This window comes from Silurus meridionalis, chromosome 28 (assembly GCF_014805685.1).
Source record: "Silurus meridionalis isolate SWU-2019-XX chromosome 28, ASM1480568v1, whole genome shotgun sequence".
NCBI lineage: Eukaryota > Metazoa > Chordata > Actinopteri > Siluriformes > Siluridae > Silurus > Silurus meridionalis.
The window spans coordinates 14,725,689-14,862,450 of record NC_060911.1 but is presented as its reverse complement, the minus strand read 5'-3'; the positions used below and the strand labels follow the sequence as shown (position 1 = coordinate 14,862,450).

At 39.8% G+C, this 136,762-nt stretch overlaps 15 protein-coding genes, 1 long non-coding RNA gene and 1 other non-coding gene across 17 annotated transcripts in view; 3 read left to right on the top strand and 14 right to left on the bottom strand.

Moving 5' to 3' along the window:
- Positions 1-4,960: 4,960 nt before the first annotated feature.
- On the bottom strand, positions 4,961-8,025 carry LOC124381213 (uncharacterized threonine-rich GPI-anchored glycoprotein PJ4664.02-like; the record flags this gene model as incomplete). Its single annotated transcript, XM_046842632.1, has 4 exons — positions 7,024-8,025; positions 6,773-6,834; positions 6,149-6,442; positions 4,961-5,999 (listed from the first exon to the last, which is right to left on the bottom strand). Coding segments are annotated over exons 1-4 (2,397 nt in total), but the record flags the coding sequence as incomplete, so codon positions are not given.
- Positions 8,026-15,222: 7,197 nt separating this feature from the next.
- Positions 15,223-19,174, bottom strand: zgc:111983 (uncharacterized protein LOC550501 homolog). Its single transcript, XM_046842630.1, has 6 exons — positions 19,154-19,174; positions 18,892-19,041; positions 17,450-18,280; positions 17,236-17,297; positions 16,965-17,116; positions 15,223-16,828 (listed from the first exon to the last, which is right to left on the bottom strand). Exons 1-6 carry the CDS (start codon positions 19,172-19,174, stop codon positions 16,737-16,739), a joined length of 1,308 nt encoding a protein of 435 aa, XP_046698586.1. The 3' UTR covers positions 15,223-16,736.
- Positions 19,175-21,390: 2,216 nt separating this feature from the next.
- On the bottom strand, positions 21,391-25,781 carry LOC124381211 (uncharacterized protein PB18E9.04c-like). The gene is made up of 3 exons (XM_046842629.1): positions 25,648-25,781; positions 25,354-25,401; positions 21,391-23,921 (listed from the first exon to the last, which is right to left on the bottom strand). The coding sequence occupies exons 2-3, from the start codon at positions 25,391-25,393 to the stop codon at positions 21,391-21,393; spliced, it is 2,571 nt and encodes an 856-aa protein (XP_046698585.1). The 5' UTR covers positions 25,394-25,401; positions 25,648-25,781.
- Positions 25,782-27,931: 2,150 nt separating this feature from the next.
- On the bottom strand, positions 27,932-55,610 carry LOC124381210. The gene is made up of 26 exons (XM_046842628.1): positions 55,591-55,610; positions 53,298-55,200; positions 52,365-52,426; positions 49,844-49,995; positions 47,478-47,845; positions 47,185-47,246; positions 46,943-47,091; positions 46,458-46,825; positions 46,153-46,214; positions 45,911-46,059; positions 45,598-45,824; positions 44,318-44,379; positions 44,067-44,212; positions 41,946-41,985; positions 35,234-35,496; positions 32,198-32,204; positions 31,692-32,111; positions 31,159-31,217; positions 31,063-31,069; positions 30,414-30,978; positions 30,190-30,251; positions 29,931-30,085; positions 29,363-29,844; positions 29,049-29,110; positions 28,788-28,939; positions 27,932-28,641 (listed from the first exon to the last, which is right to left on the bottom strand). The coding sequence occupies exons 1-26, from the start codon at positions 55,608-55,610 to the stop codon at positions 28,550-28,552; spliced, it is 6,096 nt and encodes a 2,031-aa protein (XP_046698584.1). The 3' UTR covers positions 27,932-28,549.
- Positions 32,694-35,548, top strand: LOC124381098. Its single transcript, XM_046842474.1, has 2 exons — positions 32,694-33,813; positions 35,430-35,548. The coding sequence occupies exons 1-2, from the start codon at positions 32,767-32,769 to the stop codon at positions 35,520-35,522; spliced, it is 1,140 nt and encodes a 379-aa protein (XP_046698430.1). The 5' UTR covers positions 32,694-32,766; the 3' UTR covers positions 35,523-35,548.
- On the bottom strand, positions 47,889-48,634 carry LOC124381108. The gene is made up of 3 exons (XR_006924793.1): positions 48,500-48,634; positions 48,207-48,268; positions 47,889-48,113 (listed from the first exon to the last, which is right to left on the bottom strand). It is a non-coding gene; the product is annotated as an uncharacterized LOC124381108 (long non-coding RNA).
- A 7,465-nt stretch (positions 55,611-63,075) lies between the features above and the next one.
- Positions 63,076-65,699, bottom strand: LOC124381100 (cell wall protein DAN4-like). The gene is made up of 7 exons (XM_046842475.1): positions 65,174-65,699; positions 64,860-64,921; positions 64,615-64,766; positions 64,167-64,525; positions 63,901-63,962; positions 63,658-63,803; positions 63,076-63,556 (listed from the first exon to the last, which is right to left on the bottom strand). Exons 1-7 carry the CDS (start codon positions 65,318-65,320, stop codon positions 63,468-63,470), a joined length of 1,017 nt encoding a protein of 338 aa, XP_046698431.1. The 5' UTR covers positions 65,321-65,699; the 3' UTR covers positions 63,076-63,467.
- LOC124381209 (mucin-5AC-like) lies at positions 65,635-67,590 on the bottom strand. Its single transcript, XM_046842627.1, has 3 exons — positions 67,529-67,590; positions 65,707-67,307; positions 65,635-65,657 (listed from the first exon to the last, which is right to left on the bottom strand). The coding sequence occupies exons 1-3, from the start codon at positions 67,588-67,590 to the stop codon at positions 65,635-65,637; spliced, it is 1,686 nt and encodes a 561-aa protein (XP_046698583.1).
- Positions 67,591-69,053: 1,463 nt separating this feature from the next.
- LOC124381208 lies at positions 69,054-73,353 on the top strand. The gene is made up of 4 exons (XM_046842626.1): positions 69,054-69,075; positions 70,578-70,607; positions 71,805-72,464; positions 72,858-73,353. The coding sequence occupies exons 1-4, from the start codon at positions 69,054-69,056 to the stop codon at positions 73,289-73,291; spliced, it is 1,146 nt and encodes a 381-aa protein (XP_046698582.1). The 3' UTR covers positions 73,292-73,353.
- Positions 73,354-75,395: 2,042 nt separating this feature from the next.
- LOC124381207 (mucin-2-like) lies at positions 75,396-96,957 on the bottom strand. The gene is made up of 31 exons (XM_046842625.1): positions 96,898-96,957; positions 96,577-96,644; positions 93,888-94,761; positions 93,073-93,334; positions 92,881-92,942; positions 92,626-92,777; positions 92,212-92,538; positions 91,650-92,116; positions 91,458-91,519; positions 91,202-91,353; positions 90,531-91,114; positions 90,339-90,400; positions 90,083-90,234; positions 89,883-89,995; positions 89,634-89,737; positions 89,119-89,575; positions 88,927-88,988; positions 88,672-88,823; positions 87,347-88,584; positions 86,941-87,002; positions 86,690-86,835; positions 82,024-82,151; positions 81,395-81,456; positions 80,373-81,072; positions 79,647-80,195; positions 78,659-79,279; positions 78,024-78,292; positions 76,437-77,532; positions 75,870-75,931; positions 75,628-75,772; positions 75,396-75,533 (listed from the first exon to the last, which is right to left on the bottom strand). Exons 2-31 carry the CDS (start codon positions 96,614-96,616, stop codon positions 75,396-75,398), a joined length of 9,300 nt encoding a protein of 3,099 aa, XP_046698581.1. The 5' UTR covers positions 96,617-96,644; positions 96,898-96,957.
- Positions 96,958-98,809: 1,852 nt separating this feature from the next.
- trnag-ccc lies at positions 98,810-98,883 on the top strand. Its single transcript has one exon. It is a non-coding gene; the product is annotated as a tRNA-Gly (tRNA).
- A 176-nt stretch (positions 98,884-99,059) lies between these two features.
- LOC124381106 (cell wall protein DAN4-like) lies at positions 99,060-101,309 on the bottom strand. Its single transcript, XM_046842482.1, has 4 exons — positions 100,846-101,309; positions 100,623-100,684; positions 100,380-100,525; positions 99,060-100,265 (listed from the first exon to the last, which is right to left on the bottom strand). The coding sequence occupies exons 1-4, from the start codon at positions 101,125-101,127 to the stop codon at positions 100,168-100,170; spliced, it is 588 nt and encodes a 195-aa protein (XP_046698438.1). The 5' UTR covers positions 101,128-101,309; the 3' UTR covers positions 99,060-100,167.
- A 17,507-nt stretch (positions 101,310-118,816) lies between these two features.
- Positions 118,817-120,422, bottom strand: LOC124381104 (integumentary mucin C.1-like). Its single transcript, XM_046842480.1, has 4 exons — positions 120,038-120,422; positions 119,420-119,481; positions 119,181-119,332; positions 118,817-119,093 (listed from the first exon to the last, which is right to left on the bottom strand). The coding sequence occupies exons 1-4, from the start codon at positions 120,116-120,118 to the stop codon at positions 118,822-118,824; spliced, it is 567 nt and encodes a 188-aa protein (XP_046698436.1). The 5' UTR covers positions 120,119-120,422; the 3' UTR covers positions 118,817-118,821.
- Positions 120,423-120,544: 122 nt separating this feature from the next.
- Positions 120,545-122,197, bottom strand: LOC124381206 (cell wall protein DAN4-like). Its single transcript, XM_046842624.1, has 5 exons — positions 121,706-122,197; positions 121,088-121,149; positions 120,849-121,000; positions 120,597-120,761; positions 120,545-120,561 (listed from the first exon to the last, which is right to left on the bottom strand). Exons 1-5 carry the CDS (start codon positions 121,784-121,786, stop codon positions 120,545-120,547), a joined length of 477 nt encoding a protein of 158 aa, XP_046698580.1. The 5' UTR covers positions 121,787-122,197.
- A 1,850-nt stretch (positions 122,198-124,047) lies between these two features.
- Positions 124,048-126,194, bottom strand: LOC124381103 (integumentary mucin C.1-like; the record flags this gene model as incomplete). Its single annotated transcript, XM_046842479.1, has 6 exons — positions 126,062-126,194; positions 125,717-125,760; positions 124,855-124,982; positions 124,592-124,653; positions 124,353-124,504; positions 124,048-124,265 (listed from the first exon to the last, which is right to left on the bottom strand). Coding segments are annotated over exons 2-6 (600 nt in total), but the record flags the coding sequence as incomplete, so codon positions are not given.
- A 5,622-nt stretch (positions 126,195-131,816) lies between these two features.
- LOC124381205 (cell wall protein DAN4-like) lies at positions 131,817-132,611 on the bottom strand (the record flags this gene model as incomplete). The annotated part of the gene is made up of 1 exon (XM_046842623.1): positions 131,817-132,611. A coding segment is annotated over one exon (795 nt), but the record flags the coding sequence as incomplete, so codon positions are not given.
- Positions 132,612-134,989: 2,378 nt separating this feature from the next.
- LOC124381204 (mucin-5AC-like) overlaps positions 134,990-136,762 on the bottom strand; it is a 9,619-nt gene continuing 7,846 nt past the window's right edge. The window contains exons 7-8 of the mRNA XM_046842622.1: positions 136,501-136,762; positions 134,990-135,015 (exon numbers count right to left, since the gene is read on the bottom strand). The exon at positions 136,501-136,762 is cut by the window's right edge and continues 359 nt beyond it. Of these exons, the coding sequence (XP_046698578.1) occupies positions 134,990-135,015; positions 136,501-136,762 (288 nt within the window). The remainder of the gene's footprint in view (positions 135,016-136,500) is intronic.

The following is a 136,762-nucleotide window of genomic DNA, read 5'->3' as shown; positions in this document are numbered from 1 at the left end:
GGTATATATATTTGTTTATAAATGTTATATAGTTTACACATATAATATAAATCACCCTGATAAAAATATTACTAAGAATAAATTAGTAAATGCACCTGCAGTGGAAAACATTTATGGTAAGAGTCATCAACTATTTAAATTTCATGATTATTCTCTCATATTTTGTGAAAGGTCTGTGGATGTCTGGTGTAGAGAACACACCAAAGTCGGAGCTGAGGACCGTTTGTTTTTTCCTTAATTATCTAATCTTTTGGAAGCTATTTAGGAGTCATCGATTTGCTGGCTTTGTGTATGACTTTCATGGAAGTGCAGGCTACAATGTTTTTGAGTTTTTAAGTATCGGTGTTTCTTCAATCAATAAAACGCAATTTCATATAAGGAAAAATGAGTAAACACAAAATTCAGGATTTATATGATCATTTATTGAAGTAAAAATATCCAACACCAAATCACTCTTAAAGAAGTACTTGCCCCTTTAGCCCACTTATCAACCAACACACACAAATTATATATATATATATATATATATATATATATATACACATACAGTTACCCTGTTCACTAAGGTACCATAGGGATGTAGGGGATTTTTAGAACTCACTTAGAATGTAACCCCCGCGAGTTCTGTGGGACCACTGTATATATAATAATATGCTATGGGGTCTCAGCAGGAGACAGCTCACTATAGTGCAACCAAAATAGGTTCCAGAAGACATGAGATAAATCCCTCAGGATTCCAAAGACATTTCTAAAAATCTGAAACTCCAGAAAGTCATTATCTCTCTAGTCTTTATTTAAGGGTGTTGCAAGTTGGTGAATTAATAACTCTATTAGTAACTCGTTATTGCGAGTTAGTTGCTATGGCATGTCTAGGTAGTTCATATGCTCACCCAGTCAGTTCAAAAGAGGTTGCTAGGTGGTTATAATACTAAATCACTTAGTTGTGATGGTATTACTAGGTGGGTGCTATGGTGTTGCCTTATGATATTTTACTGAATGGTGTCCAGGTGTTCGTGTGGCTCGATGCCCCATGTATTTCATAGCAATTCAGTTTCTCGACCCCTATTGTTTGGCCGGCAACACCTTAATTCTAATCTTTCTTAAATTTCCCAACCAACTTAGTCCCAAACCAACTCAATTTCCTGTTTTATGACAGAAATTGTGACCCAATGAAAAACAATATAATTTTTTTTGCATATAACAGTATTAACAGGAATAATAATAATAATAATAATAATAAGAGAAAGATAAATAAAAAAAGAAATACAGCAGTCTATGTGTATTTACTTTAGAAGAGTAGGTTGGACTGTTAAATAGAAATAAGTGTTATTAAATTATTGTGTATTTCGTACATCAGGTATGCTAATGGTGTGATGCCATTGATAGTAGAAGTGATAAAAGAGAAATACATATTATGGAAAGTGAGCTTGCAATCACTGGTGCCATGGAATTAGCTGCAAAATAGAAATATATACATACAAATAAATGTACACATTTATCATTTATATTTTAACAACTGTTTATTATTGTTATTATTATTATTATTATTATAAATAAAAAAGGAACAAAGTCATTGTAAATGAATACTGACCAAGAGTCTGAGTGACATTGACGGAGTTCGGATCGACTCTGAAGGTGAAGGTGTTAAGTCCACTTAGAAAGACGGTTTTCACCTGGCTCGCAGTAGCATTTGGGCCGTTAGAATTCATATAAAGGTTGCTTGTTGTAATAGTAGATCCATTGCTGAGGGAACACACGAGGAGAAATGCAGGTTAAATTTTAATCATTAATCAACAAATTTACCAAATAATTAAAAAACCTTCCTTCATACCTAAATTTTAGAATTTGCATGTCGATGAAGTTTGTAAAATTTCTTCTGAAGAATGGGTTAACCTACAGAAAAGAGAAATGAATTAGGTATCAACAGCCATGTCAAACACACTGATAAACCGATTGGTTATGTGGAAATATTATTGTGCCAAATTGCATGTCCAATAAATCTGACTTTGCAATATTTATATAAAAATGAACGGAAATTCTACTATATGACTTCCCAAAGTGAACATTTAAACCTTTATGAATTCTTCAGGTTCTTCTGTGGGAATAGGATTGTAAATCCACGTACCTGATTACGGATATTTGTAGAGTTTGCCATAAATTCTGGAGAGCTGGTGTTGGCCAGTGCTGCATTAAATGTTTCAGTGATGCTAAAGATCAAGCTGAAAATTGCAGTTGCACTGGAAATTGATGAACTGGTGGTTGCTGAAGAGGTGGTTGTAGATGTACTTGGGGTTGAAGTGTTTGTCGAAGAAGTGTTTGTAGACGTGTTCGGGGTTGAAATATTAGTTGAAGAAGTGTTTGTAGACGTGTTCGGGGTTGAAGTATTAGTTGAAGAAGTGTTTGTAGACGTGTTCGGGGTTGAAGTGTTCGATGAAGAGGTGTTTGTAGACGTGTTCGGGGTCGAAGTATTAGTTGAAGAGGTGTTTGTAGACGTGTTTGGGGTTGAAGTGTTCGATGAAGAGGTGTTTGTAGACGTGTTTGGGGTTGAAGTGTTTGTCGAAGAAGTGTTTGTAGACGTGTTCGGGGTTGAAATATTAGTTGAAGAAGTGTTTGTAGACGTGTTCGGGGTTGAAGTATTAGTTGAAGAAGTGTTTGTAGACGTGTTCGGGGTTGAAGTGTTCGATGAAGAGGTGTTTGTAGACGTGTTCGGGTCAAGTATTAGTTGAAGAGGTGTTTGTAGACGTGTTTGGGGTTGAAGTGTTCGATGAAGAGGTGTTTGTAGACGTGTTTGGGGTTGAAGTGTTTGTCGAAGAAGTGTTTGTAGACGTGTTCGGGGTTGAAATATTAGTTGAAGAAGTGTTTGTAGACGTGTTCGGGGTTGAAGTATTAGTTGAAGAAGTGTTTGTAGACGTGTTCGGGGTTGAAGTATTAGATGAAGAAGTGTTTGTAGACGTGTTCAGGGTTGAAGTGTTCGATGAAGAGGTGTTTGTAGACGTGTTCGGGGTCGAAGTATTAGTTGAAGAGGTGTTTGTAGACGTGTTTGGGGTTGAAGTGTTCGATGAAGAGGTGTTTGTAGACGTGTTCGGGGTTGAAGTGTTCGTTGAAGAAGTGTTTGTAGATGTGTTCGGGGTTGAAGTGTTCGTTGTTGGAGAGGTGTTTGCCACTGTTGATTGAGAGGATAAATTTGATTTAGAATATACACATGTACAAATCAGATAATAAAATGCATACTGAAATCTGCAGACTGACCGGAAACCCTGGTGACAGTTACAGAATTCGTAATAATGTTCAAGCTTGAGTTATCTGTAGCAGCTTGAACAAGGGTGCTTTGGACTGAGGTGTTACTTGGGATAGTGCCATTAGCACTAAAGTCTAGAGAGGAATTTGTCACAGTAGAACCATTCCTAAAACACAACCATAGTTAATAACTCATTTCATTCAAAAGTTAAGCTGATGAATGATTGAGACACTGTGTTTATACACTGTTACTTACCAGAAACCATTAATGTTCATCCTGCGGAAGTTTGAAAATGCATTTTTGTAAATGGGTTCAACCTGAAAAAGATCATTTAATTAAATTGTTTTTTTTTTCAACTTTATTTATTCCTTTATACATGTTAAGATTCAGATATATGTGTTCTACATAGCGCACCAGTTATAATTAAGCTCATATTATTTATTTAGCATACTGAAATAAAAAAAAATCTTAGAGGGGGAAAAGTCAGAATAAAATGTACCTGGCTACGGACCAATATAACCATTTGCTCAAACTCAGGGGAGCTGGTGTTGGACAATTTTGGATTAAAGACTTTATTGAGGCTAAAGACCATGTCGAATGTCACAACGGAAGTGTTTGTTAAAGAGCTGTTTGTAGATGTGTTTGGTGGTAAAGGATTTGTTGAGTTGTTTGTAGATGTGTTTGTCGAGGAGTTTGGTGCTGAGGGATTTGATGATGTGGTGTTTGCTGAAGAAGTGTTTGTAGACGTGTTTGTAGACATATTTGGTGGTAAAGCATTTGTTGATGAGGTGTTTGTAGATGTGATTGGTGGTAAAGGATTTGTTGAGGTGTTAGTTGAGGCATTTGCTGAGGTATTTGGTGGTAAAAGATTAGTTGAAGAGGTATTTGTTGAGGTGTTTGTAGATGTGTTTGGTGGTAAAGGATTTGTTGAGGTGTTTGTTGTGTTTGGATTTGCTGATGTGTTTGTTGGGGTGTTTGGTGGTATAGGATTAGTTGATGAGGTGTTTGTTGAGGTGTTTGTAGATGTGTTTGGTGGTAAAGGATTTGTTAAAGAGGTGTTTGTTGAGGTGTTTGGATTTGCTGATGTGTTTGTCGAGGTGTTTGAATTTGTTGATGTGTTTGGTGGTAAAGGATTAGTTGAGGAGTTTGTAGATGTATTTGGTGGTAACGCATTTGTTGATGAGGTGTTTGTAGATGTGATTGGTGGTAAAGGATTTGTTGAGGTGTTGGTTGAGGCGTTTGTAGGTGGGTTTGGTGGTAGAGGATTTGTTGAGGTGTTTGTTGATGTGTTTGGATTTGCTGATGTGTTTGTTGAGGTGTTTGGTGGTATAGGATTAGTTGATGAGGTGTTTGTTGAGGTGTTTGTTGAGATGTTTGGTGGTAAAGGATTTGTTGAGGTGTTGGTTGAGGCATTTGTAAATGTGTTTGGTGGTAAAGGATTGGTTGAGGTGTTTGTTGATGTGTTTGCCGAGGAGTTTGATGGTGAAGGATTTGATGATGAGGAGTTTGTTGAGGTGTTTGTAGATGTATTTGGTGGTAAAGCATTTGATGAAGAGGTGTTTGTAGACGTGTTCAGGGTTGAAGTGTTCGTTGAAGAGGTGTTTGTAGACGTGTTCGGCGTTGAAGTATTAGTTGAAGAAGTGTTTGTAGATGTGTTCGGGGTTGAAGTGTTTGTTGAAGAGGTGTTTGTAGGCGTGTTGGGGTTGAAGTATTAGTTGAAGAGGTGTTTGTAGACGTGTTTGGGGTTGAAGTATTAGTTGAAGAAGTGTTTGTAGGCGTGTTCGGGGTTGAAGTATTAGTTGAAGAAGTGTTTGTAGACGTGTTCGGGGTTGAAGTATTAGTTGAAGAAGTGTTTGTAGACGTGATCGGGGTTGAAGTATTAGTTGAAGAAGTGTTTGTAGACGTGTTCGGGGTTGAAGTGTTTGTTGAAGAGGTGTTTGTAGACGTGTTCGGGGTTGAAGTATTAGTTGAAGAAGTGTTTGTAGACGTGATCGGGGTTAAAGTATTAGTTGAAGAAGTGTTTGTAGACGTGTTCGGGGTTGAAGTGTTTGTTGAAGAAGTGTTTGTAGGCGTGTTCGGGGTTGAAGTATTAGTTGAAGAGGTGTTTGTAGACGTGTTCGGGGTTGAAGTGTTTGTTGAAGAGGTGTTTGTAGACGTGTTCGGGGTTGAAGTATTAGTTAAAGAAGTGTTTGTAGACGTGTTCGGGGTTGAAGTATTAGTTGAAGAAGTGTTTGTAGGCGTGTTCGGGGTTGAAGTGTTTGTTAAAGAGGTGTTTGTAGACGTGTTTGGGGTTGAAGTATTAGTTGAAGAGGTGTTTGTAGACGTGTTCGGGGTTGAAGTGTTTGTTGAAGAGGTGTTTGTAGACGTGTTCGGGGTTGAAGTGTTTGTTGAAGAGGTGTTTGTAGACGTGGTCGGGGTTGAAGTATTAGTTGAAGAGGTGTTTGTAGGCGTGTTCGGGGTTGAAGTATTAGTTGAAGAGTTGTTTGTAGACGTGTTTGGGGTTGAAGTATTAGTTGAAGAAGTGTTTGTAGACGTGATCGGGGTTGAAGTATTAGTTGAAGAAGTGTTTGTAGACGTGTTCGGGGTTGAAGTGTTTGTTGAAGAAGTGTTTGTAGACGTGTTCGGGGTTGAAGTATTAGTTGAAGAAGTGTTTGTAGACGTGTTCGGGGTTGAAGTATTAGTTGAAGAAGTGTTTGTAGACGTGTTTGGGGATGAAGTGTTTGTTGAAGAGGTGTTTGTAGACGTGTTCGGGATGAAGTATTAGTTGAAGAGGTGTTTGTAGACGTGTTCGGGGTTGAAGTGTTTGTTAAAGAGGTGTTTGTAGACGTGTTCGTGGTTGAAGTATTAGTTAAAGAAGTGTTTGTAGACGTGTTTGGGGTTGAAGTGTTTGTTAAAGAGGTGTTTGCAGACGTGTTTGGGGTTGAAGTGTTTGTTAAAGAGGTGTTTGTAGACATGTTCGGGGTTGAAGTATTAGTTGAAGAAGTGTTTGTAGATGTGTTCGGGGTTGAAGTATTAATTGAAGAAGTGTTTGTAGATGTGTTCGGGGTTAAAGTATTAGTTGAAGAAGTGTTTGTAGACGTGTTCGGGGTTGAAGTGTTAGTTGAAGAAGTGTTTGTAGACGTGTTCGGGGTTGAAGTGTTTGTTGAAGCGGTGTTTGCAGATGTACTCGGGGTTGAAGTGTTCGTTGTTGGAGAGGTGTTTGCCCTGTTGATTGAAAGGATAAATTTGATTTAGAATATAAACGTGTGCTAATCAGATAATAAAATGCATACTGAAAGCTGCAGACTGACCGGAAACCTGGGTGACAGTTATAGAATTTGTAATAATGTTCAAGCTTGAGTTCTTGGTAGCAGCTTCAACAAGGGTGCTTTGGACTGAGGTGTTACTTGGGATAGTGCCATTAGCACTAAAGTCTAGAGAGGAATTTGTCACAGTAGAACCATTCCTAAAACACAACCATAGTTAATAACTCATTTCACTGAAAAGTAAAGCTGACGAATAATTGAGACACTGTGTTTATACACTGTTACTTACCAGAAACCATTAATGTTCATCCTGCGGAAGTTTGAAAATTGTTTTCTGTAAAAGGGTTCAACCTGAAAAAGATCATTTAATTAAATAATTTTTTTTCAATTTTCATTTATTCCTTTATACATGTTCAGATTCAGATATGTGTTCTACATAGCGCACCAGTTATAATTAAGCTCATATTTTTATTTAACATACTGAAATAAAAAAAAATCTTAGAGAGGGGAAAAGTCAGACATGTCCAGAATAAAACGTACCTCATTTTGGAGTGATAAAACCATTTGCTTATACTCAGGAGAGCTGGTGTTGGACAATTTTGGATCAAAGGGTTTATTGAGGCTAAAGACCAAGGCGAATGTCACGACATCAGTGTTTGTTGAAGAGGTGTTTGTAGATGTGATGGGATGCAAAGGATTTGGGGATGAGGTGTTTGTTGAGGTGTTTGGATTTGTTGATGTGTTTGTTGAGGTGTTTGGTGGTATAGGATTAGTTGATGAGGTGTTTGTAGATGTGTTTGGTGGTAAAGGATTAGTTGATGTGTTTGTTGAGGTGTTTGGTGGCAAAGGATTTGATGATGAAGTGTTTGTTGAAGAGGTGTTTGTAGATGTATTTGGTGGTAAAGCGTTTGTTGATGAGGTGTTTGTAGATGTGATTGGTGGTAAAGGATTATTTGAGGTGTTGGTTGACGCATTTGTTGAGGTGTTTGGTGGTAAAGGATTATTTGATGAGGTGTTTGTAGATGTGTTTGTAGATGTGCTTGGTGCCAAAGGATTAGTTGAGGTGTTGGTTGAGGCGTTTGCCGAGGAGTTAGATGGTGAAGGGTTTGATGAGGAGTTTGTTGATGTGTTTGTAGATGTGTTTGGTGGTAAAGGATTAGTTGAGGTGTTTGTAGATGTATTTGATGGTAAATCATTTGATGAAGAGGTGTTTGTAGATGTGATTGGTGGTAGAGGATTTGTTGAGGTGTTTGTTGATGTGTTTGGATTTGCTGATGTGTTTGTTGAGGTGTTTGGTCGTATAGGATTAGTTGATGAGGTGTTTGTTGAGGTGTTTGTAGATGTGTTTGGTGGTAAAGGATTTGTTGAGGTGTTGGCTGAGATGTTTGTAGATGTGTTTGGTGGTAAAGAATTGGTTGAGGTGTTTGGTGATATGTTTGCCGAGGAGTTTGATGATGAAGGATTTGATGATGAAGAGATTGTTGAAGTGTTTGTAGGTGTATTTGGTGGTAAAGCATTTGATGAAGAGGTGTTTGTAGACATGTTCAGGGTTGAAGTGTTCGTTGAAGAGGTGTTTGTAGACGTGTTCAGGGTTGAAGTGTTCGTTGAAGATGTGTTTGTAGATGTGTTCGGGGTTGAAGCATTTGTTGTTGAAGAGGTGTTTGTAGACGTGTTCGGGGTTGAAGTATTAGTTGAAGAAGTGTTTGTAGACGTGTTTGAGGTTGAAGTATTAGTTGAAGAAGTGTTTGTAGACGTGTTCGGGGTTGAAGTATTAGTTGAAGAAGTGTTTGTAGACGTGTTCGGGGTTGAAGTATTAGTTGAAGAAGTGTTTGTAGACGTGTTCGGGGTTAAAGTATTAGTTGAAGAAGTGTTTGTAGACGTGTTCGGGTTGAAGTGTTTGTTGAAGAGGTGTTTGTAGACGTGTTCGGGGTTGAAGTATTAGTTGAAGAAGTGTTTGTAGACGTGTTCAGGGTTGAAGTATTAGTTGAAGTGTTTGTAGACATACTTGGTGGTAGAGGATTTGTTGATGAGGTGTTTGTAGGTGTGATTGGTTGTAAAGGATTTGTTGAGGTGTTGGTTGAGGCATTTGTAGATGTGTTTGTTGGTAAAGGATTTGTTGAAGTGTTAGTTGGTATGTTTGGATTTGCTGATGTGTTCGTTGAGGTGTTTGGTGGTATAGGATTAGTTGATGAGGTGTTTGTTGAGGTGTTTGAAGATGTGTTTGGTGGTAAAGGATTTGTTGAGGCGTTTGTAGTTGCATTTGGTGGTAGAGGATTTGTTGAGGTGTTTGTAAATGTGTTTGGTGGTAAAGGGTTTGTTGAGGTGTTTGTTGACGTGTTTGGTGGTATAGGATTAATTAATGAGGTGTTTGTTGAGGAGTTTGTAGATAGGTTTGGTGGTAAAGGATTTGTTGAGCTGTTGGTTGAGGCATTTGTAGATGTGACTAGTGGTAGAGGATTTGTTGATGATGCGTTTGTAGATGTGATTGGTGGAAAAGGATTTGTTGAGGTGTTGGTTGAGGTGTTTGTAGATGTGTTTGGTGGTAGAGAATCAGTTGATGAGGTGTTTGTTGAGGCGTTTGTAGATGTATTTGGTGGTAGAGGATTTGTTGATGTGTTTGTTGAGGTGTTTGGTGGCAAAGGATTTGTTGAGGTGTTTGTAGGTAAAGGATTTGCTGAGATGTTTGTGTTTGGTGGCAAAGAATTTGAGGTGTTTATAGGTAAAGGATTTGTTGAGTTGTTTGTAGGTAAGGAATTATTTGAAGTGTTCATTGAGGTGTTTGGTGGCAAAGGATTTGATGATGAGGTGTTTGTAGATGTGTTAGATTGTAATGGGTTTGTTGATGACGTGTTTGTGGATGTGCTGGTATCTGAAGATGTGTTTATCAATGTCATGTTTGTATTTGTGATCATGGTGGAAGTTGTGTTTGTTAAAGTAGTATTCAATGCAGTCTGATTAGTTGATGTGTCTGCCATTGCACTTGCAGCTGTAACAGAAGAAAGTTTATGCTAATGAGAGAAACTTATGAATGTTTTCAGCAAAGTCGGTTGAGAGACACCAGACAAATAAAGTTGAGGAATGTGTCAATGGTATTAAACAGCAGATGCTTATTAAATTATTTATATTAAATTCTTGTTAAATATATTCTTATATTAAATATATCAAAACAAAACAACTTGTGCTATGACCATATGCAGTCAGAAGTAGGCTCTGAAGTAGTAACTTTGGGTGGTTCTCCTGTTTAATCACCTTGGTGTGATTATTGACTTTGGTCCCAAGTTGCAGTTTGCTATATTGGGGCTTGAATCACCGATCTTTCAATCAGTAACCCAGAGTCTTAACTACTGAACCACCACTGAATAGATCCTAGATAGGTTGTAGATGACTGCTACAATGGCTGAGGACTACAGTTGACATTAACAATTTTGCACTCGAAGGGCATTCACTGTTCCTCATAAGGTTTGGTCCTCATAAGGTTTCTTCCTCATACCAATGTTAGGTTGAGCTTTTTCTTGTCCACACTGCCACTGGCTCATTTTCATTAAAATGAGTCATGTCTAGTTTATTTCTATTGCTCAACACAGCTTTAAAGAATTTAACAGTTAAGGTGAGCGATGTGTATTTATCCCTGATGAGCAACCATGGTGACTGTGGCAAGCAAAAACTCCCTTGTGCTATACAATTAAAGTGCTATATAATTAAAATTGATCTAATTCAATGTATTTTTTATGTAAAGGAGCACTTCTAGAAGGCATAAAGTGCACTGGGATGTTTGGGTGCTGGGGCTCCCAATATTAGTTAATCTCAGGGAATTTGTCCTCAACTCTGTACATCTGGTATGCTCAAAGATATATTTAGAGAAACGATTTCTTCCTGTAAACCTGTTTTGTTAAATGTACAGCAGATGCTTATTAAATGATTTATATTAAATTCTTGGATCACGTTCATAAAAGATCACTCAAACTTTCCACGAGTTTCGAGATGCTACCAGATTGTATTTTCAGATTTCTATTTGTTGAATTCCCTCCGTCATTCACTCAAACACAATGTTAACTTTTCCAGAAGTTAATAGAAGACAAAAACAATTACCAAAAACAAAATGTAGAATCCAATAAACCAAAACATTTCTAAAATGGAGAAATATTGATTTTTTTGGCATTTTAAACAAACAAGCTGAAATTCTGACACCAAGGCAAAAGGCAAAGAGAAGTTCAAATAGTCCTCAACTCCAAAAGCTCACATTTAAAAGGCTACAAGTAAAAAAAAAAACACTAACAAACCCTTAGTCATGACAAATGAGAAGAAGAATCAAATTTCACGATTTTAGTTCATAGCAAAGCACTACAGGTTCTACAGAGTTAATTGTCATACACATCCATATTCAGCGATCCCTTTCTGGCTATTTGTATATTTATATGTTTTATATATATATATATATATATATTTTTTTTTTTTCCCCCCCAATTATTATTTATTTATTTAATTTTTTTTCTAGTGTGTGTATAAATATATTATATTATTCTTAACTTTGTTTTCAGACTTTTTAGTTATACTATACTTTTAATATACTTATACTTAAAGCTTATTTTATTTATTTACTTTTTTTTTTTTTATCTTTATATTAAATTTTTCATATTTCCATGTTGGACAGTCGTAAAAAAAAAAAAAGCATTCCACTAAATGTTGTACGCCGTATGAATGTGTATGTGACAAATAACATTTGAATTTCAATTGTTGGTCCTAAATTGAGCTAAAAAAATTACTTTTCTTTAATTTTTAATAAACTAATTTTTATGAATGTCAGGTTATTCATTTCATATCTGTCTGAATGGCATTTATTGTTAATTGATTTTAATTAAAATGAATAAAAAAATGTAATTAAAGCCTGAAAATTGAGCACTTAGCCCTAACAATGGCGTACATTTAGCCATAATTGAGATTATTATTATCTTAATTGTACATTTTCTCAGACCTGAATACGGCTGAATGGAATACCACAGACAGCTGCTTGAAGCAAATGTTTAACGAGTTTGACCGGACTGTGTTCTGCTTTACATCTGCTGCCTTGATATGTCTTGATATGTCGCAGATACACCAGTTCCGCTTGTTGGGTAAATAATGCCATGTTTTCTGGTCCACAGTATGTTTGACAATTGTCTATTTTTTACTATTTTTTTTTTTTTTTAATAAATGATGTAAAACAGATTGCAGCTTAGTGTCAATATGCTACACTGAACACTAGAGCTGTAAGTAGCAATGGCTTTATATGTTGCACTTCTGAATCTTCAAATACATCGGTTTGTTAAAGAGAGAACGGAGTTCAGATTCTGAGGAGAATAAAAGAAACGTGAAAACTTACCAATCAGACACAAGACAGCCAGGAGCAGCTGGCAACCCATTGTGTTTTGTAATCTAAAATAAAAATATAAGTATTTATAAAAGTGTGCATGCAATTTTTTGTCTTTTGTGTAGAAGGTAAAAGAATTTCAAACAAAAAAATCTGTTCAATCTTCCCAATCTCAGGAGTATCTCAAATGAAATGATAGATAGATAGATAGATAGATAGATAGATAGATAGATAGATAGATAGATAGATAGATGATAGATAGAAAAAATTATAAAAATGTGCATATTACTGTTTAAATGGAAATAACGAGAAAATGAAGAAAAGACTCGCCTGTGTTTTCAGGAGCGAATGTCGAGTGCTCTCTATCCAAACACAGTGTAATACAGCGCAGATAAATAAGATATTAACCTACAGTATGTATTGTATTTACCTACATAATGCACATCCTATGATGTCAGAACAGCCTGGGAGCCAATCACAACTAGGGTGCTTATGTGTGCATATTAATAACCTGAAGAACAACATAATTTCTTAATAATCTTGTGGGTCTAGTCAATCAATTTAAAGCCGTTTAAGAAAAAAACCCCTTGCAATGTTTTTGTTGTTCACATGACATACTGAAACCCCACCCTAGCCTCACCTTTCTTTAAATAATGTCTGAAAGCCTAAAATAGACGAGTCTGTTAGCCATACCTTTGGGCAAAGGGATTAAAAAAGATGCTACTTATGTACATGTTTTGAATCCCGACAATGGTGGAGTTATCTGACTGAACGAGGAAAGGAATTCATAAATGAGGAAATGAATACATAAGCAGCTGGGTAATGTTGTGAATCGAATCAGAAGTAAAAACTAAACAAAATGTGTAGAAAAAGGAGCAATAATGGCAGTTGGATGTATGCATGTTATTATAACTTTTAAATGGTAGGAAGCAAGAAAGAGAATTTGATTCATTGGTACTAGAGCTCAATTCCTGGTTGGCTTGCTTCACTAGTTTGCCAAGCTGTCGTCAAAGCTTAAATGAAGCTACTTTGGATAATCAAAAATATGATATATAATTCCATATATAGGTTCTTTCATTCGTTGAATATCTTCAGTATAAATGAAAAATAGTGAATATCTGCTACAGTAGTTTGGGACTACAGTTGCCATACAATTTTGCACTCAAATGTCAAATGTCTCAGGTTCTTCCTCTTCAGGTGTCTTGCTAATACCAACGTTAGATTAATTTATTTTACTGCCTCTGGCTCATTCATTACAGATAAACTTACAGACAATTGTTTAAAGTGCTATATAATTAAAATGAAAAGATATTCAAATATATATTTAGAGACATGCCCTGTGGATAAGCTGGTGTAGTGGAAGGGTGTGAGAACCCTTCCCTAGGGGGGGTCTCTAAGGTTAACAAAACACATTTTGGCCACAGAAGAAGCGAGCATCCTGACCCCCATACAGGCATTCAAATGTGATGAGCCAAGCATTCAAATAGAATTTGAATCAAATATATAAAAAATGCATTGGCAGCAAAATGCCAGCACAAATCAGAATCAGAATCAGAATCAGGTTTATTGGCCAAGTGTGTTGACACACACAAGGAATTTGGTTCCAGCTGTTTGTTACTCTCAAAAGTACATACATAAATAAAAACCTATACATGACAAGACAGACACAACAAGACAAAAACAGACTATACAAGACAGTACAGACAATATGAGACAGTATAGACAGTGTGGGTAATAAATAGGGATACAGACCAGTAATGTACATAAAGTGTGGGAGTGCATGGTAGTGCAAATGACAGTATTGTGTGCCAGTATGACGAGAGAGGTTACTATAAAACTTTGTACAGTATATAGAAGCAATAGTGTGTGTAACATATACAGATAATGTGATGAGTGACAGTTTTGTGTGGTACTCATAGATATGAGCATGGAATTTAATTATGGTCAGTTGTTAGTGAGGGTGATTGCTTGGGGAAAGAAACTGTTCCTGTGTCTGGCAGTCTTAGTGAACAAAGTTCTGTAGCGCCTGCCAGAAGGGAGGAGCTGAAAGATGTTGTGTCCAGGGTGTGAAGGGTCATTAATGATTTTTCCTGCCCGGTTTCTGGTTCTTGTATGGTACAAGTCCTGGAGGGTGGGCAGGGGGGCACCAATGATTTTTTCAGCTGTTTTAACAGTTTTCTGCAGTCTGTTTCTGTCCTGTTTTGTTGCTGCTCCAAACCAGATGGTGATTGATGAGCACAGGACAGATTCAATGACTGCAGTGTAGAACTGTATCAACAGCTCCTGTGGCAGACTGTACTTCCTTAATTGCCTTAGAAAGTACATCCTCTGCTGGGCCTTTTTCAGAATTGAGTTTATGTTTGATTCCCATTTCAGGTCTTGGGAAATGGTAGTGCCCAGAAACTTGAAGTTCTCCACAGGTGACACAGGAATGTTGGATATTGTGAGGGGGAGTAGTGTTGAAGGATGTTTCCTAAAGTCCACTATCATCTCCACAGTTTTGAGTGTGTTTAGCTCAAGGTTGTTCTGACTGCACCATAGCACCAGCTGCTTCACCTCCTGCTTATATGCAGACTCGTCACCATCTTGGATTAGTCCAATGAGCGTGGTGTCATCTGCAAATTTCAGGAGTTTGACAGTTGGGTCACTTGATATGCAGTCATTCGTATAAAGGGAGAATAGCAGTGGGGAAAGGACACACCCCTGAGGAGCACCAGTGCTGACTGTCTGAATACTGGAGGTAACACCTCCCAGTCTCACCTGTTGTTTCCTGCCTGTCAGGAAGCTGGTGATCCATTGACAGATGGCAGGGGGTATAGTAAGGTTTAGGAGTTTGGAGTGGAGGATTCCCGGAATTATTGTATTGAAAGCCGAACTAAAGTCAACAAACAAAATCCGGGCATATGTTCCTGGGCAGTCAAGGTGTTGCAGAATGTAGTTTAGCCCCATGTTGACTGCGTCATCCACCGATCTGTTTGCTCGGTATGCAAACTGTAGGGGATCCAGCAGCTGTTCTGTCACCTTCTTTAGATGGGCCAATACCAGCTTTTCAAAGGTCTTCATGACGACAGATGTCAGAGCGACAGGCCTGTAGTCATTCAGTCCAGTAATCGAGGGTTTCTTGGGGACTGGGATGACTGTGGAGAGTTTAAAGCAGGAGGGGACCTCACACAACTCCAGTGATCTGTTGAAGATAGAGGTGAAAATAGGAGCCAGTTGGTCAGCACATGCTTTGAGACAGGAGGGGGAGACACCGTCTGGGCCGGGAGCCTTTCTTGTCTTCTGTCTCTGAAAGAGCCGATACACATAACAATGTTGAAGAAAAAAAAAAAAAGAAAAAACACAGATGGAGAAGGTGTTCAAACTTTTATTTAGTACTGTAGGTGGAAAAAACAATTAATGAACACAGAATGACTGTGTTTCTTTGGCAGTTGATGTGGGGTACCTTCAATTATATGGTACTGTAGCTGTGAAGGTCTGCGTCTCAGCTCTAAGTTGGGCTCAAAGGGTTGAAGAGTTTGCCGGGTGAGACTGATTATTTGATTTGATTGAATCGGATCATTATGGAGTAGTTATATGTTTGGTCCAGTTCATACTTGATTGGCCCAATTATGTATGATGCTGGAGGAGTTGGGTCTATATGTTGTAGATCTGATGAGCGTGTTTGGGTGCATCAACTGTAGCCTTCTTTGACCCAGGGTAGTAGGAAAGGGTAAACTTACAGTTTTGGTAATCTGTTAATATTATGAGAGGGCATTCAATCTTCTAGCTGCCACCCTTGGGGCCCCTGAGCATGTCACCTATGTAGGCAATGATGTACCTGACTGGCATGTACTTAACTAAGTACTTGAAGTGCCTGAATGGTGTACTAAATTATGTTTTCCATATCTTGGCCAGACAGAGCTGTAAAAGCTCTGCAAAAAAAAAAATAAATAGTAATATTCTTAATGATGCACTGTTCCAGACTTCTGTAAAATGGCCATTCCTTTTCTCCTGAATGAAAAATCCAGCAGAAGCAGGAGAAGCGAAAAGCAAAAATCCCTCGAGGTGCGTTCTTCAATATATACCCCATAATTATCTGCTCTGTGATGTGACATATAAACAACTGTGTGGGGGTGTGGTACTTGGGAGATCAGTTTCACAGTTAAAGAGGCAGTAGACCACTGGCTTTTCTCTTGCTTTTTGGAGGTCAGCAATTTTGGGGGTATGCAAGCAAACATGGGTATTTAGGATCTCAATGGGGTGGTAGCAAGAGACAGCTCAGGATCATGGAAGCAATATTGCTTGAATAGTTTGTGTACATAGATTATATTATCTTTTTTTGGAGTTATTTTGGACTGCTCCTATTTTAATGAGGTTAATTAGCAACAAGAAGAAAGAGGGGAGGGACCATTCATCTTTTTATTAGCATGAAGTTCAGAAGCCTGCATCTCTGATGGTACAGGGATTCATTATTGGCTATGGAATGGGCAGTTTGCACATCTGGAAAAGCTTTATAAATGCTTTTCCATATGTGAGCAAGACAATACTAATACACATACTGCATCTATTACAACAGCATGGCATTGTAGTGGAAGAGTCTGGGTGCTAAACTGGCCTGCCTGAAGTCCAGACCTTTCACCATTCAAAAACATTTCACTCCTCAGTTCCCAAATGTATATAGACTAGGTGACCTTATTTATTTTCCTTAAAAAGGTAGATTTCATATATTTTCTATGTTCTATTGTAAAAAACATAGATTTATGTGATTTGCAAATTAATTAGATTTTTAGAACTTGGGTTATAAATGCATTTCCCTTCTTCCCATATCATAATATTACTCAATCAAAGTAAAACATAAATTAATGATTTTGCTTAAAAGAAAAGTGTGTTTTTACTTCGGTAGAATAGCGTTATTAATCTTGAGCTAGACATACAAAGCTGCTGAAAGTAAAAGTGATAGAAGAGACATCCATATAATGGAAAGTGAGCTTGCAAGGAGTGGTGACATGGATTTACCTGCAAAATATAAACATATACATTAAATAAATGAAGAAAATAAAATGTTTAAAACTAACATTTCATTAGTTTAAGATTTTGGTTACTCAAATAAATTAGAAACAGTAAAGTCTCTGTACAGTAAGCGCATACTGACCAAGAATCTGAGTGACCTTGACAGAGTTTGGATCAACGCTAAAGGTCAAGCGGTTAAGCCCACTGAGAAAGACAGTTTTTACTTTGTCCACATTTACATATTGCCCATCAGAATTTATGTAAAGGTTGCTTTCTGTAACAGTCGACCCATTACTATGGGGACACACATGAAGAGATACAGGATAAATAAACAAATAAACATGCGAACGAATAAATAATAAATTTTTTAAGACAACAATATAACAATATAATAACAATATTGTCCATTTTACCTGAATTTTAAAATTTTCATGATGTTAAATGTTGGAAAGGCTTCTCTGAACGTTGGTTCAAACTAAACAAATCAGAAACAAAAATGAAATGTGTTCATATTACTTCAGAAATGCAGTAATGAGTTATTCATGCTGCAATGAAAAGAGGAAGGTTAAATGATTCTTTAGGAGAATTTAATAAAATTGTAAATAGAAGCTGTATCCATAAAAATACCTGATTACAGATATTTGTAGAGTTTGCTTCAAACTCTGGAGATGTTGCATTGGCCAGTGCTGCATCAAAGGTTTCTTTGATGCTGAAGGTCAGGTTAAAAATTAAACGTGCATTATCAGGCATTGCAGAGGTATTTGTAAACGTGCTCAAGGTTGAGGAGTCGTTTGTTGTAAAGGTGTTTGTAGATGTGTTTGGGGAGGAAGAAATGCTTGTTGTTAACAATGAGATTGTAGGAGTTGAAGCCATATTTGGTAGTGTTTGGGTTAAAATGTTGTTGGTTGAAGAGGTGTTCATAGAGGTGCTTGCAAGTAAAGTGTTTGCTGGTGAATTGTTTAAAGACATGTTTGTTGAGGTGTTTGAAGGTCTGCCTGCGATTAAATAGGTATTTGATAATGTGGTGTTTGTTAAAAAGATGTTTGCTAAATAGGTGTTTGGAGGCCTACTTTGGGTTGGAGAGGTGTTTGTTAAAGGGGTGTTTGTTAAAGAGGTGTTTGTAGGTCTGCTTGGGGTTAAAGAGCTGTTTGTTAAAATGTTGTTGGTAGGCCTGCGTGGGGTTGAAGAGGTGTTTGTTGTAAAGTTGTTTGTAGGCCTGTCTGGGGTTGAAGAGGTATTTGTTAAAGAGGTGTTTGCAAATCTGCTTGGGGGTGAAGAGGTGTTTGTTGTAAAGTTGTTTGTAGGCCTGCTTGGGGTTGAAGAGCTGTTGGTTAAAGAGATGTTTGTTAAAGAGGTGTTTATTAAAGAGGTGTTTGTTGTAAAGTTGTTTGTAGGCCTGCCTGGGGTTGAAGGGTGTTGGTTAAAGAGATGTTTGTTAAAGAGGTGTTTGTAGTTTTGCTTGGGGTTAAAGAGATGTTTGTTAAAAGGTTGTTTGTAGGCCTGCTTGTGGTTGAAGAGGTGTTGGTTAAAAGATGTTTGTTAAAGAGGTGTTTATAGGCTTGCTTGTGTATGAAGAATTGATTGTTATAGACATGTTTGTTGAGGTGTCTTTAGGTCTGCCTGGGGTTAAAGAGGTATTTGATAAAAAGGTGTTTGTTGAAGAGGTGTTTGCTAAATAGGTGTTGGTAGGCATACTTTGGGTTAGAGAGGTGTTTGTTAAAGAGGTGATTATTAAAGGCGTGTTTGTTGTAAAGTTGTTTGTAGGCCTGCCTGGGGTTGCAGAGGTATTTGGTAAAGAGGTGTTTGTTAAAGAGGTGTTTGCAGGTCTGCTTGGGGTTAAAGAGCTGTTTGTTGTAAAGTTGTTTGTAGGCCTGCTTGTGGTTGAAGAGCTGTTGGTTAAAGAGATGTTTGTTAAAGAGGTGTTTGTTATAAGGTTCTTTGTAGGCCTGCCTGGGGTTAAAGAGGTATTTGATAAAAAGGTGTTTGTTGAAGAGGTGTTTGCTAAATAGGTGTTGGTAGGCATACTTTGGGTTAGAGAGGTGTTTGTTAAAGAGGTGATTATTAAAGACGTGTTTGTTGTAAAGTTGTTTGTAGGCCTGCCTGGGGTTGAAGAGGTATTTGGTAAAGAGGTGTTTGTTAAAGAGGTGTTTGCAGGTCTGCTTGGGGTTAAAGAGCTGTTTGTTGTAAAGTTGTTTGTAGGCCTGCTTGTGGTTGAAGAGCTGTTGGTTAAAGAGATGTTTGTTAAAGAGGTGTTTGTTATAAGGTTCTTTGTAGGCCTGCCTGGGGTTAAAGAGGTATTTGATAAAAAGGTTTTGTTGAAGAGGTGTTTGCTAAATAGGTGTTGGTAGGCATACTTTGGGTTAGAGAGGTGTTTGTTAAAGAGGTGATTATTAAAGACGTGTTTGTTGTAAAGTTGTTTGTAGGCCTGCCTGGGGTTAAAGAGGTATTTGATAAAGAGATGTGTTAAAGAGGTGTTTGTAGGTCTGCTTGGGGTTAAAGAGCTGTTTGTTAAAAGGTTGTTTGTAGGCCTGCCTGGGGTTGAAGAGGTGTTGGTTAAAGAGATGTTTGTTAAAGAGGTGTTTGTAGGCCTGCTTGGGGTTGAAGAGCTGTTGGTTAAAGAGATGTTTGTTAAAGAGGTGTTTGTAGGCCTGCCTGGGGTTGAAGGGTGTTGGTTAAAGAGATGTTTGTTAAAGAGGTGTTTGTAGGTTTGCTTGGGGTTAAAGAGCTGTTTGTTAAAAGGTTGTTTGTAGGCCTGCTTGTGGTTGAAGAGGTGTTGGTTAAAGAGATGTTTGTTAAAGAGGTGTTTATAGGCCTGCTTGTGTATGAAGAATTGTTTGTTATAGACATGTTTGTTGAGGTGTCTTTAGGTCTGCCTGGGGTTAAAGAGGTATTTGATAAAAAGGTGTTTGTTGAAGAGGTGTTTGCTAAATAGGTGTTGGTAGGCATACTTTGGGTTAGAGAGGTGTTTGTTAAAGAGGTGATTATTAAAGACGTGTTTGTTGTAAAGTTGTTTGTAGGCCTGCCTGGGGTTGAAGAGGTATTTGGTAAAGAGGTGTTTGTTAAAGAGGTGTTTGCAGGTCTGCTTGGGGTTAAAGAGCTGTTTGTTGTAAAGTTGTTTGTAGGCCTGCTTGTGGTTGAAGAGCTGTTGGTTAAAGAGATGTTTGTTAAAGAGGTGTTTGTTATAAGGTTCTTTGTAGGCCTGCCTGGGGTTGAAGAGGTATTTGATAAAAAGGTGTTTGTTGAAGAGGTGTTTGCTAAATAGGTGTTGGTAGGCATACTTTGGGTTAGAGATGTTTGTTAAAGAGGTGTTTATTAAAGAGGTGTTTGTTGTAAAGTTGTTTGTAGGCCTGCCTGGGGTTGAAGGGGTGTTGGTTAAAGAGATGTTTGTTAAAGAGGTGTTTGTAGTTTTGCTTGGGGTTAAAGAGATGTTTGTTAAAAGGTTGTTTGTAGGCCTGCTTGTGGTTGAAGAGGTGTTGGTTAAAGAGATGTTTGTTAAAGAGGTGTTTATAGGCTTGCTTGTGTATGAAGAATTGATTGTTATAGACATGTTTGTTGAGGTGTCTTTAGGTCTGCCTGGGGTTAAAGAGGTATTTGATAAAAAGGTGTTTGTTGAAGAGGTGTTTGCTAAATAGGTGTTGGTAGGCATACTTTGGGTTAGAGAGGTGTTTGTTAAAGAGGTGATTATTAAAGGCGTGTTTGTTGTAAAGTTGTTTGTAGGCCTGCCTGGGGTTGCAGAGGTATTTGGTAAAGAGGTGTTTGTTAAAGAGGTGTTTGCAGGTCTGCTTGGGGTTAAAGAGCTGTTTGTTGTAAAGTTGTTTGTAGGCCTGCTTGTGGTTGAAGAGCTGTTGGTTAAAGAGATGTTTGTTAAAGAGGTGTTTGTTATAAGGTTCTTTGTAGGCCTGCCTGGGGTTAAAGAGGTATTTGATAAAAAGGTGTTTGTTGAAGAGGTGTTTGCTAAATAGGTGTTGGTAGGCATACTTTGGGTTAGAGAGGTGTTTGTTAAAGAGGTGATTATTAAAGGCGTGTTTGTTGTAAAGTTGTTTGTAGGCCTGCCTGGGGTTGAAGAGGTATTTGGTAAAGAGGTGTTTGTTAAAGAGGTGTTTGCAGGTCTGCTTGGGGTTAAAGAGCTGTTTGTTGTAAAGTTGTTTGTAGGCCTGCTTGTGGTTGAAGAGCTGTTGGTTAAAGAGATGTTTGTTAAAGAGGTGTTTGTTATAAGGTTCTTTGTAGGCCTGCCTGGGGTTAAAGAGGTATTTGATAAAAAGGTTTTGTTGAAGAGGTGTTTGCTAAATAGGTGTTGGTAGGCATACTTTGGGTTAGAGAGGTGTTTGTTAAAGAGGTGATTATTAAAGACGTGTTTGTTGTAAAGTTGTTTGTAGGCCTGCCTGGGGTTAAAGAGGTATTTGATAAAGAGATGTGTGTTAAAGAGGTGTTTGTAGGTCTGCTTGGGGTTAAAGAGCTGTTTGTTAAAAGGTTGTTTGTAGGCCTGCCTGGGGTTGAAGAGGTGTTGGTTAAAGAGATGTTTGTTAAAGAGGTGTTTGTAGGCCTGCTTGGGGTTGAAGAGGTGTTGGTTAAAAGATGTTTGTTAAAGAGGTGTTTGTAGGCCTGCCTGGGGTTGAAGGGGTGTTGGTTAAAGAGATGTTTGTTAAAGAGGTGTTTGTAGGTTTGCTTGGGGTTAAAGAGCTGTTTGTTAAAAGGTTGTTTGTAGGCCTGCTTGTGGTTGAAGAGGTGTTGGTTAAAGAGATGTTTGTTAAAGAGGTGTTTATAGGCCTGCTTGTGTATGAAGAATTGTTTGTTATAGACATGTTTGTTGAGGTGTCTTTAGGTCTGCCTGGGGTTAAAGAGGTATTTGATAAAAAGGTGTTTGTTGAAGAGGTGTTTGCTAAATAGGTGTTGGTAGGCATACTTTGGGTTAGAGAGGTGTTTGTTAAAGAGGTGATTATTAAAGACGTGTTTGTTGTAAAGTTGTTTGTAGGCCTGCCTGGGGTTGAAGAGGTATTTGGTAAAGAGGTGTTTGTTAAAGAGGTGTTTGCAGGTCTGCTTGGGGTTAAAGAGCTGTTTGTTGTAAAGTTGTTTGTAGGCCTGCTTGTGGTTGAAGAGCTGTTGGTTAAAGAGATGTTTGTTAAAGAGGTGTTTGTTATAAGGTTCTTTGTAGGCCTGCCTGGGGTTGAAGAGGTATTTGATAAAAAGGTGTTTGTTGAAGAGGTGTTTGCTAAATAGGTGTTGGTAGGCATACTTTGGGTTAGAGAGGTGTTTGTTAAAGAGGTGATTATTAAAGACGAGTTTGTTGTAAAGTTGTTTGTAGGCCTGCCTGGGGTTAAAGAGGTATTTGATAAAGAGATGTGTGTTAAAGAGGTGTTTGTAGGTCTGCTTGGGGTTAAAGAGCTGTTTGTTAAAAGGTTGTTTGTAGGCCTGCTTGGGGTTAAAGCGGTGTTGGTTAAAGAGATGTTTGTTAAAGAGGTGTTTGTAGGCCTGCTTGTGTATGAAGAATTGTTTGTTAAAGACATGTTTGTTGAGGTGTCTGTAGGTCTGCCTGGGGTTAAAGAGGTATTTGATAAAAAGGTGTTTGTTGAAGAGGTGTTTGCTAAATAGGTGTTGGTAGGCATACTTTGGGTTAGAGAGGTGTTTGTTAAAGAGGTGATTATTAAAGACGTGTTTGTTGTAAAGTTGTTTGTAGGCCTGCCTGGGGTTGAAGAGCTGTTGGTTAAATAGATGTTTGTTAAAGAGGTGTTTGTAGGCCTGCCTGGGGTTGAAGAGGTGTTGGTTAAAGAGATGTTTGTTAAAGAGGTGTTTGTAGGCCTGCTTGGGGTTGAAGAGCTGTTGGTTAAAGAGATGTTTGTTAAAGAGGTGTTTGTAGGCTTGCTTGGGTATGGAAAATTGTTTGTTGAGGTGTTTGTAGGTCTGCCTTGGGTTAAAGAGGTATTCGGTAAAGAGGTGTTTGTTAAAGAGGTGTTTGCTAAATAGGTGTTGGTAGGCCTACTTTGGGTTAAAGAGGTGTTTGTTAAAGAGGTGATTATTAAAGATGTGTTTGTTGTAAAGTTGTTTGTAGGTCTGCCTGGGTTTGAAGAGGTGTTGATTAGAGAGGTGTTTTTTAAAGAGCTGTTTGTAGGCCTGCTTGGGTATGAATATTTGTTTGTTAAAGACATGTTTGTTGAGGTGTTTGTAGGTCTGCCTGGGGTTAAAAAGGTATTTGGTAAAGAGGTGTTTGTAGGCCTGCTTGGGATTAAATAGCTATTTGTTAAGTTGTTTGTAGGCCTGCTTAGGGGTAAAGAAGTGTTTGCAGGTCTGCTTGGGGTTAAAGAGCTGTTTGTTAATAGGTTGTTTGTAGGCCTGCTTAGGGTTGAAGAGGTTTTTGGTAAAGAGGTGTTTGTAGGTCTGCTTGGGGTTAAAGAGCTATTTGTTAATAAGATGTTTGCATGTCTGCTTGGGGTTAAAGAGCTATTTGTTAATAAGATGTTTGCATGTCTGCTTGGGGTTAAAGAGCTATTTGTTAATAAGATGTTTGTAGGCTTGCTCAGGGTTGAAGAGGTTTTTGGTAAAGAGGTGTTTGTAGGTCTGCTTGGGGTTAAAGTGCTGTTTGTTAATAAGTTGTTTGTAGGCCTGCTTAGGGTTGAAGAGGGTTTTGGTAAAGAGGTGTTTGTAGGCCTGCTTGGGATTAAATAGCTATTTGTTAAATTGTTTGTGGGCCTGTTCAGGGGTAAAAAGGTGTTTGTAGGTCTGATTGGGGTTAAAGAGCTGTTTGTTAATATGTTGTTGGTAGGTCTGCCTGGGGTTAAAAAGATATTTGTTAAAGAAGTGTTTTTTAAAGATGTGTTTGCAGGCCTGCTGTGGGTTGTAGAATTGTTTGTTAAAGACACATTTGTTGAGGTGTTTGGAGATCTGCCTGGGGTTGAAGAGGTATTTGATAAGGGGGTGTTTATTAAAGAGGTGTTTGTTGTCGAATTGTTTGTAGGCCTGCCTGCGGTCGAAAATGTATTTGTTAAAGAGATGTTTGTAGATCTGCCTTGGGTTAAAGAGGTGTTTGTTTCTATGTTTGGGGAAGAGATTTCTGTAGTATTCACTGCAGTCTGATTACCGAAAGAGTCTGCAATATCATTTGAAGCTGTAACAGAAGAAAAGATAACTATTGATTGCATAGTTTGAAGCATATTGAAAATAGCAAGCAAATGTTGAGACAAAAGGAATTAAACAAGGTTAAATGTAGAACCCTGTGTAGTGTCTAAACCAAAACAACAAATAAGACAATAAATGTTACAGGATCCATCTGAAATATTTTAAAATCTATTGTGCCAAAGTAAGAATGATTATGAGGGATTTTCTAGTAATTCGAAATCACGCTGTGTAAATGATAATTAAAATGGGAGAAGTAGATTTTGGGAGGAGTAGCCATTGACATTAAAACAGATACAAGAACAATAAGCATCTACAAGCTCTTTGGTAAAACCTGTACAATTACATAAGAACAAAAATCAATTGTCACAATCGTGATTCGGTATTTGAAATGGAATTATGGCAGTGAAGCACTTATGTTACACTCATGAATTCTTTTTGGGTCATAAATTTAGCTACATGAAATTCTTCTAAAACAAGCTCTGCTGGTTCTTTTCTACGTAGTCTGTTGTAGTCCGTCTCTTCTGAAAGGTTCACTGGGAAGATAAATCATGTCAGCTGGACTGCTACCTGGGTAGAATAAAACGTTTCACTACTCATCCGAGCAGCTTCTCTGAACGTTTGGATCGCACCTGATAGAAGCCCAGTTGACCTGATTCACCTTCCAGATCAATGCACCTGGATGAGAATGTTCACAGACAAGTGTTATGTATTTTATATCGGTTGTGGAATGACTTCCATTTTTCTGAGTGAATTTGTAGACCAAACTTTTTTAGCAGTGAATATTGTGGCCATGCAAGAAAATTGGTTGGTCAAAATCCGATTGAGCCAAAAATGAGTGATCCTTGTTTTGTTTTGTTACATCTGAGCTCAGACGGTGTTCTTGTTCATATATTAAATCTTTACCAAACGTTAACGTGGACACAAATGCAGCTGCAGAATGACTGAATGAGACTGCTAGCTCTTTAAAGCAAGTGTATAACAAGTTGGACCAGTTTCTTGATTCTTTACATCCATTGCTATGTGCTATTGTGTTGCGAACACAGCAGGCAATTTTATTTGATGCTCATCAGCAGCAGCTTTTATGGTTCACTGTACACTAGACTATTGTCTGTGATATTTGCTTAAAGATATAGACTACCAAATTCCATTATATCATTATATTCATCCATGACCTAGCACAATCAGTTAAATCAAAGAGTATGAACCAGATATCAGTGTAGTGCTGATATGAAACATTCTAAGAACTCTGTATCTACAAATTATTTTATCTGTGTAAAACTGCTTTGTCGCAATGTTCATTGTTAAAAGCACTATACAACTAAAATGAATTCTCAAGCTTCTCAAGAGGGAAAGCAGCCGATTTTATTCATTTATTTCTCATTCAGATTCTCAGGAGTAAAAAGAAACGCTAAACAACTTACCAATTATACACAAGACAATTAATGTCGACTTCCAGTCCATTGTATCATCTAAAATTTAATACAGATATATTTATTTAAATTAAGTTTTATAAATAGAACTCAAAATTCAAAATAATTACAGTGGATTAGATTGGCAAATATATTGATGGATGGATATATAGATAAAAGTAAAATGTATTTATATAAAAACAATAATTAATAAAGTGATTTAATCTAAAGAAAAGATGTAAAATATTATTTAAATAATAGACCATATACCATTAAACATTATATAATGTCATTATAATTACTCACGCGTGCCTGCAGGTAACAGATCTGGAATGCTTTCAATCCAGTGACTGTGTCACAGTATAAAATGTAGGGAAGGTAAATGGGATATTTAAGTAGACAATTTTACTATTATTATCTCAAAAGGACCCCAACAGCCAATCACATCCTGGCTGCTTATTTATGTATCTTGTGCCCTGGCAAACAAATTCATTGTTAAATGACATTTGTGTGCTTTTGCTTTCATATTTGTTCTTACAGTACAATGATTCTCCACCCTGGTGTCACCACTGACATCATTTTTCTAAGCCTGTGTGCAGGTATGTGAAGATACAATAGAATTGATTTAGACATTTGGTGCAACCCAGATGAGGATGGGTTCCCTCTTGAGTCTGGTTCCTCTCAAGGTTTCTTCCTTATGCCATCTCGGGGAGTTTTTCCTTGCCACAGTTGCTCATCAGGGACAAACATACTTAAAAAGAAAACATATTTACGTTTATTCACCACATTATCTGTGTAAAGCTGCTTTGAGACAATGTTCATTGTTAAAAGCGCTATACAAATAAAAATGAATTAAATTGAATTGAATTTACAAATATATAATGTATTTGCATTAGAGGAAAAAGCTGATCTCGGTAAACTGTTATACTCGAGTCATAGTGCTGCCGATGCCTGCAAGTTTAGTGTCAGACTGCAAAGTTGTTGATTTCTTGGCAGATTACAGACATATTATTATGGAGCATTCACACCTCTTTTGATCAGAAGATGATGATTTCCATTAGAACTCATTTAGAAGGTTGACCAGCAACTAAATTCAAGTGGGCAGAAAAACTTGGACCAGGGGAGCCCATGGATACCTGGATTTTTAAAGACGGATACACTCTTTAAAAGTTATGAGCGTACACATAGTTTTAAATTACCCCTACATTTGACCTGCTGGTGGCAGTAGAGCATTAGCAGAACTTTGACCCAAATTTGACCAGAAGGATTCTCCTTAATTAGTGTGCCAATTCTTTTTTTACAACTTTTTTGACGTTTTATAGGCTGCCAGAGACGTCAAAAAAGGAGGTAGAAGAAGAAAACTAAAATAGGGTGTCTACACAGTTTTAGCGTTTGGCTGCCCTTATTAAATTAGATATATAAGAAATATAATGAAAATACAAGGAAAATAAAGAAATACTTAAAATAACAATAGTGCCTATGGACCTTTAGCCATTGGGCCCCTAATAATAGTAATAATCTCTAATTTAACCAGTGAATATATAAACAAATGTATCTTTCCTTTTATGCGATTTCAATAAAGCAAATATGATTATTAAACCTGTTTTGGTTTTGTTTTGATCTGATTGTAGCAAAGCTACATTTGCTAAATTCAAGTTTTTACACTGGCTTAGGTAATGACAGAAATACTTAATAGTCAATTGTGATTAATGTTAATAGCCTGCAGTGTATATCTTTATTATTCTTTTATTTGAATGAAAAGTGAAAGCACAATTAATTGCCCAATAATTAAAATTAGAAAACAATCATTCAACAATGTATAGTACTTTGTGGAACCAAATGGAGAAACCAGTTCAATACATGACAGATTACTGTGTCCGGGTCACTGGTGCCACATGAGAGGAAAACATGGGTGCACTTCAAAACCTCAAAGATCATTGGCAGGTCACAGAGGACCAGCGACGTTACCGTGCTGAGAGTCCCTTTCAACACATTCCCTTTTTGACAATGCGGTTTCATCACTTTCTAATGAAGATGAAGAGCAGCTTCTCATGTTACATATCACAAAAAACCTGCAGAGTAACAGTTCTACACACTGCTCTCAGGATTGCCTGGAATGTGTTGACATTTAAAAGTTACATTCTAACATGCTTTAATGTCTGAAATCCTCACAGAGATGTTCTTTAGAAATAAGCAGCCAAGCGTTGCATGCTTCTTCCTCGAGTGGGCGTGAAAGCTCAGATCCTATGCGGTTGAGGTGAACATGGCTAAGTGGAGAGAAAAGTCCCAAAGAGATCTCCAGTGTTTCTTATTGATCACTTCATTGCCTGAGTAATCTTTTAGGGACCACCAATTCTTTTTTTCCACTCAGATTGGATCCTTCTATGATGAACTTACCATGATTTTGGTCTTGCCCATCATTCACAGTTCACAATTCTCAGAACAGATTATGTGCTTGACCAATCATCCACATCAGTCAAAAGCCCTGACAGGTCCTGCACCTTAAATATCGACAGCTGCCCATTTACAAAAACATCTGGCACTCAAGTCAAGAAATTCTCAATAGTTCAGTAACACAATGACAAAGAAGTGAGGCATAAGTCTTGTTTATTCAAATACATTAGAGATACAGCCAGAATGATAGCTGAGGCTTTTGAGATCTTTTTTCCTACATGAAGTTTAGCCTAAAAGGAATCTACAGCTTTGCAGAATTTCCTGTTTCTAGGACAAAGGAATTCTTGTGGATTTTCTTTTATATGTAATAGGATTTATAATAAATATACAAAAACCCCATGTTGAATCCGTCAAGTTGACATACATCCAGAAAAGTTTTTTTTTTCCTTTAGATGTTTATAATATTTGTACACAACATAGATAATTTATCTTCAGGTTCATATGCAAAGTTCGATTTCAATTTGAAAGATGAAATATGGTGATCTTTATGAAGACTGTTTCGATTTGGAAAAAGATTCAGATAGGCAGCACCTTCATTATATCCCCAGTTTTAAAAATGTTAAAATATCTGTATTTCTCAAGTAAATATACATAGTTTCTAAAATTTAAATGCATTCCCCATCTTCCATTTCATAATTTTTTTAATCAAAATAAACCTAAAAATGACTGATTGTAGTAAAAAAAAAGAACATCAGAACATCTGTATTTCAATAGAATAGTGTTATTAATCCAGTGTGTATGATCAGGTAAAAAGCTAAAAGTGTAATGCCAATGAAAGTAGAAGTGATGAAACAGAAATCCATATTATGGAAAGTGAGCTTCTAATCACTGGTGACATGGAATTACCTGCAAAATAAAAACATACATAAAATAAAATGCACACAAACACAAATGTGTATATATATATTTAGCCCAAAATTGAATTATTATAAGATTTTGGATTAGTTTAAATTAATAGGAACATAGTAAAGTCATTGTAAGTGAATACTGACCAAGAATCTGAGTGACATTGACAGAGTTTGGATCGACTTTGAAGGTCAAGCCATTAAGTCCATTTAGAAAGACGGTTTTCACCTGGCTCGCATTAGCATTTGGGCCGTTAGAATTCATATAAAGGTTGCTCGTTGTAATAGTAGATCCATTGCTGATGGAACACACGAGGAGAAATGCAGGTTCAGTTTCAATCATTAATCAACAAATTTACCAAATAATCAAGAAAAATATTCAGGAGCTTTTTTTATCTTCCTTCATACCTGAATTTTAGAATTTGCATGAGGATGAAGTTTGTAAAGTTTCTCCTGAACAATGGTTCAACCTAAAAAAAGGGTATCAACAGCAATGTCAAACACTCAGGTTGGTTAAGCGGAAATACATTTGTGCACCAAGGCATGTTCAATAAATCTGAAATATTTATATGACTTCATAGGAAAACGAACGGAAATTCTAAAATACACATTTCCTATATGACTTTACCAACATTTAAACCATTATGAGTTCTTCAGGTTCTTCTATGCCAATAGAATTATTATTTTAGAATCATAAATGGAAGCATTATCTAAAAACATACCTGATTACGGATATTTGTAGAGTTTGCTGTAAACTCTGGAGAGCTGGTGTTGGCCAGTGCTGCATTAAAGGTTTCACTGATGCTGAAGATCAAGCTGAAAATTGCAGTTGCACTGGGAATCGATGGACTGATGGTTGTTGAAGAGGTGGTTGTAGATGCACTTGGGTTTGTTGAAGAGGTGGTTGTAGATGCACTTGGGTTTGTAGTGTTTGTTGAAGAGGAGTTTGTAGATCCACTTGGGTTTGTAGTGTTTGTTGAAGAGGAGTTTGTAGATGCATTTGGGTTTGTAGTGTTTGTTGAAGAGGAGTTTGTAGATCCACTTGGGTTTGTAGTGTTTGTTGAAGAGGAGTTTGTAGATCCACTTGGGTTTGTAGTGTTTGTTGAAGAGGAGTTTGTAGATGCATTTGGGTTTGTAGTGTTTGTTGAAGAGGAGTTTGTAGATGCACTTGGGTTTGTAGTGTTTGTTGAAGAGGTGTTTGTTACTGTTGATTCAGGGGTTACATTTTAATTTAAATGTCCACATGTTCCAAAGAGATGATAAAATGCATATTAAAAGCTGTATACTGACCTGGAACCTGGGCGACAGTTATAGAATTTGGGATAATGTTTAAGCTTGAGTTGGCTGTAGTCGCATTAAAAAGGGCGCTTTGTACTGAGGAGTTACTTGGGATGGTGCCATTCGCACTAAACTGAAGAGTGGAATCTGTAATTGTAGAGCCACTCCTAAAACAGAATGAATAACAGTTAATAACAGAATGAAATTATAATCTTTAAGCAGAAACAATAATAAATAATTAGATTGAATATATCTATATATTATTTCTCACCTGAAACTATTAATAATCATCCGGATGAAGTTTGCAAAGGCCTTTCTATAAATAGATTCAAGCTGAAAAGTATAATTTATTACATATTTTATTGGTTTATTTAGATTCAGATGTATGTGTTCCACATGGTAACCCAGTTATTAATAAGTTGGCAGTAGCAAAAATCTTCCTCTTAAAAAATATAAATAAAAGTACAACTGTTAACACAAAGAAAGAAATCATACCTGACCACGAATAAGTAGAACTTTTGCTGCAAACTCAGGAGAGTTGGTGTTGGTCAATGCTGGATTAAAGGTTTCATTGATGCTAAAGACCAAGTTGAACGTGGCAGCTGCTACAGAATCTACTGATGGAGGGTTTGTAGATGTACTCGGTGTCAAGTGTTTGTTAAAGAGGTGTTTGTAGGCGTGTTTGGTGTTGACGTGTTTGTTGAAGAGGAGTTTGTAGATGCACTTGGGTTTGTAGTGTTTGTTGAAGAGGTGTTTGTAGATGTGTTTGGTGTTGACGTGTTTGTTGAAGAGGAGTTTGTAGATGCACTTGGGTTTGTAGTGTTTGTTGAAGAGGAGTTTGTAGATCCACTTGGGTTTGTAATGTTTGTTGAAGAGGTGTTTGTAGGCGTGTTTGGTGTTGACGTGTTTGTTGAAGAGGAATTTGTAGATGCACTTGGGTTTGTAGTGTTTGTTGAAGAGGAATTTGTAGATGCACTTGGGTTGGTAGTGTTTGTTGAAGAGGAGTTTGTAGATGCACTTGTGTTTGTTGTTGACGTGTTTGTTGAAGAGGAGTTTGTCACTGTTGATTCAGGGTTAAATTTTAATTAAAATGTACACATGTTCTAAAAGATGATAAAATGCATATTAAAAGCTGTATACTGACCTGGAACCTGGGCGACAGTTATAGAATTTGGGATAATGTTTAAGCTTGAGTTGGCTGTAGTCGCATTAAAAAGGGCGCTTTGTACTGAGGAGTTACTTGGGATGGTGCCATTCGCACTAAACTGAAGAGTGGAATCTGTAATTGTAGAGCCACTCCTAAAACAGAATGAATAACAGTTAATAACAGAATGAAATTATAATCTTTAAGCAGAAACAATAATAAATAATTAGATTGAATATATCTATATATTATTTCTCACCTGAAACTATTAATAATCATCCGGATGAAGTTTGCAAAGGCCTTTCTATAAATAGATTCAAGCTGAAAAGTATAATTTATTACATATTTTATTGGTTTATTTAGATTCAGATGTATGTGTTCCACATGGTAACCCAGTTATTAATAAGTTGGCAGTAGCAAAAATCTTCCTCTTAAAAAATATAAATAAAAGTACAACTGTTAACACAAAGAAAGAAATCATACCTGACCACGAATAAGTAGAACTTTTGCTGCAAACTCAGGAGAGTTGGTGTTGGTCAATGCTGGATTAAAGGTTTCATTGATGCTAAAGACCAAGTTGAACGTGGCAGCTGCTACAGAATCTACTGATGGAGGGTTTGTAGATGTACTCGGTGTCGAAGTGTTTGTTAAAGAGGTGTTTGTAGACGTGTTTGGTGTTGACGTGTTTGTTGAAGAGGAGTTTGTAGATGCACTTGGGTTTGTAGTGTTTGTTGAAGAGGTGTTTGTAGATGTGTTTGGTGTTGACGTGTTTGTTGAAGAGGAGTTTGTAGATGCACTTGGGTTTGTAGTGTTTGTTGAAGAGGAGTTTGTAGATCCACTTGGGTTTGTAATGTTTGTTGAAGAGGTGTTTGTAGACGTGTTTGGTGTTGACGTGTTTGTTGAAGAGGAATTTGTAGATGCACTTGGGTTTGTAGTGTTTGTTGAAGAGGAATTTGTAGATGCACTTGGGTTGGTAGTGTTTGTTGAAGAGGAGTTTGTAGATGCACTTGTGTTTGTTGTTGACGTGTTTGTTGAAGAGGAGTTTGTCACTGTTGATTCAGGGGTTAAATTTTAATTAAAATGTACACATGTTCTAAAAAGATGATAAAATGCATATTAAAAGCTGTATACTGACCAGGAACCTGGGCAACAGTTATAGAATTCGGGATAATGTTTAAGCTTGAGTTGGCTGTAGTTGCATTAAGAAGGGCGCTTTGTAATGAGGAGTTATTTGGGATGGTGCCATTCGCACTAAACTGAAGAGTGGAATCTGTAATTGTAGAGCCACTCCTAAAACAGAATGAATAACAGTTAATAACAGGATGAAATTATAATCTTTAAGCAGAAACAATAATAAATAATTAGATTGAATATATCTATATATTATTTCTCACCTGAAACTATTAATAATCATCCGGATGAAGTTTGCAAAGGCCTTTCTATAAATAGGTTCAAGCTGAAAAGTATAATTTATTACATATTTTACTGGTTTATTTAGATTCAGATGTATGTGTTCCACATGGTATCCCATGGTAATCTTGAGCAGTACGAGGAGCAAAAATCTTTTCTTATTTGGAAAAATATATAAAAGTACAACTGTTAACAAATAAAGTAAGAAATCATACCTGACCACGAATAAAAACAACTTTTGTTGCAAACTCAGGAGAGTTGGTGTTGGTCAATGCTGGATTAAATATTTCATTGATGCTAAAGACCAAGTTGAATGTGGCAGCTGCTGCAGAATCTACTGATGGAGGGTTTGTAGATGTACTCGGTGTCGAAGTGTTTGTTGAAGAGGTGTTTGTAGACGTGTTTGGTGTTGAAGTGTTTGTTGAAGAGGTGTTTGTAGACGTGTTCGGTGTTGATGTGTTCGTTGAAGAGGTGTTTGTGGACATGTTCGGGGTCGATGTGTTTGTTGAAGAGGTGTTTGTAGACGTGTTTGGTGTTGAAGAGGTGTTTGTAGACGTGTTTGGTTTTGAAGTGTTTGTTGAAGAGGTGTTTGTAGACGTGTTCGGTGTCGAAGTGTTTGTAGAAGAGCTGTTTGTAGACGTGTTCGGTGTCGAAGTGTTTGTTGAAGAGGTGTTTGTAGACGTGTTGGGTGTCGAAGTGTTTGTAGAAGAGCCGTTTGTAGACGTGTTGGGGTTTGACGTATTTGTTGAAGAGGTGTTTGTAGACGTGTTCGGTGTCGAAGTGTTTGTCGAAGAGGTGTTTGTAGACGTGTTTGGTGTTGACGTGTTTGTCGAAGAGGCGTTTGTAGACATGTTTGGGTTTGACGTATTTGTTGAAGAGGTGTTTGTAGACGTGTTTGGTACCGAAATGTTTGTAGAAGAGCCGTTTGTAGACGTGTTCGGAGTCGACGTGTTTGTTGAAGAGGCGTTTGTAGACGTGTTCGGGTTTGACGTATTTGTTGAAGAGGTGTTTGTAGATGTGTTTGGTGTCGAAGTGTTTGTTGAAGAGGTGTTTGTAGACGTGTTCGGTGTCGAAGTGTTTGTTGAAGAGGCGTTTGTAGACGTGTTCGGTGTCGAAATGTTTGTAGAAGAGGCGTTTGTAGACGTGTTCGGTGTCGAAGTGTTTGTTGAAGAGGTGTTTGTAGACGTGTTCGGTGTCAAAATGTTTGTAGAAGAGCCGTTTGTAGACGTGTTCGGTGTCGAAGTGTTTGTTGAAGAGGTGTTTGTAGACGTGTTCGGTGTCAAAATGTTTGTAGAAGAGCCGTTTGTAGGCGTGTTCGGTGTCGAAGTGTTTGTTGAAGAGGTGTTTGTAGACGTGTTCGTGTCGAAGTGTTTGTAGAAGAGCTGTTTGTAGACGTGTTCGTGTCAAGTGTTTGTTGAAGAGGTGTTTGTAGACGTGTTCGGTGTCGAAGTGTTTGTAGAAGAGCCGTTTGTAGACGTGTTCGGTGTCGAAGTGTTTGTTGAAGAGGTGTTTGTAGACGTGTTCGGTGTCGACGTGTTTGTAGAAGAGGCGTTTGTAGACGTGTTCGGTGTCGACGTGTTTGTAGAAGAGGCGTTTGTAGACGTGTTCGGTGTCGAAGTGTTTGTTGAAGAGGCGTTTGTAGACGTGTTCGGTGTCGAAGTGTTTGTTGAAGAGGCGTTTGTAGACGTGTTCGGTGTCGAAATGTTTGTAGAAGAGCCGTTTGTAGACGTGTTCGGTGTCGACGTGTTTGTAGAAGAGGCGTTTGTAGACGTGTTCGGTGTCGAAGTGTTTGTTGAAGAGGTGTTTGTAGATGTGTTCGGGTTTGACGTATTTGTTGAAGAGGTGTTTGTAGACGTGTTCGGTGTCGAAGTGTTTGTTGAAGAGGTGTTTGTAGACGTGTTTGGTGTTGACGTGTTTGTCAAAGAGGCGTTTGTAGACATGTTCGGGTTTGACGTATTTGTTGAAGAGGTGTTTGTAGACGTGTTTGGTGCCGAAATGTTTGTAGAAGAGCCGTTTGTAGACGTGTTCGGTGTCGACGTGTTTGTTGAAGAGGTGTTTGTAGACGTGTTTGGTGTTGAAGAGGTGTTTGTAGACGTGTTTGGTTTTGAAGTGTTTGTTGAAGAGGTGTTTGTAGACGTGTTGGGTGTCAAGTGTTTGTTGAAGAGACGTTTGTAGGCGTGTTGGGGTTTGGCGTATTTGTTGAAGAGGTGTTTGTAGGCGTGTTCGGTGTCGAAGTGTTTGTCGAAGAGGTGTTTGTAGACGTGTTTGGTGTTGACGTGTTTGTCGAAGAGGCGTTTGTAGACATGTTTGGGTTTGGCGTATTTGTTGAAGAGGTGTTTGTAGACGTGTTTGGTACCGAAATGTTTGTAGAAGAGCCGTTTGTAGACGTGTTCGAGTCGACGTGTTTGTTGAAGAGGCGTTTGTAGGCGTGTTCGGGTTTGACGTATTTGTTGAAGAGGTGTTTGTAGATGTGTTTGGTGTCGAAGTGTTTGTTGAAGAGGTGTTTGTAGACGTGTTCGGTGTCAAGTGTTTGTTGAAGAGGCGTTTGTAGACGTGTTCGTGTCGAAATGTTTGTAGAAGAGGCGTTTGTAGACGTGTTCGGTGTCAAGTGTTTGTTGAAGAGGTGTTTGTAGACGTGTTCGGTGTCAAAATGTTTGTAGAAGAGCCGTTTGTAGACGTGTTCGGTGTCGAAGTGTTTGTTGAAGAGGTGTTTGTAGACGTGTTCGGTGTCGAAATGTTTGTAGAAGAGCCGTTTGTAGACGTGTTCGTGTCAAGTGTTTGTTGAAGAGGTGTTTGTAGACGTGTTCGGTGTCGAAATGTTTGTAGAAGAGCCGTTTGTAGACGTGTTCGGTGTCGACGTGTTTGTAGAAGAGGCGTTTGTAGACGTGTTCGGTGTCGAAGTGTTTGTTGAAGAGGTGTTTGTAGATGTGTTCAGTGTCGAAGTGTTTGTTGAAGAGGTGTTTGTAGATGTACTCGGGGTTGAAGACGAGTTTGTAGAAGTTGTATTTGTTGAAGTAGTATTTGCTGAAGTAGTATTCAAGGAAGTCTGATTATTTATAGTGTCTGCCATTGCACTTGCAACTGTAACAGAAGAAACAATAACCATTGGTTTCAAAAAGTGTACAGCATGCATATTGTCAACAGGAATATAAAAGCTCAGTTAAGACATAAGAAATTGATCAATAAATATCTAGTACTTTGAAAATACAATACATTATTGATGCTGACCGGAAAAAGAATTGAATACTATGCACAAAATTGAGACTAAGTAAGACTTTAGGATCATTCGGAGATATTTCTAAAACAAATAAATTGTGCTGAAGTAGCAAATGATTACTAATGAAGTACCTGACAACTCAGCTGTTTAGACTGGAATTGAATTATGGATAACACTATCTGGGTTTTGGCAAAAGAATCAAGTTTAAATGACCCTCAATGCCCAAACCATGCCATTTAAAAAGGTTCAAAACATTTTGTCAAGAACAAATAAATAAATATGATGATATTAATCTTAAAAATAAGGTTATACTTGTCAAATTTTGTAAATTTCAAAGTATAAATTTCAAAAAAGGGAAAAGGAGCAGGAAGAGTTAAGGAGGGAGGATGAAGAGAAGGCAGAAGAATTTGGATAGTGTAAAATTAAACTATGGAGGGAAAGTAGAAGGACAAGGTACAGATCAGAAGTAAAAAAAAAAGAATCCCACCCAGACTTGACCGTGTAATAAATCAAGGGTCTCGCCTTAAGAGAAGCTGTGGAATGAGTTCAATCCCCCCAAACTTAAACAGATCCACAATGGATTTAGACCATTTTGGAATTAAATATGAACTGTAAAATTGAAGTGCATGTAAAAGCTTAAAGATTTTAAGACATTTTGGGTCCATCAAACTGTCAGAGTGGGATAGATACTGCTCCTCACGCATGAAAATAGTTCCTACAGCCATCAGCCAATCAGATTCAGCCATGAACAAAATACCTTTGCATCCCTTTTCTTTTACATCTGAGTTTAGGTTGCACAATTAAAAAATTAAAAAAATGGGTGCAGGAAAATACCACAGGCAGTTGTTTGAAACACGTGTAACAAGTTGGAACAGTGTTTGGATTTACCTTGAATCCATTGCCAGCTGCTTTTAAGTTCTCCCTCATATTTGATGCTCAATCCCACAATACGTTTGAGAATTTCCTGAAGTATTTGTCGAAACACTTTGGAATTTTTCAACGTACTAATTTTATAACATAAAACAGCTTTTTAGTGGCGTGGCCCATTTTTACTTTACACGTTCGACGTCCTGTTTATTCGCCGAGTGTGTGAGATTTGGGCGTAAACCCTATTCGGCATTTTGACGAGAAAAGACTTGTAAAGACTTACCAATCAGACTCAAAACTGCCAGTACCAGCCTCCAATCCATTGCGGGATTTTTTTTTAATCTTCAAAATACAAATTAAAAAATCCATTTGTACAAAATAAATCACAAAAATATTTTTCTCACGTGGAAATAATTTTCATTTTATTGATCAGTTGAATGAAAAAAAAAAAAATTACAAATATATTGAATTACTTTTTTTTTCATCTTTATGATGTGATATAAATTGGATAAAACACCGAGTGAGTGATTACTTCAGTGACCGCTACAATTTTATATTAAACATTTCTCTCCAAATGAGACTGAAACACATTTATACACGTATTTTTCTTAGTGATTGAGTCTAAATCTAGGAAAAGAATTAAATAAATACTTACATATTTCCACAGCTAACAGATGCAGAGAGATCCAGTGAATGTGTCCAAGTGTAAAAGAGAAAGCAGGTGAATGGTATATTGAACTCAAGGATGTAAGAATGCAGTGCTGTATTTACTACACCAAACCCATGATGTCGAAAGGAACTCGCAGCCAATCACACCTGAATTCTTATGTATAACCTGAAAAACAGCATTATTGTTCAGTGAGGTTTCTTGCCTTTTGGTTAAAAAGTTTACATTGGGGAAACCTGGAACGAAAATCAAGAAAATGCTATTCTGTTGTTCTTAAAATCTTAAAATTGATACCCAATTTTAGTGTTAAAACACAACAACAACAACAACAAAAAAAAAAACCCAAAAAAAACAAGTGTAAATCAGATTTTGGTCTTTAGAAAAAGCTGCTTTTTAAACTACTACTACTACTAAACTTCTAGATTAAATTAAAATCCAACATGTATCTTGAACTTAATATTCTACTATATATTATTACAATTGATAAAATATTCTAATATATTTGTATCACTTCATTTTATAGCTTTTTTTCTATTTTAAGTAATTTCTCATTTATATTTTTAGGAGACGCTCAGGTTAGATTTGAAGATTGAACATTTGAAGAACTTTTCTAGTACAATTGTTTTGATAGTAGTTGGAAAGCTGCTCATTTTCTCAAGTTTTCAATTGTTTCTGTTGAGGACTTGTTGATGTTAGGAATTGAATGTGACGCAATAGAAAAAGGTTTCCAATCATCCGCAGACTGGTTTTTCTTGTGGTGCTTCTTTTTGGGGATTAAGCAATTAAAAAAATATGCTTTATTCATTAAAAATGTATACTTTTATCTTTTGTGTATATAAATATAAACACATGTATCACTTTTCAGTTATCATTACCGTTTCATGCCGTCATGCCCAGACAAAAACTTAATTAATAGAGAGTTTTATTTTGCGATCTACGGTGTCTTTTCCGATCAGGGAACAATCGCACAGCATGGCGCAAAGGTTCTTCTTCAGTTTAATGCAGATAACAGACAAGTAAATATACACACTTTAATAAACCTGAGCTAAAATTAGTCCTGATTGGGTTAAATGACAAAGAAACCAGAGAAGTGTGAGTCCAGACAAAGACATTCTGTACACCTTACATACGCACATCGTAAAGATCCTACAGACTCACCACACACCACATAGGAATGTGTTTAGAGAACCAGTGTGAGGCTCATCTTAATACTAACACACTTATTTATATAAAGGTATATTAACATGTATAATTCACATAATCAAACCCATCTTCATTTATTTTTCATTTACAAACATTTACATTTAAAATACTTATTTCTTTGCTGCTGTAACAGAGAAATTTCCTCACGGTGAGACGAATAAAGTTATATCTTAGCTTAGCATACACCATTATTACTTATAATGATCTTGAACAGTTACGGGTTAAGGGCCTTGCTCAAGGGCCCAGTTGTAGCAGCTTTGCAGTCTTGGAATAAGAAAGGGATAGGTGTTAAATACAGATTCTGGAATCTTCTTTTCTAGGCTCTCAGTATTTATGGGTAAATGGTGTGTGTGTGTGTGTATATATATATATATATATATATATATATATATATATATATATATATATATTCCTAGATACTTTTATATGTACTTTTAGCAAGAATAAAACACCAGCACAAAGCAAGTGCTCTTTTAAACAGTCATTGCGATATTTCTTGGATTAAAGCTGAATAAAGCAGTTATTGTGATATGTCTTGGATTAAAGCTGAGGGTGTGGCTCTCTAAAGAGCACTCTGTACAAACAAGTAAAATGCCTCTCATAGCATGTCTTCAGCATCACGTAGTAGTCAACAGCGACATCTACTGGTCATTAGCAAAACTTTATTCAACATATCAAACTCGAATCCTTTGCCGCCTTAGAAAATCATTTGACAGCCTTCATTGACAGTGCCCCCTGTCGGCTTCAGATAAAGTAAATAAAGTTTCAAAGCCATAGTGGTCTGAAAACACAATTTCAGGATGCTGCATCCGAGGACTTTGATTGAATGTGTGTTTCTTAACCTGATCGATGTAAAGTAATAAATAAATACAGAGAGAGTTATTAAACAATATGTTAAGGAGTAGATATATTTATACAGTCTTAAAGGTACAACTGTCCCTTTAGGAGCAGCCATAATGCTGATGTTGCTCTTGGTGACAATGATTATGAATTTATTTACAGTATAAATTTCGTTCACTCATTAATTTTCAGTATTTTCTAAACAAATAGTGTTATTTCCTTGTGAAATGAGTAGGAAATGCTCTATTCTGATATCATACTGGATGTATGGGTTGAATGGCCATAAGTAAAATAACAATGTATTTTTAGCAAGAATTTGAAATTAACACCAGCACAAAGCAAGTGCTCTTTTAAACAGTCATTGCGATATTTCTTGGATTAAAGCTGAATAAAGCAGTTATTGTGATATGTCTTGGATTAAAGCTGAGGTGTGGCTCTCTAAAGAGCACTCTGTACAAACAAGTAAAATGCCTCTCATAGCATGTCTTCAGCATCACGTAGTAGTCAACAGCGACATCTACTGGTCATTAGCAAAACTTTATTCAACATATCAAACTCGAATCCTTTGCCGCCTTAGAAAATCATTTGACAGCCTTCATTGACAGTGCCCCCTGTCGGCTTCAGATAAAGTAAATAAAGTTTCAAAGCCATAGTGGTCTGAAAACACAATTTCAGGATGCTGCATCCGAGGACTTTGATTGAATGTGTGTTTCTTAACCTGATCGATGTAAAGTAATAAATAAATACAGAGAGAGTTATTAAACAATATGTTAAGGAGTAGATATATTTATACAGTCTTAAAGGTACAACTGTCCCTTTAGGAGCAGCCATAATGCTGATGTTGCTCTTGGTGACAATGATTATGAATTTATTTACAGTATAAATTTCGTTCACTCATTAATTTTCAGTATTTTCTAAACAAATAGTGTTATTTCCTTGTGAAATGAGTAGGAAATGCTCTATTCTGATATCATACTGGATGTATGGGTTGAATGGCCATAAGTAAAATAACAATGTATTTTTAGCAAGAATTTGAAATTAAAAACCAGCACAAAACAAGTGTCTCAAGACATTGGATTAAAGCTGAAAGCTCATGCAGGACTTCACAATCCCGATTAAACTAATGGTCTAACTCTAGGTGTTGAAAAGGAAAAGTAGGCATAGGATGTATGTATGATAATCAACCATGATTTCAACACTAGCTTGAAAAGTAAATGATAATGAGTTTATTGCCTGCATGACTAAACTATGCTAATTCTGTGACATCCCATAATAATGCTTCACCAACACTATTAAGATAAGTCAAGGCAGTGCATAGAGTCTGTTTTAAATTACTTAGAAATCCAGTGTTTTATGTTTTCCTCAGTAGGCTGATTTAAAAGTCGAAAAGGTCGAGTTTCTGTTGTACAGTACACTGAACTTGCAGGCTTTACTTCCTCTAGTCTAAAGATACAAGAACGTTGTTTGGGTATCTGGAGCACAATGCCTAGACTGACAGGCAGCACAGAATTAAAATAAAGTGTTGGATTCACCAGCCTGTAGGTAGTAGAACATGTAAGAAAAAGATTAGTGGAAATAGAAGCAAATCAAATCAAATTTTATTTGTCACATACACACATACAGGGTATGAAATGCAGTAAAACGCTTTTTACAACCGTCCGGCATGAGGGAATAGGATGGGGAGAAAAATAAAACAAAGAAAAAGAAGGCAGATATATAAAGTATAAAAACTATATAAAGTACAAGAATATATAAAGATATATATGAGAAAAACGGTGTATATAAAAATATGCTAATGGCAGTAATCAGTAAAACGTAAACAATTTAAGGTGGTTTTGTGATTGTCCATAAAGTATTCATGTGCGGTATGGTGTGGTGTAAAGGGTCCGTGTGCGGTATGGTGTGGTGTAAAATAAAATGTAAAGCGCACTGTGCTGTGTGAGTCCAGAGTTCAAAGTGTCATAGTGCGAAAAGTGAGATATATGCAGCTAAAAAGTGTGATAATGGAGTGAGTGGGCCAGTTCTAGATCCTGGGTGTTTCCTGGTTTAAACTCCGAATTGCCTGCGGGAAGAAGCTCCTCCTCATTCTCTCTGCCACTGGCAGAAAGAGTCAGGCTGCTCGTTGAACACACACACTTTAACTCAGCAGTAGAATCAGGTCCGAAAGCAAGCTCATTAGTACTATGAGGGGTAAGTGTGTATACATAACAGTCTCTGCTTCCACCCACAGATTTGGCAGTGTGATTAACTAGTCTCCACATGTTTTTGTTTCATATCAATGAGGTGGGTCTGGATGCTCTAACCATGTTTTTAGAGCATACTTATAAACAGAGTATATAGTTACTGCTTTACCTTCAGACAGCTAACAAGCCCTTGTAAGTGCCACCAGCTCTGCAGATGTGTATGGTAATGATTTGGCTTCAACGATTTCATCTTACAACCGCATACCCACATAAATACACACCATCAGAGCGCAAACTGTTCAGTATGCTTAAGGAAATTGTGCACATCATCTGAACCGTTTGATCAATTTAATCCTGGAAACTATGTTAGTGTGCAACTGTAACTGAATGTGCTGTTTTTCTTGCTGATTGTGGACAACCTTTCTTAATGCATTGTGACAAAGTGTTTGAGTTCTAGCCATCCTCCTTTCCCTCTGACCAATCCAAAGTTGCTTACGTTATTTTGCTGCTTTTGGGGGAGGCCAGGTTGCGGGTCACTGCAGAGTTGGAGTGTCAGTCAGACATGTGTTCCTCGTATACTGTGTTTTCGGTGAGCTTGAAAAATGTTTTTACTTCACATGTCGACTAGCAACAGTGAGTTGAACCCTGCCTACCAGTCCCTGATGGCTGTCCTGAGAATGCTATATTTATATTTGACAGGTTCTGTTTCCAGGTCCTCCAATGGTGCCTTAACTCACCTCTGTTCTATAACCTGGTGGGAAACCGCACCCTAGCCCTTCTTTGACATTTTGTGTGACCTTCTCTCAGGAGGAAAGCTCAAGATTTATGGCCACCTGCCCCACCTGCACCCAGCACAAGGAATCTTAGACCCCTCCTGCTGGTCTGTTTCACACACTCCAAGTTCCCAATGCCCGTGGTCACACCTTCCCATGGACTCACCTGACTACCAATGCCATCCTCTTAGTGATTGACTGGTTTTCAATCATGGCCCACTGTGTCTCTGTACAAAAGCTAGTCTCTTCAAGTCCATTTAAAGCTTTGCTCATTGGGCCAATCACAAGTGCCACCATGGGTGGGTCAGAAGGTCTGGCAATCGACCCCAGACCTGCCACTAAAGGTCGCCTTTAGGAAGCTTGCCCCATACTTTATTGGACCTTCCTGCTACATGCATCATGAACATTCATTTACTGTTGCATTTGCGGCATTTAGCCGACGCCCTTGTCCAGAGCGACGTACAAAAATGTGCTTTGAGTTTCTAGCAATGAATAAATCTTGCAAAAGAAGATTGCACGTGGGGTGCAATCTTCAAGATTGAAGATCTTGAAGATTGCGTGGGGTGCAAGAGAAAATTGCATATTCAGGTAAACTGTTTGTTTTTTGTTTGGTTCATTTGAGTGAAGAGGCCATTTGATGTTTTTAAGGCCCCCACACTCCCCAGTAATGTTACAGGCCTGCAACAGATAAGGGTGTGGTTGGTGTGTGAGTGTGGGCCCATGCTGGTATATTGGCGTAATTGTATGGCCTGGTATATAGTTCTAATTAATGACTTCTTCAAGTGAAGTTTGTTTGGTACTTTATACTAATAGTTTTAATGTTAATAGGACCTGAGGTGCATTTTTTCCCTTTATCTCCCCTAAAGGGAAGATAACATGGGAAGATAACATCTTGACATGTTGAAGGAGGCTGATGAGGCAACCTTGCAAGACCTGTTCATGCCCAAGGTTGACTGTCTGTAGTAATTTCCAGTGATTTAAAATGATTTACAAAGGCACACATCTGTGTATAAAAGTATCCACAATTTACAATGCATTTCCCAGTCCTGAAGTCAAAGGAATTCTAGAAACTTTGGTCATGGAAGTGACTAAGAACCCAATTCAGGGTTTTGTAAAATGTTTTGTAAAACAACTAGGAATACCAGAAAAAAAATCAGAAATACACCATTAAACTGGTCTGTATGGTATAGAGGCTGGACAGAAGCCATTCTCAATGGCAAAATGGTAAATATCATACACTGTAACAAAAACTATTATTATTTATAAGTTTACTTTCATACATACATGGTTACTTACATTTCATTGATGGTTTATGATTATTGTACACTTAAAAAGAATTTAAGTTGGTTTGCATAGGTACGTGTTTGGAAAGTATACTGTATGGTAAACATTAATTTATTAAATTAAACTATTGATGGTTGAACAAAAAAAACCCAATAGATTTAAATAGAAGTAAAAGAAAATCATTGTGGAGAACTTTTCAGGCCAATCATAACCCTCATTAAGTCTCCAGTTATAACCGTTTTGTATTTTTTATGTAAAGGTTTTGTTTAAAAAAAAAAAAAACCTAAGTGTTAACTTATTAATGATTATATTTTTATATGGGTGATTGTGTATGTTCTTTGATCAGGTCTAGAGCTCGAAGTGCAATGCCATTGATAGTAGAAGTGTTAGAACAGACATCAATATCATGGAAAGTGAGCTTGCAATCGCTGGTGGCATGGAATTACCTGCAAAATAATAATTATATAATTAAATGCACAAAAAATAGATATTTATGTGTAAAGCAATTTGGTGTATTTTTAAATAATAAGTAGCACAGGTTTCTGTGATGTTATACTGACCAAGAGTGACACTGACGGAGTTCGGATCCACATTAAAGTTAAAGAGGGGAATTCCGCTGAGGAAGACGGTTTTCACCTGACTCAGAGTAACATTTGGGTCACTAGGATTCATATAAAGTTTGCTCTCTGTAATAGTAGATCCATTCCTGAGAAGACACACATGTAGAGATACAGGTTCAAATTCAACCAGTAATCAACAAATAAATTGAATAAACAAGTGAAAATATTCTGGACCATAACTTAGCTCATACCTGAATCTTACTATCTGCATGATGATGAAGGATGTGAAAAATCTCCTGAAATATGGTTCAACCTAATGGAAATGAGAAATAAATCAGATGTTAACAGCAATGTAAAACTTTCTGAGAACACATTTGGAAAAGGAAATAGTTAAATGATTCTGTGCTTTATGGTATGTTTATTTAATATAACCTTCAGTATTTACAGTGCATTATAAAAGTAAGCACAAAAGTAAGACTCCTGACTTGTCTCAGTTGTATGAGACTAAATTACAAATGGTTGCATTGAAAAGTCTTTTGGGCCACACATGTACCAGCTTTGCACACAATGATGAAGTGATTTTCTACAGACTTGCTTCAGGTTGTTCAGGTCGGTTGAGTGACACTTGTCAGACTGCAATTTTTAAACAGTGTCACAGAAGATCTCACCTGACAACCAAACTTTCTTTCACATGCTTTCAGATGAATTTTTTTTTTTATCAAAAGTTTTATTTTTGCTGTCATTCCACACAGGCCAGTGTTATGATATGGTTGACTAGTGCACCACTATGCTACTCCCAGTCACTGGAATGTTTAGCTACTTTAAAGAGATTCTTGGCCTCTCCAGGCTTCTTTCACAAATGTACTTTGTTAGAGCATTGAGTTTTGACAGATAGACTTTCCTAATCATTTGTATTACTTTAAGTGACTTTTGTGGTATGCTCTTTTGTCTTCATTGATACTTTCAGATTTACAGCACGACTACTTCTCTTTTAACAATGGGGTTTTTATCCTGAGAATGTGATTGCATCTTTACAATGTACATTTAGATGTGCCCATGTTTAGATTCACCCATGGAGTCTCACAGGGGTCTAAATACTTTTGCAAGCACAGGGGTCTGAATACTTACAGGGGTCTCACAGGGGTCTGAATACTTATGCAAGCAACATATTTAAAACATTTTTCGTTTTCACATAAATCCCCTTTTCTCCTCAAAGAAAAACCATTGTCACCACACAATAATTAAATTTGAGTTCCATTGTTTTAAAATGAAAATTCAAACACCATGAAATTTCAATGGTCAAAGCTATGAATATACTTTTTATATTTACAGCACTGTAATTGACTTTATAAACTTTATATGACTATGTATAATGCAGATATTATACATGTTTTATGTTACTTCTTAACAGAAAGCCATGATTTGGACCATCGTACTTCTCCTATATAAACAGAATTACTCACCTGGACGAACGAGTGCTATGACATGTTTTCAAAAATATATAATCGAAAACATTTTCAGTAAAACACACCTGATTACGGATACTCGTCGATTTTGCTGCAAACTGTGGAGAGCTGTTACTGGCCAGCGCTGCATCAAAAGTTTCTATGATACTAAAGGTCAATTTGAATGCTGGGTCTGTTGAAGGTATTGCTGTTGAAGGGCTGCTTGTAGCTGTGCTTGCGGTTGAAGTTGTGCTTACGGTTGAAGTTGTGCTTACGGTTGAAGTTGTGCTTACGGTTGAAGTTGTGTTTGAAACTATTAAATAGAGTTTGAATTTTATTTCGAATATAAACATGTACACAAATCAGTTAATAATATGCAAACTGAAAGTGTGTACTGACCAGAAACCAGGGTGACATTTATAGAATCTGTAGAAATGTTCAAGCCTGTGGTGTTCATCGCATTAACAAGGGTATCTTTTACAATGCTGCCAGTTGGGATAGTGCCAGTACTAAATTCAAGTGTAGAATTTGTCACAATGGAACCACTCCTGAAACACAAGCAAAGATAAATCCAGGTTTAAATTGTGAATCATCAAAGCAGAGAAAAACCTGATTAAATATTTAAACAACATATTTCTTACCAGAAATTAAAAATGATCATTCTGAGGAAGTTTGCAAAGGCTCGTTTGTAAATTGGTTCAAGCTGTAAAACATTAATTTTTGAAAATGAATAGAGTTTTCATAATGCCTGTCACAACATAGACACGGTCACAACATAGATACCTTTAAAGTTAACAAGTATGTAAAGAGACTCTAATGTTGAAATGCAAAAATTGCCCCATTGCATGGCAAATGAATTCAGAACATTTATAGTGAGACAAGACTGAAGAATCATACATGACCAGTATAATTGTAAATTATTATTTAAATCACCAATTAAACATACCCTTTTACGGATATTTGTAGCTTTTGTTGTAAACTCAGGAGAGTTCTGAATGGACAGTGCTGGATCAAATTGTTCATTGATGCTAAAGACCAAGATGTATGCTGCAGTTACTTCAGGAGTGCTTGTTGAAGGGGTATTTGTAGATGGGACCGTGGTTGCAGTGGTATTTGTAGATGGGACCGTGGTTGCAGTGGTATTTGTAGATGGGGCCGTGGTTGCAGTGGTATTTGTAGATGGGACCGTGGTTGCAGTGGTACTATTAGATGTGCTTGGGGTTGAACTGGTGTTTGTAGACGTGCTCTGGGTTGACGTGTTGTTTGTAGATGTGCTTGGGGTTGTAGGAGAGTCTGTTGCCGAAGTGTTTGTCACTACAAGATGAAAGGTTACATTAAAATCAAATTTGCTTTGTTTGCTTCTGCTAGTTAATAGGTTAATTTTTGTTTGTAGGTTTATTAAAATTATAGATTTTGAAGGTGTATACTGACCAGTAACCTGGGTGACATTTATAGAATCTGTAGAAATGTTCAAGCCTGTGGTGTTCGCCGCATTAACAAAGGTATCTTTTACACTGGTGCCAGTTGGGATAGTGCCAGTACTAAATTCAAGTGTAGAATTTGTCACAATGGAACCACTCCTGAAACCCAAGCAAAGATAAATCCAGGTTTAAATTGTGAATCATCAAAGATGAGAAAAACCTGATTAAATATTTAAACAACATATTTCTTACCAGAAATTGAAAATGATCATTCTGAGGAAGTTTGCAAAGGCTCGTTTGTAAATTGGTTCAAGCTGTAAAACATATATTTTTAAAAATGAATACAGTTTTCATAATGCCTTTCACAACATGGACACGGTCACAACAAAGTTAACAAGTATGTAAAGAGACTCTAATGTTGAAATGCAGAAATTGCCCCATTGCATGGCAAATGAATTCAGAACATTTATAGTGAGACAAGACTGAAGAATCATACATGACCAGTATAATTGTAAATTATTATTTAAATCACCAATGAAACATACCCTTTTACGGATATTTGTAGCTTTTGTTGTAAACTCAGGAGAGTTCTGAATGGACAGTGCTGGATCAAATTGTTCATTGATGCTGAAGACCAAGATGTATGCTGCAGCTACTGCAGGAGTGCTTGTTGAAGGGGTATTTGTAGATGGGGTCGTGGTTGCAGTGGTATTTGTAGATGGGGCCGTGGTTGCAGTGGTATTTGTAGATGGGATCGTGGTTGCAGTGGTATTTGTAGATGGGATCGTGGTTGCAGTGGTGCTATTAGATGTGCTTGGGGTTGAACTGGTGTTTGTAGACGTGCTCTGGGTTGACGTGGTGTTTGTAGATGTGCTTGGGGTTGTAGGAGAGTCTGTTGCCAAAGTGTTTGTCACTACAAGATGAAAGGTTACATTAAAATAAAACATTTGATTTGTTTGCTACTGCTAGTTAATAGGTTAAGTTTTGTTTGTAGGTTTATTAAAATTATATATTTTTAAGGTGTATACTGACCAGAAACCTGGGTGACATTTATAGAATCTGTAGAAATGTTCAAGCCTGTGGTGTTCGCCGCATTAACAAAGGTATCTTTTACACTGGTGCCAGTTGGGATAGTGCCAGTACTAAATTCAAGTGTAGAATTTGTCACAATGGAACCACTCCTGAAACCCAAGCAAAGATAAATCCAGGTTTAAATTGTGAATCATCAAAGATGAGAAAAACCTGATTAAATATTTAAACAACATATTTCTTACCAGAAATTGAAAATGATCATTCTGAGGAAGTTTGCAAAGGCTCGTTTGTAAATTGGTTCAAGCTGTAAAACATATATTTTTAAAAATGAATACAGTTTTCATAATGCCTTTCACAACATGGACACGGTCACAACAAAGTTAACAAGTATGTAAAGAGACTCTAATGTTGAAATGCAGAAATTGCCCCATTGCATGGCAAATGAATTCAGAACATTTATAGTGAGACAAGACTGAAGAATCATACATGACCAGTATAATTGTAAATTATTATTTAAATCACCAATGAAACATACCCTTTTACGGATATTTGTAGCTTTTGTTGTAAACTCAGGAGAGCTGGAATTGGACAGTGCTTGAACAAATGGTTCATTGATGCTGAAGACCAAGATGTATGCTGCAGCTACTGCAGGAGTGCTTGTTGAAGTTGTGCTTACGGTTGAAGTTGTGCTTACGGTTGAAGTTGTGCTTACGGTTGAAGTTGTGCTTACGGTTGAAGTTGTGCTTACGGTTGAAGTTGTGCTTACGGTTGAAGTTGTGCTTACGGTTGAAGTTGTGCTTACGGTTGAAGTTGTGCTTACGGTTGAAGTTGTGCTTACGGTTGAAGTTGTGCTTACGGTTGAAGTTGTGCTTACGGTTGAAGTTGTGCTTACGGTTGAAGTTGTGCTTACGGTTGAAGTTGTGCTTACGGTTGAAGTTGTGCTTACGGTTGAAGTTGTGCTTACGGTTGAAGTTGTGCTTACGGTTGAAGTTGTGCTTACGGTTGAAGTTGTGCTTACGGTTGAAGTTGTGCTTACGGTTGAAGTTGTGCTTACGGTTGAAGTTGTGCTTACGGTTGAAGTTGTGCTTACGGTTGAAGTTGTGCTTACGGTTGAAGTTGTGCTTACGGTTGAAGTTGTGCTTACGGTTGAAGTTGTGCTTACGGTTGAAGTTGTGCTTACGGTTGAAGTTGTGCTTACGGTTGAAGTTGTGCTTACGGTTGAAGTTGTGCTTACGGTTGAAGTTGTGCTTACGGTTGAAGTTGTGCTTACGGTTGAAGTTGTGCTTACGGTTGAAGTTGTGCTTACGGTTGAAGTTGTGCTTACGGTTGAAGTTGTGCTTACGGTTGAAGTTGTGCTTACGGTTGAAGTTGTGCTTACGGTTGAAGTTGTGCTTACGGTTGAAGTTGTGCTTACGGTTGAAGTTGTGCTTACGGTTGAAGTTGTGCTTACGGTTGAAGTTGTGCTTACGGTTGAAGTTGTGCTACGGTTGAAGTTGTGCTTACGGTTGAAGTTGTGCTTACGGTTGAAGTTGTGCTTACGGTTGAAGTTGTGCTTACGGTTGAAGTTGTGCTTACGGTTGAAGTTGTGCTTACGGTTGAAGTTGTGCTTACGGTTGAAGTTGTGCTTACGGTTGAAGTTGTGCTTACGGTTGAAGTTGTGCTTACGGTTGAAGTTGTGCTTACGGTTGAAGTTGTGCTTACGGTTGAAGTTGTGCTTACGGTTGAAGTTGTGCTTACGGTTGAAGTTGTGCTTACGGTTGAAGTTGTGCTTACGGTTGAAGTTGTGTTTGAAACTATTAAATAGAGTTTGAATTTTATTTCGAATATAAACATGTACACAAATCAGTTAATAATATGCAAACTGAAGGTGTATACTGACCAGAAACCTGGGTGACACTTATAGAATTTGTACTAATGTTTAAATTTGTGGTATTAGCTGCATCAACAAGAGCGCTTGTAACTGTGGAGTTATTTGGGATGGTGGCAGAATTATTAAATTCAAGAATGGAGTCTGTCACAATAGAACCACTCCTGAAACAGAAGCATAGTTAAATACAGGTTAAAGTTCTGAATCATCTAATGTAAAGAAAAAATGTTCAGAATAATGTTATGTATTACTTCATACCTGAAACTAAGAATTATCATCCGGATAAAGTTTCTAAAGGCTCGTCTGTAAATGGGCTCAAGCTGAAAAATATTATTATTTCAAAGTTCATATATGCTTTTCATTAAACATGACCTTAAATACATTGGTAGTTTTGTGATGTTAAAACTATTAAGTAGGTCATATACATATAATATACTTTGTGCAAAAGTCCAGTACATAGTCTAAATGTGTCCATTTTTATCCAGAACATTGCTGATGTAGATACAATTCTTCACATTGTCTTATATGGCAGTTAAATTATCCAGGTGACAAGTTATTCGCTTTGTTTTAATCATTAAAATAGAATGTAAATTATACATTTCAATCACCAATAAAACATACCGCGTTACGGAGAGTTGTAGATTTTGCTGTAAACTCAGGAGAGCTGGTATTGGACAGTGCTGGAACAAATGGTTCATTGATGCTAAAACTCAAGTTAAATGCTGCAGCTACTACAGAAGGTGTTGTAGGTCTGCTTGCCAGGGTTGTGGTTGTGGTTGTGGTTGAGGTGATTGTAGATGGGTTTGGGGTTGAGACGTTTGTAGGTGGGCTTGGGGATGAGGCGTTTGTAGGTGGAATTGGGGATGAGGCGTTTGCAGGTGGTCTTGGGCTTGAGGCATTTGTAGGTGGGCTTGGGGATGAGGTGTTCGTAGGTGGGCTTGGGCTTGAGGTGTTTGTAGGTGGGCTTGGGGATGAGGCATTTGTAGGTGGGCTTGGGCTTGAGGCGTTCGTAGGTGGGCTTGGGGATGAGGCGTTTGTAGGTGGGCTTGGGCTTGAAGCGTTTGTAGGTGGGCTTGGGCTTGAGGCATTTGTAGGTGGGCTTGGGGATGAGGCGTTTGTAGGTGGGCTTGGGGATGAGGCGTTTGTAGGTGGGCTTGGGGATGAGGCGTTTGTAGGTGGGCTTGGGGATGAGGCGTTTGTAGGTGGGCTGGGGATGAGGCGTTTGTAGGTGGGCTGGGGATGAGGCGTTTGTAGGTGGGCTTGGGCTTGAGGCGTTTGTAGGTGGGCTGGGGCTTGAGGCGTTTGTAGGTGGGCTGGGGCTTGAGGCGTTCGTGGGTGGGCTGGGGCTTGAGGCGTTCGTAGGTGGGCTTGGGCTTGAGGCGTTCGTGGGTGGGCTTGTGGGTGGGCTTGGGCTTGAGGCGTTCGTGGGTGGGCTTGGGCTTGAGGCGTTCGTAGGTGGGCTTGGGCTTGAGGCGTTGTAGGTGGGCTTGGGCTTGAGGCGTTCGTGGGTGGGCTTGTAGGTGGGCTTGGGCTTGAGGCGTTCGTAGGTGGGCTTGGGGATGAGGCGTTTGTAGGTGGGCTTGGGGATGAGGCGTTTGTAGGTGGGCTTGGGGATGAGGCGTTTGTAGGTGGGCTTGGGGATGAGGCGTTTGTAGGTGGGCTTGGGGATGAGGCGTTTGTAGGTGGGCTGGGGCTTGAGGCGTTTGTAGGTGGGCTTGGGCTTGAGGCGTTGTAGGTGGGCTTGGGCTTGAGGCGTTGTAGGTGGGCTTGGGGATGAGGCGTTCGAGGTGGGCTTGGGGATGAGGCGTTCGTAGGTGGGCTTGGGCTTGAGGCGTTCGTAGGTGGGCTTGGGCTTGAGGCGTTTGTCGGTGGGCTTGGGCTTGAGGCGTTTGTAGGTGGGCTTGGGGATGAGGCGTTTGTAGGTGGGCTTGGGCTTGATGCGTTCGTAGGTGGGCTTGGGGATGAAGCGTTTGTCGGTGGACTTGGGGATGAAGCGTTTGTAGGTGGGCTTGGGCTTGAGGCGTTTGTAGGTGGGCTTGGGGATGAGACGTTTGTAGGTGGGCTTGGGGATGAGACATTTGTAGGTGGGCTTGGGGATGAGACGTTTGTAGATGGGCTTTGAGTTGAATTGTCATTATTCGGGTTTGAAATGGTGCTTGTCGGTGTGCTTGGGGTTGGAGGAGGGTCTGTTGGCACTGTAAGTTGAGAGGTTAAAGTGAAATCAGAATATACACAAATCTAGATTGTTATTAAAATACAATATATTTGGGGTGCATACTGACCAGGAACCTGGGTGACACTTATAGAATCTTTAGAAATGTTTAAAGCTGAGTTGTTAGCTGCTTCAACAAGAGTGCTTGTAACTGAAGAGTTATTTGGGATAATAGCAGAATTATTAAATTGAAGAATGGAGTCTGTCACAATAGAACCACTCCTGAAACAGAAGCATAGTTAAATACTGGGTGAAATTCTGAATCATCAATGTAAAGAAAATTAAAGAAAAATAGTAATGTCTTTATATATTATTTCTTACTTGAAACTAAGAATTATCATTCGGATGAAGTTTGGAAAGGCTCGGCTGTAAATTGGTTCCAGCTAAAAAAAATAATTAGTTGAAAATGAATAGATTTTTCATAAAGCTTGACCGCATATACATTGCCAGTTTTGTTCTGTCACTCTCAGGGCTAGATTTTGTTAAAGCTATTGAGTATGTCATGTACAGAGACTTCAAATGCAGACAATTGCCCCATAGCATAGCAAATGTAATTGATTTCACAATTTTATAGGAAGACAAAAGAAAAAAATAATTTATGACCAGTAAGTCTTCCACGAGTATCCAATCTTATCCAGAAATTTGGTCTTCATTATATTCTTGCAGAAGGCACAACTGATTTCATCTCTAGCTAGTCTATTAAGTTGTATTTTGTTCACCTGACTTAGTTGTGGTTTTTAATTGTTTGGAATGAAAAGCTACAAAAACTGTCAAAAGTTGGAAGCACCTATACTTTTATAGTTTGAGACACATGCATGTGACTTGAAAAAGATTTTGTGGACATATGAGTTCAAGTTTGACATTTTTGTCAAACAGAGAAGGTGTCAAACATGAAGTTTGGAAATGTTGGGTTTGTTTTGTAGCAACATGGCTACCGTTCTATATTTCAACACAATTCAATTCTATCTAGACTGCTGCCAGCATCTATCATGGAATTGCTTGCCCAGTCACCGCATTTAAATCTTAAAACTGCTCAGGGATGAACTGGATCCCAAGAATTTTGAGGGAACATCTGTACATTCATATTATAATGAATATATTGTATATAAATGACCTAGTGTGGAACATGCATGTGTCTCCCAAATTAATAAAAGACAAGAAAACCTTTGACAGACACTTTATTTAACCTTGTATTTTTTTATTTAAGATTAAACTGGATTTTAAGTGAACATTTGCATCACTAATAAAACATACCTGTTTACGGATATTTGTAGCTTTTTCTGTAAACTCAGGAGAGCTATTATTGGCCAGTGCTGGAACAAAGGGTTCATTGATGCTAAAGGCCAAGCTGAATGCTGCAGCCACTACAGAAGGTGTTGTGGGGGTGTTTGTAGATTTTGCCGGGGTTGGGGTTGGGGTTGAAGGTTGGCTTGGAGTTGAGGTGTTTGTAGGTGGCATTGGGGTTGAGACATTTGTAGGTGGGTTTGGGGATGAGATGTTTGTAGGTGGACTTAAGGTTGAGGTATTTGTAGGTGGGATTGGGGTTGAGGTGTTTGTAGGTGGCATTGGGGTTGAGGCATTTGTAGGTGGGATTGGGGATGAGACGTTTGTAGGTGGGCTTGAGGTGTTTGTAGGTGGGATTGGGGTTGTGGTGTTTGTAGGTGGGATTGGGGTTGAGGTATTTGTAGGTGGGATTGGGGTTGAAGTAGTATTTGCCACTGAGCTGTTTGTAAGTGGGATTGAGTTTAAGGTGGTGTTTGCCACTAAGCTGTTTATAGGTGGGATTGGGATCGAAGTGGTGTTTGCCACTGAGCTGTTTGTAAGTGGGATTGAGTTTAAGGTGGTGTTTGCCACTGAGCTGTTTGTAGGTGGGATTAAGTTTAAGGTGGTGTTTGCCACTGAGCTGTTTGTAGGTGGGATTGGGATCAAAGTGGTGTTTGCCACTGAGCTGTTTGTAGGTGGGATTAGGATCGAAGTGGTGTTTGCCACTGAGCTGTTTGTAGGTGGGATTGAGATCGAAGTGGTGTTTGCCACTGAGCTGTTTGTAGGTGGGATTAGGATTGAAGTGGTGTTTGCCACTGAGCTGTTTGTAGGTGGGATTGGGGTCGAAGTGGTGTTTGTCTCTGAGCTGTTTGTAGGTGGGATTGAGTTTAAGGTGGTGTTTGCCACTGAGCTGTTTGTAGGTGGGATTGAGTTTAAGGTGGTGTTTGCCACTGAGCTGTTTGTAGGTGGGATTGGGATCGAAGTGGTGTTTGCCACTGAGCTGTTTGTAGGTGGGATTGGGATCGAAGTGGTGTTTGCCACTGAGCTGTTTGTTGGTGGGATTGGGGTCGAAGTGGTGTTTGTCTCTGAGCTGTTTGTTGGTGGGATTGGGATCAAGTGGTGTTTGCCACTGAGCTGTTTGTAGGTGGGATTGGGGTTGAAGTGGTGTTTGCCACTGAGCTGTTTGTAGGTGGGATTGGGGTTGAAGTGGTGTTTGTCTCTGAGCTGTTTGTAGGTGGGCTTGAGTTTAAGGTAGTGTTTGCCACTGAGCTGTTTGTAGGTGGGATTGGGGTTGAAGTGGTGTTTGTCTCTGAGCTGTTTGTAGGTGGGATTGGGATCAAAGTGGTGTTTGCCACTGAGCTGTTTGTAGGTGGGATTGTGATTGAAGTGGTGTTTTCCACTGAGCTGTTTGTAGGTGGGATTGGGATCAAAGTGGTGTTTGCCACTGAGCTGTTTGTAAGTGGGATTGTGATTGAAGTGGTGTTTGCCACTGAGCTGTTTGTAAGTGGGATTGAGTTTAAGGTGGTGTTTGCCACTGAGCTGTTTGTAGGTGGGATTGGGATCGAAGTGGTGTTTGCCACTGAGCTGTTTGTAGGTGGGATTGGGGTCAAAGTGGTGTTTGTCTCTGAGCTGTTTGTAGGTGGGATTGGGGTCAAAGTGGTGTTTGTCTCTGAGTTGTTTGTCGGTGAGATTGGGGTTGAAGTGGTGTTTGCCACTGAGCTGTTTGTAAGTGGGATTGGGATCAAAGTTGTGTTTGTCTCTGAGCTGTTTGTAGTTGGGCTTGAGTTTAAGGTAGTGTTTGTCTCTGAGCTGTTTGTAGGTGAGATTGTGGTCAAAGTGGTGTTTGCCACTGAGTTGTTTGTAGATGTGCTTTGGGTCGAAGTGGTGTTCGTTTCTGTTAGTTGTAAAGTTAAATTAGAATTAGAATTTATACATCTCCAAAACGTTTTGTAAATGCAGTATCCTTTAAAGTGTATACTGACCAGTAAGCAGGGTAACATTTATAGAATCTGGAATAATGTTCAGGGTTGAGTTGATGTTCGCATTAACAAGTGTTTCTTTTAATATGGTGCTATTTGGGATGGTGCCACTGGCATTAAATTTAAGGGTGGAAAATGTCACAGTAGAACCATTGCTGAAAGAAAAATATTTACATACATTGATCAAAAACATAGATCAAAAACCAATATATATTAAAACATAAATATATTATATAATATATATTATATATATAATTTTGATCTTTTTATTGAATTCATTATTTTATTTTTTATTATTTTTTTACCTGAAGCTAAGGATTTCCATGCCAATGAAGTTTATGGAGTTGGCATCCCTATATATTGGTTCAAGCTGAAAAACAAATGCCTCAATCAATACATTTCTTTCTAACTTTCTGGTTTTTTAAAAACATTCGGAAGCATTATCAATAAAACATACCTGATTACGGATCGTTGCAGATTTATTTTCAAACTCAGGAGAGCTGTTATTGCCCAGTGCTGCAATAAAGTTTTCGTTGATGCTAAATACCAAGCTAAAATTGGTCTGAACTTGACTGGCACTGGTAGCTGTTAGATAAAAAAACAAAGTTTGATTTGCAAACACAAAAATAGCAATCGCTAAATGGTGTTGTCTGTGAAAGTCAACTTGGGAATGAGAGCTTTTCACACATTCTTTCTTAAACGGGTTACAAGGTAACTGTCAAGTAACATGAGGAGAGTTGTGTGCAAGTGCAAAATGTACTTTTACTTGAAAAAAAAAAAAGAAAAATCACATAAAACATAAACAACAAAACCAAAACATACAATACCTCAAAATATGGACAAAAAAACAATAAAAACAACTCTGAACTTACTCCCTTACTTAGACGCTAGATTCACACTATTTAACATTTTTAGAAATAAATATGAATTCTAAAAAAATGCAAAGCAGTTCGGATTCCTTAGTAATACGATTCCTGAGTTGTGACACGGAGACGACTAAGGCACAAATTATTAATAATGGATAGAAAAAGGACATTCCTGGCTAATGTATTATTATGAACTCTTTTGTTTTTGTGTCTGTTAAAAACATTTCCTAAAGAGTGTCATATTCTTGTTGCTGTCTGAAAACAGCAAGAACCATCTAAAAAAAAAAAAAGACATACAACTCTGATAGATGGCATCAAAACTATGTTTCAAAGAAATAAAATCACGCTTTGCAGGAAATTATTATAACTCACCAGAATTCATTGGTTGATTTGAAACGAATAGCCAAAAGTATTGAATCCCTGACTATCACATCCATATATTAAAATATTAAAAAACTTTGCAACCAATATAGTAATGTAAAGTAAAATTGTTTATAATAATAATTACAATTTGTATAATAGTTGTTACTATTATTATTATTGGTGCATTGTTTCTTGTCAGGAATTTGTTACTATCCTGTGACTTTGTCTTTCCAACACACTGGGTGTTTGATTTCCGTAACTGTTCCACTAACTATGCAGTGTTTTCCTGCTATGTTCCAGACCCTCTGGTCAAACCCTGTTCAAGCATAGCAATGCACAAAGCTCATGTACACAAAGCTACTCCATGAAGACAAAGTAGTTGGGGTGATGGTTGGCATAGAAAAAAATGAGGGTCCTGCACAGACCCCTGACCTTCTCAGCTCCACTAAACACCTTCGGGTTAAACTGGAACACTGGCTGAACCCCACTCCTCACCATGTCTGATCATAATAATGAGCTTGGTTTTGAATGATCACAAATCCTTACAGGATACACCCCAAAAAAGTGGCGCTTATTATGAAATAAATCTAGAATAAGCTTGAGCATATGTGGATGTAATGTCAGGATTACACACACCTTTGGTTATATAATGAAAATATTCAGTTAGGCAACAATGAGCTTCCATTACCGTGCTATGAACATAACTTTATTCTCATAAATTTTCTCTCTCTCTCTCTCTCTCTCTCTCTCTCAGGTGCATAGACAAGAGCAAATAAACCAGCAGGCTTGGCTACATACCTAAGCAGAGATAAATATCTTTTGGTAAAATGCAATAATAATCCATTGTCGCGAAAGAACGATCACTCAACACAAAGTCCCGGAACAAATAAGAAATAAAGGAAAAAAGATAGCAAAAATAGCAACTAGTATGTAGTTTGATTTGAAAACTGAAGTTGCAGGAGTTGCATCAGAGAATTCCCAGCATCGTTTTTCTCTTTCTTTCTTTTTCCAAATGATTCGACTAATTATTTATTAATTTGACTGCTTATAAATTGACTATAATATTAAAAAACACAATGAATGAATATTTAAAATAGTTATTGTTCATGTATTGAATATAGATTTCAAATTTGATTTCTGTGTCTAATAAAATACGCACATTTGACAAAATTTCTAAAGTAACACAGCTTTTTGCTGTGTAATACTGCTGAGAGAGAATGTGAGCGAAACCCGGTGTTGTACTTGAGATTATAACTGCAATAACTGCAGAAAAGGAGAAAAATCACATTTACCAATCAGACACGAAACAGCCAGTATAACCCTCCAGTCCATTCTGCTGTTTAGAACCTAAAATAATAAATATTTATTTAAAAAAAAGATAAAAAAAAGGAAGGAAAAAAATTATATATATATATATATATATATATATATATATATATATATATATATATATATATATATATATATATATGTGTGTGTGTGTGTGCACAATATAATATACATTATTTTTTACAACGTATTACATTATTATTGTAATTCCTTTTTTAATTGTGATGATATAATTGAAACAATCCTACTTATAAAATGTATTGATTATATAATTAACTTCATATATTTATAAATATAATTATATAATGAATTGATAATATAATTAACTTTAATTAATATATATATCTAGTACATTGTGTGTACATACAAATATTCTTTAAGCACTGTACACTAGGGACCATTATATATCTCTTATTTACATTATATCATCTTTTAGTCTGGTGATTCTACCTGATTGAGAAGAAAATAAAGTAATTCCTTACCTGTGCCTGCAGGTAAATGTGGAGTGTTTTCAATCCAGTGACAGAGTCGCAGTGTCAAAGTTCAGAGCAGCTCAATGGCATATTAAACCTGAGTAACTGAGCATTATAGCTTTATTATGCCAACTCCCATGATGTTAAAAGATCCCCAAGAACCAATCACAGCCTGGATGCTTTGTCATTTCCACTGACAGCGTAAAAAAAAAAACTTCCTTAACAAACAGCACTGGGTGATTTTTCAGAAGTGCAATCAAAACATGAAAATAAAACAAAAAGGAAACTTTATTTTGCACATCCCTCATAAATGACCTTTTGTTCTATTGCTCACACTTTACACTGGTAGCTCAGGAAAGCTAAAATGCCTGATAGAAAGTTAAAAAAAAAAAAAATCTACGAATCTGTCCTTCATTTGGGTCAGAAGAAAATATATGAATAGTGGAGGGTCAAATAAATACGATTAGATAGAAAGATATCGCAATTAAAGTAATTAATCTGTGTTTCTGTTTCTCAGCTAAACTTGGTACTTTAATGTTATCATTATATATCATTAGTAGTAGTAGTAGTAGTGTGGTAAATTAAATTAATTTTAGATTTGAAACCATTAATGAAACCATTATTTATGGTTAATGATAACAAAAATATCAAAGTGTTTGTATTTTCTTAATGGCGACAATGAAAAGACCAAGTGTCTAGGAATTGCTTAAGAACACTAAGAAAGTCACAATTCTTGTCTATCAACCGATGCTATACAACTCTGCTCTTAGAAGCACGTAGTCCATTATCCAGTCCTTAAACAGAACTAGGATCTGTACAAGCAAAATACATTTCTTGCTTGCCTGATGAAGTATTCATGGTATTTGCTGAGATATCACCAAGAAAAAAGTAAAAGAAAAAAGTGTAAAAAAAACAAAAAGCCAGTCAAGTGCACAGTGTCTGGGCACATCGTGAAGATCACATTTTTAGATTGCTTCAAGAATGTGGCAAACCCAAGATTAGTGCCGGTAATGAACGGCGCCTCCCTTTCCTGAACTGAGAAACTTGACTGAAGCTGTGAACACTTCCTTTAAAAAAAGAATTCGAATAACATGAAGGTTTTGTTTTATACCAACTGATTTTTTACATAAAATAAGTTAGTATAAAACATAGCATTCAAATGATTCTAATATTTGAGTAAATCATTACTATAATTTCCTCATGTTTCTCAGTCAGGTGAGACACATGCAATTTTTTAAAATGATATGTCTGGTTGGAGGTATTAATGATGTTAGTAACAATTAAGTAGTCATCTTAATATTAAAACTGTGTGTATCAATTGTGGCAGCGGAGGCGTGGCCGAGCGCCGGTTTATGAATAGAGGGTGAGGCCGGGAGCAAAAATGGGTAGGAATGATGCACCTGAGGGAGATTTTGACTAATGAATGTTCTCGCTCTTGCAGTGAGCAGGGGGCATATAAAGAGAAGCGAGAGAACGGTACGAGGGGGAGGTTTGTGCACGTGAGCGTGTGAATAGAGCACTAAACGCACTAATAAACAGATTTGTTCGGAACTGATCCTGTCCTTAATGACATTCCTTCCCCCTAAACCTTCTGCTGTCCCACATTCATATATTCACAAAATGCACATTTAACAGAGCTCTTTCTTTTTGATTTCTGATTACTTGAATTGTATTTTGCAACATTAGTGGATTTCAGACAGAAAACAATGTATTGCATTATTTTCAGATGAATACATTAAAGGGCATTTAGAATACCTAGTGGAATAAGCTGGGTAGACTTTTTGTGGTGCCACATATTATGAATTTCAAACATTGAAATGAAAACTTTTTGTTTCTTACATAGATAAACATTATATTTAATGGATCTGAATCCAGTAGCAGCTTCATTTAATGCTCCATACTGTGGTTTCATCGACATTTCTGTTAAATAAACTATACAAAACTACTGATCAAAAAAACATTAATATTTTAATTATTCATTTATTTTCTATTTTACAGTCTTAATGTCAGATCAAATTGAGTCTGATCTCATTTATTGTTCATTTGTATATTAAAACCAACTTTCTATGCATGTCTACATTTTACTTGCTTGTCTGCTCTCTGGACTTGGCTCTGGAGTAAAAGCCTGTTCTGAGGTTATATTCTATGTTGTCTAATTGGAATTGATATCAACACACTCTAACAGGCTTGTCTTAAACGGTCATTGAGCTTCACAAAATGTTAAGTGTCTGGAAGTATAGCAAAAGCACTGAAGTGCATACAGTGGAACCCGGTTATGTCTATGTCCTAGGGGGTCGCCAAAAAGCATCGAGGTAACCGATGATCGAGATAAACGAAAACAAAATGGCGGCAATATATTAACGTGCTTGAAATTCCTTTATGTACATGATGTGCGTTAATAAATGAGAATGTGCATGCACGTGTTTTTGAAGGTTTTTTTTACACAACAGCGTTGCCGTGATTTGTTTGATGAAGGCATGCTATAAAAATGTACATACGTTTGTTAACAACAAAAGGCATAAGTGCACCTACTAACAGCAGAGATTTACCAGTATACAATACAAACCACCGTCCATTCTCCATACAAACCTTTATTATATTCTCCAACATTATAAACACACAGATCTCTCAAAAAAAAAAAAACAGCGGCTGCACAGTGCCATCTCACATTTAGTCCACATGTGGGGAAAAAAACAGTAACTAAGTTTCTGAAAACTTATGACCATCAGGCTGAAGTAATCCGCACAAACACACAAAGCAAAGTGTCCGAAAAACTTACGTCCGCGATGCCGAGGGGGAGAGAGAGAGAGAGAGAGTTTGTGAATGGAAAAATAGGGAAATTAAAAAATACCGCGACCGGCGGCACGGCGCGAAGCCGGAAAAAAAACCTGGAAGATACAAAACCGAGCCCGAAACCAAAAATGAGGGACAGAAAAGTCTCAAACGTGAACGGCCGAAGGGGGCATGGCAGGTGCTTTCTCGGCCGCTTTCTCTGAAGCTCCCGGCTTCAACTCCTTACCAAGAGAGCCGTGCTCCTTACCCTGCTTGCGCGCTCGGTGGAGCACGGCTCTCTGGGTAAGGGTTACTAACAGCAGAGATTCACCAGTATACAATACAACACCTGTAGTATCTGTAAGGTTTGATTTTTCCGCCACTTCATGAGTTCTTCTGCGGCTGCACAGAGATAACCGACGTTAAATGGCAAATTTTTTTCCCCCTTGTGCTCGAGATATTAGGGTTCGGCGATTGACATAACCGATAAAAAATGCTTAGAAAAAGCGAGAATTTGGCGGTTCCACTTCAAAAAGGTCGACTTAATAGGGTTGTCAAGATAACCGAGGTCGAGATAACCGGGTTCCACTGTATTTCCAGGAACAAGGCAATAATTAAGAAGCTCCATTCAACTGGAAATGTTATAAATTTAGTCAAGATATTTGTCAGTAGGCTTTTCTTATGTGAAGGGAACATTTGAGGATCTAGAACCTCACCTGGTCCCTTAACACCAGATCTGCAACAAGGAAAACCAATCTCTACTACATCATGGACATTTACACCACACTCTGCATATGTTAAGCCACCAGCATTGCGGTTGATCACACACTGTTTACTCTCCTGCTGTCTGGAAAAAGGTACAGAAGTATTCGGGCCTCACATCCAGACTGTGTAAGAGTTTTTTCCCAAAAGCCATCAAGGAAACTGCTATCGATCAAGCCTGACAAACAGCCAAACAGGGTATATTATCAAAAATGGTTGTATCAGGGTAAACCCTGATGAGAGACAGGTAGTAGCAAAGCCGCCCATTGCCTTTTGTCTGGAAAGCCACTCAAGTGTTTGCCAGATTCACAGAGCTATTCAATTCTGCCCCCTTGTTGATTAAACCTGATTCCTCTTACCAATCCAATGTGGAGGTGGACACTTTGGCCTTAGGGATGGGGGCAGTGCTAGTGTTTGATACTAGACCCTAAACTCCACTCATGTGCCTTCTTTTCCCACCACCAGACTGCAGCAGAATGTAACTATGTGGGTATTGGGAGTTGTTGGTGGTCAAGTTGGTGTCGCTCATACCCTGGAGCTGTTGAAACAGCACTTTTAATGGCCCCTTAATAAATGCCGACACACAAGCATTGTCTCTGCCCACTCAGTGTGTGTCTGTGGAAAGGAATCTCATAAATCTCTGGTGGTCTTGCACCGGAGATCTGCCGATTCACAATCAACCATGGTCTATTACATTTGACTTTGTCACAGGCTTTTCAAACTTCCAAGATAATACCACCATTTCCAGCCATAATAGATTTGTTCTCAATGTCTGTACACAGGTCAGGAGACTGCTAACCTTCTGATCCATCATATATTGTCTCAGAACAAAAATCCCATCTCATATCCCAGGTTTGGAAAGCTATCTGCAATGCTCTTGTGAGTCTGTCCACAGGTTTCAACTACCAAACCAACAGGCAGGTGGAACAGACCAACCAAGTCCTTAAGGTCATGGCCACTGATCTTGGAGCAGCCAGTTCCCTGGAAAAAAATATTTCCGTTACTCCCTATTCTGCTTTTCTACAGGTATGTTCATAAGCTTAGCTGTCTCCTTTGTTTTCTGCCCTGGAACACAGCATTGCCTTACACTTACAGTACACAACCAATTTAGGAACCAGGGTAAAAAGGTATGGCAAACTTTTAGAGACTTTCCTCTTAAGACACAATTTATAAATCTCTCACCACCCAATAACAAATAATAATATAATTATATTATAAGCATTAAATATCAAATCAATTGTGCTAAGCTTTCTTTCATGCATGGTTTATAATCATTGAACACTTTTAAAGAGAAGTCATATGTTGGTTTGCTTATACAGGTGCAAGGTCAAAAATGATACTGTATAATACTGATTTAATACATTTAATTATAGCATTAATCACTGAACAAAAACATCCAACAGATTTGAATAGAAATGGAAGAAAATCCTTGTAGGACTTTTAGAATGTGGAGAAATTTAGAGGCAAATCACAACCCTCATTAAGTCTCCAGTTTCAACAGATCAGATATTAGTATTTCTTATGTAAAGATGATTTTGTTTCTAAGAATAAAACATTCATTTTATCTTATTAATGATTATGTACATATGGGTGATTGTGTATGTTCTCTGATCAGGTCTAGAGCTCGAAGTGCAATGATATTGATAGTAGAAGTGTCATCAATATCATGGAAAGTGAGCTTGCAATCGCTGGTGGCATGGAATTACCTGCAAAAAATAAAGTAATTATATAATTAAATGCATGTTAACATATTTATGGCTAAAATATTTTTTAGTAATAAGTAGTACAGTAAATAGTGTATACTGACCAAGAGTGACACTGACGGAGTTCGGATCAACAGTAAAGTTAAAGCTGGAAAGTCCACCGAGGAAGACGGATTTCACCTGTTCCAGAGTAACATTTGGGCCACTAGGATTCATATAAAGGTTGCTCTCTGTAATAATAGATCCATTCCTGAGAAGATACATATGTAGAGATACAGGTTCAAATTCAACCAGTAATCAACAAATGAACAAACAAAAAATATTGAGGACCATATTTTACTTCATACCTGAATATTACTATTTGCATAAGAATAAAGGATGTAAAGAATCTCTTGAACAATGGTTCAATCTAAAGAAAATTTGAAATAAGTCAGGTATTAACAGCAAAACAAGTAAAACACTGGTCTGTCACATTTAGTATTAGAAATAGTTCATTGTAATAAACCTCATTTATACAACTAAAATAATCAAAAAAGTAAAAAAACTGTAAAAAAAAAAATAAATAAATCTGTATCCAAAAATTATAAATGGAAGTATTGCCAATAAAACCCACCTGATTATGGATATTTCTAGATTTTGCCTGAAACTGTGGAGAGCTGTTGTTGGCCAGAGCTGCATCAAATGTTTCTATGATACTAAATGTCAAGTTAAAAGTTGGAGGTGTCGGAGGTAATGTTGTTGAAGGGCTGCTTGTAGATGTGCTTGTGGTTGTCGATGAGCTTGTTGTTGAAGAGCCGCTTGTAGACGGGCTCAGGGTTAAGGTGGCATTTGTAGATGTGCTTAGCGCTGAAGTGGCATTTGTAGATGAACGTTGGGTTGAAGTGAGGTTTGTAGACGTGCTCAGGGTTGGGAACACGCTTGTTGGTGAAGAGCTGTTTGTAGACATGCTTGTGGTAGAAATGGTCTTTGTGACTATTGATAAATCGTTTAAATTGGAATTAGAATATAATCATGTGCACAAACCAGTTATTAATGGTGCAAGCTGAAAAGTGTTTACTGACCTGGAACCTCAGAGACACTTATAGAATCTGTAGAAATGTTCAAGTAGGTGGTGTTCGCCGCATTCACAAGGGTTTGTTTTACTGTGGAGTTGGTTGGGATGGTTCCATTATCATTAAAGTCAAGAGTAGAATTTGTCACAATTGAACCACTCCTGCAAAACAAGCATAGATAAATATAGGGTTAAATTGTGATTGTCATCAAAAGCAGAGAAAAACAGATTTAATATTTAAACAAGATTTCTCACCAGAAATTATGAATTATCATCTTGATGAAATTTGGAAAGGCTCGTCTAAAAATTGGTTCAACCTGAAAAATATAGTTGAAAATAAATAGACTTTTTATCAAGTAATTAATAAGTAATATGTGATTAAATCCTACTGCATGAAAAGTCTTGATAAAATGAATACACTTTTTATCAAGACTTTTCATGCAGTAGGATTTAATCACATATTAAAGCTAATAAATAAGTCACATATGGTTATGTATAAATGTTCAAATGCAGACAGTTGCATCATTGCCAAATCTATCTGATTTCTCAATATTCACCATGAAGCATACCTTATCACGGATATCTTGAGATTTTGACCTAAACTCAGGTGACTGGGGATTAGACAATGCCTGAACAAAAAGTTCATTCATGCTAAACACCAGTATAAATACTGAAGCTACTTCAGGAGGACTTGTTGAAGGTGGGTTTGTAGACATGCTCAGGGTTGAAGTGGCATTTGTAGATAGGTTTATGGTTGAAGTGGCATTTAAAAAGGCATTTGTAGGTAGGATTGTGGTTGAAGTGGCATTTGTGGGTAGGATTGTCAAAGTGGCATTTGAAGGTAGGAGTGTGGTAAAAGTGGTATTTGTAGGTCGGATTGTTGCAGAAGTGGCATTTGTAGGTAGGATTGTCTTTGAAGTAGCATTAGTAGCTTGGCTTGTGGTTGAAGTGGCATTTGCAGGTAGGATTGTGGTTGAAGTGGCATTTGTAGGTAGGACTGGGGTTGAGGTGGCATTTGTGGGTAGGATTGTCAAAGTGGCATTAATAGCTTGGCTTGTGGTTGAAGTGGCATTTGTAGGTAGGGTTGTGGTTGAAGTGGCATTTGCAGGTAGGATTGTGGTTAAAGTGGCATTTGTAGGTAGGACTGCATTTGAAGTGGCATTTGTGGGTAGGATTGTCAAAGTGGCATTAGTAACTTGGCTTGTGGTTAAAGTGGCATTTGTAGGTAGGATTGTGGTTGAAGTGGCATTTGTAGGTAGGACTGCGGTTGACGTTGCATTTAAAATGGCAATTGTAGAAAAGATTGTTGTTGAAGTGGCATGTGTAGCTTGGCTTGTGGTTAAAGTGGCATTTGCAGGTAGGATTGTGGTTAAAGTGGCATTTGCAGGTAGGATTGTGGTTGAAGTGGCATTTGTAGGTAGGATTGTCAAAGTGGCATTTGTAGGTAGGATTGTGGTTAAGGTGGCATTTGCAGGTAGGATTGTGGTTGAAGTGGCATTTGTAGGTAGGACTGTGGTTGAAGTGGCATTTGTGGGTAGGATTGTCAAAGTGGCATTAGTACCTTGGCTTGTGGTTAAAGTGGCATTTGTAGGTAGGATTGTGGTTGAAGTGGCATTTGTAGGTAGGACTGTGGTTGAAGTGTGATTTGTGGGTAGGATTGTCAAAGTGGCATTAGTAGGTAGAATTGTGGTTGAAGTGGCATTTGTAGGTCGGATTGTGGTTGAAGTGGCATTTGAAGTAGCATTAGTAGCTGGGCTTGTGGTTGAAGTGGCATTTGCAGGTAGGATTGTGGTTGAAGTGGCATTTGTAGGTAGGACTGGGGTTGAGGTGGCATTCGTGGGCAGGATTGACAAAGTGGCATTAATAGCTTGGCTTGTGGTTGAAGTGGCATTTGTAGGTAGGATTGTGGTTGAAGTGGCATTTGCAGGTAGGCTTGTGGTTGAAGTGGCATTTGTAGGTAGGACTGTGGTTGAAGTGGCATTTGTGGGTAGGATTGTCAAATTGGCATTAGTACCTTGGCTTGTGGTTAAAGTGGCATTTGTAGGTAGGATTGTGGTTGAAGTGGCATTTGTAGGTAGGACTGGGGTTGAGGTGGCATTCGTGGGCAGGATTGTCAAAGTGGCATTAATAGCTTGGCTTGTGGTTGAAGTGGCATTTGTGGGTAGGATTGTCAAAGTGGCATTTGTAGGTAGGATTGTGGTTAAAGTGGCATTTGTAGGTAGGACTGTGGTTGTAGTGGCATTTGTGGGTAGGATTGTCAAAGTGGCATTTTCAGGTAGGATTGGGGTTGAAGTGGCATTTGTAGGTAGGACTGTGGTTAAAGTGGCATTTGTAGGTAGGACTGTGGTTGTAGTGGCATTTGTGGGTAGGATTGTCAAAGTGGCATTAGTACCTTGGCTTGTGGTTAAAGTGGCATTTGTAGGTAGGATTGTGGTTGAAGTGGCATTTGTAGCTTGGCTTGTGGTTGAAGTGGCATTTGTAGGTAGGATTGTGGTTGAAGTGGCATTTGTGGGTATGATTGTCAAAGTGGTATTTGTAGGTAGGATTGTGGTTGAAGTGGCATTTGCAGTTAGGATTGTGGTTAAAGTGGCATTTGTAGGTAGGACTGCAGTTGAAGTGACATTTGTGGGTAGGATTGTCAAAGTGGCATTTGTAGGTAAGATTGTTGTTGAAGTGGCATTTGAAGTAGCATTAGTAGCTGGGCTTGTGGTTGAAGTGGCATTTGTAGGTAGGATTGTGGTTGAAGTGGCATTTGTGGGTATGATTGTCAAAGTGGCATTTGTAGGTAGGATTGTGGTTGAAGTGGCATTTGCAGTTAGGATTGTGGTTAAAGTGGCATTTGTAGGTAGGACTGCGGTTGAAGTGACATTTGTGGGTAGGATTGTCAAAGTGGCATTTGTAGGTAGGATTGTTGTTGAAGTAACTTTAGTAGCTTGGCTTGTGGTTGAAGTGGCATTTGTAGGTAGGACTGTGGTTGTAGTGGCATTTGTGGGTAGGATTGTCAAAGTGGCATTACTTCCTTGGCTTGTGGTTAAAGTGGCATTTGTAGGTAGGATTGTGGTTGAAGTGGCATTTGTAGGTAGGACTGTGGTTGAAGTGGCATTTGTGGGTAGGATTGTGGTTGAAGTTGCATTTGCAGGTAGGATTGTGGTTAAAGTGGCATTTGTAGGTAGGACTGCGGTTGAAGTGGCATTTGTGGGTAGGATTGTGGTTGAAATGGCATTTGTAGGTAGGACTGTGGTTGTAGTGGCATTTGTGGGTAGGATTGTCAAAGTGGCATTAGTACCTTGGCTTGTGGTTAAAGTGGCATTTGTAGGTCGGATTGTGGTTGAAGTGGCATTTGTAGGTAGGATTGTGGTTGAAGTGCCATTTGTGGGTATGATTGTCAAAGTGGCATTAGTACCTTGGCTTGTGGTTAAAGTGGCATTTGTGGGTAGGATTGTGGTTAAAGTGGCATTTGTAGGTAGGACTGCGGTTGAAGTGGCATTTGTGGGTAGGATTGTGGTTGAAGTGGCATTTGTGGGTAGGATTGTCAAAGTGGCATTACTTCCTTGGCTTGTGGTTAAAGTGGCATTTGTAGGTAGGATTGTGGTTGAAGTGGCATTTGTAGGTAGGACTGTGGTTGAAGTGGCATTTGTGGGTAGGATTGTCAAAGTGGCATTAGTAGGTAGAATTGTGGTTGAAGTGGCATTTGTAGGTCGGATTGTGGTTGAAGTGGCATTTGAAGTAGCATTAGTAGCTGGGCTTGTGGTTGAAGTGGCATTTGCAGGTAGGATTGTGGTTGAAGTGGCATTTGTAGGTAGGACTGGGGTTGAGGTGGCATTCGTGGGCAGGATTGACAAAGTGGCATTAATAGCTTGGCTTGTGGTTGAACTGGCATTTGTAGTTAGGATTGTGGTTGAAGTGGCATTTGCAGGTAGGCTTGTGGTTGAAGTGGCATTTGTGGGTAGGATTGTCAAAGTGGCATTTGTAGGTAGGATTGTGGTTGAAGTGGCATTTGCAGGTAGGATTGTGGTTGAAGTGGCATTTGTAGGTAGGACTGTGGTTGAAGTGGCATTTGTGGGTAGGATTGTCAAATTGGCATTAGTACCTTGGATTGTGGTTAAAGTGGCATTTGTAGGTAGGATTGTGGTTGAAGTGGCATTTGTAGGTAGGACTGTGGTTGTAGTGGCATTTGTGGGTAGGATTGTCAAAGTGGCATTAGTACCTTGGCTTGTGGTTAAAGTGGCATTTGTAGGTAGGATTGTGGTTGAAGTGGCATTTGTAGGTAGGACTGTGGTTGTAGTGGCATTTGTGGGTGGGATTGTCAAAGTGGCATTAGTACCTTGGCTTGTGGTTAAAGTGGCATTTGTAGGTTGGATTGTGGTTGAAGTGGCATTTGTAGGCAGGATTGTGGTTGAAGTGGCATTTGTGGGTATGATTGTCAAAGTGGCATTTGTAGGTAGGATTATGGTTAAAGTGGCATTTGCAGGTAGGATTGTGGTTAAAGTGGCATTTGCAGGCAGGATTGTGGTTGAAGTGGCATTTGTAGGTAGGACTGTGGTTGAAGTGGCATTTGTGGGTAGGATTGTCAAAGTGGCATTAGTAGGTAGAATTGTGGTTGAAGTGGCATTTGTAGGTCGGATTGTGGTTGAAGTGGCATTTGAAGTAGCATTAGTAGCTTGGCTTGTGGTTGAAGTGGCATTTGCAGGTAGGATTGTGGTTGAAGTGGCATTTGTAGGTAGGACTGGGGTTGAGGTGGCATTCGTGGGCAGGATTGTCAAAGTGGCATTAATAGATTGGCTTGTGGTTGAAGTTGCATTTGTAGGTAGGATTGTCAAAGTGGCATTTGCAGGTAGGATTGTGGTTAAAGTGGCATTTGTAGGTAGGACTGTGGTTGAAGTGGCATTTGTGGGTAGGATTGTCAAAGTGGCATTTGTAGGTAGGATTGAGGTTGAAGTGGCATTTGCAGGTAGGATTGTGGTTGAAGTGGCATTTGTAGGTAGGACTGTGGTTGAAGTGGCATTTGTAGGTAGGATTGAGGTTGAAGTGGCATTTGCAGGTAGGATTGTGGTTGAAGTGGCATTTGTAGGTAGGACTGTGGTTGAAGTGGCATTTGTGGGTAGGATTGTCAAAGTGGCATTAGTACCTTGGCTTGTGGGTAAAGTGGCATTTGTAGGTAGGATTGTGGTTGAAGTGGCATTTGTAGGTAGGACTGTGGTTGAAGTGTGATTTGTGGGTAGGATTGTCAAAGTGGCATTAGTAGGTAGAATTGTGGTTGAAGTGGCATTTGTAGGTCGGATTGTGGTTGAAGTGGCATTTGAAGTAGCATTAGTAGCTTGGCTTGTGGTTGAAGTGGCATTTGTAGGTAGGATTGTCAAAGTGGCATTTGTAGGTAGGACTGGGGTTGAGGTGGCATTCGTGGGCAGGATTGTCAAAGTGGCATTAATAGCTTGGCTTGTGGTTGAAGTGGCATTTGTAGGTAGGACTGTGGTTGAAGTGGCATTTGTGGGTAGGATTGTCAAAGTGGCATTAGTACCTTGGCTTGTGGTTAAAGTGGCATTTGTAGATGGGATTGTGGTTGAAGTGGCATTTGTAGGTAGGACTGCGGTTGACGTTGCATTTAAAACGGCAATTGTAGGAAAGATTGTTGTTGAAGTGGCATTTGTAGGTAGGATTGTTGTTGAAGTAACATTAGTAGCTTGGCTTGTGGTTGAAGTGGCATTTGTAGGTAGGATTGTGGTTGAAGTGGCATTTGCAGGTAGGATTGTGGTTAAAGTGGCATTTGTAGGTAGGACTGCGGTTGAAGTGACATTTGTGGGTAGGATTGTCAAAGTGGCATTTGTAGGTAGGATTGTGGTTGAAGTGGCATTTGCAGGTAGGATTGTGGTTAAAGTGGCATTTGTAGGTAGGACTGCGTTGAAGTGGCATTTGTAGGTAGGATTGTCAAAGTGGCATTTGTAGGTAGGATTGTGGTTGAAGTGGCATTTGCAGGCAGGATTGTGGTTGAAGTGGCATTTGTAGGTAGGACTGTGGTTGTAGTGGCATTTGTGGGTAGGATTGTCAAAGTGGCATTAGTACCTTGGCTTGTGGTTAAAGTGGCATTTGTAGGTTGGATTGTGGTTGAAGTGCCATTTGTAGGTAGGATTGTGGTTGAAGTGGCATTTGTGGGTATGATTGTCAAAGTGGCATTTGTAGGTAGGATTATGGTTAAAGTGGCATTTGTAGGTAGGATTGTGGTTAAAGTGGCATTTGCAGGCAGGATTGTGGTTGAAGTGGCATTTGTAGGTAGGACTGTGGTTGAAGTGGCATTTGTGGGTAGGATTGTCAAAGTGGCATTAGTAGGTAGAATTGTGGTTGAAGTGGCATTTGTAGGTCGGATTGTGGTTGAAGTGGCATTTGAAGTAGCATTAGTAGCTTGGCTTGTGGTTGAAGTGGCATTTGCAGGTAGGATTGTGGTTGAAGTGGCATTTGTAGGTAGGACTGGGGTTGAGGTGGCATTCGTGGGCAGGATTGTCAAAGTGGCATTAATAGATTGGCTTGTGGTTGAAGTTGCATTTGTAGGTAGGATTGTCAAAGTGGCATTTGCAGGTAGGATTGTGGTTAAAGTGGCATTTGTAGGTAGGTCTGCGGTTGAAGTGGCATTTGTGGGTAGGATTGTCAAAGTGGCATTTGTAGGTAGGATTGAGGTTGAAGTGGCATTTGCAGGTAGGATTGTGGTTGAAGTGGCATTTGTAGGTAGGACTGTGGTTGAAGTGGCATTTGTAGGTAGGATTGAGGTTGAAGTGGCATTTGCAGGTAGGATTGTGGTTGAAGTGGCATTTGTAGGTAGGACTGTGGTTGAAGTGGCATTTGTGGGTAGGATTGTCAAAGTGGCATTAGTACCTTGGCTTGTGGGTAAAGTGGCATTTGTAGGTAGGATTGTGGTTGAAGTGGCATTTGTAGGTAGGACTGTGGTTGAAGTGTGATTTGTGGGTAGGATTGTCAAAGTGGCATTAGTAGGTAGAATTGTGGTTGAAGTGGCATTTGTAGGTCGGATTGTGGTTGAAGTGGCATTTGAAGTAGCATTAGTAGCTTGGCTTGTGGTTGAAGTGGCATTTGCAGGTAGGATTGTGTTTGAAGTGGCATTTGTAGGTAGGACTGGGGTTGAGGTGGCATTCGTGGGCAGGATTGTCAAAGTGGCATTAATAGCTTGGCTTGTGGTTGAAGTGGCATTTGTAGGTAGGACTGTGGTTGAAGTGGCATTTGTGGGTAGGATTGTCAAAGTGGCATTAGTACCTTGGCTTGTGGTTAAAGTGGCATTTGTAGATGGGATTGTGGTTGAAGTGGCATTTGTAGGTAGGACTGCGGTTGACGTTGCATTTAAAACGGCAATTGTAGGAAAGATTGTTGTTGAAGTGGCATTTGTAGGTAGGATTGTTGTTGAAGTAACATTAGTAGCTTGGCTTGTGGTTGAAGTGGCATTTGTAGGTAGGATTGTGGTTGAAGTGGCATTTGCAGGTAGGATTGTGGTTAAAGTGGCATTTGTAGGTAGGACTGCGGTTGAAGTGACATTTGTGGGTAGGATTGTCAAAGTGGCATTTGTAGGTAGGATTGTGGTTGAAGTGGCATTTGCAGGTAGGATTGTGGTTAAAGTGGCATTTGTAGGTAGGACTGCGGTTGAAGTGGCATTTGTAGGTAGGATTGTCAAAGTGGCATTTGTAGGTAGGATTGTGGTTGAAGTGGCATTTGCAGGCAGGATTGTGGTTGAAGTGGCATTTGTAGGTAGGACTGTGGTTGAAGTGGCATTTGTGGGTAGGATTGTCAAAGTGGCATTAGTACCTTGGCTTGTGGTTAAAGTGGCATTTGTAGGTAGGATTGTGGTTGATGTGGCATTTGTAGGTAGGACTGTGGTTGAAGTGTGATTTGTGGGTAGGATTGTCAAAGTGGCATTAGTAGGTAGAATTGTGGTTGAAGTGGCATTTGTAGGTCGGATTGCGGTTGACGTGGCATTTGAAGTAGCATTAGTAGCTTGGCTTGTGGTTGAAGTGGCATTTGCAGGTAGGATTGTGTTTGAAGTGGCATTTGTAGGTAGGACTGGGGTTGAGGTGGCATTCGTGGGCAGGATTGTCAAAGTGGCATTAATAGCTTGGCTTGTGGTTGAAGTGGCATTTGTAGGTAGGACTGTGGTTGAAGTGGCATTTGTGGGTAGGATTGTCAAAGTGGCATTAGTACCTTGGCTTGTGGTTAAAGTGGCATTTGTAGATGGGATTGTGGTTGAAGTGGCATTTGTAGGTAGGACTGCGGTTGACGTTGCATTTAAAACGGCAATTGTAGGAAAGATTGTTGTTGAAGTGGCATTTGTAGGTAGGATTGTTGTTGAAGTAACATTAGTAGCTTGGCTTGTGGTTGAAGTGGCATTTGTAGGTAGGATTGTGGTTGAAGTGGCATTTGCAGGTAGGATTGTGGTTAAAGTGGCATTTGTAGGTAGGACTGCGGTTGAAGTGACATTTGTGGGTAGGATTGTCAAAGTGGCATTTGTAGGTAGGATTGTGGTTGAAGTGGCATTTGTAGGTCGGATTGTGGTTGACGTGGCATTTGAAGTAGCATTAGTAGCTTGGCTTGTGGTTGAAGTGGCATTTGCAGGTAGGATTGTGGTTGAAGTGGCATTTGTAGGTAGGAATGGGGTTGAGGTGGCATTCGTGGGCAGGATTGTCAAAGTGGCATAAATAGCTTGGCTTGTGGTTAAAGTGGCATTTGTAGGTAGGATTGTGGTTAAAGTGGCATTTGTGGGTAGGATTGTCAAAGTGGCATTTGCAGGTAGGATTGTGGTTAAAGTGGCATTTGTAGGTAGGACTGCGGTTGAAGTGGCATTTGTGGGTATAATTGTCAAAGTGGCATTTGTAGGTAGGATTGTGGTTGAAGTGGCATTTGCAGGTAGGCTTGTAGTTGAAGTGGCATTTGTAGGTAGGACTGTGGATAAAGTGGCATTTGTGGGTAGGATTGTCAAAGTGGCATTAGTACCTTGGCTTGTGGTTAAAGTGGCATTTGTAGGTAGGATTGTGGTTGAAGTGTTATTTGTAGGTAGGTCTGCGGTTGACGTTGCATTTAAAACGGCAAGTGTAGGAAAGATTGTTGTTGAAGTGGCATTTGTAGGTAGGATTGTTGTTGAAGTAACATTAGTAGCTTGGCTTGTGGTTGAAGTGCCATTTGTAGGTAGGATTGTGGTTGAAGTGGCATTTGTGGGTATGATTGTCAATGTGGCATTTGTAGGTAGGATTGTGGTTGAAGTGGCATTTGCAGGTAGGATTGTGGTTGAAGTGGCATTTGTAGGTAGGACTGCGGTTGAAGTGACATTTGTGGGTAGGATTGTCAAAGTGGCATTTGTAGGTAGGATTGTGGATGAAGTGGCATTTGTGGGTAGGATTGTCAAAGTGGCATTAGTACCTTGGCTTGTGGTTAAAGTGGCATTTGTAGGTAGGATTGTGGTTGAAGTGGCATTTGTAGATAGGACTGCGGTTGACGTTGCATTTAAAACGGCATGTGTAGGAAAGATTGTGGTTGAAGTGGCATTTGTAGGTAGGACTGTGGTTGAAGTGTGATTTGTGGGTGGGATTGTCAAAGTGGCATTAGTAGGTAGAATTGTGGTTGAAGTGGCATTTGTAGGTCGAATTGTGGTTGAAGTCGCATTTGAAGTAGCATTAGTAGCTTGGCTTGTGGTTGAAGTGGCATTTGCAGGTAGGATTGTGGTTGAAGTGGCATTTGTAGGTAGGAATGGGGTTGAGGTGGCATTCATGGGCAGGATTGATAAAGTGGCATTAATAGCTTGGCTTGTGGTTGAAGTTGCATTTGTAGGTAGGATTGTGGTTGAAGTGGCATTTGTGGGTAGGATTGTGGTTAAAGTGGCATTTGTAGGTAGGATTGCGGTTGAAGTGGCATTTGTGGGTATGATTGTCAAAGTGGCATTTGTAGGTAGGATTGTGGTTGAAGTGGCATTTGCAGGTAGGCTTGTGGTTGAAGTGGCATTTGTAGGTAGGACTGTGGATGAAGTGGCATTTGTGGGTAGGATTGTCAAAGTGGCATTAGTACCTTGGCTTGTGGTTAAAGTGGCATTTGTAGGTAGGATTGTGGTTGAAGTGGCATTTGTAGGTAGGACTGCGGTTGACGTTGCATTTAAAACGGCAAGTGTAGGAAAGATTGTTGTTGAAGTGGCATTTGTAGGTAGGATTGTTGTTGAAGTAACATTAGTAGCTTGGCTTGTGGTTGAAGTGCCATTTGTAGGTAGGATTGTGGTTGAAGTGGCATTTGTGGGTATGATTGTCAATGTGGCATTTGTAGGTAGGATTGTGGTTGAAGTGGCATTTGCAGGTAGGATTGTGGTTAAAGTGGCATTTGTAGGTGAGATTGCGGTTGAAGTGGCATTTGTGGGTAGGATTGTCAAAGTGGCATTTGTAGGTAGGCTTGTGGTTGAAGTGGCATTTGTAGGTAGACTTGTGGTTAAAGTGGCATTTGTAGGTAGGCTTGTCATTGAAGTGGTGTTTGTATATGGGATTGTGTTTGAAGCACTGTTTATCGAAGTGCCTGCAGTTGAAGTGAAGTTTGTAGACATGCTCAGAGTTAAAGTGGTGTTTGTAGTAGTGCTCTGTGTTGTAGTGATGTTTGTAGATGGACTTAGGGTTGAAGTGGCATTTAAAAAGGCATTTGTAGGTAGAATAATTGTTGAAGTGGCATTTGTTGGTAGGACTGTGGTTGAAGTGGCATTTGTATTTAGTATTATGGTTGAAGTGGCATTTGTAGGTAGGATTGTGGCTAAAGTTGCATTTGTAAATTGGGTTAAAAAGGTGTTTGTAGAAGTCCTCTGTGTTGAAGTGATGGTTGTAGATGTGCTCGTGGTTGAAGTGGTGTTTGTAGAGGTGCTTGGGGTTGAAATGATTGTTGATTGGGTGCTTGTAGCTGGTGGATCTGTTGCCACTGTAAGTTGAGAGGTTAAAGTATTTTATATTTTGTAAATGTACAGAATGTTATTAGAATGCAATATATTGTAAGGTGCATACTGACCAGAAACCTGGGTGACACGTATAGAATCTGCAGTAATGTTTAAATCTGTGGTATTAGTTGCATTAACAAGGATGCTCGTAATTGTGAGGTTACTTGGGATGCTGGCAGTGTTATTAAATTCAAGAATGGAGTCTGCCACCGTAGAGCCTCTCCTGAAACACAATCACAGTTAAATACAGGTTGAATTTTTTAATCTATTATCAAAGTAAAGACAAAAAGAATTCATAGTAGTAATATATTATTTCTCACCAAAATCTAAGAATTATTATTCGGAGGAAGTTTCTAAAGGCTTGTCTGTAAATGGGTTCAAGCTGGAAAAAATAATTAGTTCAAAATGAATAGATTTTTCATAAAGTCTGACAGCATTTGCACTGGCAGTTTTGTTAAAGGTGTTCAGTAAATCATATACAGACACTTATAAATAGTCAGATGCAATAATTTGCCCCAGTGCATTACAAAAAAAAAAAGAGTCACAAGTTCAATTTAAGACAAGAGAGAAGAATCATACATGACCAGTACATATTTCTGGAGTGTCCAGTCTTTTCCAGAACTTTTCTAGCATGATACAGGTTTTCTTACCAATCTAACAGAAGCCACACCTGAATTCATCAGTATAATAAATTCTACCAATTCTACTACTGTTTTTCTATCGACTCAGTCGCGGCTTCTACTTGGTTGGAATGAAACCTGCACCCACACGTGCTTTCTCTGGTGTTCTTCACTTTGTCTTACACAGCAGTGGAATTATTCAGGCAGCAAACTATTCAATAAATCGATTGTAAATTATTCGTCATTTCAATCACCAATAAAACATACCTTATTACAGATACTTGTAGCTTTTTTTTCAAACTCAGGAGAGCTGGTGTTGGATAGAGCTTCAACAAATGGTTCATTGATGCTAAAGGTCAAATTAAAAGATGCAGCTACTACAGAAGGTGTTGTAGGAGTAGTTAGAGATAAAGACGTGCTTGTTGATGGGGGGCTTGTAGGAGTACTTGAGGTTGAAGTGGTGGTTGAAGATTGACTCAGGGTTGATAAGGTGGTTGTAGCTGGACTTGGGGGTAAAATGGTGGTTGTCAAATGGCTTGGGGTTGAAGTGGTGGCTGTAGACAGACTCTGGGTTGAAGTAGTGGTTGTAGATGGACTTGGGGTAGAAGTGCTGGTTGTAGATGGACTCAGGGTTGATGTGGAGGTTGTAAAAGGATTTGTAGTTGAAGTGGTGGTTGAAGATGGGCTCAGGGTTGAAGTGGTGGTTGTAGATGGACTCAGGGTTATATTGATGGTTGTAGATGGACTCTGAGTTGAAGTGGTGATTGGAGATGGATTTGCAGTTGAAGCGGTGGTTGTAGATGGACTTGGGGTTGAAGTGCTGGTTGAAGATGGACTCAGGGTTGACGTGGTGGTTGTAGATGGATTCTGAATTGAAGTGGTGGTTGTAGATGGACTCAGGGTTAAAGTGATGGTAGTAGATGGACTTGGAGTTGAAGTGGTGTTTGTAGATGGATTTGTGGTTGAAGCAGTTGTTGTAGACAGGCTTGGGGTTGAAGTGTTGGTTGTAGATGGGTTAGGGGTTGAAGCAGTGGTTGTAGCCAGACTGGGGGTTGATGTGGTGTTTGTAAATTGACCTGGAGTTAAAGCAGTGATTGTAGCTGAACTCGTGGTTGAAGTGGTAGTGGTAGATGGACTCAGAGTTGAAGTGGTGGTTGTAGATGGACGGGGAGTTAAAGTGGTGGTTGTAGATGGGTTTTCAGTTAAAATAGTGGTTGTAGATGGATTCAGGGTTGAAGCTGTGGTTGTAGCCAGACCCGTGGTTGAGGTGGTGGTTGACGATGGACTTAGGGTTGAATTGGGGGTGTAGATGGACTCAGTGTAGAAGTGGTGGTTGTAGATGTACTTAGAGTAGAAGCGGTGGCTGTAGATGGAATCAGGGTTGAAGGGTGGTTGTAGACAGGCTTGGGGTTGAAGTGGTGGTTGTAGATTGACTCAGGGTTGAAATGTTGGTTGATGATGAATTGGAGGTTGAAGTGGTGTTTGTAGATGAACTCGCAGATAAAGTGGTGGCTGTAGATGGGCTTGGGGTTAAAGTGGTGGTTGTAGACATGTTTGGGGATAGAATGGTGGCTGTAGATGTGCTCAGAGTTGATGTGGATGTTGTAGAAGGGTTCAGAGTTGAAGTGGTGATTGTAGATGGATTTGTGGTTGAAGTGGTGGTTGTTGATTGGCTTGGTGTTGAAGTGGTGGTTGTAGATGGGCTCAGGGTTGAAGTTGTGGTTATAGCCAGACTCGGGGTTGAAGTGTTATTTGTAGATGGATTTGTGGTTGAAATGGTGGTTGTTGATTGGCTTGGGGCAGAAGTGGTGGTTGTAGATGGGTTAGGGGTTGAAGTGGTGGTTATTGAAGGACTCTGAGTTAAAGTGGTGATTGTAGCCAGACTCGAGGTTGACGTGGTCGTTGTAGATGGATTCTGAGTTGAAGTGGTGGTTGTAGATGGACTCAGGGTTAAAGTGATGGTTGTAGATGAACTTGGAGTTAAAGTGGTGATTGTAGATGGAGTTGGGGTTGAAGTAGTGGATGTAGATGGACTTAGAGTTGAAGTGGTGATTGTAGATGGATTTGGGATTGAAGCGATGGTTGTAGATGGGCTTGGGGTTGAAGTGCTGGTTGTAGATGGGCTTGGGGTTGAAGTGTTGGTTGTAGATGGGTTAGGGGTTGAAGCAGTGGTTGTAGCCAGACTGGGGGTTGATGTGGTGTTTGAAGATAGACTTAGAGTTGTTGTGGAGGTTGTTAATGGACCCGGGGTTGAAGCAGTGATTGTAGCTGAACTCTGGGTTGAAGTAGTGTTTGTTGATGGATGGGGAGTTGAAATTGTGGTTGTGGATGGACTCGTTGTTGAAGTTGTGGTTGTAGATGGGTTTTCGTTACAATAGTGGTTGTAGATGGACTTAGGGTTGAAGCCGTGGTTGTAGCCAGACCTGTGGTTGAGGTGGTGGTTAAAGATTGACTCAGGGTTGAATTGGGGGTGTAGATGGACTCAGTGCAAAAGTGCTGGTTGTAGATGTATTTGGAGTAGAAGTGGTGGTTGTAGCCAGAGTCGGGGTTAAAGTAATGGTTGTATATGGACTTGGGGTAGAAGTGCTGGTTGTAGATAGACTCGGGGTTGATGTGGAGGTTGTAGATGGATTCTGAGTTGAAGTGGTGGTTGTTGATTGGCTTGGGGTTGAAGTGCTGCTTGAAGATGGACTCAGGGTTAACGTGGAGTTTGTAGATGGACTTGGGGTTGAAGTGGTGGTTGTAGATGTGCTTGCGGATGAAATGGTGGTTGTCAATTGGCTTGGGGCTGAAGTGGTGGTTGTAGATGGGTTAAGGGTTAAAGTGGTGGTCATTGAAGGACTCGGAGTTGAAGTGGTGGTTGTAGCCAGACTCGAGGTTGACGTGGTCGTTGTAGATGGATTCTGAGTTGAAGTGGTGGTTGTAGATGGACTCAGGGTTAAAGTGATGGTTGTAGATGAACTTGGATTTAAAGTGGTGATTGTAGATGGAGTTGGGGTTGAAGTAGTGGATGTAGATGGACTTAGAGTTGAAGTGGTGATTGTAGATGGATTTGGGATTGAGCGATGGTTGTAGATGGGCTTGGGGTTGAAGTGCTGGTTGTAGATGGGCTTGGGGTTGAAGTGTTGGTTGTAGATGGGTTAGGGGTTGAAGCAGTGGTTGTAGCCAGACTGGGGGTTGATGTGGTGTTTGAAGATAGACTTAGAGTTGTTGTGGAGGTTGTTAATGGACCCGGGGTTGAAGCAGTGATTGTAGCTGAACTCTGGGTTGAAGTAGTGTTTGTTGATGGATGGGGAGTTGAAATTGTGGTTGTGGATGGACTCGTTGTTGAAGTTGTGGTTGTAGATGGGTTTTCGGTTACAATAGTGGTTGTAGATGGACTTAGGGTTGAAGCCGTGGTTGTAGCCAGACCTGTGGTTGAGGTGGTGGTTAAAGATTGACTCAGGGTTGAATTGGGGGTGTAGATGGACTCAGTGCAAAAGTGCTGGTTGTAGATGTATTTGGAGTAGAAGTGGTGGTTGTAGCCAGAGTCGGGGTTAAAGTAATGGTTGTATATGGACTTGGGGTAGAAGTGCTGGTTGTAGATAGACTCGGGGTTGATGTGGAGGTTGTAGATGGATTCTGAGTTGAAGTGGTGGTTGTTGATTGGCTTGGGGTTGAAGTGCTGCTTGAAGATGGACTCAGGGTTAACGTGGAGTTTGTAGATGGACTTGGGGTTGAAGTGGTGGTTGTAGATGTGCTTGGGGATGAAATGGTGGTTGTCAATTGGCTTGGGGCTGAAGTGGTGGTTGTAGATGGGTTAAGGGTTAAAGTGGTGGTCATTGAAGGACTCGGAGTTGAAGTGGTGGTTGTAGCCAGACTCGGGGTTGACGTGGTGGTTGTAGATGGATTTGTGGTTGTAGATAGACTTGGGGATGAAGTGCTGGTTGTAGATGGGTTAGGGGTTGAAGTGGTGGCTGTAGATGGACTAAGGTTTAAAGCAGTGGTTATAGCCAGACCGGGGTTGAAGTGGTGTTTAAAGATGGACTTAGGGTTGAATTAGGGAGTGTAGATGGACTCAGTGTAGAAGTGGTAGTTGTAGATGTATTCGGAGTAGAAGTGGTGGTTGTAGATGGAATCAGGGTAGAAGTGGTGGTGGTAGATGGACTCGGACTAGAGATGGTGGTTGTAGATGGAATCAGGGTAGAAGGGGTGGTTGTAGACAGGCTTGGGGTTGAAGTGGTGGTTGTAGATGAACTCGGGGTTGAAGTAGTGTTTGTAGATAGACCCGCAGATAAAGTGGTGGCTGTAGATGGGCTTGGGGTTAAAGTGGTGGTTGTAGATGTGTTTGGGAATAGAATAGTGGTTGTAAATGTATTTGGGGTAGAAGTGGTGGCCGTAGATGTGCTCTGGGTTGAAGTCGTGGTTGTAGATGGACTCGAGGTTGACGTTATGGTTGTGGATGTGCTCGGGGTTGAAGTGGTGTTTGTAGATGGACTCGCAGTTAAAGTGGTGGCTGTAGATGGGCTTGGGGTTAAAGTGGTGGTTGTAGAATTGTTTGGGGATAAAATAGTGGTTGTAGATAAGTTTGGGGTTGTAGAGGTGGTTGTAGTTGGACTCTGGGATGAGGAGGTGGTTGTAAATGGACTCGGAATTGAAGTGGTAGTTGTAGATTGGCTTGGAGTTGAAGTGGTCATTGCAGCCAGACTTTGAGTTAAACTGGTGATTGTAGATGGACTTGAGGATGAAGTCGTAGTTGTAGCCAGACTCAGGGTTGAAATGGTGGTTGTAGATGGAATCAGAGTTGAAGTAGTGGTTGAAGATGGACTCATGGTTGAAGTAGTTGTTGTAGAGTCTCTTGGGGTTGAAGTGATGCTTGTAGTTGTGCTCGGAGTTAAAATGTTTGATGTTGGACAGGCTGCCACTGTAAGTTGAAAGGTTAAAATCAGAACGTGTACACGTACAGAAGGTTAATAAATGAAATATATATTATGGTTTATACTAACCAGGGGCCTCAGTGACATTTATAGAAATGGCATTAATGTTGAATTCTGTGCTGTTAGATGCATTCACAAGGAATTGTATTATTCTGGAGATAGTTGGGATGGTGGCATCATTACTAAATTCAAGAATGGAGTCTGTCACAATAGAACCATTCCTAAAACAAAATCATAGTTAACAACAGGTTAAAACACCAAATTAATAGTTTAAAATTTAGTGGAACATCTTTGTATATTATTTCTCACCTGAAACTACAAATGATCATCCGGATGAAGTTCGCAGTGGCTTGTCTGTAAATTGGTTCAGTCTGAAAAAATACAATTTATTCAAATTGAATAGATTTTCATAAATCTGACCTCATATACATACGCAATTTGTTTCTTTTAGATAAAGATCTTGATACAGTTAGTGACTAAGACATATACAGTCACTTATATATGTTCAAATTGCCATAATGTTTAATAACAAATGTAATTGAATTTACAGTAGACATAGTAGGATATGTGGAAATCATGTATGTATTCCAGAAATGGTAAGTCCAGAATGTTTTCTGTATTTACAGGTTATCATTGCAGTCTATTACACCTAAGTCACACCTGATTTGATCTGTATAAAAAAAGTTGATTTTGGCTTTCAATAGACTCATCATGGCTTCTATTGATTGGAATGAAACCCGCACCCACACCGGCTTTTTTTTTAGACTAGACATTCCTGATTTTAAAAGAAACCACTTTTAAATACCATAATATTTTCTGTACTTTTTATTTTATTGTAAAATTATACCGTCTGCAATTTATGTATTTTGTTTTAATATTTTAAATAGATTACCAATTTACCAGATTACCAGATTTACCAGATTACCAATAAAACATACCTTGTTACGGATACTTGCAGCTTTTTCCGCAAACTCGGGAGAGCTGGGATTTAATAGAGCGCCAAAAAAAGGTTCATTGACGCTGAAGACAAGGTTAAATGCTGTCAGATTTTGTGTGGCACTGGTGGCTGTCACATAAAAAAAAAAACGGTTTCACTGTCATTTTCAAATGTGTTTTAGTTATTATAACTTCAAAAAGATTTCATTACCAAAGATAGAATCGTGGACGACAATAAAAATGTAAATCGCAAATACAATATACAGAAATATGTGCAAATAAGTAAATTGATACACAAAACCAGGACAGTGTACATCACCGATCTCAGAGAATCAAACGAAAGGGTTAAAAGTGAAACATTAGTGTTTTCAAAACCAAAATCCTCAGTAAAATGGTCCTGAATTATGACTTATTCTTGCAATTGCCTGCAAACAACAATAAGCATCTCAAACAAAGATGTACAACTTAAATAAATGGCATCAAAACCCAACATGTCTGTTTCAGTCCAACATGTTTGCCTTATTATGATATACACAGTCTGGGTTTAAAACATCCAGCCAAATATAAAGAGTGTTTAAAAGTCAAACATAGTATAACCCAACAGACTACTGATGGTGGAACACAGTGAGAAGATTACTATAGGTACCATAATACTCACTCACACACTACTATACTTTCTTAGGGGCAGGTTCCCTAAGCCAATCAAAAACTTCTATAGAAACTCACTCAGATACCCTCAAAAGGTTCAAAAGTATACTCTGACACAGGTTTGCTGGTGTGTGACAGTGTATGAAAGTGTGTGGCAAAGACGTTTAGCACATCCCACCCCAAACTCAAAAAGCAATTTCCGAATTCGATATGTTAAAGTATATTTAGTAATTGAATAATAATCTAAGTATGTTTAATACAACAAAAAAAAAAAAACGATAATAACAATAATAAATTGTACATTTCTTTAAGAAAGTGGGCCTTCAAACTACAACAATCAGCACTGGACCCACTTTGTTGTCCCGCACGAGATCTTGCATAGTTTTTCAGGGGTGAAATTGATTGTTTTAATATGTTCATGTTGTCCACTTTTGGAACCTAATAAGTGAATGAGTTAACGAGCCTGGCGTCACGTGATAAACATCGGGGTAAACGTACCCTATAATGAACAACAAAATGTAATAATAATTATATAATAATAGACACATGCAGTATTTTGTTTTCATGCTACTCTTGTACTCATGCTGCTGTTACTGAATAATCACTACTAATAATAAGAATAATACAATTAATTACTAATTACAACGACTATTTTGTGTGTACATGAATACTGGCACACCGATGTAGTCTGTGCGCTAACTAAGTATTTAGGAGGAAATAAAACAATAATATCTCCTTAGTGAGAAAAGAACAAGCACTCAACACCATGTTTCAAAACAAATGATTGATGAAAATAGAAAACCGACATGTTTATCAAGCCTGTGGTTTGATTTGAAAATGCTGCCAAGTGGTGAGTCACAAATATTTCTATTTTTCTAAGCATCTGCTTTTTAACGCACTATGAATAAAAAAGAAACGTTTACATTTTAAACGAATCTACAATAATCTACTATTAGTACAATGCATTTTGTTATTGAAAAATTTCACATATTTCTTTTATATATTTACCAGACTGTGTAATCTTTTAGGAGGATAATGAAAGTAACAGCAGAAACTAATAAGAATTTAGAAAAATTGGAATTAAAAAAAAAAACACTTACCTATCATACACGAAACAGCGAGTATAAGCCTCCAGTCCATTGCGCTGTATAGAGCCTAAAATAAATCTATATTTCTTACATTTTATTTAAAAAATAGATTTAATCTAAATATATATTAAGACAAAACCTGTGCTACATATAATTAAAAGTTTGTAGTAAAGAAATGTGAAATATATACATTAATTTATTAATTTACATATTTAATTACATTAAATTTTATTTAAACTGCAATTCCATAATTAAAACAATGATACTTGCATAATTAATTGATAATAATGATAATTGGAAATAGAGTCATTACTTGCCTGTGTCTGCAGGTAGCAGATGTTTAGTGTTCTCTATCCAGTGACAGTCACAATGTCAAATACAGAGCAGGTTAATGGGATATTTATCCTAAGTAACTGTGCATTTTTAACATTATTATGCCAACCCTATGATGTCAAATGTGATAGAACCAATCACAGTTTAAATGTTTGTTATTTATCCTGGCAGCTTGCCACTTAAAAAATAAAATGTAAATGGGTCAAACGAATTTGTTTATTTTTCAAAGAACATGAAGGGAGTGTCTCCTGTGCTTTAGAAAAGCTCCTAATGCTGCTACATCAACATAATTGTCCTTCTAATAGAAGACAGCAAACATTATTCTTGATTTTTCACTAAATACTGTTGCAGAATTACCTGGTAATAAAAAGCAGCGTGTTACATGCACACCCTCAAAATGTAGCGGTAATGAATTCATAAATTTGACAAACTTGAAAATCTTACAGGAAAAATTCAGACTATAATTTTAAAGTAATTTGATAAATAACACTGTAGATAACAGTAGAATTAGATCAGCAATTACAGTTATCCATCCTCTAAATAAAAAAACTGACCTCGATCCCTGTCAGCTGTCCAACTACAGGCCAATATTAAACCTAACCTTTATCTCCAAGATTATAGAAAAAATTGGAACACAGCGGATCTGCTCACACCTACTTAGGAATAAAATTGATAAAATGTAGGCCACATCATTGCACAGAGACAGCGCTGGTTAAAGTGGTGAATGACCTGCTGTTGCTTCTGACCTTAGTTCAGATTTTGACACATTGATCATAAAATGTGGTATATGTACCATAAATAGTAATGTCCTCTCTAAAACAGAGTGGGGGCAAAGAGGTGGAGATTTTGGCCCAAAGATTTAAAAAAATGTACTGAGGCAAAGTGGAAAAATTCTTCTGTGGTCCGACAAATTTAAATTTCTTTTTAGAAACTATGCACACCAGGTCCTCTGGACTAAAGAGGAGAGGGACCATCTGGCTTGTGGTTTAGAAGCACTCAGGTAAAAAAGCCACAGTGTATGGGAGAGCATTAGGGCCTGTATACAGGTTTTAGAGCAACAAATGCTTCCAGAACATGTGTTTTTCAAGGAAGCTCTTGTATATTTGAGCAAGACAATGCTAACTGCTAACACTGTTGAGCAGCTACAATCCTGTATTGCACACATATGGGACAACATTCCTCTCTCAAAACTTCAGCAACTGGTCTTCTTAGTTTCCAGATGTTTACAAAAAGATGATGTGATGCTACAGAGTGGGAAACATGACACTGTCCAAACATGTTTCCTCTTATATTCTCAGTTTAAGCATTTTATATGTTTTTTTTTTTTGTTGTTTTGTTTTATTCTGAATATGATATTATTTCATGAGATTTGCAAATCATTGCATTCTGTTTTTATTTACATTTTGCACATTTTTGGAATTGGTTGTACTTGGTATGGTGGTAGTTTTTGTGACTTATGCTCTCTGTTTCTATGTGTGTGTGTGTGTGTGTGTGTGTGTGTTTGTTCCTTGCATAATTGATTGCATACATATTACCAAGCTCATATCAGGTGGTCTGTAGTAATTATTCATATTTCAGACATTAAGCAGCTCAGACAAAGTACATATCACATTCAAATTTGTACAGTATTATAGGTTTTATTTGCAATTAAGTATATTGACAATGGCAATAATAAATATACTCTATTACCGATAACAACAATGTAAAACCTAAGTTTTCAAACCCTTGGCCAAAGACACCAAACTGATTTCAATTGCATCATGTTTTCTTTGAATACATTTAAAGCAAATTCCACTAGACATGTTCTGGAAAGGCCCATATATATGTATATACATTTGTGTGGGGCCATGGTGTGGAGCCCTGCCTATAAATCTGGTATGGGATATGAACCAAGAACAGGGTAAATAGAATACAGAAATATGGAACCACCAGGACTCTGCTTAGAGCTAACTTTCCTTTCCAACTTATGAACTTGGCCAGAAAGACATTGGTCTAAATACCTAATAGACCTAAAATTCAAAAAATTCTCTAAAATTAATTTGCATGCATGCAGTATTGAATGAATTGCATATCCATGCAAGGTTTATAATCATTAAACACAAAGAGTTGTTATATGTTGGTTTGCATTTACAGGTACTACAGCGTTAATATATATTATTATAGCATTATTGGTTAGACAAAAACATCCAACAGATTTAAATAGAAGTAAAATCCTTGTAGGACTGTTAGAACTTTTCAGGCACATCACCACCCTCATTAAGTCTTCAGTTTCAACAGATCAAATATTTGTATTTTTTTGATTGATGATTTTGTTTATAAAAATAAAACATTTTATTTTAGGAATGATTAAGTGAATTGTATATATTGGTGATTGTGGTGATTCTCTGATCAGGTCTAGAGCTCGAAGTGCAATGATATTGATAGTAGAAGTGTTAGAAAAGACAACAATATCATGGAAAGTGAGCTTGCAATCGCTGGTGGCATGGAATTACCTGCAAAATAATAAAGTAATTATATAATTAATTGCAGAAATATGTGTCAAATTGTATTTGGCTTTTTAATAATAAGTAGCACAGATTTTCTGAACGGTTATACTGACCAAGAGTGACACTGACGGAGTTCGGATCAATATTCAAGTTAAAGATTGGAATTCCGCTGAGGAAGACGTTTTTCACCTGTTCCAGAGTAACATTTGGGCCACTAGAATCCATATAAAGGTTGCTCTCTGTAATAATAGATCCATTCCTGAGGAGATACATATGTAGAGATACAGGTTCAAATTCAACCAGTAATCAACCAATTAATCAAATAAACAAGTAAAAATATTCCAGATCATATCTTACTTCATACCTGAATCTTACTATTTGCATGAGAATAAACTGTGTAAAGAATCTCCTGAAATATGGTTCAACCTAATGGAAATTAGAAATAAATCAGATATTAACAGCAATGTAAAACACTCTCATGAACTTTTTTAGTACTAAATGTGACAGACCAGTTAAATGTAATAAACTGTGCCCTGTGGAATATCTATTAACATCTCTGACATTGATATTAATGCGACTTCATTTATATAAGAACGGAAAAAATGTAAGAAGTGCAAAAATACGTTCAAACTTTTTTTCTTAAAAGGATGCTAATATTGAATCTATTGTGGATTCTTTTTGCAAAAGAACTGATCAGGTGACCAAATAGCTGATGTTAACAAAATCGTTGTTTAAACATTGAAAATAGAAGTATTGTCAATAAAACTCACCTGATTACGGATATTTCTAGATTTTTCCAGAAACTGTGGAGAGCTGTTAGTGGCCAGTGCTGCATCAAATGTTTCTTTGATACTAAATGTCAAGTTAAGAATTTGGGCTGTTGGAGGTATTGTTGTTGAAGGGCTGCTTGTAGATGTGCTTGTTGTTGAAGTTTTGCTTGTTGTGCTCTGGGACGAAGTCACATTTGTTGTTGAACTCTGGTTTAAGGTGGCGTTTGTGGACACGCTCTGGGTTGAAGTGGTGTTTGTTGGTATGCTCTGGGTTGAAGTGGTGTTTGTTGACGCGCTCGGGGTTGAAGTGGCGTTTGTTGACGAGCTCGGGGTTAAAGTGGTGTTTGTTGACCCGCTTGTCGTTGAAGTGGTGTTTGTTGACGCGCTCGGGGTTGAAGTGGCGTTTGTTGACGAGCTCGGGGTTAAAGTGGTGTTTGTTGACCCGCTTGTCGTTGAAGTGGTGTTTGTTGGTGTGCTTGGGGTTGAAGTGGTGTTTGTTGGTGTGCTTGGGGTTAAAGTGGTGTTTGTTGGTGGGATTGAGGTAGAAGTGGTGTTTGTTGACCCGCTCGTAGTTGAAGTGTTGTTTGTTGGTGTGCTTGGGGTTAAAGTGCTGTTTGTTGGTGTGCTTGGGGTTGAAGTGGTGTTTATTGTTGTGCTTGGGGTTAAAGTGGTGTTTGTTGACCCGCTCGTGGTTGAAGTGGTGTTTGTTGGTGTGCTTGGGGTTGAAGTGGTGTTTGTTGGTGTGCTTGGGGTTGAAGTGGTGTTTGTTGGTGGGATTGAGGTTGAGGTGGTGTTTGTTGACCCGCTCGTAGTTGAAGTGGTGTTTGTTGGTGTGCTTGGTGTTAAAGTGCTGTTTGTTGGTGTGCTTGGGGTTGAAGTGGTGTTTATTGTTGTGCTTGGGGTTAAAGTGGTGTTTGTTGACCCGCTCGTGGTTGAAGTGGTGTTTGTTGGTGTGCTTGGGGTTGAAGTAGTGTTTGTTGGTGTGCTTGGGGTTAAAGTGGTGTTTGTTGGTGGGATTGAGGTTGAAGTGGTGTTTGTTGACCCGCTCGTAGTTGAAGTGTTGTTTGTTGGTGTGCTTGGGGTTAAAGTGCTGTTTGTTGGTGTGCTTGGGGTTGAAGTGGTGTTTGTTGGTGTGCTTGGGGTTGGAGAAGTGATTGTTGGTGTGCTTGGGGTTGGAGAAGTGATTGTTGATGGGGTGCTTGTTGTTGTGCTCAGGGTTGAAGGAGGATCTGTTGCTACTGTAATTTGAGAGGATAAATTGAAATTAGAATTTGTCTTTATATAGAAGGTTAATAAATGCAATATATTCGATAGTGTATACTGACCAAGGAGCTCAGCGACACGTATAGAACTTGTAATAATGTTTAAGTCTGTGGCGTTAGGTGCAGTCAATAGGACTTCTTTTATTGAGGAGTTAGATGGGATGGAGGCAGTATTATTAAATTGAAGTGATGATTCCATCACAACTGAGCCATTGCTGAAGCACAAACAGAGTTAAATACAGATTAAAATCATGAATTATTTTCAAATGTAAACAAAAACAAATATACAGAGGGATGTTTTTGTATATTATTTCTCACCTGAACCTATGAATTACCATTCTTATGAAATTTGTAAAGTTTCGTTTGTAAATTGGCTCAAACTGAAAAAAATATAATGTTACAAATGAATATTTTTTAAATAAAGTCTGACATCATTTGCACTGGCAGTTTAGGTTTGATTTAAAAATAGATTGTATATAATTCATAATTTCGATAACCAATAAAACATACCTTATTACGGATACTTGTAGCTTTTTCTTTAAACTCAGGAGAGCTGGTGTTGGATAGAGCTGCATTAAAGGTCTCATTTAAGCTTAAGGTCAAGTTAAATTCCACAGCAACTACAGAACGTGTTGTAGGAGTGTTAGTAGATGAAAAAGTATATGGGATTAAAGTGGTGTTTGTGGATGCGCTCTGGGTTGTAGTGATGTTTGCTGGTGTGCTCGAGGTTGAAGTGGCGTTTGTTAACACGCTCGGGGTTGAAGTGTCGTTAGTTGATGCGCTCAGGGTTGAAGTGGTGTTTGTTAACACGCTCGGGGTTGAAGTGGCGTTTGTTGACGCGCTCGGGGTTGCAGTGGCGTTAGTTGACGCGCTCGGGGTTGAAGTGGTGTTTGTTGACACGCTCGGGGTTGAAGTGGCGTTTGTTGACGAGCTCGGGGTTGAAGTGGCGTTTGTTGGCGCGCTCGGGGTTGAAGTGGCGCTGTTGACGCGCCGGGGTTGAAGTGGTGTTTGTTGACGCGCTCGGGGTTGAAGTGGCGTTTGTTGACGCGCTCGGGGTTGAAGTGGCGTTTGTTGGCGCGCTCGGGGTTGAAGTGGCGTTTGTTGACGCGCTCGGGGTTGAAGTGGCGTTGTTGACGCCGCCGGGGTTGAAGTGGCGCTTGTTGGCGCGCTGGGTTGAAGTGGCGTTTGTTGACGCGCCGGGGTTGAAGTGGCGTTTGTTGACGCCGCCGGGGTTGAAGTGGCGTTTGTTGACGCGCCGGGGTTGAAGTGGTGATTGTTGGTGTGCTTGGGGTTGAAGTGGTGATTGTTGGTGTGCTTGGGGTTGGAGAAGTGATTGTTGATGGGGTGCTTGTTGTTGTGCTTGGGGTTGAAGGAGGATCTGTTGCTACTGTAATTTGAGAGGATAATTTTAAATTAGAATTTGTCTTTATATAGAACATTAATAAATGCAATATATATGATGTTGTATACTGACCAGGAAGATCAGCGACACGTATAGAACTTGTAATAATGTTTAAGTCTGTGGCGTTAGGTGCAGTCAATAGGACTTCTTTTATTGAGGAGTTAGATGGGATGGAGGCAGTATTATTAAATTGAAGTGATGATTCCATCACAACTGAGCCATTGCTGAAGCACAAACAGAGTTGAATACAGGTTAAAATCATGAATTATTTTCAAATGTAAACAAAAAACAAATATACAGAGGGATGTTTTTGTATATTATTTCTCACCTGAACCTATGAATTACCATTCTTATGAAATTTGTAAAGTTTCGTTTGTAAATTGGCTCAAACTGAAAAAAATATAATGTTACAAATAAATATTTTTAAAATAAAGTCTGACATCATTTGCACTGGCAGTTTAGTTTTGATCTTAAAATAGATTGTAAATAATTAAAAATTTCCATAACCAATAAAACATACCTTATTACGGATACTTGTAGCTTTTTCTTTAAACTCAGGAGAGCTGGTGTTGGATAGAGCTGCATTAAAGGTCTCATTTAGGCTTAAGGTCAAGTTAAATTCCACAGCAACTACAGAACGTGTTGTAGGAGTGTTAGTAGATGAAATAGTATTTGGGATTAAAGTGGTGTTTGTGGATGCGCTCTGGGTTGTAGTGGTGTTTGCTGGTGTGCTCTGGGTTGAAGTGGCGTTTGTTGGCGCGCTCGGGGTTGAAGTGGCGTTTGTTGGCGCGCTCGGGGTTGAAGTGGCGTTTGTTGACGCGCTCGGGGTTGAAGTGGCGTTTGTTGGCGCGCTCGGGGTTAAAGTGGCGTTTGTTGGCGCGCTCGGGGTTGAAGTGGCGTTTGTTGGCGCGCTCGGGGTTGAAGTGGCGTTTGTTGACGCGCTCGGGGTTGAAGTGGCGTTTGTTGACGCGCTCGGGGTTGAAGTGGCGTTTGTTGACGTGCTTGGGGTTGAAGTGGTGATTGTTGGTGTGCTTGGGGTTGGAGAAGTGATTGTTGATGGGGTGCTTGTTGTTGTGCTTGGGGTTGAAGGAGGATCTGTTGCTACTGTAATTTGAGAGGATAATTTTAAATTAGAATTTGTCTTTATATAGAACATTAATAAATGCAATATATATGATGTTGTATACTGACCAGGAAGATCAGCGACACGTATAGAACTTGTAATAATGTTTAAGTCTGTGGCGTTAGGTGCAGTCAATAGGACTTCTTTTATTGAGGAGTTAGATGGGATGGAGGCAGTATTATTAAATTGAAGTGATGATTCCATCACAACTGAGCCATTGCTGAAGCACAAACAGAGTTGAATACAGGTTAAAATCATGAATTATTTTCAAATGTAAACAAAAAACAAATATACAGAGGGATGTTTTTGTATATTATTTCTCACCTGAACCTATGAATTACCATTCTTATGAAATTTGTAAAGATTCGTTTGTAAATTGGCTCAAACTGAAAAAAATATAATGTTACAAATAAATATTTTTAAAATAAAGTCTGACATCATTTGCACTGGCAGTTTAGTTTTGATCTTAAAATAGATTGTAAATAATTAAAAATTTCCATAACCAATAAAACATACCTTATTACGGATACTTGTAGCTTTTTCTTTAAACTCAGGAGAGCTGGTGTTGGATAGAGCTGCATTAAAGGTCTCATTTAGGCTTAAGGTCAAGTTAAATTCCACAGCAACTACAGAACGTGTTGTAGGAGTGTTAGTAGATGAAATAGTATTTGGGATTAAAGTGGTGTTTGTGGATGCGCTCTGGGTTGTAGTGGTGTTTGCTGGTGTGCTCTGGGTTGAAGTGGTGTTTGTTGGTGTGCTTGGGATTAAAGTGGTGTTTGTTGACCCGCTTGTCGTTGAAGTGGTGTTTGTTGGAGTGCTCGGGGTTGAAGTGGTGTTTGTTGACGCGCTCGGGGTTGAAGTGGCGTTTGTTGACACGCTCGGGGTTGAAGTGGCGTTTGTTGACGCCCTCGGGGTTGAAGTGGCGTTTGTTGACGCGCCGGGGTTGAAGTGGCGTTTGTTGACGCGCCGGGGTTGAAGTGGCGCTTTGTTGGCGCGCCGTTGAAGTGGCGTTTGTTGGCGCGCCGTTGAAGTGGCGTTTGTTGGCGCGCCGGGGTTGAAGTGGCGTTTGTTGGCGCGCCGTTGAAGTGGCGTTTGTTGACGCCGCCGGGGTTGAAGTGGCGCTTTGTTGGCGCGCCGAGGTTGAAGTGGCGTTTGTTGACGCCGGGGTTGAAGTGGCGTTTGTTGACGCCGGGGTTGAAGTGGCGTTGTTGGCGCGCCGGGGTTGAAGTCGCGTTTGTTGACGCGCCGGGGTTGAAGTGGCGTTTGTTGGCGCTCGGGGTTGAAGTGGCGTTTGTTGTTGTGCTTGGGGTTGAAGTGGTGATTGTTGGTGTGCTTGGGGTTGGAGAAGTGATTGTTGATGGGGTGCTTGTTGTTGTGCTTGGGGTTGAAGGAGGATCTGTTGCTACTGTAATTTGAGAGGATAATTTTAAATTAGAATTTGTCTTTATATAGAACATTAATAAATGCAATATATATGATGTTGTATACTGACCAGGAAGATCAGCGACACGTATAGAACTTGTAATAATGTTTAAGTCTGTGGCATTAGGTGCAGTCAATAGGACTTCTTTTATTGAGGAGTTAGATGGGATGGAGGCAGTATTATTAAATTGAAGTGATGATTCCATCACAACTGAGCCATTGCTGAAGCACAAACAGAGTTAAATACAGGTTAAAATCATGAATTATTTTCAAATGTAAACAAAAACAAATATACAGAGGGATGTTTTTGTATATTATTTCTCACCTGAACCTATGAATTACCATTCTTATGAAATTTGTAAAGTTTCGTTTGTAAATTGGCTCAAACTGAAAAAAATATAATGTTACAAATGAATATTTTTTAAATAAAGTCTGACATCATTTGCACTGGCAGTTTAGGTTTGATTTAAAAATAGATTGTATATAATTCATAATTTCGATAACCAATAAAACATACCTTATTACGGATACTTGTAGCTTTTTCTTTAAACTCAGGAGAGCTGGTGTTGGATAGAGCTGCATTAAAGGTCTCATTTAGGCTTAAGGTCAAGTTAAATTCCACAGCAACTACAGAACGTGTTGTAGGAGTGTTAGTAGATGAAATAGTATTTGGGATTAAAGTGGTGTTTGTGGATGTGCTCTGGGTTGTAGTGGTGTTTGCTGGTGTGCTCGAGGTTGAAGTGGTGTTTGTTAACACGCTTGGGGTTGAAGTGGCATTAGTAGATGCGCCGGGGTTGAAGTGGCGTTAGTAGATGCGCCGGGGTTGAAGTGGTGTTTGTTAACACGCTTAGGGTTGAAGGGGCGTTAGTTGACACGCTCGGGGTTGAAGTGGTGTTTGTTAACACGCTTGGGGTTGAAGTGGCGTTAGTAGATGCGCTCGGGGTTGAAGTGGTGTTTGTTGACGCGCTCGGGGTTGAAGTGGTGTTTGTTGATGTGCTCTGGGTTGAAGTGGTGATTCTTGGTGTGCCTGAGGTTGAAGTGGTGTTTGTAGATGTGCTTGGGATTAAAGTGGTGTTTGTAAATGTGCTTGGGATTAAAGTGGTGTTTGTGGATGCACTTTGGGTTGAAGTGGTGTTTGTAGATGTGTTCAGGGCTAAAGTGGCATTTCTTGACACACTCGGGGTTGAAGTGGTGTTTGTTGACGCACTCTGGGTTGAAGTGGCGTTTGTTAACACGCTTGGGGTTAAAGTGGCGTTAGTAGATGCGCTCGGGGTTGAAGTGGTGTTTGTTAATGCGCTCTCGGATAAAGTGCTGTTTGTTGATGTGCTCTGGGTTGAAGTGGTGTTTGTTGGTGTGCCTGAGGTTGCAGTGGTGTTTGTAGATGTGCTTGGGGTTAAAGTGGTGTTTGCAGAGTCACTCAGGGTTGAAGTGGTGTTTGTTGACACGCTCTGGGTTGAAGTGGTGTTTGTTGACACGCTCGGCGTTGAAGTGGTGTTTGTTGACACGCTTGTGGTTGAAGTGGTGTTTGCTGGCGTGCTCGAGGTTGAAGTGGTGTTCGTTGGTGTGCCTGTGGTTGAAGTGGTGTTTGTAGATGTGCTTGCGGTTAAAGTGGTGTTTGCAGAGTCACTCAGGGTTGAAGTGGTGTTTGTGGATGCGCTCGGGGTGGAAGTGGTGTTTGTTACCACGCTCGGGGTTGAAGTGGTGTTTGTTGATGCGCTCGGGGTTGAAGTGGTGTTTGCAGAGTCACTCGGGGTTGAAGTGGTGTTTGTTGATGCTCTCTGGGTTGAAGTGGTGTTTGTTGGTGTGCCTAATGTTGATGTGGTGTTTGTAGTTGTGCTTGGGGTTAAAGTGGTGTTTGCAGAGTCACTTGGGGCTGAAGTGGCATTTGTGGACTCGCTCAGGGATGAAGTGGTGTTTGTTGATGCACTCGGGGTTGAAGTGGTGTTTGTTGGTGTGCCTAAGTTTGAAGTGGTGTTTGTAGATGTGCTTGGGGTTAAAGTGGTATTTGGAGAGTCACTCAGGGTTAAAGTGACGTTTGTGGACGCGCTCGGGGTTGAAGTGGTGTTTGCAGAGTCACTCAGGGTTAAAGTGGCGTTTGTGGACGCGCTCAGGGTTGAAGTGGTGTTTGTTGATGCGCTCGGGGTTGAAGTGGAGTTTGTTGGTGTGCTTGGGGTTGAAGTGGTGTTTAATTCTGGACAGGTTGGTCCTGTAATTCGAAAGGTAAAATTGTAATCGGAATGTGTAGACATGGTAAATAGCTAGGCTGACTGACAATACTAGTGTTTTAACTAATACTGTCCAAAAATTTGCCAATTTCTTCTGGTGTGTCTCAAAACAATGCCTAAAAATAATGGACATTTTAGAAACTGACATTTTAACAGTTAAAAAAAACTGTCTGAAACAAGGTGACAAATACTTGTTAATTAAGCTATTTATCAACAGTTTCATTTTCACTTTTAAAGTGCCTTTGCTATTCCACCTTTTAAAACATAATTGAAACCCAGGAAACAAGTTTTTTTTAATTGCCGTGAATGTATTAGTTGTATCAGGGCTTCTCTCGGATACCCTGAAAGTCAGAAATATTAGAGGTTTTTACTGGTGTGTAACAGTGTATGACTGTGTGGCAAAGATGTTTAGCAGTATGTGTAATTGTTTTTTTTTTTTTTAAGTTAATTTCAATTCATTTGTATTTGTACTGTAAATAAACGTTGAACATTGTCTCAAAGCAGGTTTACAGAGATAAGTGAGCCAGTGGCGAATGTGGCAGGAAGAAACACCCTGGCATGGCATGAGGAACCAAATGCACAAGGAAACCAGTTCTCATCAACTAATATCCATTCATTACAGCTCCATAATTGTTAAGGTGTGCAGTATTTTTTAAATGTTATCTGCGAAATCTCAAAAAGAAGAATGGCATTTACAGTCATTAGACTGGTAAAACTATTTGGAAAGTCCCTTTCTGTACAATGATAAAAGGCTTCAGTATGTCTACATAGTCATACACAATATACGCAGCAACTAAAAAGGTAAAAAAAAAACCTAATAAAAATGTTACGTTGCAGTTTAGTGCTGTTGCTAACATCTTGTCTCCATTTAAAAAATTACTGCTAATAATATTAGTTTCTAGACATTAAATTGTAACACCAGGTTCTAACTTCAATTTGTTCACACAAAGCCATATTCTATAAAGATTTTAACGTTGCTAACACAGGTTAGCCATATTCCTAACTTGTAAAAGTAGATTTAGTAATTGCAAGGTAATGAAAAATAAAAGTATGCTTAGTAATATAATAATAATTAGTGCATTGTTTCTTGTTCAAAATTTTTATTGTCCTGTACCTTTCTCTCCCATTTATCCAGTTTGAAGTGAATTTTAACTAGCTGAAATAAGCGCACAACTGGTACCGAGATTCTCAAACCCTATTTAGCCTAGTGCTGCTCCTGTACCTAAAGCAAGTTCCATGAAGACATGATTGTTAGTGTGAAGTTCAGAATGCAGAGAGCCCTGCTCAACCCTACTAAACACCTTGGGAATAAACTGGAACATTGACTGAACCCCAGATCTCAAGAACCCTAGAATGTTCTTGTAGCTGGTCGATCAATAATTCCCACAGCAAAGTGGAAAACCAAGATGATATTGTATTTATCTAGTAAAACCACTATTAGCTTCCAGTAGCATGCTGTGCAAACAATAATTCAACATGACCTATCAATCTGGCAGGCTTAGTCTGGCCACGTACCCAAACACATTTATGTGTCTAAGGTTGAACAACTCATTTGTGACAAAATAACAAGCACTCAACACCAGAACAAGGTTTCAGACACCAGTTTTGGAACGAATGACTGATGAAGGTGCTCTATAGAAATCTCTGTAAAGTAACACACATCATCTTGCTTTGAAATACAGCTGAGAGAGAGAGAGAGAGAGAGAGAGAGAGAGAGAGAGACTGAGAGTGTTTTATTTGCAGAGGATAATAAAAGAAACAGCAGAAATTGATCATTTTAAAAAGAGAACACTTACCAATCAGACATGAAACCACTAGTATAACCCTCCAGTCCATTGTTATGTTTAGAGCCAATAATGATGTCCTGTTTAGACATAATCCATGGCGCATAATATTAAAGAAAATACAGATTATTTTGCATAAATACAGTATTTTTACATAATTTATTATATGCATTAATATATGGTTGTATTTCCATTATAATGATTATAAATATCTTGTACAAGGTGAATATAAATAATATACATAAATACATCTATATATCATCGTTTAGTCTGTTGATTCTGTTTAGTCTGTTGATTCTAAATGATTGAGGAGAAAATGAAGTAATTCCTCACCTGTGTTTGCAGGTAGCAGTTGTGGCGTGTTCTCAATCCAGCAACAGAATAACCGTGTCAAATACAGAGCAGGTATTTATTTAAAAACAGGATGTATCAATATATGTATCCTTATTATGTAAAACCCATGATGTCAAAAGTGATGGAGAGCCAATCACAGAATAGATGCCTTTTTATTTCCTTGGCAGCTTGCTTCTTAGAAATTATAATTAATGAACTAATTAGGTTTTGTTTTAAACAGCAGGGAAGGTGCTGCTAAAGCAACGTATTTAACTGGCAATAGAAGTCCTGTGTTGATAATCACACCATAAGTATGCAGCAGTGATAATTTCATACATTTTACAAGACTGAAAATATTGCACAACAATCCATATTATTATTGTAAAACAGTTCAACTATAGGCCAATATAAAACCTCTACTTTATCTCCAAGATTCTGGAAAAGGTTGTAGCACAGCAGTTCTGCTCAGATCTACTTGGGAATAACATTTATGAAATGTATCAGTCAGGATTTAGGCCTCATCATAGCACTTGTGTTGTTGGAAAAAAGAGAACAGCTCTTTCCTTGCTCAGGTCTTATTTGACTGATTATCAGTTTGTTGATGTAAATGATAAGTTCTCTACACTTACTGAGGTAAAGTTTGGGGTTCTGCAAGGCTTTGTCTTAGGCCCACTGCTTTTTTCTTTATATATATATATATGCTGCCTCTGGGTCAAATTATTCATAAACATGGTATTAGTTTCCACTGCTATGCTGACAATACACAGTTGTATGTTCACTAGAACCAGAAGATATGAGCACATCACCCATATCTTATCCATGCTAGATTGGCTCCCATTCAGGTCTTACATTCATTACAAAAGTCTACCACTCACATATAAAATACGAAATGGTCTAATATCACACTACCTGAGCAAATTTGTATATGATGATCTGACACACCCACTACAATCAAAAGGTGCAGGTGCAGCTTGTATCTTAGGAGGTGTAGGAAGCTCTTAAAAAACCTTACAGTTATAGAACAGCATTCCAATATCTGTTTTTAAAGAAACAAATGTATCCCACATGGGACGCCATTTAATCACGGGGCACTATTTACATTAAAGTCACTTTGCATATTACTTTGGGTCATGCGCCTCTAAATGAGCTCAGGACAGGTATTGTGTATTGTAAATTCCACTGACAATCATTATAATTAATTGGAAAGTCATCCACATAAGCATCCACTTGGTTTAACAGCAGATTCTGTCAATGACACATTTTTGACAATTGTGAAAAACTAGTGAAAATTAATTTAAGTGCAATTTTTTACAAGATATTGAATTCTAAAGTATCTGCCAGTACGCCTTTGTTAAATCCTGTTAATCAATGCAAGGCATTGGATATGCATCAACTTAAACCTAGAATTTCTTTAAAATCCAACGTGTCATTACCCACATTTTGTCTTTTAGGGAGCTAGTATACTGTAGATGGCTGTGCACAATTACATCTGGCAAAGTTTTAATGTGCTGATGCCAATGGCTTGATGAGATTGATACCAGGTCTGGACCTTAATTATCTGTAAATAGAGAATTATCATTTGCTATGGAGGCAGTGCCGTTGTTTATCCCAGGGCTTGTGTTTGTTCTCAGTATCCATACTTTTCTACAGATACCTGAAATCTACCTATTTGAACTAGGTCTCATTTTTGTTTTTGCTTTTTGTTTTCCTCAGGTTGTAGGAAGTTGACTTGTAGTCCTCAATGTTATCGGTCTGCAGCCCTGCATTCTAAGAAGCTGTGCTCATGATCTACCATTAGCTTCTAAATAGGAACAACCTTTACAGAGCACATCATATCAGCTTCCTCTCTCCTTGTCAAGCCCAAGCACTTTTTCTCAACTGTTAACAATTTTTTTAGTTGTTTGTTATTAGGTCCCCTGGTGGTCTAGTGGTCTAAGATGCAGCGCTCCCACCGCTGAGACCCGGGTTCGATTCCCGGTCAGGGAACCATCCCCAGCCACTTTCAGTGCCGGTCCCAAGCCCGGATAAATTGGGGAGGGTTGCGTTAGGAAGGGCAACCCTCCAAATCAAACATGCGGAGGATCCGCTGTGGCGACCCCTAACGGGAGAAGCCGAAAGAAAGTTTGTTTGTTATTTGGTGTATGTATCTTTTTTTTTTTTTATTTAAGATTTTGTTTGATATATTTGCAATTTATTTAAAGTAATTTGCACTTGAATTTTCTATTCCCACAAACCTTAAATAATTACATAAATGAATTAGAATAAAAAGATCAGAATTATATTACTTCTTGGTAGTTTTTGAGATTTGTTGTTGTTGTCTTTGTGTGTGTGTGTGTGTGTGTGTGTGTGTGTTTGCCTTGTATGACTGAGTTTTTGCATTCATATTAACTAGATAATTCTATAAAGCCTGTACAATCATACCCAGAGGTACACCAGAGGTGGTCTGTAGAAATGATGCGTGTTTTAGACAATATTTAGACATGCTTAGCAATTCAGACACAGTACATACTACATACACTTTTGCACATACTGTTGTGTTTTTATATTTGGAAGTAAGTATATTGACGTTGCCATTAATAAATATACCTTATTATCCATGACAAAAAAGTGAAACAAAACTTAAATACGTTTTCAAACCGTTGGCGAAAGGCACTAAACTGAGTTGTTGCATCATGCTTTGATTTTAGAAATAAAAAATCAAATAGATGTGTATGGTAGAGCAGCTAGACAGAAGCTTGAATAAAAGTCATATGGCAGGCAAAAAGGACTCTGAAAACATGATGGTCCAATGAACCACTCCGATAAAGTATCAGTATATAATTAATTTACATGCAAACAGTATTAAATTAATCGCATATATATATATATATATATATATATATATATATATATATATATATATATATATATATACACACATAGTTTATAATCATTGAACACTGTTAAAAAGAAGTTATATGTTGGTTTGCATGTACAGGTGCAGGGTCAGGAATTATACTGTATAATAAAGGATTATATACTATTATAGTAAAAGTGCTTGAACAAAACCATCCAACAAATTTAATTAGAAGTGAAAGAAAATCTTAGTGGGACTGTTAGAATGTGGAGAAATTTTCAAGCAAATCACAACCCTCATTAAGTCAGTTTTGTTCAAATATTTGTATTTCTTATGTAAAGATAATTTTGTTTTAAAGCATTAAACATTCACTTTCTTATTATTGATTATATGTACATTATATATGGGTGATTGTGTATGTTCGCTGATCAGGTCTAGAGCTCGAAGTGCAATGATATTGATAGTAGAAGTGTTAGAACAGACATCCATATCATGGAAAGTGAGCTTGCAATCGCTGGTGGTATGGAATTACCTGCAAAATAATAATTATATAATTAAGAGCACATAAAAATACATTTGTGTAAAGCATTTTAGTGTATTTTTAAATAATAAGTAGCACAAATAGTCTCTGTACAGTTATACTGACCAAGAGTGACACTGACGGAGTTCGGATCAACAGTAAAGTTAAAGCTGGAAAGTCCACCGAGGAAGACGGATTTCACCTGTTCCAGAGTAACATTTGGGTCACTAGGATTCATATAAAGGTTGCTCTCTGTAATAGTAGATCCATTCCTGAGGAGACACACATGTAGAGATACAGGTTCAAATTTAACCAGTAATCAACAAATGAACAAACAAAAAATATTCAGGACCATATTTTACTTCATACCTGAATTTGACTATATCCATTCGTTTGAAGTTTGTAAAGGATCTCCTGAGCAACGGTTCAACCTGCAGGAAAGTAGAAATAAATCTGATATTACAGCAATGTAAAACATTCTGATATACTGGTCTCTCACATTTAATACTAGACATAGTTAAAGGTAATAAAGTGTGACCTCTGGTATAACTATTAAATCTGACTTTAAAATATATATATAAAAAACACACACCTGACCACGGATATTTGTAGATTTTGCAGCAAACTGTGGAGAGTTGTTGTTGGCCAGAGCTGCATCAAAAGTTTCTTTGATACTAAATGTTAAGTTAAAAGATGGAGTTGTTGAAGGGATGTTTAAACCTGAGGTTGTGGACGAGCTTGCAGTTGTGCTCTGGGTTGTCGGAGTGTTTACAGTTGTGCTCATAGTTGTAGGAGCGTTTACAGTTGTGCTCTGGGTTGTAGGAGTGTTTGCAGTTGTGCTCTGGGTTGTCGGAGTGTTTGCAGTTGTGCTCATAGTTGTCGGAGCGTTTGCAGTTGTGCTCTGGGTTGTCGGAGCGTTTGCAGTTGTGCTCTGGGTTGTAGGAGCGTTTCCAGTTGTGCTCTGGGTTGTCAGAGCGTTTCCAGTTGTGCTCTGGGTTGTAGGAACGTTTCCAGTTGTGCTCTGGGTTGTCGGAGCGTTTCCAGATGTGCTTTGGGTTGTAGGAGCATTTCCAGATGTGCTTTGGGTTGTAGGAGCGTTTCCAGATGTGCTCTGGGTTGTAGGAGCGTTTGCAGTTGTGCTCTGCATTGTCCGAGCGTTTGCAGTTGTGCTCTGGGTTGTAGGAGCGTTTGCAGTTGTGCTCTGGGTTGTAGGAGCGTTTGCAGTTGTGCTCTGGGTTGTCGGAGTGTTTGCAGTTGTGCTCTGGGTTGTAGGAGCGTTTGCAGTTGTGCTCTGGGTTGTAGGAGCGTTTGCAGTTGTGCTCTGGGTTGTAGGAGCGTTTGCAGTTGTGCTCATAGTTGTAGGAGCGTTTGCAGTTGTGCTCTGGGTTGTCGGAGTGTTTGTAGTTGTGCTCTCGGTTGCAGGAGCTATTGCACTTGTACTCATAGTTGTCCGAGTGTTTGCAGTTGTGCTCTGGGTTGTAGGAGCGTTTGTAGTTGTGCTCTGGGTTGTAGGAGCGTTTGCAGTTGTGCTCTGGGTTGTCAGAGTGTTTGCAGTTGTGCTCTGGGTTGTAGGAGCGTTTGCAGTTGTGCTCTGGGTTGTAGGAGCATTTGCAGTTGTGCTCTGGGTTGTAGGAGCGTTTGCAGTTGTGCTCTGGGTTGTAGGAGCGTTTGCAGTTGTGCTCTGGGTTGTAGGAGCGTTTGCAGTTGTGCTCTGGGTTGTAGGAGCGTTTGCAGTTGTGCTCTGGGTTGTCGGAGTGTTTGTAGTTGTGCTCTCGGTTGCAGGAGCTATTGCACTTGTGCTCATGGTTGTCAGAGTGTTTGCAGTTGTGCTCTGGGTTGTAGGAGCGTTTGTAGTTGTGCTCTGGGTTGTAGGAGCGTTTGCAGTTGTGCTCTGGGTTGTAGGAGCGTTTGCAGTTGTGCTCTGGGTTGTCAGAGTGTTTGCAGTTGTGCTCTGGGTTGTAGGAGCGTTTGCAGTTGTACTCTGGGTTGTAGGAGCGTTTGCAGTTGTGCTCTGGGTTGTAGGAGCGTTTGCAGTTGTGCTCATAGTTGTAGGAGCGTTTGCAGTTGTGCTCTGGGTTGTCGGAGTGTTTGTAGTTGTGCTCTCGGTTGCAGGAGCTATTGCACTTGTGCTCATGGTTGTCAGAGTGTTTGCAGTTGTGCTCTGGGTTGTAGGAGCGTTTGTAGTTGTGCTCTGGGTTGTAGGAGCGTTTGCAGTTGTGCTCTGGGTTGTAGGAGCGTTTGCAGTTGTGCTCTGGGTTGTCAGAGTGTTTGCAGTTGTGCTCTGGGTTGTAGGAGCGTTTGCAGTTGTACTCTGGGTTGTAGGAGCGTTTGCAGTTGTGCTCTGGGTTGTAGGAGCGTTTGCAGTTGTGCTCATAGTTGTAGGAGCGTTTGCAGTTGTGCTCTGGGTTGTCGGAGTGTTTGTAGTTGTGCTCTCGGTTGCAGGAGCTATTACACTTGTGCTCATAGTTGTCGGAGTGTTTGCAGTTGTGCTCTGGGTTGTAGGAGCGTTTGTAGTTGTGCTCTCGGTTGCAGGAGCCATTGCACTTGTGCTCATGGTTGTCAGAGTGTTTGCAGTTGTGCTCTGGGTTGTAGGAGCGTTTGCAGTTGTGCTCTGGGTTGTAGGAGCGTTTGCAGTTGTGCTCTGGGTTGTAGGAGCGTTTGCAGTTGTGCTCTGGGTTGTAGGAGCGTTTGCAGTTGTGCTCTGGGTTGTAGGAGCGTTTGCAGTTGTGCTCTGGGTTGTCGGAGTGTTTGTAGTTGTGCTCTCGGTTGCAGGAGCTATTGCACTTGTGCTCATAGTTGTCAAGTGTTTGCAGTTGTGCTCTGGGTTGTAGGAGCGTTTGTAGTTGTGCTCTGGGTTGTAGGAGCGTTGCAGTTGTGCTCTGGGTTGTAGGAGCGTTTGCAGTTGTGCTCTGGGTTGTCAGAGTGTTTGCAGTTGTGCTCTGGGTTGTAGGAGCGTTTGCAGTTGTGCTCTGGGTTGTAGGAGCGTTTGCAGTTGTACTCTGGGTTGTAGGAGCGTTTGCAGTTGTGCTCTGGGTTGTAGGAGCGTTTGCAGTTGTGCTCATAGTTGTAGGAGCGTTTGCAGTTGTGCTCTGGGTTGTCGGAGTGTTTGTAGTTGTGCTCTCGGTTGCAGGAGCTATTGCACTTGTGCTCATAGTTGTCGGAGTGTTTGCAGTTGTGCTCTGGGTTGTAGGAGCGTTTGTAGTTGTGCTCTGGGTTGTAGGAGCGTTTGCAGTTGTGCTCTGGGTTGTCAGAGTGTTTGCAGTTGTGCTCTGGGTTGTAGGAGCGTTTGCAGTTGTGCTCTGGGTTGTAGGAGCGTTGCAGTTGTGCTCTGGGTTGTAGGAGCGTTTGCAGTTGTGCTCTGGGTTGTAGGAGCGTTTGCAGTTGTGCTCTGGGTTGTAGGAGCGTTTGCAGTTGTGCTCTGGGTTGTCGGTGTTTGTAGTTGTGCTCTCGGTTGCAGGAGCTATTGCACTTGTGCTCATAGTTGTCGGAGTGTTTGCAGTTGTGCTCTGGGTTGTAGGAGCGTTTGTAGTTGTGCTCTGGGTTGTAGGAGCGTTTGCAGTTGTGCTCTGGGTTGTCAGAGTGTTTGCAGTTGTGCTCTGGGTTGTAGGAGCGTTTGCAGTTGTGCTCTGGGTTGTAGGAGCGTTGCAGTTGTGCTCTGGGTTGTAGGAGCGTTTGCAGTTGTGCTCTGGGTTGTAGGAGCGTTTGCAGTTGTGCTCTGGGTTGTAGGAGCGTTTGCAGTTGTGCTCTGGGTTGTCGGAGTGTTTGTAGTTGTGCTCACGGTTGCAGGAGCTATTGCACTTTTGCTCACGGTTGTAGGAGCGTTTGCAGTGGTGCTCTGGGTTGTTGGAGCGTTTGCAGTTGTGCTCTCGGTTGCAGGAGCTATTGCACTTGTGCTCTGGGTTGTCGGAGTGTTTGCAGTTGTGCTCTCGGTTGCAGGAGCTATTGCACTTGTGCTCATAGTTGTAGGAGCGTTTGCAGTTGTGCTCTTGGTTGTAGGAGCGTTTGCAGTTGTGCTCTGGGTTGTAGGAGCGTTTGTAGTTGTGCTCTGCGTTGTCCGAGCGTTTGTAGTTGTGCTCTGGGATGTAGGAGCATTTGCAGTTGTGCTCTGGGTTGTAGGAGCGTTTGCAGTTGTGCTCTGGGTTGTAGGAGCGTTTGTAGTTGTGCTCTGGGTTGTAGGAGCGTTTGCAGTTGTGCTCTGGGTTGTAGGAGCGTTTGCAGTTGTGCTCTGGGTTGTAGGAGCGTTTGCAGTTGTGCTCTGGGTTGTAGGAGCGTTTGCAGTTGTGCTCATAGTTGTAGGAGCGTTTGCAGTTGTGCTCTGGGTTGTAGGAGCGTTTGCAGTTGTGCTCTGGGTTGTAGGAGCGTTTGCAGTTGTGCTCTGGGTTGTAGGAGCGTTTGCAGTTGTGCTCATAGTTGTAGGAGCATTTGCAGTTGTGCTCTGGGTTGTCGGAGTGTTTGTAGTTGTGCTCACGGTTGCAGGAGCTATTGCACTTTTGCTCACGGTTGTAGGAGCGTTTGCAGTGGTGCTCTGGGTTGTTGGAGCGTTGCAGTTGTGCTCTCGGTTGCAGGAGCTATTGCACTTGTGCTCTGGGTTGTCGGAGTGTTTGCAGTTGTGCTCTCGGTTGCAGGAGCTATTGCACTTGTGCTCATAGTTGTAGGAGCGTTTGCAGTTGTGCTCTGGGTTGTTGGAGCGTTTGCAGTTGTGCTCTGGGTTGTAGGAGCGTTTGTAGTTGTGCTCTGCGTTGTCCGAGCGTTTGTAGTTGTGCTCTGGGATGTAGGAGCATTTGCAGTTGTGCTCTGGGTTGTAGGAGCGTTTGCAGTTGTGCTCTGGGTTGTAGGAGCGTTTGTAGTTGTGCTCTGGGTTGTAGGAGCGTTTGCAGTTGTGCTCTGGGTTGTAGGAGCGTTTGCAGTTGTGCTCTGGGTTGTAGGAGCGTTTGCAGTTGTGCTCTGGGTTGTCGGAGGCGTTTGCAGTTGTGCTCATAGTTGTAGGAGCGTTTGCAGTTGTGCTCTGGGTTGTAGGAGCGTTTGCAGTTGTGCTCTGGGTTGTAGGAGCGTTTGCAGTTGTGCTCTGGGTTGTAGGAGCGTTTGCAGTTGTGCTCATAGTTGTAGGAGCATTTGCAGTTGTGCTCTGGGTTGTCGGAGTGTTTGTAGTTGTGCTCTCGGTTGCAGGAGCTATTGCACTTGTGCTCATAGTTGTCGGAGCGTTTGCAGTTGTGCTCTGGGTTGTAGGAGCGTTTGTAGTTGTGCTCTGGGTTGTAGGAGCGTTTCCAGTTGTGCTCTGGGTTGTAGGAGCGTTTCCAGTTGTGCTCTGGGTTGTAGGAGCGTTTCCAGTTGTGCTCTGGGTTGTCGGAGCGTTTCCAGATGTGCTTTGGGTTGTAGGAGCGTTTGCAGTTGTGCTCTGGGTTGTCGGAGCGTTTGCAGTTGTGCTCTGCGTTGTCGGAGCGTTTGCAGTTGTGCTCTGCGTTGTCGGAGCGTTTGCAGTTGCGCTATGGGTTGTCGGAGCATTTGCAGTTGCGCTCTGGGTTGTTGGAGCGTTTGCAGTTGTGCTCTGGGTTGTCGGAGGGTCTGTTGCCACTATAAGTTGAGAGGTTAAAGTGAAATTAGAATTTGCAAATGTACAGAATGTCATTAAATGCAATTTATTGTAAGGTGCATACTGACCAGAAACCTGAGTGACATTTATAGAATCTGCAGTTATTTTTAAATCTGTGGTGTTTGCTGCTTTAAGAAGGACATCTGTAATTGTGGTGTTAGTTGGGATGTTGGCAGTTTTATTAAATTCAAGAATGGATTCTGCTACAGTAGAACCCCTCCTACAACACAATCACAGTTAAATACAGGTTGAATGTATAAATCATTAAAGTAAAGAAAAAAAGTATTCAGAGTAGTGTAGTAATATATTATTTCTCACCTAAATTCTAGAATTCTCATTCGGATGAAGTTTGGAAAGGATTTTCTGTAAATTGGTTCAAGCTGTAAAATATAATAAGTTGAAAATGAATAGATATTTCATAAAGCCTGAGCTCATATGCAATGGCAGTTTAGTTCTGTCCTTTTTGGACCTTGGTATTATTAAAGCTAACAAATGAATCATATACAGACACTTATAAATATTGAACTGCAAATGTTTGCCACATTACATAGCAAAAGAAAATTATTTTACAATATTCATAGGAAGAAAAAAGGGAAAAATCGTACATGATCAGTAAACATTCTAGGGGAGTCCAGTCTTGCTGGCATGGTACTGGTTTTCTTACAAATCTAGCAAATGCCACACCTGATTAGATCTTTGTAATGTAAACTTTTGTTTTTCTTTTGACTGAGTCACAGCTTCTAATTGGTTGATCAGACAAGACCTTTCTGATGTGTACACTTTTTACAGGAAAACACCATTTATTCCATTATATGTTCTTTACATTGTCTTATATGGCAGTAGAATCATTCGGGCATGAATTTATTTTATTGATTTTAATAAAATGTTTTGTAAATTATTCATCATTTCCATCACCAATAAAACATACCTCGTTAATGATTCTTGCAGATTTGTTTTTAAATTCGGGAGAGCTGTGATTGGAAAGAGCATCAACAAAGGGTTCATTGATGCTGAAGGTCAAGTTAAATGCTGCAGCCACTGCTGAAGGTGTTGTAGAAGTACTTGAACTTGTGCTCTCAGTTGTGGGAGTGATTGTAGTTGTGCTCTCGGTTGTAAGAGTGATTGTAGTTGTGCTCTTGGTTGTAGGAGTGATTGTACTTGTGCTCTCGGCTGTAGGAGTGATTGTAGTTGTGCTCTCGGTTGTAGGAGTGATTGTAGTTGTGCTCTCAGTTGTAGGTGTGTTTGTAGTTGTAGTTGTGCTCTCAGTTGTAGTTGTGCTCTCAGTTGTAGGTGTGTTTGTAGTTGTGTTCTGGGTTGTAGGAGTGCTTGTAGTTGTAGTTGTGCGCTCAGTTGTAGATGTGCTCTCGGTTGTAGGTGTGTTTGGGGTTGTAGTGATGTCTGATGCTGGACAGGATGCTGCTGTAAGTTGAGAGTTGAAATTGTAATTAGAATTTGTTCACATATAGAAGATTATTAAATGAAATATATTTGAAAATGTAAACTGACCAGCCGTCTCAGTGACACTTATAGACTCTGTAATAATGTTCAAGTCTGACATGTTGGTTGCATTCACAAGGATTTCTTTGATCGTGGAGATAGTTGGAATGGTGGCATTATTAGTAAATTCAAGAATGGAGTCTGTCACAGTAGAACCGTTCCTAAAACACAAAGTTAAACACAGGTTAAAACTGTAAAGTATGAATTATGATGTTTTCACTGTGATGACTTTAAATATGAATTCTCACCTGAAACTACAAATTATCATCTGGATGAAGTTCACAGTGGCTGCTCTGTAAATTGGTGCAATCTGAAAATTATAATTAGTTGAAAATTAGATGTTTTATGGAAGACTGACTTCATATACATCAGCAGTTTGTTTCTGTCTCTTTTTGATCTAGAGCTTGATAAAGCTAATAAGTGAGTCACATACAGACATTTATAAATGTTTAAATGTTTCCCTGTGTTTAATTGTCCTATTGTATTGCAAATGTAATTGATTTTACAGGATTCACAGTAAGACATGAGGGAATCATGCATGACCAGCACATATTTCAGGAATGTCCAGTTTTATCCAGAATGTTGCTGGTGTACCTACTGGTTTTCCTACTAAACTGACAGACACCACACCTGGTTCCATCTGTATAATGAAGTAGACTTTGGCTTTCTATAAACTGAGTCATGGCTTCTAATTTTTATGATCACACAAGAACTTTCAGATGTGTACACTTTTTACAGAAAACACCATTTATTCCATTATATGTTCTTCACATTGTCTTATATAGCAGTGGAATTATTCAGGCAGTAATTATGATTTTTTTTTATTATTTAAATGTTTTGTAAATTAATATCATTTCCATCATCAATAAAACATACCGTGTTATTGATTCTTGCAGATTTGTTTTTATACTCAGGAGAGTTGGGATCGGAGAGAGTTTCAACAAAGCTTTCATTCATGCTGAAGGTCAAGTTAAATGCTGCAGTCACTACTGAAGGTGTTGTAGAAACGCTTGTAAATGTGTTCTGGGTAGTAGGAGTGCTTGTAGTTGTGCTCTTGGTTGTAGGAAAGCTTGGCGTTGTGCTCTTGGTTGTAGGAAAGCTTGGCGTTGTGCTCTTGGTTGTAGGGAAGCTTGGGGTTGTGCTCCTGGTTGTAGGAAAGCTTGGAGTTGTGCTGTTGGTTGTAGGAAAGCTTGGAGTTGTGCTCTTGGTTGTAGGAAAGCTTGGAGTTGTGTTCTTGGTTGTAGGAAAGCTTGGAGTTGTGCTCTTGGTTGTAGAAAAGCTTGGAGTTGTGTTCTTGGTTGTAGGAAAGCTTGGAGTTGTGCTCTTGGTTGTAGGAAAGCTTGGAGTTGTGCTCTTGGTTGTAGGAAAGCTTGGAGTTGTGTTCTTGGTTGTAGGAAAGCTTGGAGTTGTGCTCTGGGTTGTAGGAGCGCTTGTAGTTGTGCTCTCGGTTGTAGTTGTGCTCTCAGGTGGAGGTGTGTTTGGGGTTGTGCTCTCAGTTGTAGTTGTGTTTGGGGTTGTAGGTGTGTTTGGGGTTGTAGTGATGTCTGATGCTGGACAGGATGCTGCTGTAAGTTGAGAAGTGAAATTGTAATTAGAATTTGTTTACATAAAGAAGGTTAATAAATGAAATATATTTGAAAGTGTAAACTGACCAGCCGTCTCAGTGACACTTATAGACTCTGTAATAATGTTCAAGTCTGACATGTTGGTTGCATTCACAAGGATTTCTTTGATCGTGGAGATAGTTGGAATGGTGGCATTATTAGTAAATTCAAGAATGGAGTCTGTCACAGTAGAACCGTTCCTAAAACATAAAGTTAAACACAGGTTAAAACTGTAAAGTATGAATTATGATATTTTCACTGTGATGACTTTAAATATGAATTCTCACCTGAAACTACAAATTATCATCTGGATGAAGTTCACAGTGGCTTGTCTGTAAATTGGTGCAATCTGAAAAATATAATTAGTTGAAAATGAGATGTTTTATGGAAGATTGACTTCATATATATTAGCAGTTTTCTTCTGTCTCTTTTAGATCTAGAGCTTGATAAAGCTCTGGGATGTCCAGTTTAATTCAGAATGTTGCTGGTGTACCGACTGGTTCCCTTTCAGGAACTCGAGCTGCGTCAACAATGCTTTTAGAACAGTTCCGCATTGTCCACGCCCTGAATCACATGTGTAATCAGTCCACTGGAAAGCATGGTGTCACCACGGGTGACGTCACAACCAGGAAGCTATAAAACGCACATGGAGTGAAACCGGACCTAGCTACTGTTTGTTCATGAAGCTCTCTATGTGTGTGTCTGTGGTAAGTGGTAAATGTCTGAAAAAATATAACAGTGAAGCGAATAAGAAACGAAGCATTCCCTTCATTTATGCGCTCCACCCTGCCACGCTTGGGGGGGGGGGCTACACACAATCACCGTGTCGCTTGTCTGGGAGCAGAGCATGCTAGGTCATTTCCTAAAGGGAATCGGCTGCGCAGATTGCACTCGGATGTTTATGCGAGCGCTCCGTTTCCATAGAGCACTCTTTGAGGAGAGTGCTCCCGCTTCTGGTGGTTCTTGCCCCGCTTTTGCTGGGGGAGCTCTGCGAGTCCTCAGAGACAACCCCTCACTCAGTCCCCTTCGAGAAGCTATTAGAAGTAGTGACCCATGCCGAACCATGCGTGAGATTAAACAAAATTAAATTTAATAAATAAATGGCCGGCCCAACAGCAGCAAGCTCACCCGTCCAGTAAGCTTGACGAGCGCTTTCTACAATCTGCATCACTGCCTCCACACCAGGGTCTGCCCCTTTTTTTTTTTTGGACCTTCACACTGGGGTGTCCAGGTCTTGGGTAAAGCCTTATTCGGTCCGCCCCTTTAAAAAAAATATGTGTTTGGAATGATCCCCCGGGTTGTAGAGACGCTGGCTAGCTATCTCAGCCCGTGTGCTGCATCATCCGTAAAACCCTGGCACTGCCCACCAAGTCTTTTCAAACTACCTCAGTGCTGGTGGGCAAGGCTTATACCTCAGCAGGTGAATGCGCAGGCTGTTTGCACACCATGCCTGTGCTGCAGGCCTACGAGGCTGACCAGCTATGAGAGATAGATGTGGGAGGCACGTCAGATGGTCAGGAAGCCAGAGCTTTACTTTGCCACAAACTAGGCTCTAAGGGCATCTAAGAGACCGCTAGGGCCGTTGGCCAGTCCATAGCCGCTCTTGTGTCTACTGGAAGGCACCTGGTATCTCCCATGCCACTCTTGTGGGGGTGGCAGCCCACCCACAACCCTGCACCTCCTGCACGTGAGATGCAAAAAGAAGAGCATTGGGACTCGCACTCTCCCTGCTATGGATCCTGTGTGACACTCGAGGCTGAACCCCTTTGACCTGAGTGGTCTGGACCATCAACTCAAATAGAGGAGCTTCAGCCAAAAAGTCCTCATATCATGCAAGACCATCTGGGGACTTCCCTGGGAAGGGGCACGGTGCACCTCAGTATATGGTCCAAGATGGCGGCGCGGCAGTAGCTCACAGCGGCCGCTCCGGACCCAAAATGGTGCTAACTTCATTTTGTAGCCCGCCCTACACAACACATGGACGTTGGAGCAACCGGTGTCCCTGTGTACAACCGCAAAACACTGAAAGAACACAGAAACAACCCAAACAACAACATTAATGATGACCTGCGGCAGAAGCTACGCGACCTCGGCATGCTCAGAGAACCAGGCCTCCAGACCTCGGCATCGCCTGCGGTGGACAGACGGAGGAGGGGGAATCGGAAGCGCTGCGTGAGGAAGCAGAAACGCGGAAAGCGAGCGGGTGCTAATGCTAGGCTAAAAGCTAACTCTAGCCGGCCCGCTCTACCATCACTACTGCTGGCAAATGTCTGCTCCCTGGACAATAAATTAGACTACATCAGACTCCAACAAGCTACTCGGCGTGAGTACAGACTCTGCTGCGTTTTTGTGTTTACTGAGACGTGGCTGAGCGACAGAGTTCGGGACGCCGCCATCCAGCTGGACAGGCTAGCCGCGTTTCGTGCCGACAGAAATGCAGCTCTGTGCGGTAAGACTCACGGCGGTGGTCTGTGTGTTTACATCAACACGGAATGGTGTAAGAACTCTGTGCTTGTTTCCACCTACTGCTCATCGCTGCTGGAGTTTATTGTTGTGAGATGTAGACCTTTTTATTTACCCCGGGAATTCACCACCGCTATTATGCTTGGAGTGTACATACCACCTAGCGCTAATGCTAAGGAAGCGCTCAGTGTGCTCTACGGGACCATTAGCGAACTTCAAAACACACACCCTGACGGATTGTTTATAGTCACTGGAGATTTTAATCACGCAAATCTCAGGACTGTGCTTCCCAAATTCTATCAGAATGTAGACTTTGCATACCGGGCGAAGCCCCGCCCCCACCTCGGGTACTCAGACCACATCTCTGTTATGTTGATCCCAGCATACAGACCACTCAGCAGGTGTTCAAGACCAGCTCGAAAACAAGTGAGAACCTGGCCAGCAGGATCCATGTCTGCTCTCCAGGACTGTTTTGAATGCACTGACTGGGACATGTTCAGGGAAGCTGCAACTAATGGCGATTTCATCAACTTGGAGGAGTACATGTCAACAGTGACCAGCTACATAGGCAAGTGCATTGATGACGTGACTATCTCCAAGACCATCACTACACGCTCCAACCAGAAGCCATGGATGACCGCCAAGGTGCGTGCGCTGCTAAAAACAAGAGACTCTGCCTTCAGAGCCGGGGACAAGACGGCCTTAAAAACAGCAAGGGGCAAACTGTCCCGTGCCATCAGAGAGGCGAAGCGCGCACACGCCAAGAGAATCCATGGCCACTTCCAGGACAGCAGAGAAACCCGGCGCATGTGGCAGGGCATCCAGGCAATCACGAATTACAAGACCACATCACCTGATTGTGACCGTGACACCTCACTCCCAGACGCGCTGAACGACTTCTACGCCCGGTTCGAGATGCAGAACAACGTGGTGGCGAGGAAGACCATCCCTCCTCCCAGTGACCAGGTGCTCTGTCTAACCACAGCTGAAGTGAGGAAAACTCTATGCAGAGTTAACCCACGGAAGTCTGCTGGACCAAACAACATTCCTGGCAGAGTGCTCAGGGAATGTGCAAAACAGCTAGCGGATGTCTTTACCGACATCTTCAACATCTCCCTGAGCAGCGCCACTGTTCCTACGTGCCTCAAGATGATGACCATCATTCCTGTGCCGAAGAAGTCTTCTGTCTCCTGCCTAAATGACTATCGTCTTGTTGCACTCACACCAATCATGATGAAGTGCTTCGAGAGGCTCGTCATGAGGCACATAAAGTATGCAACGGTTAACAGCCTGGTGTGGAGCCGACAACCTGTCTCTGAACGTGGACAAAACTAAAGAGATGGTTGTTTACTTCAGGAGAGGACAGAGCGACCATTCTCCACTGATCATCTCAGTGGAGATCATCAAGAGCACCAAATTTCTTAGTGTTCATCTGGCGGACAACCTCACCTGGTCACTCAACACCAGCTCCATCACCATGAAAGCCCAGCAGAGTCTCTACTTCCTGAGAAGGCTGAGGAAAGCTCATCTCCCTCCCCCCATCCTGACCATGTTCTACAGAGGGACCATCGAGAGCATCTTGAGGAGCTGCATCACTGCCTGGTTTGGGAATTGCACCGTCTCGCAAGACCCTACAGAGGATAATGAGGACAGCTGAGAAGATTATCTGGATCTCTCTCCCTTCTATCATGGACAGTTACACCACACGCTGCAGCCGCAAAGCACACAACATTGTGGATGACCACACACACCCGTCACACACCCTCCTACCATCAGGGAAACGGTTCCGAAGCATTCGGGCCGTCACATCAAGACTGTGCAACAGTTTTTTCCCGCAAGCCATCAGGCTGCTCAACAAACATCTGAACTGAACTTTCTCACACACACTTACACACAACTGTGTGACTGATCTGTACAACCGGACTCAACACACATCATACACTTCGCACACCCAGGTTTCAGCACCATTCACACTCTTCATTATCGCAAAATGTTTACATGCCGTTTGTTGCTGATCTTCCGGGAATTTCTTTCTTTGCACAATATTCTGTCCAAATCCTTTGGTCACTGTTCAGTTTATTTTGATTGCTGCTATTGTAGAATTTTTCTGTTTACATTTTTCTGCTACTGTGCACCTTATTCTGTCATGACAGGTTTTACTGGCGGAGCTACTGCTATTCTTATTTTTATATTTTGTGTATTGTGTATTGTCCTGCACTGTCTTGTGTTGTCTTCATAATCAGAGACATAATCTAAAAAAAAAATCCAGAAATCACAATATATGATTTTTAAACTATTTATTTGTATGATACAGCTGCAAATAAGTATTTGAACACCTGTCTATCAGCTAGAATTCTGACCCTCAAAGACCTGTTAGTCTGCCTTTAAAATGTCCACCTCCACTACATTTATTATCCTAAATTAGATGCACCTGTTTGAGGTCGTTAGCTGCATAAAGACACCTGTCCACCCCATACAATCAGTAAGAATCCAACTACTAACATGGCCAAGACCAAAGAGCTGTCCAAAGACACTAGAGACAGAATTGTACACCTCCACAAGGCTGGAAAGGGCTACGGGGAAAATGCCAAGCAGCTTGGTGAAAAAAAGGTCCACTGTTGGAGCAACCATTAGAAAATGGAAGAAGCTAAACATGACTGTCAATCTCCCTCAGACTGGGGCTCCATGCAAGATCTCACCTCGTGGGGTCTCAATTATCCTAAGGATGGTGAGAAATCAGCCCAGAACTGCACGGAAGGAGCTGGTCAATGACCTGAAAAGAGATGGGACCACCGTTTCCAAGGTTACTGTTGGTAATACACTAAGATGTCATGGTTTGAAATCATGCATGGCACGGAAGGTTCCCCTGCTTAAACCAGCACATGTTCAGGCACGTCTTAATTTTGGCAATGACCATTTGGATGATCCAGAGGAGTCATGGGAGAAAGTCATGTGGTCAGATGAGACCAAAATAGAACTTTTGGGTCATAATTCCACTAAACGTATTTGGAGGAAGAAGAATGATGAGTACCATCCCAAGAACACCATCCCTACTGTGAAGCATGGGGGTGGTAGCATCATGCTTTGGGAATGTTTTTCTGCACATGGGACAGGGCGACTGCACTGTATTAAGGAGAGGATGACCGGGGCCATGTATTGCGAGATTTTGGGGAACAACCTTCTTCCCTCAGTTAAAGCATTGAAGATGGGTCAAGGCTGGGTCTTCCAACATGACAATGACCTGAAGCACACAGCCAGGATAACCAAGGAGTAGCTCTGTAAGAAGCATATCAAGGTTCTGGTGTGGCCTAGCCAGTCTCCAGACCTAAACCCAATAGAGAATCTTTGGAGGGAGCTCAAACTCTGTGTTTTTCAGCGACAGGCCAGAAACCTCACTGAACTAGAGAAGATCTGTGTGAGGGAGTGGGCCAAAATTTCCTCCTCAGTGTGTGCAAACCTGGTGAAAAACTACAGGAAACGTTTGACCTCTGTAATTGCAAACAAAGCCTACTGTACCAAATATTAACATTGACTTTCTCAGGTGTTCAAATACTTATTTGCAGCTGTATCATACAAATAAATAGTTAAAAAATCATACATTGTGATTTCTGGATTTTTTTTTTAGATTATGTCTCTCACAGTGGACATGCACCTAGGATGACAATTTCAGACCCCTCCATGATTTCTAAGTGGAAGAACTGGCAAAATAGCAGGGTGTTCAAATACTTATTTTCCTCACTGTAGCAGTGGAATTATTCAGGCAGTAATTTATATATTTAATTTTAAAAATTAAAATGTTTTGTAAATGATTTATCATTTCCATCACCAATAAAACATACCTCTTTAATGATTCTTGCAGATTTGTTTTTAAACTCAGGAGAGTTGGGATCGGATAGAGCATCAACAAAGCTTTCATTCATGCTGAAGGTCAAGTTAAATGCTGCAGCCACTACTGAAGGTGTTGTAGAAATGCTTCTAGTTGTGCTCTGGGTAGTAGGAGTGATTGTAGTTGTGCTCTCAGGTGTAGGAGTGATTGTACTTGTGCTCTCGGTTGTAGGAGTGATTGTAGTTGTGCTCTCGGTTGAAGGAGTGATTGTAGTTGTGCTCATAGTTGTAGGAGTGATTGTAGTTGTGCTCTTGGGTGTAGGAGTGATTGTAGTTGTGCTCTCAGTTGTAGTTGTGTTTGGGGTTGTAGGTGTGTTTGGGGTTGTAGTGATGTCTGATGCTGGACAGGATGTTGCTGTAAGTTGGGAAGTGAAATTGTAATTAGAATTTGTTCACATACAGAAGGTTATTAAATGAAATATATTTGAAAGTGTAAACTGACCAGCCGTCCCAGTGACACTTATAGACTCTGTAATAATGTTCAAGACTGAGATGTTGGTTGCATTCACAAGGATTTCTTTGATCGTGGAGTTAGTTGGAATGGCAGCATTATTAGTAAACTCAAGAATGGAGTCTGTTACAGTAGAACCATTGCTAAAACACAAAGTTAAACACAGGTTAAAACTGTAAAGTATGAATTATGATGTTTTCATTGTAATGAATTTAAATATTAATTCTCACCTGAAACTACAAATTATCATCTGGATGAAGTTTGCAGTGGCTTGTCTGTAAATTGGTGCAATCTGAAAAATATAATTATTTGAAAATAAGTAGGTGTTTAATGGAAGACTGACTTCATATACATTAGCAGTCTGTTTCTGTCTCTTTTAGATTTAGAGCTTGATAAAGCTAATAAGTGAGTCATATACAGACATTTATAAATGTTTAAATGTTTCGACATGTTCAATTGTCCTATTGTATTGCAAATGTAATTTATTGTACAGGATTCACAGTAAGACATGAGGGAATCATGCATGACCAGCACATATTGCAGAAATGTTTAGTTTTATCCAGAATGTTGCTGGTGTACCTACTGGTTCCCTTTCAGGAACTCGAGCTAAGTCAACAATGCTTTTGGAATGGTTCTAAGGCTCTAAGGGCATGTAAGAGACCGTTATGGCCGTTGACCAGTCCATAGCCGCTCTTTTGTCTACCGAAAGGCATCTTAAGTCTGCTGAGTCTAAGGGCGGCAGCGTCAAATGTGATTCCACTTGGCCTCCTGCATGAGGCCCCTTAAGAGGTGGCTCAGAGCCTGATGATTCTCTCGGAGGGGCAATCCACTCCATACGAACAAGGTCACGTGGTGAGTCCTACGTGCCTTAGATATGTGAAGAGATCTTGGGTTCCTGTCTCAGGCCCCATACTGGGAGTTCCTGGTCGCCGCATAACGCTTATGACAGATACGTCCCTCACAGGCTGGGGAGTGGTCAGGAATGGCTGCTCCACCCAAGCTCTCTGGGTAAAGGCCCCATCATGCATTGCATATCAATTGCCTGGAGATGATGGTCATGCTTCAAGCATTAAGCATTTCCTTCCAGACCTCAAGGGCTACCATGTGTTAGTCCATATGGACAACACGTTTGTGGTTCCTACATCAACCCCCAGGGGGGGTCTGCAACCTTGCTGCCTATACAAGCTGGCATGTCAGATCCTCCTGTGGGCCCAGGGAAAGTTGCTCTCCTCGAGGGCAGTGTAAATCCCAGGCCACTTAAACGAGCGAGCAGCCATCTCGAGACATGGGCTGAGGCCCCGGGAATGGTGACTTTAACCTGAGGTAATAGAGCAAATTTGTGGAAGATTTAACAAAGCTCAGGTGGACCTGCTTGTGACTCGAGAGACACCAAATTGTCCCCTCTGGTTCTGCATAACACCCCCAGTCCCTCTAGGGCTGGATGCCTTTTCCCCTGTCACACTGCTCCTGGGAGTTCAGGAGAGAGTTCGCTGGGACGAAGTCCATCTCCTTCCAGGGGCCCCATGGTGGCCAGGCAGACCATGGTTTGTGGACCTGGTAGTCCTTCTCCAAGACCCTCCGTAGAAGATTCCTCTTAGGAGGGATCTCTCTCAGGCAGGGGGCACAGTATGTCACCCCTGCCCAGAGCTGTGGAAGCTGTGGCTGTGACCCCAGAGGGGGCACATCTCCTAGCTTAGGGTCTCTCTCTACCGAGGTGGTAGAGACCATTCTCTAATCCAGAGCTCCCTACACAAGGAGGTCAAGGAGGTCATTCCTTCAGGAACAGTTCACCAAAGGGTCTAGAGTGCCTGCCTGGGACTTGGAAATCATCTTGGAGGCCCTATCAAAGCCTCTCTACGAGCCGTTGGCCAAGGTGCTTTGGAGGTTCCTCACAGTCAAGACTGTGTACCTCCTGGTTATTTCCTCTCACAAGAGAGTGGTCGATCTTCAGACCCTCTCTGCGGCCCCCTCTTTCCTGGAGATTACTCCAGGCATGGCCAGTGCCTTTCTTTATTTTATAGGTACCCTAAGTCATCCCACGACCTGTTAGGCTCCAGGCATTCTTCCTCCTCCTTTCAAGGCCACAGAGTTATACATCCACAGAACAAGTCTGTGAAGAAAGTCAGAGCAACTGTTTGTCTGCTATGGCCCTCCGAGGAGAGGCCTATGTGCGGACCACCAGACACTCAGCAGATGTTTTCTTACTAAACTTACAGACACCACACCTGGTTCCAGCTGTATAGTAAAGAAGACTTTGGCTTTCTATAAACTGAGTCATGGCTTCTGATTGGTTGATCAGACAAGACCTTTCTGATGTGTACACTTTTTACAGGAAACACCATTTATTCCATTATATGTTCTTCACATTGTCTTATATAGCAGTGGAATTATTCAGGCAGTAATTATTATTATTATTTAAATGTTTTGTAAATTATTCATCATTTCCTTCACCAATAAAACATACCGTGTTAATGATTCTTGCAGATTTGTTTTTAAACTCAGGAGAGTTGGGATCTGATAGAGCTTCATCAAAGCTTTCATTCATGCTGAAGGTCAAGTTAAATGCTGCAGTCACTACTGAAGGTGTTGTAGGAGCGCTTGAAGTTGTGCTCTCAGGTGCAGGTGTGTTTGGGGTTGTAGTTGTGCTCTCAGGTGTAGGTGTGTTTGGGGTTGTAGTTGTGCTCTCAGGTGTAGGTGTGTTTGGGGTTGTAGTTGTGCTCTTAGGTGTAGGTGTGTTTGGGGTTGTAGTTGTGCTCTCAGGTGTAGGTGTGTTTGGGGTTGAAGTTGTGCTCTCAGTTGTAGGTGTGTTTAAGGTTGTAGTTGTGCTTTCAGGTGTAGGTGTGTTTGGGGTTGTAGTTGTGCTCTCAGGTGTAGGCGTGTTTAAGGTTGTAGTTGTGCTCTCAGGTGTAGGTGTGTTTGGGGTTGTAGTTGTGCTCTCAGGTGTAGGCGTGTTTAAGGTTGTAGTTGTGCTCTCAGGTGTAGGTGTGTTTGGGGTTGTAGTTGTGCTCTCAGTTGTAGTTGTGCTCTCAGGTGTAGGTGTGTTTGGGGTTGTGGTTGTGCTCTCAGGTGTAGGCGTGTTTAAGGTTGTAGTTGTGCTCTCAGGTGTAGTGTGTTTGGGGTTGTAGTTGTGCTCTCAGTTGTAGTTGTGCTCTCAGGTGTAGGTGTGTTTGGGGTTGTAGTTGTGCTCTCAGGTGTAGGCATGTTTAAGGTTGTAGTTGTGATCTCAGGTGTAGGTGTGTTTGGGGTGGTAGTTGTGCTCTCAGTTGTAGTTGTGCTCTCAGGTGTAGGTGTGTTTTTGGTTGTAGGTGTGTTTGGGATTGTAGTGATGTTTGATGCTGGACAGGATGCTGCTGTAAGTTGAGAAGTGAAATTGTAATTAGAATTTGTTTGCATACAGAAGGTTATTAAATGAAATATATTTGAAAGTGTAAACTGACCAGCCGTCTCAGTGACACTTATAGACTCTGTAATAATGTTCAAGTCTGACATGTTGGTTGCATTCACAAGGATTTCTTTGATCGTGGAGATAGTTGGAATGGTGGCATTATTAGTAAATTCAAGAATGGTGTCTGTCACAGTAGAACCGTTCCTAAAACACAAAGTTAAACACAGGTTAAAACTGTAAAGTATGAATTATGATGTTTTCATTGTGATGACTTTAAATATGAATTCTCACCTGAAACTACAAATTATCATCTGGATGAAGTTCACAGTGGCTGCTCTGTAAATTGGTGCAATCTGAAAAATATAATTAGTTGAAAATGAGATGTTTTATGGAAGACTGACTTCATATACATCAGCAGTTTGTTTCTGTCTCTTTTTGATCTAGAGCTTGATAAAGCTAATAAGTGAGTCACATACAGACATTTATAAATGTTTAAATGTTTCCCTGTGTTTAATTGTTCTATTGTATTGCAAATGTAATTGATTTTACAGGATTCACAGTAAGACATGAGGGAATCATGCATGACCAGCACATATTTCAGGAATGTCCAGTTTTATCCAGAATGTTGCTGGTGTACCTACTGGTTTTCCTACTAAACTGACAGACACCACACCTGCTTCCATCTGTATAATGAATAAGAATTTGGCTTTCTATAAACTGAGTCATGGCTTCTGATTGGTTGATCAGACAAGACCTTTCTAATGTGTACACTTTTTACAGGAAACACCATTTATTCCATTATATGTTCTTCACATTGTCTTATATAGCAGTGGAATTATTTAGGCAGTAATTATTATTATTTAAATGTTTTGTAAATTATTCATCATTTCCATCACCAATAAAACATACCGTGTTAATGATTCTTGCAGATTTGTTTTTAAACTCAGGAGAGTTGGGATCGGATAGAGCTTCAACAAAGCTTTCATTCATGCTGAAGGTCAAGTTAAATGCTGCAGTCACTACTGAAGGTGTTGTAGGAGCGCTTGAAGTTGTGCTCTCAGGTGTAGGTGTGTTTCGGGTTGTAGTTGTGCTCTCAGGTGTAGGTGTGTTTCGGGTTGAAGTTGTGCTCTCAGTTGTAGGTGTGTTTAAGGTTGTAGTTGTGCTTTCAGGTGTAGGTGTGTTTGGGGTTGTAGTTGTGCTCTCAGGTGTAGGCGTGTTTAAGGTTGTAGTTGTGCTCTCAGGTGTAGGTGTGTTTGGGGTTGTAGTTGTGCTCTCAGGTGTAGGCGTGTTTAAGGTTGTAGTTGTGCTCTCAGGTGTAGGTGTGTTTGGGGTTGTAGTTGTGCTCTCAGGTGTAGGTGTGTTCAAGGTTGTAGTTGTGCTCTCAGGTGTAGGTGTGTTTGGGGTTGTAGTTGTGCCTCAGTTGTAGTTGTGCTCTCAGGTGTAGGTGTGTTTGGGGTTGTAGTTGTGCTCTCAGGTGTAGGCATGTTTAAGGTTGTAGTTGTGCTCTCAGGTGTAGGTGTGTTTGGGGTGGTAGTTGTGCTCTCAGTTGTAGTTGTGCTCTCAGGTGTAGGTGTGTTTTTGGTTGTAGGTGTGTTTGGGATTGTAGTGATGTTTGATGCTGGACAGGATGCTGCTGTAAGTTGAGAAGTGAAATTGTAATTAGAATTTGTTTGCATACAGAAGGTTATTAAATGAAATATATTTGAAAGTGTAAACTGACCAGCCGTCTCAGTGACACTTATAGACTCTGTAATAATGTTCAAGTCTGACATGTTGGTTGCATTCACAAGGATTTCTTTGATCGTGGAGATAGTTGGAATGGTGGCATTATTAGTAAATTCAAGAATGGTGTCTGTCACAGTAGAACCGTTCCTAAAACACAAAGTTAAACACAGGTTAAAACTGTAAAGTATGAATTATGATGTTTTCATTGTGATGACTTTAAATATGAATTCTCACCTGAAACTACAAATTATCATCTGGATGAAGTTCACAGTGGCTGCTCTGTAAATTGGTGCAATCTGAAAAATATAATTAGTTGAAAATGAGATGTTTTATGGAAGACTGACTTCATATACATCAGCAGTTTGTTTCTGTCTCTTTTTGATCTAGAGCTTGATAAAGCTAATAAGTGAGTCACATACAGACATTTATAAATGTTTAAATGTTTCCCTGTGTTTAATTGTTCTATTGTATTGCAAATGTAATTGATTTTACAGGATTCACAGTAAGACATGAGGGAATCATGCATGACCAGCACATATTTCAGGAATGTCCAGTTTTATCCAGAATGTTGCTGGTGTACCTACTGGTTTTCCTACTAAACTGACAGACACCACACCTGCTTCCATCTGTATAATGAATAAAAATTTGGCTTTCTATAAACTGAGTCATGGCTTCTGATTGGTTGATCAGACAAGACCTTTCTAATGTGTACACTTTTTACAGGAAACACCATTTATTCCATTATATGTTCTTCACATTGTCTTATATAGCAGTGGAATTATTTAGGCAGTAATTATTATTATTTAAATGTTTTGTAAATTATTCATCATTTCCATCACCAATAAAACATACCGTGTTAATGATTCTTGCAGATTTGTTTTTAAACACAAGAGAGTTGGGATCGGAGAGAGCTTCAACAAAGCTTTCATTCATGCTGAAGGTCAAGTTAAATGCTGCAGTCACTACTGAAGGTGTTGTAGGAGCGCTTGAAGTTGTGCTCTCAGGTGCAGGTGTGTTTGGGGTTGTAGTTGTGCTCGCAGGTGTAGGTGTGTTTGGGGTTGTAGTTGTGCTCTCAGGTGTAGGTGTGTTTGGGGTTGTAGTTGTGCTCTCAGGTGTAGGTGTGTTTGGGGTTGTAGTTGTGCTCTCAGGTGTAGGTGTGTTTGGGGTTGAAGTTGAGCTCTCAGTTGTAGGTGTGTTTAAGGTTGTAGTTGTGCTTTCATGTGTAGGTGTGTTTGGGATTGTAGTTGTGCTCTCAGGTGTAGGCGTGTTTAAGGTTGTAGTTGTGCTCTCAGGTGTAGGTGTGTTTGGGGTTGTAGTTGTGCTCTCAGGTGTAGGCGTGTTTAAGGTTGTAGTTGTGCTCTCAGGTGTAGGTGTGTTTGGGGTGGTAGTTGTGCTCTCAGTTGTAGTTGTGCTCTCAGTTGTAGGTGTGTTTGGGGTTGTAGTTGTGCTCTCAGTTGTAGTTGTGCTCTCAGGTGTAGGTGTGTTTGGGGTTGTAGTTGTGCTCTCAGGTGTAGGCATGTTTAAGGTTGTAGTTGTGCTCTCAGGTGTAGGTGTGTTTGGGGTGGTAGTTGTGCTCTCAGTTGTAGCTGTGCTCTCAGGTGTAGGTGTGTTTTTGGTTGTAGGTGTGTTTGGGATTGTAGTGATGTTTGATGCTGGACAGGATGCTGCTGTAAGTTGAGAAGTGAAATTGTAATTAGAATTTGTTTGCATACAGAAGGTTATTAAATGAAATATATTTGAAAGTGTAAACTGACCAGCCGTCTCAGTGACACTTATAGACTCTGTAATAATGTTCAAGTCTGAGATGTTGGTTGCATTCACAAGGATTTCTTTGATCGTGGAGATAGTTGGAATGGTGGCATTATTAGTAAATTCAAGAATGGAGTCTGTCACAGTAGAACCGTTCCTAAAACACAAAGTTAAACACAGGTTAAAACTGTAAAGTATGAATTATGATGTTTTTATTGTGATGACTTTAAATATGAATTCTCACCTGAAACTACAAATTATCATCTGGATGAAGTTCACAGTGGCTGCTCTGTAAATTGGTGCAATCTGAAAAATATAATTAGTTGAAAATGAGATGTTTTATGGAAGACTGACTTCATATACATCAGCAGTTTGTTTCTGTCTCTTTTTGATCTAGAGCTTGATAAAGCTAATAAGTGAGTCACATACAGACATTTATAAATGTTTAAATGTTTCCCTGTGTTTAATTGTTCTATTGTATTGCAAATGTAATTGATTTTACAGGATTCACAGTAAGACATGAGGGAATCATGCATGACCAGCACATATTTCAGGAATGTCCAGTTTTATCCAGAATGTTGCTGGTGTACCTACTGGTTTTCCTACTAAACTGACAGACACCACACCTGCTTTCATCTGTATAATGAATAAGAATTTGGCTTTCTATAAACTGAGTCATGGCTTCTGATTGGTTGATCAGACAAGACCTTTTTAATGTGTACACTTTTACAGGAAACACCATTTATTCCATTATATGTTCTTCACATTGTCTTATATAGCAGTGGAATTATTCAGGCAGTAATTATTATTATTTAAATGTTTTGTAAATTAATCATCATTTCCATCACCAATAAAACATACCGTGTTAATGATTCTTGCAGATTTGTTTTTAAACACAAGAGAGTTGGGATCGGAGAGAGCTTCAACAAAGCTTTCATTCATGCTAAAGGTCAAGTTAAATGCTGCAGTCATTACTGAAGGTGTTGTAGGAGCGCTTGAAGTTGTGCTCTCAGGTGTAGGTGTGTTTGGGGTTGTAGTTGTGCTCTCAGGTGTAGGTGTGTTTGGGGTTGTAGTTGTGCTCTCAGGTGTAGGTGTGTTTGGGGTTGAAGTTGTGCTCTCAGTTGTAGGTGTGTTTAAGGTTGTAGTTGTGCTTTCAGGTGTAGGTGTGTTTGGGGTTGTAGTTGTGCTCTCAGGTGTAGGCGTGTTTAAGGTTGTAGTTGTGCTCTCAGGTGTAGGTGTGTTTGGGGTTGTAGTTGTGCCTCAGGTGTAGGCGTGTTTAAGGTTGTAGTTGTGCTCTCAGGTGTAGGTGTGTTTGGGGTTGTAGTTGTGCTCTCAGTTGTAGTTGTGCTCTCAGGTGTAGGTGTGTTTGGGGTTGTAGTTGTGCTCTCAGGTGTAGGCATGTTTAAGGTTGTAGTTGTGCTCTCAGGTGTAGTTGTGCTCTCAGTTGTAGGTGTGTTTGGGGTTGTAGTTGTGCTCTCAGGTGTAGGTGTGTTTGGGGTTGTAGTTGTGCTCTCAGTTGTAGTTGTGCTCTCGGGTGTAGGTGGGTTTGGGGTTGTAGTTGTGCTCTCAGGTGTAGCAGTGCTCGTAGTTGTGCTTGTAGTTGTGCTCTCAGTTGTAGTTGTGTTTGGGGTTGTAGTGATGTCTGATGCTGGAGAGGATGCTGCTGTAAGTTGAGAAGTGAAATTGTAATTAGAATTTGTTTGCATACAGAAGGTTATTAAATGAAATATATTTGAACGTGTAAACTGACCAGCCGTCTCAGTGACACTTATAGACTCTGTAATAATGTTCAAGTCTGAGATGTTGGTTGCATTCACAAGGATTTCTTTGATCGTGGAGATAGTTGGAATGGTGGCATTATTAGTAAATTCAAGAATGGAGTCTGTCACAGTAGAACCGTTCCTAAAACACAAAGTTAAACACAGGTTAAAACTGTAAAGTATGAATTATGATGTTTTCACTGTGATGACTTTAAACATGAATTCTCACCTGAAACTACAAATTATCATCTGGATGAAGTTCACAGTGGCTGCTCTGTAAATTGGTGCAATCTGAAAAATATAATTAGTTGAAAATGAGATGTTTTATGGAAGACTGACTTCATATACATTAGCAGTTATTCCATTATATTTTCTTCACATGGTCTTATATAGAAGTGGAATTATTCAGGCAGTAATTATTATTATTATTATTAGTTTTTTTAAGAAAATGTTTGTTAATTATTCATAATTTCTATTACCAATAAAACATACCGTGTTAATGATACTTGCTGATTTGTTTTTAAACTCAGGAGAGCTGGTGTTGGATAGAGCTTCAACAAAGGTTTCATTCATGCTGAAGGTCAAGTTAAATTCTTTCAGATTTTCTGCTGTACCAGTGGCTGTCAGATAAAAAAAAAGGTAAACATACAATATACAGACTTTTGTGTAAATATGTAGATAATAAAAATAAAATAAACAGAACTATGTGCTTCATTGATCCCAAAGGAATCAAAGTTTACAAAAATGATTCGACTTGTTACGAGCGGTTGAGTATAACTTTAATAAATATACATCTGAAAATGCTAGTTTAGATTAGTGGAAATAACTTTTTTGAAGTAGGAACAATAGATTTCATATGAACTTGGATGATCTTTATTGTGCACAACTTTAGTTTTATAGTAGAGAACCTTGTATGAAGTATTTTAGAAATAAACCATCAAATAAAAGATTACTATAGGAACCATAATGCTCTCTCACAATTTGTTTGGGCAGAAACCCAAACCCAAAATTATCAATAGTAATAAATATGATAGTAAACAATAGTAATAATAATATCCTCAACTGGAAAATCAACAGGAAAGCAATTTCATGTATTGATCCACATAGGCCACTATGAGCTACTATTACTAATAAGTTAGATATAGATTTATTAGTATAAAGTCTACAGATCAGATCTGATATTTCTGTAGCACTGTAGAGACATTGTACTGTAACACACATCAACCTGCTATGGAATTCAGATGACGGGCAAAAAGAAAGAGCGAGTGAAAAAAGAGCTTTATTTGAGGAGGATATTGAAAGTAAGAGCAAAAACTGAAAAATTAGGAAGTAATAGGAGAAAGAGAACACTTACCAATCAGAACCGAAACAGCCAGTATCACCCTCCAGTCCATTGTGCTGTCAAATATACAAATACAAAACTTTTTAGTAAAGTCCAGATGTCTAGTTTAGACATCTTACCAAATAACATTAAAGAAAGTAAAGATTATTAGACCATGTATTAATTATTGATATTAATCCCATTTGAATTTAATGATATAATTGAAACAATTATATAACCAATTTCTACACTATGTATATATTTAGAAATATATAATATTCACAGCCGCCATTATATTTCAGCGATCATTACATCTTCAGATCATCTTTTGGTCTGGTACTTTTACATGATTGAGAAGAAAATAAAGTAATTTCTCACCTGTGTGTTCAGGCAGCAGATGTAGAGTGTTTTCAATCCAGTCACAGTGTGAAATACAGAACCGGTAAAGTAGATATATAACCAATTTTATGCCAAACCTATGATGTCAAAACTGCTTGAGAGCTAATTATTTTCTGGATGTGTGCCCTGGCAGTTTAACACTCACAGCATACCAATAACTAGAATGTACATGGTGGCAATTTCGTGAAATATTCCAACGAAGGAGTGTCTCCCGAGCTATCCATTTCTTTGCGCTGATACATCGATATTTGCACCATAATAGAAGACAACAAACATTATTCTAAAGGTTTGTTTCACTTAATATTGTTGCAAAATTACTTATAAAAGCAGCACATTTACTTTCACACTAATCTAAATATAGCAGCGATGATGTCATGAATACGACCATATTTAAGATATTACAGAAAAAACAAACTATTCATTTAAATTCAGAAGATTTAATTAGAACGATTTAAGAGTGCGCTTTGAGGTGTAGATATGAACAGTGTTGTGCTACTTACTAAGAAATAGTAACTAGTTACAGTTACTCGTTACTTCATTCAAAAAGTAACTCAATGACTTTGTTGATTATTTACATCAAAAAGTAATGCGTTACTGTTAAAACTTTTTAGTTACTTTTTAACGAACGCTCTTTAATGTTCCCATTAATGCCCTTTTATGCGTTCTGGTCTACAAACACAAAACTGACTTAAACACAAAGTAATTTTTAAACACTATTTTATTTAAGTCAGAGCAGCACAAACTGAATATATCACAATGATTTCTGAAATAAATAACAAAACAAGCTGAATAATATATTCACAATCAAACACTAAAGTGGCTTCTGCTGTTTTGTTGAGCTTTTAAAAATGTTCCTTTCACAGCTGAAGTATGAAAACTATCAACAATGTAGAAGAGAACACCGGGTTAGCTTCTAGCTTCTAGCTTCATCGAGGCATGGAGTTTCTGGAGAAGCTTCAACAGATTGGAGTTGCTGTTTATCGCAGTAGATACGAGCATCGAACCAGAAAGACACAGTTTACATTTGACTAAAAAGTTTTTGTCTTTATGCTCAACTAAAGTGAAATATTGAGCATATTTCCACTTTGAGAAACTCGTCTTGCTCTCGCCTCGACTCGCCATTACTGCCGCACAGACCTGAATAAACAGAGACACGCCCACAGTGCGTCTTCTTTGTGTTTACAGTCGTTGGCATCCACTAATCCTACAATGCGTCGCTGCTGTAAACAGGTCAGACTGTAGGCTACACTTCAGCCGAAATTAATCAATTAAAAAGTACAGCGCACCATATGGTAATGGTAACGGAGTTACTTTATTTAAAAAGTAATGCGTTACAGTATTAGTTACTGTCAAATGTACTAGTAATGCATTATTGCCCAAGACTGGATATGAAGCAAGTCAGAGAGGTATGAGGGTGCAAGATTATGAGGCAAGATTATTAGGGCATGCGTGTCAGAGGTGGGAGACTCGAGTCATATGACTTGACTCGAGTCAGACTCGAGTCACAATTTTCTGGACTTGACTAGATCTCTGAAAAGACTCGACTTGACTTTAGACTTGCTCCTTGTGACTTTAGACTTGACTCGGACTTGTGCCTATTTACTTGAAATGACTTGTAGAAAATAATTTTTTTCAATTATTGTGATTTTTTTTATATATTTAAGAATGAACTATATATTTTCCAATAAGTCGGCGAACATATAAGTCATGCGTAAACCGCTAGACGCTATCCGGAAGCTGCTTGCCGCCTGCCAAAACAGCAGATCCCTCCGCGGACAAGACAACATGGACACCGCAACAACACCACAAGCCCCAGCCCCGAGGATAATAAATAGGAATGCATTGCCCTCTTTATTTAAGGTGACTACCAGGCTTATGGCAATTCCAGCATCTAGTGCACCAGTTGAACGTCTATTCAGCCATGGGGGAGTGATAATTTGACCCCATCGCTCACAAATGATCGATACATTTTTGTCCAGTTTGATTTTTTGCAAATGCAATTCACTGTAATTTGCCTGTTAAACTGTCCAAACATCACAGTTTAACATTGAAGTGGTCAAGGGTTAAAGTTGTTATGGCCAAATACATAAATATGGTTTGATGTACGGTAAATATCTCCATAAATACTGGGGCATGACCTGATAGTTTTATTTTTTTTACATTATTAAAGATATTAGAAAATGAATGAAAAGCCCTAGAGTAACATGATCATAATAGTTTGTGGATAACATCTTTTAACAGAACAAACAATGTTGGGTTCATCACCTTTTAAAAACCACTGCCTCACTTGCACAGTAAGATTTTTTTTTTTTTTTCTGATATTGATATTCTACTTTGAGTATGCAACCCATTGTTTGGTGTCTGATGAGATGACAGAGTATACTTTACACTTATAGGTATTATTATTACTATATGTTGAGATGGGGCATGTGACTGTTCACATGTTTACACAGATACATCAGGGTATTCATAGATAGAAATGATCCAGTTTAACAGCTGTAGTTCGGACTCCTCCTGAGAAGGGAACATCAGCACATTCTACTGTCTAAAAAACTTAATAATATGAAATTCCCAGATATATGTTCCTTATTTTTTTTTTTAAGGGTGTTCACGTTGGCCTAATTGGATTAAATTTAAATGTTAAATGTTTTTGTTTAGTTTACACTTTCATAGGGGACATCACAGCAAAATAACTATATGTAGGGCTAGCACAAGATAGGAAAAGTTATATTAATTACTGTTTACTTGTTCATTTAATTTATTTTTATTTTAGAGCATTTAAAGTGCTTCTTAACGATATTTTATTACACACAAGTTCATTTATTTATTTTTGTAACCCATCATCAGCCCTCTGTGTCTAAATAAGTAATAAAAGTCCCTGAGTTAAAAAATGTGTCAAACAAATCTGTGTGCAACTTGGTATGACTTGATGACTAAGTTGCAACTTGACTTGACTTGACTTGACAAAGAGTATGACTTGACTTGACTTGACTTGACCCTTACAACAGAATGACTTGACTTGACTTTGACTTGCAATGTTAAGACTTGGACTTGACTTGAGACTTTCATTTAGTAACTTACTCCCACCTCTGATGCGTGTACATGATCCAGAAATTTCATTCTCTCTGGGCCAAAGCTCATTTAAAATGTACTGAGGCAAAGTGGAAACCTGTATTGTGGTCAGACAAATGGAAAACCAGGGACACCACATCCTCCAGACTAAAGAGGAGAGGGACTATCTGGTTTGTTATCAGCGCTCAGTTCAAAATCCTGCATCTTTGATGATTTGGGAAAGCATTAGTGCCTGTGGAATAGGCATCTTGCACATTTGGAAAGGATCCATCCATTTTTTTTGCATTGTACACAGTATTCCAACTTTTTGTCAGCTGTCTAACTATAGGCCAATATTAAACCCCCTTTCCCTCCTATATACTAGGAAAAATTGTAGCGCAATAGTCATGCTAATCTACAGTCAGGATTGAGGCCTTCAAATGTGTTAAATTTATTTGCAGAAGTTTGTTTTATGATTAGATTATTATTAAATGTAACTGCAAAACCTCCTGTTTTATATCAGTATCCTATATACTTAAGGTATATCCTAATATACAGATCTGTATCCAGGAGGACTAGGTCAATTTAATCTTCTTTCTTTTCACAAAATCGACCATCACCTGCTCTTCCACATTCCTCTCCTTAAAGCCATACCTATCCATCACCTTCTCATCACCTCTGTTCCCTTTACCTACATGCCCATTAAAGTCTGCCCCAATCACCAATTTTTTATTCCCAGGTACACTTTCTACCACATCATCTCACTCACTCCAGAATTCCCCTTCTCCTCCATCTCACAACCCATCTGTGGAGTATAGGCACTGATGACTTTTATCATCACTTTTTCATCTTCTAGCTTCACATTCATCACCCTATCAGAAACTCTCCCAGTTACCAAAAGTGGTCTGTAGTAATTATGCGTGTTTTAGACATTAAGCAAATTTGATCTTAGCAATTCAGACACAGTAAAAAACACAACAGCAGGTGCAAAAGTGTAGTGATAATTTTATTTGGAATTAAGTATATTGACATCACCATTAACACATATATTCTATTATCCATGACAAAAAAAGTGAAATAAAACATAAGTTTTTAAACCAATTACTGGACATGATCTAGAAATGCACAATGTTGTTAATGTTGACCTCCATGATCAAATTCTATTTGACCATAGATCTGGACAGGATATAAACCCAAGATCAGTGTAAATATAAAACAGAAGTATAGGACCACCAGATTCACCAAACTCTGATTAGGGCTAACTCTCCTTTCCAACTTAGTAACTTGACCACAAGAACATTGGTCCAAAACTCAATGGCCACACTAAGTCAGGTACAGAAGTCCTTAGCAAAGATTTGAAAAATTGCTGGAAAACGGTCATCTCAGAAATATGAATTCAAATTAATCTGTATGGTAGAGCAGCGAGACAGAAGCTTAAATAAAGGCATTTGCAGAAAGGACTCTGATGATTAATATATTATTATAGCATTAATGGATGTAGAAAAACATTCAAACGATTTACATAGAAGTGAAAGAAAATCCTTGTAGGACTGTTAGAATGTGGATATATTTTCACTTACAACCCTCATGAAGTCTCCAGTTTCAAAAGTTCATATATTAATATTTCTTGATTTATGATTTTGTTTATAAAAAAATAACATTTTCTTTTTATCTTGAGAATGACTGTGAATCGTACATAGTGGTGATTGTGTATGTTCGCTGATCAGGTCTAGAGCTCGAAGTGCAATGATATTGATAGTAGAAGTGTTAGAACAGACATCAATATCATGGAAAGTGAGCTTGCAATCGCTGGTGGCATGGAATTACCTGCAAAATAATAATTATATAATTAAGAGCACATAAAAATACATTTGTGTAAAGCATTTTAGTGTATTTTTAAACAATAAGTAGCACAGATAGTCTCTGTACAGTTATACTGACCAAGAGTGACACTGACGGAGTTCGGATCAACAGTAAAGTTAAAGCTGGAAAGTCCACCGAGGAAGACGGATTTCACCTGTTCCAGAGTAACATTTGGGTCACTAGGATTCATATAAAGGTTGCTCTCTGTAATAGTAGATCCATTCCTGAGGAGACACACATGTAGAGATACAGGTTCAAATTTAACCAGTAATCAACAAATGAACAAACAAAAAATATTCAGGACCATATTTTACTTCATACCTGAATTTGACTATATCCATTTGTTTGAAGTTTGCAAAGGATCTCTTGAGCAACGGTTCAACCTGCAGGAAAGTAGAAATAAATCCGATATTACAGCAATGTAAAACATTCTGATATACTGGTCTCTCACATTTAATACTAGACATAATTAAAGGTAATAAAGTGTGACCTCTGGTATATCTATTAAATCTGACTTTTAAATATCTGACTTTATTTATAGAAATCAAAACATATTCTAAATTAGTTCTTAACAGAAAGATAATATTGAAACTGTTATAAATTCTTCTTTGGCAAGAGAATCAGCTGGCAAAATTGTAAATGGATGCGGTGTCAATAAAACACACACCTGACCACGGATATTTTTAGATTTTGCAGCAAACTGTGGAGAGTTGTTGTTGGCCAGTGCTGCATCAAAAGTTTCTATGATACTGAAGGTCAAGTAAAAAGTTGGATTCATTGGAGGAATTGTTGTTGAAGGGCTGCTTAAAGCTGGGGTTGTGGTCGTGGACGAGCTTGTTGTTGAGAAGCTGTCAGTTGTAGTTGTGTTCTTAGTTGTAGTTGTGCTCTCAGCTGTAGTTGTGCTCTGGGTTGTGGGAGCGCTTGAAGTTGTGGTCTGGGTTGTAGCAGTGCTTGTACTTGTGCTCTCGGTTGTAGGAGCGCTTGTGGTTGTGCTCTTGGTTGTAGGAGCGCTTGTAGTTGTGCTCTCGGTTGTTGAAGCGCTTGTAGTTGTGGTTGTGCTCTCGATTGTAGGAGTGCTTTTGGTTGTGCTCTCAGTTGTAGGAGCGCTTGTAGTTGTGATTGTACTCTCGGTTGCAGGAGCGCTTGTAATTGTGGTTGTGCTCTCGGTTGTAGGAGCGCTTGTAGTTATGTTCTCAGTTGTAGGAGTGCTTGTAGTTGTGGTTGTGCTCTCGGTTGTAGGAGCGCTTGTAGTTGTGGTTGTGCTCTCAGTTGTTGAAGCGCTTGTAGTTGTGGTTGTGCTCTCGGTTGTAGGAGTGCTTGTGGTTGTGCTCTCGGTTGTAGGAGTGCTTGTGGTTGTGCTCTCGGTTGTGAGAGTGCTTGTAGTTGTGATTGTACTCTCAGTTGTAGGAGTGCTTGTACTTGTGCTCTCAGTTGTAGGAGCGCTTGTGGTTGTGCTCTCGGGTTTAGGAGCGCTTGTAGTTGTGGTTGCGCTCTCTGTTGTAGGAGCGCTTGTGGTTGTGGTTGCGCTTTCGGTTGTAGGATCGCTTGTAGTTGTGGTTGTGCTCTCGGTTGTAGGAGTGCTTGTGGTTGTGCTCTCGGTTGCAGGAGCGCTTGTAGTTGTGGTTGGGCTCTCGGTTGTAGGAGTGCTTTTGGTTGTGCTCTCAGTTGTAGGAGCGCTTGTAGTTATGTTCTCAGTTGTAGGAGTGCTTGTAGTTGTGGTTGTGCTCTCGGTTGTAGGAGCGCTTGTAGTTGTGGTTGTGCTCTCGGTTGTTGACGCGCTTGTAGTTGTGATTGTGCTCTCGATTGCAGGAGCGCTTGTAGTTGTGGTTGCGCTCTCGGTTGTAGGAGCGCTTGTAGTTGCAGTTGTGCTCTCGGTTACAGGAGTGCTTGTGTTTGTGCTCTCAGTTGTAGGAGAGCTTATAGTTGTGGTTGTGCTCTCGGTTGCAGGAGCGCTTGTAATTGTGGTTGTGCTCTCGGTTGTAGGAGCGCTTGTAGTTGTGCTCTCGGTTGTGAGTGCTTGTAGTTGTGGTTCTGCTCTCGCTTGTAGGAGCGCTTGTAGTTGTGGTTGTGCTCTCGGTTGTTGAAGCGCTTGTAGTTGTGGTTGTGCTCTCGGTTGTAGGAGTGCTTGAAGTTATGTTCTCAGTTGTAGGAGTGCTTGTAGTTGTGGTTGTGCTCTCGGTTGTAGGAGCGCTTGTAGTTGTGGTTGTGCTCTCGGTTGTTGACGCGCTTGTAGTTGTGATTGTGCTCTCGGTTGCAGGAGCTTGTAGTTGTGCTCGGTTGTAGGAGCGCTTGTAGTTGTGGTTGTGCTCTCGGTTGCAGGAGCACTTGTGGTTGTGCTTTTAGTTGTGAGAGTGCTTGTGTTTGTGCTCTCAGTTGTAGGAGAGCTTATAGTTGTGGTTGTGCTCTCGGTTGCAGGAGCGCTTGTAATTGTGGTTGTGCTCTCGGTTGTAGAAGCGCTTGTAGTTATGTTCTCAGTTGTAGGAGTGCTTGTAGTTGTGGTTGTGCTCTCGCTTGTAGGAGCGCTTGTAGTTGTGATTGTGCTCTCGGTTGTTGAAGCGCTTGTAGTTGTGGTTGTGCTCTCGGTTGTAGGAGTGCTTGTAGGAGTGCTTGTGGTTGTACTCTCAGTTGTAGGAGCGCTTGTAGTTGTGGTTGTGCTCTCGGTTGTAGGAGTGCTTGTGGTTGTGCTCTCAGTTGTAGGAGCGCTTGTGGTTGTGCTCTTGTTTGTAGGAGCGCTTGTAGTTGTGATTGTACTCTCGGTTGCAGTAGCGCTTGTAATTGTGGTTGTGCTCTCGGTTGTTGGAGCGCTTGTACTTATATTCTCAGTTGTAGGAGTGCTTGTAGTTGTGGTTGTGCACTCGGTTGTAGGAGCTTGTAGTTGTGCTCGGTTGTTGAAGCGCGTGTAGTTGTGGTTGTGTTCTCGGTTGTAGGAGTGCTTATGGTTGTGCTCTCAGTTGTAGGAGCGCTTGTAGTTGTGGTTGTGATCTCAGTTGTATTAGTGCTTGTGGTTGTGCTCTCAGTTGCAGGAGCACTTGTAGTTGGGCTTTCAGTTGCAGGACTGCTTGTGGTTGTAATCTCAGTTGTAGGAGCGCTTGTAGTTGTGGTTGTGCTCTCGGTTGTAGGAGTATTTGTGGTTCTGCTCGGTTGTAGGCGCTTGTAGTTGTGTTGTGCTCTCGGTTGTAGGAGTGCTTGTGGTTGTGCTCTCGGTTGTAGGAGCGCTTGTAGTTGTGGTTGTGCTCTCGGTTGTAGGAGTGCTTGTGGTTGTGCTCTCGGTTGTAGGAGCGCTTGTAGTTGTGGTTGTGCTCTCGGTTGTGGGAGTGCTTGTGGTTGTGCTCTCGGTTGTGAGAGTGCTTGTAGTTGTGATTGTACTCTTAGTTGTAGGAGCGCTTGTAGTTGTGCTCTCAGTTGTGGGAGCGCTTGTGGTTGTGCTCTCTGTTGTAGGAGCTTGTAGTTGTGGTTGTGCTCTCGGTTGCAGGAGCACTTACGTTTGAGCTCTCAGTTGTAGGAGCGCTTGTGGTTATGTTCTCAGTTGTAGGAGTGCTTGTAGTTGTGGTTGTGCTCTCGCTTGTAGGAGCGCTTGTAGTTGTGGTTGTGCTCTCGGTTGTTGAAGCGCTTGTAGTTGTGGTTGTGCTCTCGATTGCAGGAGCGCTTGTAGTTGTGGTTGCGCTCTCGGTTGTAGGAGCGCTTGTAGTTGTGGTTGCACTCTCGGTTGTAGGATCGCTTGTAGTTGTGGTTGTGCTCTCAGTTGTAGGAGCGCTTGTAGGAGTGCTTGTGTTGTGCTCTCGATTGCAGGAGCGCTTGTGGTTGTGCCTCGGTTGAGGAGCGCTTGTGGTTGTGCTCGGTTGTAGGAGCGCCAGTTGTGGTTGTGCTCTCGGTTGTAGGAGTGCTTGTGGTTGTGCCTCGGTTGTAGGAGCGCCAGTTGTGGTTGTGCTCGGTTGTGGGAGTGCTTGTGGTTGTGCTCTCGGTTGTGAGAGTGCTTGTAGTGTGGTTGTGCTCTCAGGAGCGCTTGTAGTGGTTGTGCTCTTGTTGTAGGAGCGCCAGTTGTGGTTGTGCTCTCAGTTGTGGGAGCGCTTGTGGTTGTGGTTGTGCTCTGTAGGAGTGCTTGTAGTTGTGGTTGTGCTCGGTTGCAGGAGCTTGTAGTTGTTGTGCTCTCAGTTGTAGGAGCGCTTGTGGTTATGTTCTCAGTTGTAGGAGCGCTTGTAGTGGTTGTGCTCTCGGTTGCAGGAGCGCTTGTAGTTGGTTGTGCTCTGTAGGAGTGCTTGTAGGAGTGCTTGTAGGAGTGCTTGTAGGAGTGCTTGTGGTTGTACTCAGTTGTAGGAGCGCTTGTAGTTGTGGTTGTGCTCTCGGTTGTAGGAGTGCTTGTGGTTGTGCTCTCAGTTGTAGGAGCGCTTGTGGTTGTGCTCTTGTAGGAGCGCTTGTAGTTGTGATTGTACTCTCGGTTGCAGTAGCGCTTGTAATTGTGGTTGTGCTCTCGGTTGTTGGAGCGCTTGTGGTTATGTTCTCAGTTGTAGGAGTGCTTGTAGTTGTGGTTGTGTGCTCGGTTGTAGGAGCGCTTGTAGTTATGGTTGTGCTCTCGGTTGTAGGAGCTTGTAGTTGTGGTTGTGCCTCGGTAGGAGTGCTTGTGGTTGTGCTCTCAGTTGTAGGAGCGCAGTTGTGGTTGTGCTCTGGTTGTAGGAGTACTTGTGGTTCTGCTCGGTTGTAGGAGCGCTTGTGGTTGTGGTTGTGCTCGGTTGTAGGAGTGCTTGTGGTTGTGCTCTCGGTTGTAGGCGCTTGTAGTTGTGGTTGTGCTCTCGGTTGTAGGAGTGCTTGTGGTTGTGCTCAGTTGTAGGAGCGCTTGTAGTGGTTGTGCTCTCGGTTGTGGGAGTGCTTGTGGTTGTGCTCTCGGTTGTAGGAGTGCTTGTAGTTGTGATTGTACTCTTAGTTGTAGGAGCGCTTGTAGTTGTGCTCTCAGTTGTGGAGCGCTTGTGGTTGTGGTTGTGCTCTCTGTTGTAGGAGTGCTTGTAGTTGTGGTTGTGCTCTCGGTTGTAGGAGCGCTTGGTTGTGCTCTCAGTTGAAGGAGCGCTTGTGGTTGTGTTCTCGGTTGTAGAGTGCTTGTAGTTGTGGTTGTGCTCTCGGTTGTTGGAGCGCTTGTAGTTGTGGTTGTGCTCGGTTGTTGAGCGCTTGTAGTTGTGGTTGTGCTCGGTTGCAGGAGCGCTTGTAGTTGTGGTTGTGCTCGGTTGTAGGAGCGCTTGTAGTTGTGCTCTCGGTTGTAGGAGCGCTTGTAGTTGTGGTTGTGCTCTCAGTTGTAGGAGCACTTGTAGTTGTGGTTGTGCTCTCGGTTGTAGGAGCGCTTATGGTTGTGCTCGGTTGTAGGAGTGCTTGTAGGAGTGCTTGTGGTTGTGCTCTCAGTTGAGCGCTTGTAGTTGTGGTTGCTCTCGGTTGTAGAGTGCTTGTGGTTGTGCTCTCAGTTGTAGGAGCGCTTGTGGTTGTGCTCTTGTTTGTAGGAGCGCTTGTAGTTGTGATTGTACTCTCGGTTGCAGTAGCGCTTGTAGTTGTGCTCTCGGTTGTTGGAGCGCTTGTAGTTGTGCTCTCAGGAGCGCTTGTAGTTGTGCTCGGTTGTAGGAGCTTGTGGTTGTGGTTGTGCTCTGTTGTAGGAGCGCTTGTAGTTATGGTTGTGCTCTCGGTTGTTGAAGCGCGTGTAGTTGTGGTTGTGTTCTCGGTTGTAGGAGTGCTTGTGGTTGTGCTCTCAGTTGTAGGAGCGCTTGTAGTTGTGGTTGTGATCTCAGTTGT

Bases quoted from the DNA above. Each gene is read 5' to 3' on its own strand.
- zgc:111983 (XM_046842630.1), bottom strand. From the start codon at position 19,174: ATGCCTACCAACACCTATTTA. The intron at 18,281-18,891 runs GTCTTTAATAAT...TTTAACCCCAAG, and splicing joins AACAACTTTACAACAAACAC to CAAAACTACAAACACCTCTT. The intron at 17,298-17,449 runs GTATTTTTATGG...TGATTTGTTTAG, and splicing joins CTACAAATATCTGTAATCAG to TTTGAACCAACGTTCAGAGA.
- LOC124381211 (XM_046842629.1), bottom strand. From the start codon at position 25,393: ATGGACTGGAAGTCGACATTAATTGTCTTGTGTATAATTG. The intron at 23,922-25,353 runs GTAAGTTGTTTA...CTTCTGTTACAG, and splicing joins AATTGTCTTGTGTATAATTG to CTTCAAATGATATTGCAGAC.
- LOC124381098 (XM_046842474.1), top strand. From the start codon at position 32,767: ATGCTAAAGACCAAGTTGAATGTGGCAGCTGCTGCAGAATCTACTGAT. The intron at 33,814-35,429 runs GTGTTTGTAGAC...TTTGTTGAAGAG, and splicing joins TCGAAGTGTTTGTTGAAGAG to GTGTTTGTAGATGTACTCGG.
- LOC124381210 (XM_046842628.1), bottom strand. From the start codon at position 55,610: ATGGAAATCCTTAGCTTCAG. The intron at 44,380-45,597 runs GTGTGTTTTACT...CATTTCCATTAG, and splicing joins CGACGAGTATCCGTAATCAG to GTTGAACCATATTTCAGGAG. The intron at 29,111-29,362 runs GTATGTTTTTAG...CCCTTTTTTTAG, and splicing joins CTACAAATATCCGTAATCAG to GTTGAACCATTGTTCAGGAG.
- LOC124381100 (XM_046842475.1), bottom strand. From the start codon at position 65,320: ATGTCTACAAACCCACCTTCAACAAGTCCTCCTGAAGTAGCTTCAGTA. The intron at 63,804-63,900 runs GTATGAAGTAAA...GTATCTTCTCAG, and splicing joins ATGCAAATAGTAATATTCAG to GAATGGATCTATTATTACAG. The intron at 63,557-63,657 runs GTCAGTATACAC...TATTTTTTGCAG, and splicing joins CTCCGTCAGTGTCACTCTTG to GTAATTCCATGCCACCAGCG.
- LOC124381209 (XM_046842627.1), bottom strand. From the start codon at position 67,590: ATGCCACTACAACCACAGTCCTACCTACAAATGCCACTTCAACCACAA. The intron at 67,308-67,528 runs GTTACTTCAACA...TTCAACCACAAG, and splicing joins CCACAAGCCAAGCTACTAAA to CCCAGCTACTAATGCTACTT. The intron at 65,658-65,706 runs ATGCCACTTCAA...TTCAACCACAAG, and splicing joins AACCACAATCCTACCTGCAA to CCAAGCTATTAATGCCACTT.
- LOC124381208 (XM_046842626.1), top strand. From the start codon at position 69,054: ATGGTTAAAGTGGCATTTGCAG. The intron at 69,076-70,577 runs GTAGGATTGTGG...TGGCATTTGCAG, and splicing joins GGTTAAAGTGGCATTTGCAG to GCAGGATTGTGGTTGAAGTG. The intron at 70,608-71,804 runs GTAGGACTGTGG...TGGCATTTGTAG, and splicing joins GGTTGAAGTGGCATTTGTAG to GTAGGACTGTGGTTGAAGTG.
- LOC124381207 (XM_046842625.1), bottom strand. From the start codon at position 96,616: ATGGACTGGAGGGTTATACTAGTGGTTTCATGTCTGATTG. The intron at 92,943-93,072 runs GTATGTTTTATT...TATTTTTTTCAG, and splicing joins CTACAAGTATCCGTAATAAG to TTTGAGCCAATTTACAAACG. The intron at 79,280-79,646 runs GCACTGAGTCCA...TTCAACCCCAAG, and splicing joins CATCTACAACCAGCACTTTT to CCCATCTACAACCAGCACTT.
- LOC124381106 (XM_046842482.1), bottom strand. From the start codon at position 101,127: ATGAGCACAACTGCAAACACTCCGACAACCCAGAGCACAACTGCAAAC. The intron at 100,685-100,845 runs GTGTGTGTTTTT...ACTTTCCTGCAG, and splicing joins CTACAAATATCCGTGGTCAG to GTTGAACCGTTGCTCAGGAG. The intron at 100,266-100,379 runs GTCAGTATAACT...ATTATTTTGCAG, and splicing joins CTCCGTCAGTGTCACTCTTG to GTAATTCCATACCACCAGCG.
- LOC124381104 (XM_046842480.1), bottom strand. From the start codon at position 120,118: ATGAATGAAAGCTTTGTTGAAGCTCTATCCGATCCCAACTCTCCTGAG. The intron at 119,333-119,419 runs GTGAGAATTCAT...TTTGTGTTTTAG, and splicing joins ATGATAATTTGTAGTTTCAG to GAACGGTTCTACTGTGACAG. The intron at 119,094-119,180 runs GTCAGTTTACAC...CTCAACTTACAG, and splicing joins AAGTGTCACTGAGACGGCTG to CAGCATCCTGTCCAGCATCA.
- LOC124381206 (XM_046842624.1), bottom strand. From the start codon at position 121,786: ATGAATGAAAGCTTTGTTGAAGCTCTCTCCGATCCCAACTCTCTTGTG. The intron at 121,150-121,705 runs GTATGTTTTATT...TATATTTTTCAG, and splicing joins CTGCAAGAATCATTAACACG to ATTGCACCAATTTACAGAGC. The intron at 121,001-121,087 runs GTGAGAATTCAT...TTTGTGTTTTAG, and splicing joins ATGATAATTTGTAGTTTCAG to GAACGGTTCTACTGTGACAG.